This window comes from Pseudochaenichthys georgianus, chromosome 16, assembly GCF_902827115.2.
Source record: "Pseudochaenichthys georgianus chromosome 16, fPseGeo1.2, whole genome shotgun sequence".
NCBI lineage: Eukaryota > Metazoa > Chordata > Actinopteri > Perciformes > Channichthyidae > Pseudochaenichthys > Pseudochaenichthys georgianus.
In genome coordinates this window covers 14525773-14669951 of record NC_047518.2, presented here as the reverse complement: position 1 = coordinate 14669951, position 144179 = coordinate 14525773, and the positions used below count along the sequence as shown (strand labels likewise).

General features: G+C 41.8%; 3 protein-coding genes across 5 annotated transcripts in view; 2 read left to right on the top strand and 1 right to left on the bottom strand.

Moving 5' to 3' along the window:
* The window catches only part of emc2 (ER membrane protein complex subunit 2), a 41454-nt gene extending 27009 nt beyond the window's left edge, over positions 1–14445 (bottom strand). The window contains exons 1-4 of the mRNA XM_034103528.2: positions 14369–14445; positions 13470–13583; positions 1329–1393; positions 379–464 (exon numbers count right to left, since the gene is read on the bottom strand). Coding sequence (XP_033959419.2) covers positions 379–464; positions 1329–1393; positions 13470–13583; positions 14369–14408 — 305 coding nt within the window. The 5' untranslated portion in view covers positions 14409–14445. The remainder of the gene's footprint in view (positions 1–378; positions 465–1328; positions 1394–13469; positions 13584–14368) is intronic.
* A 16362-nt stretch (positions 14446–30807) lies between these two features.
* On the top strand, positions 30808–68628 carry eif3ea (eukaryotic translation initiation factor 3, subunit E, a). The gene is made up of 13 exons (XM_071205809.1): positions 30808–30920; positions 31866–31983; positions 32206–32323; positions 34994–35036; positions 36241–36345; positions 45422–45547; positions 45852–45976; positions 48840–48966; positions 50072–50173; positions 56033–56142; positions 66667–66769; positions 67232–67366; positions 68461–68628. Exons 1-13 carry the CDS (start codon positions 30831–30833, stop codon positions 68494–68496), a joined length of 1338 nt encoding a protein of 445 aa, XP_071061910.1. The 5' UTR covers positions 30808–30830; the 3' UTR covers positions 68497–68628.
* A 4161-nt stretch (positions 68629–72789) lies between these two features.
* Positions 72790–131707, top strand: rspo2 (R-spondin 2). 3 transcript variants are annotated; one of them, XM_034103085.1, is made up of 7 exons: positions 72790–72964; positions 73079–73177; positions 73385–73716; positions 97972–98160; positions 106297–106440; positions 107152–107340; positions 130277–131707. In XM_034103085.1, exons 3-7 carry the CDS (start codon positions 73617–73619, stop codon positions 130387–130389), a joined length of 735 nt encoding a protein of 244 aa, XP_033958976.1. In that variant the 5' UTR covers positions 72790–72964; positions 73079–73177; positions 73385–73616; the 3' UTR covers positions 130390–131707. The 3 variants fall into 3 exon arrangements, with proteins under 3 accessions (XP_033958976.1, XP_033958977.1, XP_033958975.1); XM_034103086.1 differs by lacking the exon at positions 73079–73177 and having other exon boundaries at positions 72790–72902; XM_034103084.1 differs by having other exon boundaries at positions 72790–73177.
* The last annotated feature ends 12472 nt before the right edge of the window (positions 131708–144179 follow it).

Sequence of the window (144179 nt, the reverse complement as noted above, 5' to 3'; positions counted from 1 at the left end):
AATAGGCAAGAAGAGAGAGATGAGGGTAACAAAATAAGGAAACAACGGAGAAATAGAAACCAGAGAAAATTGAGGGACCCCCAGAATAACATTGGGATCCAACCACTTCCTTCCCGGGAATCCCTAACTCAGGCTAAAAGGGCCACAGCACTACCCAACGCTGAACCCGTTCTTTCTCCATTCTTTTATGCTCCAAAAAGGAATGCTGGGTGATCCAACATAAACACAACTTACCCCACATACACACACATATACTGTACTTACACACACCCGGACTATTGTACAACACTAAGGAATAGTTTCTCGCCCCCGAGCCTCCCAGACTACAACACATAGCAGCGCCTGCGGAGCGTTTGGTGCCCGGTTCCCGGTGCTTACCTTTCCAAAGCTTCCAGCCTCATGCCCGATAATCGCTTCACTCTGTGGCTATCTGGAAACTGCTTCCTCAGTTCCTGTAGACAGGTCTGCAAGGATGTGGGCAAAGGAAAGAGAAAAAGACCAATTATAGTTGGCTGTTACTTAAGCTTATGTTACGCTCTCACACACGCTAAAGATACAAACCACCTGCCTTGAAAATGTTGCCTATGTTTCAGCTAAACAAACACACTTAAAAACACACTGTTAAAAGGCCAATTAGATGTGGGAATCTGCTGTTACTACAGTATGTTAACCATTTAGGCAACCACGCTCGGTACTATAAAAGAGGAATAAGGATGCTCCCATGTTCTCCTTTAAACAGAGGGTTTGCACCGCAGTGAAAGAGCTGAGGAAGGGTTGAAATCGCATTCAGCATTATCCTTGATGAGATGAAAGTATGACCTGATATGGAAACGCTATCCATCAGCTGCTCCTTTACTTTTTTTTTGTCTGGCAGCGGGGCTTCAAGGATAGCCAACAGACAACCATTTCCAAAGACTCCAAAGAGTTCTGCCTTTTCTCTGCGCAATAAGTCACTCTTTCTGCCAAGGGAGTCGCTACATCCATACTGATTGGAGATGAACCATTTCAATAATCATGATCTGGTCTTTTTTTGTGGATTTTAAGAGTTATGAATAAGTCAGAAACATCAAATTAAGCCCAAGGATGGCAAATAAATCCTGAGGGGGGGGGGGGGGGGAGCTGTTTAACTCCATAAGGGATCATGGCCAACACTTGAAGCATGCTTCGCCGCTCATTTGCTACACCCTCCGATTCCAACTCTGAGTAAATAGTTTTTCCAAAGTACAGACTAATACCATTTGGCCAAATAAAAATCACATTTTCATATTTGGCAGAGGGGGTGCTGCTAAGCAGGGAATGGCTGAGAGGAAGGAGCGGTAAAAACTCACCAGAGCCAAGTCATCCCGACTGCAGTCCAGCGCTGCAATCATCACCTGCTCATAAATAATCCAAACTGGGCAGAAGAGACAGGGACAAAGAAGACTGTGTTAACGCCCTTTCCACTCCACTGTAACATGTACAAATGAAATATTGAATATCCCACAACAGCTGCACGTCATGTTTTCAACACGCACAAACAAGCTTCCATGATGTGAATCAGCAGCATCAGAACTTTCCCCATTTCATTTAATATATATCATGGCTTAGTTGAATACTGGATTATGATAGGATGACCTGGAGATTCAGCAGTTAAGGATGCTCTGATCAAAGACTATTTACAGCCAAATCAATACGAGGAAAGAAATCTGGTCAATTTAACGTCAAATGTTGCCCAAACAATCAAATGACTTTACATTAGAAAACAATATGGAATACATATTATTTATAGAGAGCATGATGGCTAAACACTCCCCAATAAAGAAAGGAATAGAGAACAAGAAAACAAGAGAAGGAGAGAAGTTAAAAGATGAGAAAATAAGATGGACGGAAGACAAACAGGAAGTAAACACTAACAGGAACACGGGGTGTTTCTCAATGTCGAGTATGCTTGCTTGGTAGCACATGTCTTTCGAGTCACTTGCTTCAGAAGCGAGGCAAGAATACTTCCTGGCATTCGGAAAACAAAGAGTGGAACAGGCTAGCAAGTGTGCGTCATATGAGAGGCCCCTCCTTACATTTTCCGCCACAGATTTGGGGAAATTGGTCCGTGCGCAAAGCATTGTGGGGATTTTAAGACCGCAGAGTCTACACATGTGCTGCCTCGAAATTTCTCGCTACGAAGTACGCCGGGCTCGGTAGAATTCCAAGTATGCTGGACATTGGAACAGTCCTTCGGCGGCACTCGATGACGTAGTATGCAGGGCTCGACATTAAGGACTGCCCGATGGCCATCTAATATTTAGCTCGGGCAATGAAGCCTCACCTGCTGGTTGCCCGATCGGGCAATCTATTATGCCAGTATCATGCAGCTCGCGGATCCAGTAATGAGGGACCCGACTGTAGAAAAGGCCCCAAAGTTATAGTTATTGATATATATATATATATATTAGGGCTGTCAAGTTAACACGTTAATAACGCAAAAAATAATTAATGCCACTAATTATTTACACACACACACGGCAAGCACCGACTGGCCATCGTGAGGACCGGGAGGGTGTGTGTATGTGTGGCCCGAGCGAGAGAGAGACCTTACGTGCATTGTTGTTGTTCGCATCTGGTGCTAGCTAGCTGCGCTAACGGATATAAGGAGCTGTTTAAATGAAAACAGAGGAGCGACATTTCGCCACAACTGCGCCGAGCACTTGACTTTATGCAGGAAGCCAGACATTGTAGGAGAAGTCAGCACACTCAGCTCGGATAGTGCAACATGATTGCAGCGTCCAGGCAGCTCCCGTTCGAGCATAATATGCCTTGAGTTGCACATAGCTCCAACGACACACACACACACACACACACACACACACACACACACACACACACACACACACACACACACCACACACACACACACACACACACACACACACACACACACACACACACACACACACACACACACACACACACACACACACACACACACACACACCACACACACACACACACACACAACACACACACACACACACACACACACACACACACACACACCACACACACACACACACACACACACACACACACACACACACACACACACACACACGTATTATTGAATGAGAGAGGTTCCAGGTTGAATTGAGGCAAATATTTGTAATGTTCAGAGGTTGTTGTGTTTAATATTCATGAGAATATTTGTCATTGTTCAAATGATAATAAACATTAGCATAAAGCATATTTGTCCACTCATATGTTGATAAGAGTATTAAAAAATATTCCTCCAAGGTACATTTAGAACAGATCAAAATGTGCGATTAATCGCGATTAACTATGGACAATCATGCGATTAATCGCGATTAAATATTTTAATCGACTGACAGCCCTAATATATATATATTATACAGAGTTGATACCTGTTAAGTTGTGTCTTCATAGTGGGGAGGGGCTAACCCACGTGGTTTGGATGACGTCACACATCAGAGGGTAATGTGCGTCAGTAGTTGCAGGAAAGTTAGGCCGTCTTAAGTTTCGTATTGTGTGCGTAAATGAACGAAAGACACACACACACAGACAAATATCTGTATGTCTGCCTAAATAAGTAAAGAAGTCAAACCTCATCGTAGCTCCTCATTTCCTCTATTCTGGACCTTTGGCCTTAAGTGGTGTTCTGGCCGACACACCTGGGTGAACCTAGTGATAGACACAAAACTAGTGCCAACACTGAGTTATCTCTAACTCTCCACTACACCGACAGTAAAACTAAACATATCTATAATCAGTTACGGTAGTTTGAGAAGTAATTAAAATAACTACGTGTGATATTCTAACCTGAAATGTGTGTTTTGTCCGCTGACCGCTGCATGTATGCAGAGCTGCGTGTCGACTCGTCAGCAGCAGCTGATCTCTCTCTCCCGTCAGATTAGACTTCACTCGCGTTTATGTCCATATCGATCAGATCCAGCTAGTTCTAGCTAATGATAGACTACCTGCTTATTAAAAGACACCTAAACAATAAGTGTCGCTATGCAACTGGGTGAGGCCACAAAGTATAGTGCAGCATTATGCATTTGTTTACATGCCCACCGGAACCCCGAGGCATTACCAACAGATCAACGCACAATCAACCCACACAGGACATCTCTTTCTCCACATTAAGTGTTAGACATTAGAATTGACTATTCTTGTCTGTCACATACTCTTCTTGTCTGTCACATAAGTGGCGCAACTGAAGCAGTATTGCGCAAAAGGGAAATTATTTTGACCGAAGAGATTTAGATTTGCCGGCTAACGGGAACCAACTCTGATGTCGCCATTTTGTGTGCTTCGGAGATGCGGTCGGCTCCTCTCGACTGCTGCTCGGGTCTGCTCGGTCAGCTTCCGGGTGAGGAGGCATTCGTTCGACCAACTTACAGTAGATAACATTACAAACATTTTTAACAGGGGCCATAATAGTGTAAATAATGTTTGTTTTGGCAGTTATAACTGAATGTAATGTTTTCTACTTTTTTACATCTGGGAAGGCATTTGCCTTCATCAGATGGAAAGTGTCTTGACCAACAACTTAAGTATTTCTTATAGCTATGCAGGGCATGCAAGCGAGCAAACACAAACAAGAACAAACAAACAAGTGAAATGAAAAATACAATTGAAATTGTACAATACAATATTGTGGTGGTTCATCTTATAATTCAGTCTAGAGCAGGGGTGCCCAACCAATCGATCGACCGGTCGATCGCGGGGGAGATTCCCAGTCGATCGCGAGATGTGTCTAAAAATAGAACAACAATATTCTGTTTTATCGTTAATGTCCTATAACATAATCTTCCTGTGCCAGAATAATGCACATGAACGCACCAAAGCTTTGTGATTGGCCGGCGTGATCCCATGTGTGGGAGCGTGGTTGGTGGGCAGTGGGCAGTATTTCGCTGACGTTGTCCGTGTCAACAGGAGTGACAGTCCGCACACACACAAGACCGCAATTATGGCAGAAGCAAAAGAGCCCAAAATATATAATTTTCACTCCGAGTGGGAGGATGATTATTTGTATCTATTCCAATTCAAAGTCCATCTGTCTCATCTGCAATGAGAGCGTGGCTTTATCGAAGAAGGGTCATTTAGGAGTGGCATTTCAAAACAGTGCACAAACGCTACGAGACGGAATTCCCTCCTAATTCTGCCCTACGCTCCAAAAGGGGAGGGGCCTGAGAGGACAGCTGAATGCACAGCAGTCCATTTCCACCAGGCCCAACAACAAGAGCAAGGCTGCTCCAGAGCATCTTATCCTGTCAGTCACGTTCTTGCGAAACACATGAAGTCTTTCAAAGATGGCGAAGTTGTGAAAGAAGCTTTCCTGGAGGCTGCCGACGCGCTTTTGGGGACACTAAAAATAACAGAAGCATTTCAACAGGTTTTTGATATAATAAAAACTCAAGTTAGATACCGTTATTAATCAACTGTGAGTTTTAGTTTGTTTGAACTTAGTCATTATAATTATTGTACAAAATGGTATAAGAATGCAAACTTAAATTGATTATAGTCTATTATCAATTCAGGTTAAGAAACTAGTGTTGCTTGCATCCTATTAAAAAGGCATTTATTTTTATACTCTACTAAAATGCAACAAAAAAGGGTTTGATTCTATTAATTGTGTCTTTTTTATTGCACTTTGGCAGCAGATTCCTGAGTAGCTTCAGATCTGAGTCGTCTTATTAGTAAGCCTCATTTATACTTTTGAAGCAACACTGTTTTTATATAATGGCAAAGAAAGGGTTCAGAGTCTTTTCTTTTTTTCCTATGTCATATGTGGCAGCACTGTTCAATGTTTCTTGAAAACATTACCCACTGTAGTGACGTGTGAATAAACTCCAACTCTGTATCAACAACACTGTTGTGTAACTTCAGTTACATACTTGTATGTGTGTAGATTAGAAAGAGGTGAGATAAAGGATCTGCAGTATTTTATGAGGTATTAATCATACAAAGGTCAGTTTTATACAAGTAGAAGTGTGTATTTACCTGGCAGTAGGCTGTCAGTAATGGCTACGCCTCTCTATTTGGACTGGTAGATCTCGGCAGACTGGCAACTTTAAAAGTAGCTCTCGGTTCAAAAAAGGTTGGGCACCCCTGGTCTAGAGAATGCACCAGACAGCATCTAAGACCTGCAACAATCTAAATGTTCTCGGTGGAAGCCCCCCAAACCCTTCGTGCCATTTCGTCCGCGTGCATTTTTCAGGGCAATCTCTATTGGACTCAGGGCCATCTGTAAATTAGTTTACATGGCCCACAGGGCCATCTCCCAAAATCCTTAATGTCATGCACTGGTATGCTTGAAATAGTGGCTCTGGAGCAGCTTTACTCGACATTGAGAAGCACCCACAGTATGGGCTCTGGCAGTGTTCAAAGACTGGTTAATGGAAATGAAAATGTGAAGAGACTTGGACATTTCCAGAAAACCTTAATACGTCATTTTAAGTTACATTGCTATTGCTGCAGTTCCAGATGTTTTTATTAATGGAAACCAAACGATTCATTTTAAGTAAAATAAATCAGTATAAAACTAAATGATGTGTCAAAATATTGATTTATTTAGCAAGTAGCCGTGTCGAGGAGACGGTCATTTTAGGAAAAGTAACCCCTTCAGGGTGATTCAAAGCCCACCCTGTTGCTATAATAACATTTCATCCCTTACATGTAATGCCACATTTACTATTTTATGTGTGCAATTTGTTAAATATAATGTTCAAAAACAATACATTCATTTCAAACTTTGACATATATAATAATAAATGCAGGAACATTTAGAGCCTTTGTGTAAAGCGTTCCATTCATGATGTTCATTTCTCCACAGTGAGTTGGTAATAAATTACTAATTCAATGTCAGTAAAATTGTTACATTCCAGGAAATTGGCTGTAAAATTATCATGAAAATGCTATAAATTAAAATTGTGATAATCACCTTTCAATGTTACATTTTATTTGAACTAAATATAAAAATATTAAAAATGATTTCCATACAACCCAACACATAATTCAGTTTCCTTATAATAGACATATTGGACAATACGAACTATTATAATAGACACTATGTACTGTTATAATTTATGGATATGGAAAAGTGATCTTTGAAAGGTTTCAGAGGGGAAAAGGATGAGGTTGGGAAGTTAAAAAAAAATAAAACATTGCTAACATTGTTAAAAAAAAACACTGTTGATGTTTTGTGAAACCAAAGTAGCTGAACTAACATTTCTGTAAATGTTTCTCACCCATCAGTCTGGGTGGTGTTAACAGTTACTGTAGCTCACATGCCAGAACAAGTTTCAACAGCTAGGCTCGGTGTGGTTGGGTTTACAACAGTATATGTCTGTTTTCATTCAAAATACATATGTAAAGATCAGTTTCAGCATAAACACTATATAACATTTACATAACCTCAGTTAGTTATTTGAAGGCATTAGCAACCTGTTTAAATATCCCAACCCATGTTACCCCAAATATTATTTGTAATGAATGTTTACATAGTCAAGGGGATTGACTTTAAAAAGCGAATTCACTCTCATTTAAAAAGCTCTGACAATAGTCAGTTCTTAAAAGAAATACAGCTTTTAATAAATTGACTAGATTTGTAATGTAATGTGACAAAACAATGTGGTACTGATTCAGGATATATGCAAGAATCCTGAAGTTAAATGTAAGACATTTTAAGACCTTTTTTAAGACCCTTTCCATACATTTTAAGACCTCATCGCCACTTCGAGTTTTAACCGGTTACACGGACACACTTTACCTCACATCTACTATATACAATATGGATTGTCCTTCCTCCTTATCTTCCAACCATTTGGACGCAGACTTGCATTTCCCCATAACGATGTTGTTTAACAACCGGCGTAAACGGACCTTCACGCGCTATCAAGCAGTGAGTGATGTCCAACCCAACGGGATGCCATAAATAAACTACACAGAATCACACTACACACCTACGCAATGATTACATTCAGGCAGACTGTAGAATACAACCTCTTTGGACAATTTATATACTTATTGAAAACAAGCTACAAAATGTATTACCTTGGAAAATGCCGTTTAATAGCCTTAATTTTCGCTAAATTGATTTATCAACTTTTAATACTTTTTAAGACCCCGCAGACACCCTGCTATGTTAGTTATGTGTAGTGTTGCTGTAGTTGGTTTTATTGACCAATAATTCAAATTGTAGACGTCGGTTTTCTTTACCTTCTACTCCATTAGGCTTATCGAATAGAGGCCCTATAGTCAACGTAGTTTTTTTGTAGAGATGTCCCGATCTGATTTTCAAAAGATCGGAATCGGGAGAAAAAAACCGGGGATCGGGAATTATTATTTTTTTTATAAAATATTTGTATTATTTTATTTAATGTTACAAAACAAAATGACCATGTTCACGTCTTAAAGTCATCCTGAGGCCTTAGTTTTTGTTTAAAATTACACAACATTATATATGTGTTGCTTCTTTTGGGCTTGTTTTCATAGACCTGGTTGCTAATTTCTCTCAAATCTGGCAACAGAGTGGGCGCAGTGTCTAATAGTAGCAGTAAGCTAACGAGAGGCTACGTTTAGCTGGTGACTCGGGACAGAGAAAATGTCAGGAGTTTGGAAGTATTATAAAATTGAAAGCTAAGGCAGTGTAACAGCCAGATGCAATGTTTGCAAGGCGGAGGTTCCGCGTGGTGGAAAGAACAGAGCTACATTCAACACGACCAATCTAATACGCCACCTGAGAAACAAACACCAACAACAACACGATGAGTACACAGCGGCCACTCAAGTAAAGGCACTGAAACAACCGACACTTTTAAAAAGGAAAGAGAAACTGCCCCAGAACAGTGAAAAGGCCAAAAAAATAACAACCAAGATAGCTGAATTCATCGCGTTGGATGACCAGCCGTTATCTGTTACCTTTTTTTCTCTTAATGCATTGCATAAAGATCGGATCGGAAAAAATCGGTATCGGCAGATTGTCAAAATCAAATGATCGGAATCGGATCGGGAGCAAAAAAAGGTGATCGGGACATCCCTATTTTTTTGTATTCATAAAACCAATCTCAAGCTATTCCCACCATTTCACCACTGTTATATTTATATTAGGGCTGTCAAGTTAACGCGTTAATAACGCAAAAAAAAATTAACGCCACTAATTATTTTAACGCGATTAACGCATGTGTATTTTTTTTCCTCGGCCGCCCCGTAGTTTCAGAGCGCATCGAGTTTAAAATACCATCTACAAGCTGATGCTGACAGCCCCGCTCCTGCCGCCCGCTTGTGGCAGACCACACTTCCACGCTCACCGGCAGGCACCCACTGGCCATCGGGAGGACCGGGAGGGTGTGTGTATGTGTGGCCCGAGCGAGCGAGAGAGAGACCTTACGTGCATTGTTGTTGTTAGCATCTGGTGCCAGCTAGCTGCGCTAACGGATATAAGGAGCTGTTTAAATGAAAACAGAGGAGCGACATTTCGCCACAACTGCGCCGAGCACTTGACTTTATGCAGGAAGCCAGACAGTGAGACATTGTAGGTGAAGTCAGCACACTCAGCACGGATAGTGCAAAATGATTGCAGCGTCCAGGCAGCTCCCGTTCGAGCATAATATGCCTTGAGTTGCACATAGCTCCAACGATCGATCACACACACACACACACACACACACACACACACACACACACACACACACACACACACACACACACACACACACACACACACACACACACACACACACACACACACACACACACACACACACACACACACACACACACACACACACACACACACACACACACACACACACACACACACACACACACACACACACGCACACACACACACACACACACACACACACACACACACACACACACACACACACACACACACACACACACACACACACACACACACACACACACACACACACACACACACTTTGTATTGAATGAGAGAGGTTCCAGGTTGAATTGAGGCGAATATTTGTAATGTTCAGAGGTTGTTGTGTTTAATATTCATGAGAATATTTCTCATTGTTCAAATGATATTAAACATTAGCATAAAGCATATTTGTCCACTCATATGTTGATAAGAGTATTAAAAACTTGAAAAATATTCCTATAAGGTACATTTAGAACAGATCAAAAATGTGCGATTAATTTGCGATTAATCGCGATTAACTATGGACAATTATGCGATTCATCGTGATTAAATATTTTAATCGACTGACAGCCCTAATTTATATACTTTTAGAGCATGGCATGTTAAAAATCATCATTAACGGGCACAACTGTTCCTTTAATATGTTTCACTTGGTGGTTAGCAATAAAGACTAAATGAAACTTTAATTGAAATGTTTTTTCGTTCGCTCAACTGTAACATTATAAACATTCTGACTAATAGCCTGGCTGCAGGAGACAATTAATAGAATGAATACAACATGTTAGACAGACAGCTCCGACAAGCTAACGGGACATGTTCGACTCTAAATGAACACCCTCTGTTAATTGAAAAGAATAATAAAATCCAAAGATGTATGCCAAAACAAACAAATGGCTCTAGTTTTCATGGCTTTAATGATTCCAATGCTTGTTTTGATAATTGCCATCTCATTCACAGCCAATTTAAGAGCTGGTTTCAATAAAAGCATGGCATGTTAAGTGTTTACTCTCCTCTTTTAAAAGGACAGTATGAATCATACCGAGTAGGGGAAAAGGGAAGGTTTTACAGCTACTGCAGCAGGACAGTGCTGTTGTAAGGGAGACCGTGACCTTTAATATGTGTATGGTACGTAAAAGTCACTCCCCTAGAAAAATCCACAGCATACTGTACTGTGAACCTTTCCCATTCCAATGACTTTCTTTGAAACAGTATCTGTGCTTATACCATGTGTGGCGCAGTGGATAGAGCGTTGGTGTTTGGATCAGGGGAGCACAGGTTCAAATCCCACTGCAGTCAGCATGTCGTTGACACTTCACCCCAAATTGCTCCTGTGGGGATTGCCCACAGTATTGAGTATGTAAGTCCAGTGTTTCCCCTATATACAAACAGTGGCGACGCAGCGCCGCTGCTGAAATATGCGCGCCGCTGTTAGGGTGCACCAGCCAGGTACCAAAAAAGAAAAAAAACGTTTTCTTTTTTTTATTAAAATAATAATAAGTGGCGACCCTTTTTCATTTTTGATTGTTTGTTATGTTGATTTGTAGTATTTGTGTTACTGTATGTTCAATAAAAAGGTGTATTTTTGCTAAATCTTGAGACATTGCCACTAGGCAGGGCCGATTTTTGGCATAGGCGGAATAGGCGGTCGCCTAGGGCGCCAGATCTGGGGGGCGCTACGCTGGTAGCTCTGGGAGGGGGAAAAAAATGTTTGACCGTTGGTGCTCATCCTAATTTTCGGCCTTGATGTAACAACATTCATAATTAAGTAAATGTAACACCCTTTTCACCCCGGTTACACTTTTCATTTGCCCTGTACGATGGGCGCTGTAAGTGATGAAAGTGGGGGATGTTGGCTTATCAGCTCACAGCCAACGTGCGAGGGTGGGAGCGAGGGAGAGAGAGAGAGAGAGAGAGAGAGAGAGAGAGAGAGAGAGAGAGAGAGAGGGCGCACCGGTACCGGCGCTGTTATTATTAGAATCTGGTGCTAGCTGCGCTAATGGATATAAGAAGTAGATGTTTCTACAACCAGGGTGGAGGAGAGCTCTCCTCTCAGACTGAGAGGCTCAGTGAGGTAAAGGACTCTCTGAGTGTTTAGATAGTTAATTTTAGTCTAAGTTATCTCAGTGGGTCTCAAACAAATATGTGTTTACAAATTATGTAAACACATATTTCCAAGGCACTCCTTTATAATTATTAGGATAAATAAAAACAGGTTTGAAATCATTCCAATGTATACTATAGGACAGTAAACCAACAATATAGTTTAAAGTTGGAGAGATACAAAAATATGCATGAATAAATAAATGTTAACTAGGTAAAATAAGATATTAATGAACAACAAAAATAAAATAAGTTACATTTATTTGTTATTGGCTATGGTAGGTTATTGGTTATGTTCACATACTTATTTGATTATTAAAATGTAAACCGATCTTTTTCATATGGGTGTTTTAGAGTTGTACCCTCTATATCAGGTCTCCAGTAATTGTGTGCTCAAAGTGCACCAGATTGAAGCATTTTACTTTAAAATGTTAAAAAAAAAAAATCTTCCAGGGGGGGCATACCCCCGGACCCCCCTAGAGGATGTGACGTCCACCTCCCAATTCAAACATGTTCATACAATACTGAATACATTTGAAGCCATTTTGACATATATTACCTATATCAATAAGTTTCTGTTTTTGTAGTGTATTTGTCTTTTGTAGAGATTTTTCATTTATTCTTTATATATAAAATCTCGCCTAGGGCAGCAAATTGGCTAGAACCGGCCCTGGTACTAGGCTTGAAGAGCCTTTCTTGTGCTGGCAGACACATAGAAACAAATTGGCGGGGTGCACTTCGCACGTGCACACCGGTGCACACACTAAAAAATTCCACGCGCTCCGCGCTCACATTATGCTGGGCCCACGTGCCTTAGTACCACTGCTATGACTCCATCCTAGGGGAAACACTGAAGTCGCTTTGGATAAAAGCATCTAACAAGTAACATGTAATGTAATACCATGTCTGGGACATTCAGTTATTTACTGCTTTTAAAGATTATCTCATTCTCAATTGCTTTGCATCACTGCCTATTCATCATCTGAAACACGAAAGCAACTTTAAAAAAAGTGAACTGTTTTTCCAAGTTAAGTATTTTACCTTTCCGCTCTCAAATCTCCTAAATATATGTCTAATGTAAGCGATGTTGTATTTTTGAACTTAGCTTTTCAACCATGGCTGTGTCTATCTGTGTTTTCCACATCACATGAAACCCAAGATCCTGTTATGGAAATGTATCCAATAGAAACTTATATACCACTAGAGGAGAGGAAAGAAATCCAGCTAGCAGGAAATCACCCATTTAGAGCAATCATATTGTACAGATAAACCCGCAGTCAATAACATTTGCCTTGATGTTATAACAGTGAGAAACGCAGAGGTTTTTGATACCACAAAGAAGAAGCTCCTCACTCACAAACATGATTTTGAACTTTGAACAGAACTGCAGATTGTATCTCATCTTATTTTTATAATATGATGTCAGTAATGCCAAAAGGAAATGATTACAAGCTGTCCATTGTGTTACTACCAAAACAACTGATCTTATTTTCTCATTTAGTATGTCAACAGTCATTTGATAAGTGTTAAACTCATGTAGGGGGGCATTGTCAGCTTGATGGCTTATATCTTTAAAATGCTTCATCTTGAAATAATAATGAACTTTATAGACGATTTTGGAGTAGGAGTGGCGTAACAACTGTGGAGTAGGAGTGGCGTAACATTATGTACTGATTTATATTGTATTTAGTCTTAAGACACTTACTGTCATCTCCCAGTTTAGATCCATGATCACTGATCAACTCTTCACCAACGTCAACAATTTGTTCACTATTTCTGCAGTTATCTTCTCTCCATTTGCGCAGCTTGTCTCTCATCTCTGTGGACAAAGTTGTTAAAGCAAAAACTGTCAAATTGTATTGAGTTGCAATCTTCATCATGAAATTGTCTTGCCATTGAACACTGGAACAGTGCAATCCACGACTAAGGATGAAAAGTAAAACATGCTAAAGTGTGGATTGATGTATTTTTAATTGATGTATCCGTCATCAGAATGTTGTGGATCTGAAATAACTGAAGCAAGTCAGACACCCCAACACCGACAATCCATACATTTAGTTCAATTCATCGGACAAGTAGATAATCAAATACACGTTCTAACCACAACGGTTATCTTTTTGTTACCAGGCTGAAGCAAGAGTATACAATTGCACTTTAATTACAATTGTGTTGTTATTACAATTCTATACGTGTTTCTCAGAACCAGAAATCTATTGCGACTTGACGTTAGCTTACTTATAGCTCACGTTAGCCTGAGGCATGACTGGCTAGCATGCTATATGTTATGTAGTAAGGTAGTCAGCTGGAAACAGAAATACCCCGCTTTCTTCGTGATATTGAACGGTACTTTGGCACCGTCTACAACTTAGTTATAAGTGACGGAGATTAAGCTGTGCAGTATGGGTCTACTGTACGGATAAACCCGATGCATTAGCTATTCTTGCTAATAGCATAAGCTAACTCTTTACACGCCGACTTGTTAGCTCGTATGTTCAGTATTTTTCTTCGAAAGAAGAATACCAAGTAAACACCGAATGCTTTCATAAATAGATATGCATGTCTCAATGACATTTGAAGAGAATGTATTTTATTTGTGAGTCTTACCTTCCCAGCCCACATCGTACATTTCTGATACAGACGCCATCTTTTCTCTTTTGACAACAGACGCCGTGCCTACGTCATGGTTTACCAGCAGGGGACAGGACAATTTATATTGAGGTAAAACAATTCTCATTTATTTTGAGTATGATGATGTTTTTGTTTATGTTTTTTTATTTTACTAGGAGCATCCTATTTTTATAGAGACACAATTCCTTCAATTTATTCAAAGGTGTTTGTATCAAGAAGGCTCACATACAATTATTATTATTTTGTATTTGATTTTACTGTAATATTATTATTATATGTTTTTTATTATTATTATTATTATTATTATTATTATTATTATTAATACTACCTTTAAGTGTAGTAATGTTTATTCTTTCTTTATAGTTGAAATGCTATAGCTCATCGTTTAAACTTTTATATTCAGTGTGTCCTGTTATTTTACAATTTTTTTTAAAGATTTTACTAATGTCAGAATCAGAATACCTTTATTTGTCCCACAGAGGGGACATTTACATTTATTACAACAGAAAAGAGCCAAGATGAGCTTAATAAGAAGCCAACTAATTTAAGATAAAAACATTTTTTTAAATTACACAATTTAGAACAAAACAGCAATATTGTAATGAATACTATTTGTATTTGCAACGAACATAGTGTCCTATTCTATAATGGTATGACTGATCGATTGATTTATAAAGCGTACACACTGATTTGATTATTGATATATTGACACTTTTTGCATTCGGGTTAAAAACTGGTGATTTTGACTTTCAGGCTCAAATAGCACATTTTCTGGTTTAAGCACAGGGCTAATGTAAGTTCAATATGCTGCAAACCTACATTTTCCTAATGCAGTGTGATGGTTAGCAGATATGTACAATCCAGATGATGTTCCTCTCATGCTCCATTTCCAATTGTATTTAATCCACCTAAGTATTAGATAGGACAGTCTGCTGAGCCTAATCTATCAGTTGCATAGAAAACATCAAATGTGCTTTCCACGCACAACTGAACATTATATCCTGATTTCCCCCAGGAGCCTCTGTAAATCTCATCCCCTTGCTGTGTATGCTTGCTTACACACTTCTCTCTTACCACATTACACACTTGTTGATGTGGACTCAGAAGAAACCTGCTTACATAGACATTTCCGAGATCTGATGTCATATCCAGTACCATGCATACTTTGTCGATGTGATATAGTGACAGGACAACAAGGAGAGGTTGTTATCCCTCTCAAGGACACTGACACTGTAATATAGCTTCATCAATAATGAGCAAGTGCACAAGGAAATAATGAAATGTCATTCAGTGTGAGAAAAAGTTTTTAGAGAGTACTTGTCCATGGACAAGTGAGTTTGGCAATTTACTTGTCCGAATAAATTTTTAGTAATTTAGTTAGTTCGAAGTAGTGCAGTTTGAGAATGTACAATTGGCCCAGTCTCCTCTGATGTTACACTGCAACCTGCCTGTGAGACAGAGTCCATCCACACATCTCCAACACATAGGCCTAATAATAATAATAATAAATTATTATTATCTCAAAAAGAGAGATGCTAACAAATAATCTAGGAAGTTTAACCACTTGGATTAAACTGGAGGTGACAAGTCTCGGTGTCATCCTGGACTCAGATTTGAACGTCAACGTCCATTTAAACAAAGTGACCAAAATAGCTTTCTTTCATCTCAGAAACATAGCGAAGGTAAGACCATTCATAAATCACAATGATACAGAGAAGCTAATTCATGCTTTTATATATAGCCGACTAGACTACTGCAATGCACTATTCACTGGTCTCCCCAAGAAAGCTATTGGAAGACTCTAGCTCATTCAAAACTCTGCAGCTAGACTACTAACGAATACCAAAAGGAGGGAACACGTTAGTCCTGTCTTAGCTACTCTACACTGGCTTCCTGTAACTTTTAGAATTGATTTTAAGGTGCTTCTCCTCATATACAAAGCTCTAATGGACAAGGACCCAGCTACATTGCTGACTCTCTAATGAACTACACACCTGCCAGAACACTGCGATCATCAGATGCAGGTCTATTAGAGGTCACCAGAAAGAGTCATAAGAAGATCGGTGATGCAGCCTTTGTAAACTACGCCCCAAAACTGTGGAACACGTTACCCAACAATATTAGGGAAGCTAATACGTTAGACATTTTTAAAAGGCAGCTTAAAACCTCTCTTTACCAAAGCACTATTATACTGCACTATTCTCTGTGATTGACATTGCACTATATCTCTATGTTTTATTCCCCATGTTTTTATTTTTAATTATTTTATCCCACTTTATGCTTTGCTCTTGCTGCTTGTTTTACACTGATTTTATGTCTTATTTTGTACTGATGTAAAGCACTTTGAACTGCAATCCCCTGTATGAAAGGTGCTATACAAATAAAGTTATTATTATTATTATTATTATTATTATTATATTTATAGCCTATATGTCAGGATTATTTTGTCATGTCACGTTTCTATGTCTAGGTGTGGGTGTTTTTCCATTCTCCTTGTCATGTTTCCTCCCTATATATTGTCTGGTCTCTTTTCCCTGTGTTTTCATGTCTGTCGTTAGTTTCCCTGGTGTGTCTAATTTCCTGATTGCTTTCACCTGTCATTCCTTGTGTTTCTCCTGTGCTCATCAGTGTCAGCCCCGCCCCTGATTGTTCCCACCTGTGTCTAGTTACCCTGTGTTTAAATTCCCCTGTCTCCCAGTGTTCAGTGTCAGTTCGTATTGTCTCTTGTCATGGTCAGGTCTATGCTTTTTTGTGCTCAAGAATAGTTTTGTTCCTCACTACGAGCGATTTTCCTTTTGGTCTCATTTTTTGTCATCTCATCCTGAGATTAGTTAGTGACCTTTTTTTGTTCATCGTGTTTTTTGGAAAAATAAAGTATTTTACCAATACTTTACCTCTGTCTCCCTGTCTGCAATTGGGTCCAACATCCTAAGTGCCTGAGATCGTAACAGAACGAACTGACCAGAAATGGACCCAGCAGATGATCCTTTTGAGGTTGAGCTACAACAGTTTTCCTTTTATTTGGCTTGCTGCTATGATTGGTGGAAGGGAGCGTCCAGTGTTCTGCAGAGGGAGGCCGCTCTGGTAGAGGCGCACCGGTTGGCTATGGAGAAACCAGACTTGGTGAACTTCGTACCTGGCTGGATGTTGAACTTACTCTGGATGTGTGATTTCCAGCCTGCTGACTGCAGACGTCTCGTGTGTTCCGTCTGGGGTCAACCCATGCTTCTGTTCCTGCTCCTGTCCAGGAGTCGTTTTCTGGAACTCGTCTGGCCTTTGGAGGTCCACGGAGCCTTCAGGCGGCTTCTAAGAGAAGGAGTCGCAAGTCCAGGCTAGCAGCCCGAGCCCCAAGAGCTATGATTCCGGCTCCAGTGCCGGCCCCAGCAGCCATGGTTCCATGCTCCAGTACCATCCCACATAGACATGGTACCGTGCTCCAGTACCATCCCACACAGCCATGGATCCGTGTTCCGGTTCCTTGCACAGCAGCCATGGTTCCGGCTCCAGTGCCGGCCCCAGCAGCCATGGTCCCTGCTCCAGAACCGGACCTTACAGCCATGTTTCCGGCTCCAAAACCGGCCCACACAGCCATGATCCAGGCTTCAGCTCCGGATCTTACAGCCATGTTTCCGGCTCCAGAACCGGCCCATGCAGCCATGGTCCCTGCACCAGAGCTGGCCCATACAGCCATGGTTCCGGCCCCAGTTCCAGCCATGGTTCCGGCTCAAGTACCGGCCCCAGCAGTCATGGTCCCGACTCCAGCTCCTCGTCACCTGTTGACTCATCGGCCGACGCCAGCTCCCCGAGTCCTGTCAGCATACCGACCGACTCCAGCACCTCGTCTCCTGTTGGCTCTCCAGCCAGCACCAGCCACCGAGTCCTGTCGGCATACCGGCCCGACTCCAGCACCTCGTCTCCTGCTGGCTCTCCAGCCGACGCCAGCTCCCCGTGTCCTGTCGGCATACCAGCCGACTCCAGCACCTCGTCTCCTGTTGGCTCTCCAGCCGACGCCAGCTCCCCGTGTCCTGTCGGCGTACACACCGACACAAGTCCCCTCTCCGGTCCCCTCTCCAGTTCCCTCTCAAGCCCTCTCTCGAGTCCCCTTTCAAGTCACCCCTCCAGTTCCCTCTCGAGTCCCCTTTCAAGTCACCCCTCCAGTTCCCTCTCGAGTCCCCTTTCAAGTCACCCCTCCAGTTCCCTCTCGAGTCCCCTTTCAAGTCCCATCTCGAGTCCTCTTTCAAGTCACCCCTCGAGTCCCATCTCGAGTCCCCTTTCAAGTCACCTCTTGAGTCACCTCTCGAGTTCCCTCTCTGGTCTCTTCTCGAGTTCCCTCTCAGGTCTCCTCTCGAGTTCCCTCTCTGGTCTCTTCTCGAGTTCCCGTTCAAGTCTCCTCTCGAGTTCCCGTTCAAGTCACCTCTCGAGGTCCATCTCAAGCCCTCTCTCGACTTCCCACTCAAGCCCCTACTCAAGTATCGTTTGAGGTTCCGCTGGGGGTCCTGCCAACCCTATGTCCTGTCCCGTTGGATGCCCCGCCGACTACTCTTCTGCCGGGGGTCCTGCCAACCCTATGTCCTGTTCCGTTGGAGGCTCTGCCGACTACTCTTCTGCCAGGGGTGCTGCCAACCCTGTGTCCTGTTCCGTTGGAGGCCCCGCCGACTACTCTTCTACCGGGGGTCCTGCCAACCCCGTGTCCTGTGCCGTTGGAGGCTCTGCCGACTACTCTTCTGCCGGGGGTCCTGCCAATCCTATATCCTGTGCTGTTGGAGGTCCCACCGACTACTCTCCTGCCGGGGGTCCTGCCAACTCCTTGTCCTCTTCCGTGGGGAATCTTGCCGACACCTGTTCCACCGGCTCTGGTTACTGTCCGGTCAACACCAGCTCCTGCCCGGTCCCCTGAGAGCTGTGGTCTTCGCCCCTCCTCGAACTCTGCCTTGCCCCCGGGCCGTCCGCCCGAGACCCTCTTTTTTAACTCTGCCTTGCCCCCGGGCCGTCCGCCCGAGACCCCCTCCTCGAACTCTGCCTTGCCCCCGGCCGTCCGCCCGAGTTCCCCTTTTTGAACTCTGCCTTGCCCCCATGCCGTCCGCCCGAGACCCCTTCCTGGTCCTCTGCCGTGCCCTGGGCTGTCAGTCAAGGCCCGTCCTCCGGACCCCCTCCACCCACCCTGCTGGACGTTTTGGATTTTTTTTTTTAGGTAAGTCTAGTATCCGTCCCTTGAGGGGGAGGGTTCTGTCAGGATTATTTTGTCTGTCACGTTTCTATGTCTAGGTGTGGGTGTTTTGCCGTTCTCCTTGTCATGTTTCCTCCCTGTATATTGTCTGGGCTCTTTTCCCTGTGTTTTCATGTCTGTCGTTAGTTTCCCTGGTGTGTCTAATTTCCTGATTGCTTTCACCTGTCACTCCTTGTGTTTCTCCTGTGCTCATCAGTGTCAGCCCCGCCCCTGATTGTTCCCACCTGTGTCTAGTTACCCTGTGTTTAAATTCCCCTGTCTCCCAGTGTTCAGTGTCAGTTCGTATTGTCTCTTGTCATGATCAGGTCTATGCTTTGTTGTGCTCAAGAATAGTTTTGTTCCTCACTACGTGAGCGATTGTCCTTTTGGTCTAATTTTGTCATCTCATCCTGAGAATAGTTAGTGACCTTTTTTTTGTTCATCGTGTTTTTGGAAAAATAAAGTATCTTACAATACTTTACCTCTGTCTCCCTGTCTGCAATTGGGTCCAACATCCTAAGTGCCTGAGATCGTAACACTATAGGCCTAGCACTTTTCTACAATTCAAAGACGCTTACACATGTCCTGCAATACACATGCTGCAGCTGCCCAGCTACTCACTGTTTGTAAAAGTAAATAAATAGTATAAATAGCATTTCAATAATGTACTTTCTATACCCTGCTTCATAAACAATACTGACATCCCTGTGCTCCTCCGAGTCTGGGGGTCCGGGGATGTGAGGACAGATAGGGAGGCTGCTTCACTTCATAAAGGAAATGGTGGTCAATATTAACAACACAGAAGCTAAAACGCTTAATAATAATAATCATTACGTGTTGGAGAAGGAACATAAGAAAGTTTGACAAAGATGAGGCTGTTAAACGGGCAGCGGATCCGCTGTGTGTAGAAAGAGAGAGAGACGCTGAGCTGCACCGTGCAGCGATCAGCTGATACGGAGCAAAGAGAGAGAGAGCTGCGGTCCGCGAGGCTCAGCCTCGCCTCCTGTCCTCACAACTCTTAATCCCGGTACCGGACATTTGTTATTTGTTCCTACTCGGAACCGAGTTTTGCTTCCCAACCCTGCCACTGTGCTACACTTCCCGCCCCGCCCCCGTCTAACTGTACAGAAAGCGGCGAGATGCATTTCCTTAAGAATCGACAAGCAGAATCGAACCTAACATTTCTAAACGAACAATGGCGGACACGGACAATTTGCGAATGAGTTCTGCCTTTTGTAAACTGAATTTATCAATTTGTCAATAAATCGGGGCGAAAAACTTCACTTGTCCGCCGGACAAGTCAATTGAAAGATCTACTTCTCTGATATTGTAAATAACATGTCCCGGATGGGACGTGTACTTGTTTGCACACATCATCTCTGTCAGGGATGCAAATAATAACACTATGTACAGGTTACGAATAAGCTTTGGCTTTGGGTGCACTTGTAATTTTCAAGTCGGCACATGGCAGTCGGTTAATTTGTGGTTGGGAGCCGAAATACCAAAGGAACCACATTAAAACAATGGCACACTGTCCTCTGGGGCAGAGGGCTTCCCCCTTGTCTGCCAAGGTGCCACTGAAGGCCAGGGGGCCTAGCAGTGACCTGCAATAAACACCATTTATTACAGTGGGTGTGACCCTTGGGATTTCAGGGACATGATGCGGAAAGTGCTCTGTGAACAAGCTGTATGTAACTTTGAGCTGCAGCTGGATGTGGTGGTGAAAACAAACCTCTTCACATAAGGCGCCTGTTTAACTTGGAGCAGCCTTCTTGTACAGAAATGTCCCAAAATGGGAGATGAATTGGGGCCATCTGAAAACCCAAATTGTATGACTTGACTGGTGCCTACGTAGGTTTCCATGCAGATAGCCCCCTCATATGGCACACAGGACGAGCATATATATATTTTCCCTTTCGGTCTCCATGTATGAAAACTAGGAAGAAATATTCCAGTAGAAACACTTCACAGGAATTATATTTAGATTTATGACAGAAGCAATCAGAGTTGGCAATCTCTAAAATGAACAGCTATGGACTGAAAATTGAGGCGTCTGAGGTGCTCTCTGCGGTTTTCCAAATAGTTCTTGTTCCATAGGTTTTCTTTCTCGTTGGTGTTGTACAGTCAGTTGCGGAAAATGAAGACAGATGCAATTAGCGCCAATGTTTGGATTCAGCCTTCTGGAGCCGCGCGGCACTGTGTTTGCTTTGAAATCTGATTAGGTCCCCTGTCTGAGCAAGTTGCTTTCACCTCGCTGCGAATAACTCCGTACAGATGACTCCGACACGCTTTGCCTCTGATGTAGTCCCTGTATTGCACCTTTGACCTCGCCCATATCCTGAGTGAGAGGCCCTGAGCGGGAAATTATGGCACATCACACAATTAGACTTCCTAACCAACCTGCCCTTGTCTCTCTCGGCTTCCGTGCCAAGAACAATATTCAGCCCTGTGTCGGAGCAGCACCACGCTGGTTATTGATGCTGCTCACATGGTACGGAGCATAGGATGTTTTGCTCCCCTGACACCCGGGTAGTGGCGCGATCGCTCGTGGATTGGAGTATTACCGCATGTAGTGTATTAGGTATAGCGAGATTGGGTTAATAGCAAATTCTCATTGAATTCAACAAGGTTTGAACCTCACCATGCATGAAATTACTTCAAAGAAGTTCCTTGTAGGTGATGGCATTGACAAGTAGAATGTGATAAACTCATCCCTACAAGCTGTGATGAGCATTGATTTCCACATGAACACATTTCAGTGCTCCTCCTGGAATTTATTACAGTAAAAGGATTTCATATTTGCACCTAATCTTGCATAACCCTCATGCAGTCTTATTCAATTGAAACTGTGATCTCTAAGAGAGTATTTGGCAGCGAAGTGACAATGTTGACACCTCGGAGCCAAATATTGAGATTTCTTTCCGTCTCCTATCCAAGAATCACATCATCTCCATTCTAAATTGCAGCAGCTGTTGAAGTTCCTTCATTGCAGCACTATGTTTTGCATGATTCCAACTTGATTAATAAATCTCTTCAACAACCTCTCAGGGGGTCCAAGCTGAGGTTTGACATACAAAGAAGTCATGGCTTATGTTCAACTGCTCTGTCTTTCCATGGTTTTATTCAAAGGCCTCCAATTAGCTACATAAACGATTACACACATTTTAAGTTCACAGGAAGAGGAATACTCAAATCCCTTCCAAAAAACAGTAATTTACCATTTATCTTTTTTTTCGTGACTGTACATTTGGAGATTGCACTATGTTCTCTGCCTTGCTTTGAAAGAAAATTGCAGAAGAAAAGTGAAGTTGTGCATTACGAGAAGAGCTAGGAAGCATTAGAGGGGTCAATGTGATACCTCATTCACACCAACGGTGTTTCATGGCCGGTTCGGAGCTGGAGCTTGAAAAGCACCGGGTTTTCCTGTTCACACCGCAGCGGAGCAGCCAGGGGCGGCGCCAGGGGGGAGTTAGGGGGTGCTGAAGCACCCCCCAGGATTGCCAAAGCACCCTCTAAGCACCCCAAATAAAATAAAAATATATATTTTTTTAATTATATATATATATATATATATATTATTTATTAAATTAAATTAGAAAAATTATTGATTACATCAATGCAAATGTGAAACAAACAAATGTTTGACCAAAAACATAAACCCAACACAGGTTAGGCCAATGGCCAGCACCCATTCGATTTTTGACCTACCCATAGGCTAAATTACTTTTGACACTTGAGTGACTTCCTGTTAGCTAGAGCGCCAAATGATTTGCTAACAGCAAAGAGAACAAATTATCGTTTTTTAGTCCTTAAACGTCCAATCAAAACCACCTGAAAGTGAGAGGGATTCTGCACATAAGGCTAGTCACCGTGACCTTTTTACCTGTGCTGGACTATGGTGATTTGTTGTATATGAATGCACCTGCCAATTACCTGAGCAAATTGGATGCTGCGTATCACAGTGCTCTGAGATTTGTCACAAATTGTAAAGCGCTGACACATCACTGTACACTGTATACCAAGGCAGGTTTACCATCACTCTCTGTACGGAGGCTCAGTCACTGGTACACTTTTATTTATAAAGCTATGTTGGGCAAACTCCCGTATTACATCTGTTCTCTGGTAAAGCAGAAAGTTGCGGGCAGCTATGGTCTGAGATCGCAGGATGTGGTCTTGTTAGATGTGCCAAGAGTGAGGACTGTCTTAGGTAAGACGGCTTTTATGTGCGCAGCTCCACTTGCTTGGAACAGCCTACAGTCCAAATTGAAATTGAGCAATTTTATTTCTCTGAATGTTTTTAAGGCACGTCTGCACGAGATGCTTTCTGACACTATGGGTGTTTGTAAGTGTTGGTGAATATGTAATTATGATGTCCTCTATTGTTTGTTTTTATGTTGTTTTTATGTTTCATGTGGAACTAAATTGATGCAGGTCTCCCTTGTAAAAGAGATCCATGATCTCAAGGGGCCTATCTGTCTAAATAAAGGTTTGAAATGAAATGAAAGGACATAATAGGCCTTGTGAGTACAAGTAGCTTACTTCTTGGTCTCTGTGTTTCATTCAAGCCCTGCTCTGTGTGTGTGTGTGTGTGTGTGTGTGTGTGTGTGTGTGTGTGTGTGTGTGTGTGTGTGTGTGTGTGTGTGTGTGTGTGTGTGTGTGTGTGTGTGTGTGTGTGTGTGTGTGTGTGTGTGTGTGTGTGTGTGGCACGAGCCATTTTGTGTGCGTGCGCGAGCGAGAGAGAGAGAGCTTGCGCACCGGTGGGTATCTACCGGAGATCATTGTGGTTAGCATCTGGTGCTAGCTAGCCAAGCTAACGGGTATAAGGAGCTTTTTCAACAACAAGGTGGAGGGAGAACTCTCTCATGTCAGACGGAGAGTCTCAGATAACCTCAGCTCAGGTGAAGTAAAGGACTCTCAGTGTTTAGATAGTTAACTTTAGTCTAGTTATCTCAGTGGGTCTCAAACGGTTTGTTTTAAAAGGGGGGTGATTTGTAAAATGTCTATGAAGAAATAGAAAATCTGTTTACAGTTCTGTTTCATATGGGTGATGAGAGATGTATCCATAGATCTCTTAATGTTGCTCTCAAAGTGCACCAGATTGATGCTTTTAACTTCAATATTTAAAAAAAATCTTCCTGGGGGAGCATGCCCCTGGACCCCACTAGAGGAGGTGAGGACCCTCCTAGAGGACGTGAGGTCCACTCCCCACTTGTAAAAATAGCACTTTACCCCTGCTTACACACCTATATGCCGTGAGCTGATTATCTCCGGAATCCGGTTCGTTTCAAGCACCAACAAATTGTCCGGCTAGAGCAAAAGCACCGCATACGTCATGCTTATGTCGAGGCGGGGGCAGGGGCAGGGGCGGGATCAACTCCTGAACAACAACAAAAAGCCTGCGTTTTATCCAGTTTGTACACAACGATGGAGAAACTTAACAAGCAGCAGTGGTCCACTGAAGAGACCGTGGTTTTGCGTTATGAAGCAGGCACACAAACGGTTACGTCATGACGCAAACGATGACGCAATGACGCAGCACCAGTCGGACTCTGGGCGGTGTGAAAAGAGCCGGAACTAAACTGAAGAACCGGTTCTGAACCTGAAAAGCTCTAGCACGGAGCTTGGACCGGAGTTGCGTTGGTGTGAATGAGGTAATATTGATGGACTCCCCTGTGTGCCTTCTGTAATAATGTGTGAGAGTACAAGTCACTCCTTGTTTATGCAGCAGCAGACATATGTCGGGCAGATGTTCTGCCATGTTTGGTGCCATTGGGTGATCACTGGAAGATCTTTTTAAAGTTGCTTTCTCGTCGGTCAATAACCTTCATCCCATCGCCATCTGCAATGTGACAGTGCTGAAGTTAGCACTGGGCTCCGAGTCAGGAGTGTTGGCTGCTGATTTATAACCTGACACACACTCGGGACGAGGTGATGCATATCTAAAAAGTGTAGAAAAAGAATCATTGAAATTCATATGAGATCCTTGGAATCCTGATTCGAAACGGGGATGCTTGGCTTTGCAACATGCAGCGGCGAGTCGTTCATCTTCAGGTCTTATTGATTTATTTTTTGACAGATATTAGTGCAAGGCCAGTGGTGGGTGTCTCTGGCAGTGTACTTTTCTCTCCCTCTCTTTTGGATTCAGTTGTTGACCAAGAAAGCTTTCAGGGAACTGGAGAGCTGAGGTTGTTCATGGAATATTTGGCCCATCAATCCAACGCCCTTTGAGTTGATCCCATTAAGGCCACGAGTATTTTCTGCAAGACAAACATGAAGGATAACTGTTTAGCATGCTGACATGTGTTGGTGGTCTTGACAGCATCCCTGTGTTAATCCTGTGTATGGGGTGTGCCAACTGCTTTGATTTAAAGAGACAGATATGCGTTTTTTGATAGCCCAAACCTCCTTTTTTTCTCGCCTGGCTGGGGATTCTGGGAGTTGCTGGGAACAAATCATTAGTTTCAGTCACAATGTTGGTTGGGTTGACTGAAAAGCACATTGGCAGGAGGAGATTACAAAGTTGCAGAAGCATCGCCAAGTCCTAGTTATGTTAGAGAGCAGACCACCGTGAACTGTATCCATACATCTGACACACAACAATCGGTTTGCAGTAATCACATTGCCTTGGCTTTAATGGAGCAGTTTGACGTCTTTGGGAAATGTGCTCATTTCCTTTCTTGCCGAAACTTGGGGAAACAGCTAAACTTGCTCGATCCAAAAGTAATAAAACCCGCCCTCCAAGCACCTGAAAAAGACACACATTATATCTTGTTTGCAGGGGGATACATTGGGATTTGTAAGGTTGGGTATGGAAACTATTGGCCATGTGGTCTGAATGTGGCTTTGTCAACGGAACAGTTTCTGGACAGAGATGTTGTTTTTGAATTTTGTTAAAGAAATATTCTATTCGCCTCAATAATCGGATAATTGGGTGAATCAACTCCTTAAATCTGAAGCACTGTGAACTGTATATATGCCCTAACTCAAATACATTGTTATATTATACATTTATATAAATATATTTTCACTGACGCATCTATACTGCTTAATAGTTTGGAATAAATTATGTTTTTCTTTAGGATTCTACATTCTGTTGCAATATTTTCTATTTATTTTTATTTTGGATGTAATGCTTCCAACAGCAAAACTGACAACTCCTTTTTGTGCAATTCATCATTCTTAATACTCTCATACACCACTTTTATTGTTCATTATCAAATAGTGTAACTGTCACAAAACCCAATTACCCCCACAATGAATACAATGTTCTTATTCTGATGATTGCATATACATCTTAAATCACCAGAAAACATTTTTATGTTGAAAATAAAATATGTACCAACAGCTTTGATGGTGCTCGACTAATCCACTTCCTAAATATTTGACTATTTAAACTTAAAATCTGTGTCTTATCGCTTACCTGTTTGTTGTGCATAAAAGCAGGTTAATAGAGCAACTGTAAAACCACATTGCCACGTCAGAGGATTTCAATAATGAAGTTTGTGCCCCATGCGTACATTCTGCACAGCCCCTCTTTCCATTTGGAGCCATGCTTATCGATCCCACTGTGTGTAATGAGCTGTGTAATGGCCACAGTTATTTAATAAAGTTAAAGAAAGTAGCCTTCATTTGTTTGTTTGGCGTGAGTTTGTCTGCAAGCATCATAGGATTAAGATAGCTGATACTCAAGATATTACTCAGTGTCCAGCAGGAAATTGCCTGGATCCATCCCTCTGAATTACTTTATTGTTTGTTTCCATCACCCCCTGCAGATTTTCCCAAATCGCTGCAATGTTGTGTTTGACTTTGCTTTTCTCTAAGGGGATGGATAAGCAAGTTGGCACAAAACCCTTTAAAAAACATTGTTTGTGCATAGTTCAGGCCTTAATGCGGCTCCAGGATTGTTGGGTTTGCAGATTTTAATATGCACTCCACAAACACTCCTGAATATCTGAGACTTATATTAGCAACCGTTATACAAATCAAAGGCTTAATACAGATAGACGATCTCAATATTAAAGGGGCCCTATTGAGCTTTTGGAGTTTTCCCTTTCCTGTTGTGTGTCATAGACTTTTGTGCATGGTCTGCAAAGGCTAACATCCCTGTGTTTCCTCCAGAGGGAGTTTCTCTACAACACACTCCCCCCCTGCCTGATAAGCATCCATTGGACTTCTTTGTTTACTTCCTTAACATGGGGACATCACTATGTAATACTTGCGCTTCGATTGGCAACACATTGTACATCACATCATACTTGTTAGATGCTTTTATCCAAAGCGACTTCAATGTGGTGGACAATCCCCACAGGAGCAATTTGGGGTGAAGTGTTTTGCCCAGGGACACAACGACATGCTGACTGCAGTGGGGTTTGAACCTGTGCTCCCCTGATCCCAACACCAACACACAACTCACTGCACCACACGCCACACGCCTCCCTTGTAAGTGATAAGGGACATCTCTCAAGTGGTTGACTAATCACCAAGAGCTGGCCAGCTAACCAATGAGAGCATGGGCTCCTGGTTTCAGACAGAGGGTGAAAAGAGGTATGCAGCACATGCAGTATGAGAAAAATAAAGCACTTTTGAACATTAAAGCATGGAAACATGTCACAGTATAATGCAGAAAATACAAATATGAACCTGAACATTAGCATAATAGCAAAAATAAACACCCTGCATATTATTTAAAGGATAAGGTTTTTGCACAGTGAATGATCAAACAGTCAAGTCTGTATTTGACATGTTTTAGGATGTAATATGCAAAACAACAGTTGTCTGGAAAGAAAGCTGAACAAAATCAGAAGAAGGGAAATTTAAATGTCTTTTCAAAAATACTATCTCAAGATTGTCTGGTCAAAACAAGAGAAACCAAAACAGTGTGGCCTTGACATCAGTGTTTAAAACACATGCTTTCTTGTCATTTTGGATTTATACTTTTGATGTTTAAGCTATAAGAATGCTTATTGGCTTTGGTGAAGATTCTTCCCACCGCTTCCTAATTTAATATTGAGTAATAACATGTATTATTGCCTGCACATCAAATCCAACTCAAACTACACTGAAAATTGACAACATCGTGCATGTGTCAATTTTTACACAGAGGAGCAATTATTTCGTTATAATCATTTCGCACAAAAGTAAAGTTGGAAGGACACAAACCATTTTTCTGCTTGGAAAGGGACTTTACATAAATGATTAATGCGTTCAGGAGGGTTGAAACATAGTTTAGCCCCTCCCCAGTGTTAATGATGTTTTCTTTAAATCCTCCAAAACTAAGACTCAGAATATTATTATTTTAATATATAAGATATTTAACTTACATTGTTTAAAACACTTATCTTGTCCAAAAGTGTTTCCTAATTTAATCACTGATATATTATCACCATTATATTAGATGACTTATATAAAACATCCTAAAGTGTTCAAATGCATCACCGATATACACATTATTAACAGTCGAGTGCTGTAGGCCAATATATAAATAAATAGAGTGGTGTATGAATGAATCCCAAAACCAGGAGCTTTGTTTGTATTTTACCGCTTCTGATTCCCTCGTCTCAAAGACTAACAAAATATTTGTGGTTTACAAAAGCTGAAGAGATTCTCCCGTTTTGTTCTATGACATGAAAATAAAAACTCTATTTGTGAATGTCTTAAGCTTCTATGTGTCTTAAAAACAGCCGTTGCTAACAAAGGACTAAATGAGACGGAACATCATCACGTCAAACATTAGCCACATTTAGCTTAGCGGAGGTAAAGGGAAGTCATACAACTCTACAACTTTGGGGTTGGCCTCCAAAACGATATCATCCCTACGTATCTGTCTCTCTCTAGAAACAAAGCATTTGTCCTAAATCATACTTAAAATGAAAATACTCAGCAGGAATTCAGAAGTGACAGAATATTCACACACACAGAAAGATCACATAAACTTAAAGAAATGCATATTTTAGGTGCTCACATTAGCTAAAACTGTAATAAAAACAACAAGAACAGAGGAAGTATTTCATTGTGACCTTATAAAGCCAAGGTAGCGGCAGCCAAACTGGCTGGAGCTTTTCAATATATGAATTGAATGATCTAATAGAGACAAATTCCTAAATGGTACTTGTTGCCAAACCGGCCAAATCATTGTATGGGTGCCTTTTTTTAGTGCAAAACTTTCCTGAAATGATGCAGATGAAACAAAGAAGGCTTCAGCAGAGTAAGCGCTGTGTTTCCTCTCTTTTTTTTCATTTTAAGGGAGCTGCCACTGAGCCAGAGCGGACTGTGTCAGAAGCACCCAGTAAAACAGCAGCTGGCCACAGTGAGTGGTGTCTGTTTATGACTCATTTCTACCTGCCATCAGGGGGCGGGGAGAAGTAGGAATTGAAGAGAGAGAGCCCAGTGGTAACAAGGGAAGAATTGTGTGAAGACACAAGACAGTGGCGTGCGGTTGTCAGGAAAACAAGGTACTAGTGAAGACTATTGGGACATGGGCCATTCAGTGGCTGATATTGGCTGTTGTTGAGCACATGGGACCCCTTTATGAGGTAGCTACTGAAGTGAAGACATTCTTACATTATGGAAAAGTCAAATGATTGGAAATTATCTGGTTGTTTTCATTCAAATTAAGCATGCTTGTGAATGGGGCTTCAGCATGACTGTATTTGGCTCCTGGGAAAAAGTCGTTCACAGTAACATAAAGGCTTTTAGAAAAAAGGAAGATGTGTGGTGTCTAGAGCCTGGAGGGAAGCCTTTGTGTTAAAATGTAACTAAACCTTCAATTGCATTTGATTCGATAAATGAATTGTTTCACTTTGTCAACACTACAAGGAAATTATAGGAATTTTGAAAGGTCTGCAAGTCATGTGTCCGTTTGAGAAACCATGAAGCAAAAACAAATAAGAAGATATTTCCATACATGCTCAAGAAGGAAAGGTTAGTTCTCGGTGAAACGTACGCCAATTCTCTATAACAGAGAGCTGGATATTTACTGTCATTGAATTTATCTTAAACACTTAACTGACCTGCTTGTCATAGAAACAAAGGATTTATTATTAATAATAGTAAACAGTGTTTTTCATAAAGAAACAAAGATTTTTCTTTTTTATTGTATTGCATGTTTCATAGCAGCATCATAAGTCTTGTTTTACTGTATTTCGTGATGAGAATGTGAGAATGTCGCTAATTGGTCAGTGCCGCCTTAACCCAGTAGTGACATACATCCGTTTCCTTTTCACCGGAGCAAAGATGGCGGAATACGACCTCACCACCAAAATTGCCCACTTTTTGGACCGTCATCTCGTTTTTCCTCTGCTGGAGTTCCTTTCTGTCAAAGAGGTAAGAACTTTATTATCACTTAAACTTTCCGTTACATTTTTTTGTTATTTTACGAAACTATAAACGGCGTTTGAACGGGTTTTAAAGCCATGTGCGCCTAAGAGGTAGTCATGTTTTCTCTTGCTGTGTAAAGAAGCCACATTTAACCGGGGTGGAGCCGGAAGTGCAGCTCTCTGCCTTCAAAATAAAAGCGATAAAACACGTCACAGACAAAAACAGTAACTGTTGAGGAAAACAGAACACAATAAATTGGATAACGATGCTTTGGCAATAACATGGAAGCATGAGGTGTATTACAATTCAATAATACAGCACAAATAATGAATATAATATGTAATGTGAAAATAATATTTGTTTACGTTGAAAAAAAGTATCGGAAGTGCTTCATTGACTGTGATTAACTTTACAATGGTGGCGTCAACCACGCGCTATTTCAGATTCAGATGATTCGAGAACTGTGCCTTTTGTTAAACTAAGAGTTTAAGTTAATAGCATAGTACATACGTTGTACACAACTGTTTGTTGATTCATAACCATACACATGATCACTCTGCAACTTAGCTGTCTCTGTTGTTGCCGCCCTGTAGGTTCCTTATTTACAGTGAAATAAAACAGCCATAGCTGAGCCTTGGAAGCTGAAAAGAGTAGTTAATTTCCTATAACAGCGTAACATACTTATTGGGGCTTAACACTGTAAACATGTATTAACACTATTTAGGAACATATAAACAACTATTAGTGCCAGCAGACACTGCCTGTTTCGCATTAGCGCTAGCCATCTAAGCTAACCTTTTGCTTGAAAGCTAACAATGTTGCTTACATTTGCATATAGCAGTGACTTTAGACTAATGTTAGCCGGCATTCCATTTTTTGTAACTTTTATATTATAATAATATTGTACACAAACACAATCACCTCTGTTTTTCTACTGTCCATGTTCATTAGATTTACAATGAGCAGGAGCTGCTTCATGGAAAACTGGACCTCCTCAGTGATACCAACATGGTGGACTTCGCCATGGATGTGTACAGAAGCCTTTTTTCTGAGAAGGACATACCCCCAAGTAAGTGTTTAGGCTTATTTAATACACACTCCACATCTGTATTTATCAACTAATAACACAAACACACAACCATATTAACATTGCTTCATAGAACACTTAAAGGGCTCTACACCAATCACTCTATTGAGAATTTATTTAGCAGTAAACATGTTTCCCAGTGTTTTCTGTACTTGAGTGCAGACTATATGGTGATGCTGTAGCTAATAACTTTCTCTGTGTCAGCCCTAAAGGAGAAGAGGACAGAGGTGGTGGCCCAGCTGAAGCAGCTGCAGTCAGAGACAGAGCCCATTGTGAAAATGTTTGAGGACCCGGAGACAACAAGGCAGATGCAGTCCACCAGGTAAAGCCTGTTTTATATTTTAATCAAGACTAGTGTCTTTTTTTAATCTTTATTTAATCAATATCCTAAAATAGCTTTTTAGTAAAGCCATGGCTCGTTTACACCAGATTCAAAGCCGCAATTTGTTCGCACTTTATGATAACATGTAAAGTCATTACAAAGATGCCCATTTGTGTCTGCCAACGCAAATGATTTGACAATGTATTAATTCCGGTATCAGTATCATAAGGTAGTTATTGAGCAATTGTTTGTATAGGTTTAACTTAATACAAACCAGTATCTAGATGGCGATAAGCCCTGCCCACTCTCTGGCGCGTCTAGTTTGAGTGGCGTGAGTTAAGAAATAATGCTGCGGTCAAACTCGTGCAAGTAACGGCGGCCACATTGCTCTTTGATTCTGTGTGAACGCACCATTAGTGATGTTGTAAATTCTATTTTATGGTCTTACATTTCGTGATTCTAAAACCTGTTATTTGAATTGCTAGACTGCATAGCATAATTCTACAGGGTTTTCATAAAGTCCATGGAACTGCATATTCAATGAAATATATGTATTGAGTCTTTTCAGGGTTTTTGTGAGAAAAGGCAGATGCTAGACGTTGTGGTTAGCCTTATTAAGACTGTATGGTCGTCTACAGTGATTAACATAGTGCGGTCACATTCGGTCTTCATCCTTTATTTTGTTTCTTGGCTAGTGTGTACAGTTAATCAAAAGCATTTGCCATTTTCAGCTCTTTTCAGTTTATACCATTTCGTTATTTAGTTTAAGTTTGGCTGTGGATATGTGTTTATTTAAGAAACAGATTTGTAGGTAATGTTTTGTGAGATTTGAAGCCTTGTAAAAGCAACATTGACTTAACAAATGTCTATGTTATTGTTTGTTTGCTGTCAGGATACATAAAGGAACTAAACCTTCTTTTTGAATGAGGAATCATGTCTTAAGTTATGCATTTGTTTTTCTTCATTCCCTTGCATTTGTTAAACAATAGGAAACTCATCTGGGTTCAATGAAGAATTCTCTCTAAAGCTGAAGGACATGCAATGGGTTTAATTCCACCATTATAAGCTAAATTATACTTAATGCAGTGGCTTGTTTTAAACATAATTTCAGCATTAGAGGATCATACAATGATGCAAATGAGAAAAGGGTTGCAATTTGAACCCCAATGTCTGTTGTCAAATACACTCGAAGCCTTTTAGACGGTAAAAGGACTTAATGCTCCAAGTACTTGTATTGAACAGTTAGTTAATAGACCTGCATGCCTTAGAAGGCTTTATTTGAACTATTGAAGCCAGAAACAAAGCCAAGCCATGGTAAATAAATCATGTTAGTACAATATCTATAAACAATCCGTCAATCACAGAGACCCACTCTGCGGATTATGATCACCATTGGGGTGATTTGTGTTTTCTTCTGTTTGGATTTGTCAAAGCATTAAAAACCACTTTTTTGATAGCCCATGGCTATTTGACTTTTTCATTGCAGAAGATGGCAGTAATGCTGTGCAGACCTTTATTTTATAAACTGTTGCCACTTGTTGAACAGCCCAGCAGCTGACTCATCTAAATATCACAAAGCCAAATTCATTCATTTTTTTCCAATTTGAAGACATTGTGGGAATAATATTTTGTGGCCCATTCTGTTTCCCAGAGGAGGGATAGATCGCAGATAAAAAAAGGAAAGGTAAATAGATTTTTCAAAGCTTTGGTCAATGGCTCAGATAATTTATTACGATCTGTGTCCCCACAATGCACAGCAGGTTGACATTCCCTACTGCAGGGAAGTCAGCAAGGAGCTTACTTAGACCATCCTTCTATAACAACATACCCCTGAAATACCCTCCTTTTTATATCTTGTGATTTTACAACTCAATTAAAAAGACAAAACAATCCTTTTTTTATTAAATTAACTTTCCTGAATCACTTCAACTCGTCAGTGGATAAGTGGTTCAAATGTTGTTGAAAGGCAAAACGAACAAATATGGGTTGAAGCATAATATTTTCATGGATAAAAACATGTTGTGATTTTGGGTTTGTTTTCAAGACTTTTTGTCTTGAAAGCTTTGCGCTATTTGACTTCTTTTTTTTTTACAAGTTGAAAACAATATTGCACTGCCATCAAATACCATAATAATATTCATTGTATTAATAAAGCTTTATCTTTTCTGCAACTTTGCTGAAATATCTTGCTAAAATAGACATGGGAAAAAAACCGACTGTGCACCTTTCATATATTTATTTAAAGAGGCCCTATTATGCTTTTAGTTGTTTTCCCTTTCCTGTGTTGTGTTGTGTAATGTAGGTTTGTGTGCATGTAAATGGTCTGCAAAGGCTAAAATCCCTAAATCCCCTCCATAGGGAACTTCTCTACTGCACACAATAAGAGAAAATGTATACCTTTTTTTAATTTCGATTGGGCAGTACTGAAACCTCTGTATTCCCTTTCCAGACCTAGACATGTCTCCATAGTAACCAAACCAAATGTAATAAACAGCCCATCACTCTGTTTTTTAAAAGTGAAATGGTGTTCATCTAAAAACATGTCTTGATTTTGACCAGAAGTGGAAAAATGTACCTGGTTGTGGACTCCAAACACCAGGATGTCAGCCAAACGGCGATTCAAGCTAAACGGCCTCTAACTCCAGGAACTGTCTTTCTTTTTTCTTGCAGAGATGGACGAATGCTCTTTGACTATTTGGCAGAGAAACATAACGTAAGTTGGCCCGATCTGCTGACATCTCACTTCTCCACTGCATTTCCCATGGCTGTTGTTTGAACCCACGGTTGTTTCAAGGGGGGCGATGTGGGAGGGGCAGGGCGAGCAGGGAAATGCAGAGTTTCTTCCCAAAACCCTTAACTCATTTTCGGGGTTTGTATGGCTTGCACATATCCTGCGGACATTTACATTCTGTGGTGAATCGTCAAGAATAAACGGAGGAGCTCGGGACCCGTGGACGGAGCCGCAAGAATGCCGGAGGTTCTATATTTACTGTGATGTTTGGCTTCCTCCCCTCCCCTCCATCGGTCCCCTCCCACTCCGGTATCCCGCTGACCTGCAGGCTGTCCTCAGTGCACCTCACGCTGTGGGAAAGGCTTGGGCGTTACACTGAATCTTTAGTGAATGGCCTGACGTCAGTGCAGTAAGATACTGGACAGCAGGAAGGACAGTTAAATATAGTAGGCCTGAAAGGATAGCCCTAAATATGTACATATGCGTTTTCTAATTCAGTTCGCGTGACCACTTTGTGCCAGTTTTGTCACAAAAGTGAAATATCATCTAGCCATTCAGGGAGAAATACCACGGACACGCTGTGGCAGTGTTTACTCGACATTCATTTGGAAGTGGTGTGCCACAACATCCAGAAAAAAAAAGTTAGTGCTACAAATATAAATGAAAATAATGCACTTTAGTTATGATCTAAAATATATCTGATGTAGCCCAGATGTTTGAGAAGTAATATTTTTACAATGGCAACTAAGGCTGAAACTACTGACTGATTTTCAATCAATCACAAAACAGTCTTCACAGTTTTACTGAATCACGTGTAGTCTTTAAACATTTTGTTTGACCAAAAGTCTTAATACCCCTAAATATTTAGTTGAGAGTAACCTTTATTTAAAGGAATTAAGGAAATGATCTCATTTGAGAGGGTGGAATAAGAAAATATTTGAATCAAATTTCAAAATAGTAAGCCTTTATTTTTCAGTTGATAATTGACATAGCGTTTTAGCTGCAACATCTTTACCCTGGTACAACAAATATGACACACAACTGGGATGTCCTTCGGCACCACAGCTGCATGAAATTACACAGCCCAATGACCTATTTTAAAAAAAAGGTGTATTGTATACTTGGTCTGACAACTTTTCCCATTTCCTGTGTTTGTGATATTGATACTCTCCTATTCCACTTGAAGTTTCGTCAGGAGTACTTGGACACGCTGTACAGATACGCCAAATTCCAGTACGAGTGTGGAAACTACTCCGGCGCTGCAGAGTACCTCTACTTCTTCCGCGTCTTGGTAAGTCTTTATCATTGTCGTTCACTTTTTTAATAGTGATGTTTGGCTGACGACTGCATGCCTTAACAGATAGTCTGTAGTATTGTATGACCCCCATTTTGTGTACTGGCTTAAGGCATTTCTCTGACATATTAAAAAAGAACATCACATTATGTTTGCCATATTTCTTTAATTTCTCAAAATGCCAATGCTTGCATAGAAGAGGAAAAGAACACTTAGAAAGAAATTGAATGTGAAAAGCTTATGTCAGTGCCTATTCCATTCCCCGCACGTCTTTTGTATTGGGGGAGCCTGCCGCTCTAAGACTGGAGGAGGATATTTTACTGGGCCAAGTGATCAGTGGTGGACTGCATAATCTGTCTGTAGTCTTCTCACGGGCGGGCCTCAGTAGACAGCTTATTGATTGGAGTGCTGTGGCCAGAGTCCCTCGTCATGACTTCTGGGCTTATGGAGTCCTTAAGTTATGCAAGGCATCTCTTAGTTAGCGTAGAGAAGGGTACACACATTTTGCAAGGGTTTTTTGTGCACATACTATATCTTCATTACACCTGTTCTTAATATTCTCCTTTTAAAAATAATTCAATTTGAGCTGGAGGAAAAAGACAACTTAATACAATACAGAGAGTTTGGTTATTTTCAAGATAATGCAAACCTGTGTTTTGCAGGGAAAGATAATCACAGTTCTGACAGAGTACTGAAATGTTTAGCCTTAGTGAAGTGTGATTTACAGTTAAGCTTTATCATCTCATCTATGGTTTTATTTCATTATAAGAAAAGAGGCAAACTAAAGCAGGTAGCAACATCCTTGCTGTAGTGGGTATTCTTAGTGATTTTCTACAGAGTAGCAGACATGTTGAGAAACGACTACCGTTTAGGTCCAAGGTACCTTCAAACGAGAAGTTTTCAGCAGGCTTTGATATTTAAAATGCTCCAATTGCTTTGAAGCACTGCACCCCTGTAAGTGACGTGACATAAAGACTTGTGTAATATAAAATGTAATGTCACTCTTTGTTCCGATGGAGGAAATTAGACCAAGAGGAAATAGTTTTGCTCCCATTATATAGCAACTCTTTATTTAATAGAAAAATTCTGAGAAGAATAACCAAGACATTTGGAAATATAATATGTACCTGGGGCCTCATTTATAAAGCCTTGCGTAGGATTCACGTGGGAAGGTTGCTTACGTAGGACAAAGCAAATAAATACGCGCAGACATTTTCCGATTCGTAAAACACTGCGTACCGCCGTAGGACTTGCGTACGGCACATCCTACGCCGGTTTCCCTTTTTATAAATCACAATCAACTCGAAATGCGGCGCAGCTTTTGCGGGCTTCATCTAACGCCCATATTTGCCTATAAATTGTCAAAGAAACGCCCATTCATTCATTCATGTTGACTGACTGCATGAAGAAGATCGCAGGAAATGACGACAGAACAGCTAAAAAAGACATCGCACACCGTGTCAGATTCTGGTTATTTTGGGGAGGTTGAGATAAATCATATTGTTTGGTGGTTGCAGTTTGAACCAGAGTAGCAGCATGGAGGTCGGATCGTCACCAAAATAAATAAGTGGTCCGAAAAAGGTTCATGACAAAAAAAATACGCACAGCCTAACCTTCCTCAGGCAGTGTGTTTGTACCGGGGATAGGAGACCCCCCCCCCCCCCCCCCCCTGATGAGAGACTGTAAGAAATGATCGGGGAATCCCTCCGGAGTGGAGTCATGACGACTGGATCTGAATTATTGTTTTTATATTTGGTGGTTTGTGTTCCAGCTGTCGATCAGCAACTATATATCCATAATCCACCAGTTAAAGGAAATGCAACTAATGTGTTGTTATATTAGCTGTACAATTACCACATATGGTGTTCTTAGTTTCCATACCGCCTGTGTTTTACGAGTGACTTATCAAGTCTTGGCGAACGGCATAAAACATGATTAAACATGATGGTATATAAAACCATGCTCGTATCTACAACCTATAGAAATGCAAAACGGCGTCAGTTTAAAGTAATTCTGTCCTTCTGTTTACCGCATCATTTATGAGAATACATTTCTTAACAAGAGAACATAATGGAGGGGTGATCAATAACATTTCCGTATTTATTTATTTATCCATGTTATGTGTTTGTGTGCACTGAGGAGTCGCAAACAGGCGTTTGTTTAATCATTTTAAGATTGGCTTTAATCAATGTTTGAAAATGAATTCTTCATACATGATAAATGAGAGGTAACATTTTGTTTATGGTATTATTTCCACATATTTCTCTCCATTCTTCCTTCTGCCAACGCGGTGTCGCAGTTTCTCGTCTCCCGTTTTTGTGCTTGGTGCGTACGCATGGGTCAGAGTTTGCGTGGAGGACCGCACATTTTCCCGTCAAGTTAGTATTTTATAAATCGCAAACATTGCGTAGAAACTGGCGTACGCACCGTTTATAAACGAGGCCCCTGGACTTTTCACACATTGACTATCACAACCAGTTACCAAGTGTGTGAACTTTACAGCATCTGAGGTTAGTATCCAAGGTGCTTCCATCATTACTTATGCAAGCAGAAGCGCCTTGGTGGCGTCAATTGTAGCCTACTCTGAAGCTGCCTTCAAGGGCACATTGTAAGGCAACTTCAAGCTTGTAGCACCCCCCCCTCCCCCGTTGGTTAGATTTGGGCCTCATTTAAAAATGGACCCAAATTATAGCGCAAATGTAGCTTTATTTTGACTCCTTTTTGAAGACATCCAGTGTAAGTAAGTTCAAATCAACTGAATGCCCTATAATGACCAGTGGAACCAGCCTGCATGCAGCCAGTACTTTCCAAGTGTCACTCACTTGTCCTCAAAGGAAGACTCCTCCTGCTTTTGTTTGTCTTTGGTTCAGCATTTAGCTTTGCGGTGAAGCAAGGACTAATGCCAAAGCCAGCCCTGAGAGAATGGCCTAGAATAAGATCAACATTTTGTCTATTCATTAGAGAGAAAAACATTAAGACAACCTTTTTGTTCCCATTCTAATTGACATCTGATACTACACTGTTGTCTTTTGGATATCACTGACTGGCTAGCCATGCACATTCATATGTCGGAGTGAAAAACTTGGCAGGCACTTGGAGCGATGATGAACCCTCTTCTCTACAAACAACCCTCTTAACCCAAAGCAGTTGGGTATTTCATATGATGGGTTTTTCACTGATCTGCTTAAATCTGCAGAAGGAAGAGTCACATCCGAGACGAGATGAAGGGTAATTCGCCCTAGCTTTCCACTTCCACGCCCTAAAAAACAAAAAAAAGGCATTAAGGAAAATCTTCAAAAGCTTTCAAGGGATATATCCCACTGTTCCAACAACAATTGTTTATGGCTTTGCAACTCAGTCTAAATAAAACCAAAATTGCTTTAATTGAGGTATGTTGTACAAAGTCCAACAGATTATTTTCTTCTTTTTACCCCTCAAATAGTTATACCCCTCATTTTAAGTTCCAGGCGGATCAGGCTTTGTAACTATATATCTGTGTCTTACTCTTGACAATGCAAAAAGCTTTTTAGCCGAGGAAAAGGTAGAAATGGATTTCATTAGGAGTCTGTATACCGCTCTCCCCCTCCCCTCTTTTCCGTCTTTAGTGGACCTCCCATCCTCACAGGCCCCTTGTCTGTCTCTCCCTCCCCCCGTATGGGAGAGGTGAGGCTCCATAAAGTCATTTAACGTGGGAAACCCAGTCAATTAAACGAAGGAAGCCAGCCTTGCAAAATCCATGCCCCAGGTCTTGTTACAGTGCGGCCTAGCCCGAAAAGAGCAACTTATTCATATCATCACTTAATGCAGGGATTGAATGTTAAGAATAAAGATTGAGTATCCCGACGGATCCCCAGCACAGTAAATTTATTGTTGCTGGTCAGTCAGCGAAAGTGTGCCCATTTCACAAACCAATGGAAACTTAAGGTAACTGCTGGAAAAACCCAGGTACTGAAACTTTTCTAGCGTGGCCACTAGTGAAAGCCAGACTGTGTGTGTTTGTGTGTGTGTGTTTGTGTGTGTGTAGAAAGCTGCCATAATGACCTGGAGGTCAGCCAAACGTAGCAGGCAGGGACTTACAGGGGAGGGAAAAAAATAACAAACAAAACACTTTCACCAGATGAAATGCTGACCTTTCTACCGGCAGTGGAGCCAACATTTTTTTCTTCTTCTAGCTGTTACAATACTGATCATTCTTGTGACTTCTGCACTTTCATTCGTAATGGACCCAAGTTGTGCTCTGTGATCAAAGAAACTCTGTTACTTCACTGGATGGATGGAAACACCATGTTACTGTGTTCTCCTTTGGGGAAATACCAGGGGAGATTTTCCAAATATTTTCCCCTTACCTGCCACCGTCTCGTTAGTGGAAATGTTATCAGAGTGCAACTCAAACCCTCTATCTCCAAATAATCTCGCCAATTTGTGGGGTTCCAGCGGAAACCTGTTCTTTTTATAGTGTTTCCTCTGCTTGGACATCTGTCGTGTCTCACGGTCCACTTTAGCGGCTGTCCAACGGCTTACGGGGGCGTGTGGTTAGGATCTCGGTTTCTCTGGCCACGCAGCAGACACCCACCCTGACTTCCTGCTTGACTCATGTCTTTGCGTCTGGTGTTTGCCGTTATCGTGAACCATCATGGCACAAAGTTTTCCTTGAACCATCGTGGCACAGAGTTTCCCATGAGCCCTAGGGTGTAGTCTAATGTCCACTACTTGCGAGTGATTGCCTCGGCCGAGGTTCAGAGGCATTCTCAACCTGTGTTCCATTACCTGATTCTCCTTTTTGTTTGTTTTTGGCTGTTCTGGAAATCAGAAACAGTAGCCTGCAACTTTTTTTCACAGTGATTATGCTCACAAAGATGTGTCTTGTTAGCGTCAGTTCATATTTCAGCCTAATTACCTTGTGATAACGACAGTTACCCAAGGTAATGGAGGGATATTATTGTAATTATCATTCTCAAGACTGATGGGGTCAAGCTTGCAAAGAAAAAGTTTAACAAAGCAAATCTCACTGGAAACATGTACGAACGTTTTAATAGGTTTTTGTGCATGTAAATGGTCTGCAAAGGCTTAAATCCCAAAGTTCACATCAGAGGAAGTTTTTCTCCCACACACTCCCCACCCTGCCTGTAACGCCTCCATTGGACTCATTTGTTTACTTCAATAACATAGTGACATCACTATTTAACACTTGCAATTATATTGGCTAGTGCTCCAACTCGTTGTACGTGATTTGCTTTTTCCATCAAAGCTTGTACTGTGCAGTTTTCTGCCATCCCTTTGTGAAGTGTGTCTGCACCTCCCATCAGAGGTCAGCTCATTTTTCAATTAATTTAAGTCATTTGCACACTTTTGGCTATTTCTGGTTTGTAATGTAGGAGGATTAAAATATATTTTTTAATAAATCTGTTGATATTAATACTAGGGATGTCCCGATCACCTTTTTTTGCTCCCGATCCGATTCCGATCATTTGATTTTGACAATCTGCCGATACCGATTTTTCCCGATCCGATCTTTATGCAATGCATTAAGAGAAAAAAAAAGGTAACAGATAACGGCTGGTCATCCAACGCGATGAATTAAGCTATCTTGGCTGTTATTGTGTTGGCCTTTTCACTGTTCTGGGGCAGTTTCTCTTTCCTTTTAAAAGTCTCTGAAAGTGTCGGTTGTTTCAGTGCCTTTACTTGAGTGGCCGCTGTGTACTCGCCGTGTTGTTGTTGGTGTTTGTTTCTCAGGTAGCGTATTAGATTGGTCGTGTTGAACGTAGCTCTGTTCTTTCCACCACGCGGAACCTCCGCCTTGCAAACATTGCATCTGGCTGTTACACTGCCTTCGCTTTCAATTTTATAATACTTCCAAACTCCTGATATTTTCTCTGTCCCGACTCCCGAGTCACCAGCTGAACGTAGCCTCTCGTTAGCTTACTGCTACTATTAGACACTGCGCCCACTCTGTTGCCAGATTTCAGAGAAATAAGCAACCAGGTCTGAAAACAAGCCCAAAGAAAGCAACACATACATGATGTTGTGTAATTTTAAACCAAAACTAAGGCCTCAGGATGACTTTAAGACGTGAACATGGTCATTTTTGTTTTGTAACATTAAATTAAAAAAATATATTTTATAAAAAAAAAAAAAAAAAAAAATTCCGATCCCCGATTTTTTTCTCCCGATCCCCGATTTTTTGAAAATCACGTGATCGGCTCCGATCCCCGATCACGTGATCGGATCGGGACATCTCTAATTAATACAGTTTTCTTCTTTATTTAAGTGTTATAGCATGCCGTGTTATGGCATGTGATCCTTTCTCATATCCATGAAAAAAAATGTCTAGGGCCTCTGCCTCATCAGATTTGACCGTTCTTTTCTATTGTGTATACCCTAACTTTATGGAAACTATGATATTAAATTGTTGGACTCTTAACCGCAAACATGACAACAGATGTGAAATGCTTGCTGCAACTAAGCCCATATAGTAAGTAGGGATGGGAACGATTAATCGAATATTTGAAATTATTCAGGTATTCGAATAATTATTCAGGTATTCGAATGAGTTATTAATTTTTTTTATTTTGGGAGGAATGCCTAAGTTGATTACATATTATCAAATTGAATAATTCAATGTATACGACAGTGCCATAGCTAAATGTGTTAGGTGACGTCTAAAGGTGTGTTTTGCTCCGCTCACAGCGGGCAGAGCTGCAGGTGCTGATCTCTCTCTCGCGTCCGGTTATACTTCACTCGGTTATACTTCACTCGCGTTTGTCCGAATCCATCAGATCTAGTTAGTTCTAGCCAATGATATGGCTGCTGCCCCTCCCTACACGCAGATCACGCAGACTCAAACCTCATCTTAGGTCCAAATGTGGCGCAAATGCGCTCCGCAGCCCTTGCGAGGTTCCGGCGCTAACAGTTCATGAGCGTGCTCCCCCGCCCCCTGTCAACACTCGCGACACACGAGTGGCCAGCCTAAACAACAATAAGTGCTGCTTGGCAACCGTGTGTGGCGGCAAAGTACATAGACATTTTGACAGGAGAGATTTAGTTTTGCCGGTATTCAACATATTTTACCAGTCATAGTCCGGTAATTATTTACACTCTAAGAAGAGTCCTACACAGACATGGCGTCAAAAAGGAGTAATGTGTGGAAATATTTCGACCAGGTTAGTGAGTGCGGTGTAGAGGTCAAACTATGCCAGATTAAACTTATATATACATTAGAGATGTTAAGATTCACCGATTCGCATCGGTGCACCGGCATAAACGTTCAAGATGCGAGTGCACCGGTTGAAAGAGTGCACATCGGCTACAGTTTGGGTTGAACTCGCGATGCATCGATTGCGTAGCGTCTTTGCATCGGTAAAAAACCGATTCATTCATATAAAATCCCCTCATCTTGTCAACGCTCAGCAGAGACGATCTTTGATATTTGCTTCGCCACTACGGAGGCCGAGAGTCTCAGTTATCAACCCACACGGAAGTTGAGGAGAAAGAGAAACACAGCGCACCGAAAAATACCTACAAATCAAACGTTTGGCAATACTTCGGATTGTTCAAGAAAGACGGTGTAATAGTCCTTTATGCTATATAGTTGACCGCAGGTCATGGAGAGTAATAAGGTATCCGTAGACCTTTGTATGAGGTATCTTTATTACTTAACAGGTCTACAGCCATGATACATAGATCCGTCCTTGATGCGGGCTTGCATACACACAGTATCACTCCGCAGCTGCACCCCATCAGTAACGTCCTGATGGTATATGTGCGCGGCACTATATACTACAGACGGTCAACTTGAAAAATCGCTCGCAAATTGTTAACGATGCCGAGCCACTTTAAAGTACACAAGTAGTACGAGGAACTTAGCGACGCACATAAAGAGGCGACATGGGGTCTGCGGCTGAAAAGAGAAACCTGAAAGTTAGACTGAGTTAAATCACTCAGTGAGGTGTTCGGTCAGAGAGAGTGGTGTTTAGTTTACAGCAGCCTGTGAAGGCCAATAATAATTTAAATGTCTTCCTTACTATAAGCAGTTATGAAATACCTGTTTGTGAAAGGTTATTTATATTCTTTATTGTTATAGAACCCACTGGTGAGTTAGCCTATGAGTGTTAAGCACATCAGGCTGGCAGCTGTATGGGCATGGCACCATGGTAGCTGTTATTTGTTAATCATGAGCAATGCATCCTTACATTGTTTAACTGTGAGGTGTTATAACATTGTACTGTACTCTGGAGAGCTTTTAAAGGTAAAAAAATAAACGGCATGATGGGATGTGCAGTACCAAATATGTAAAGCACTTTTTTGTTAATGTATGATTTGCTGCATATAAGGAATAAAACAAAAATCCTCTGTCGTACCATATTGAAGTATCATTATTTTTGCATAGTGTTGAATCGTATCGTATCGCATAATGTTGAATCAAATCGTATCGAACTGTATCGCAACAGGGGTGAATCGTATCGTATCGCATCGCCTGGTGTTTCAAATGTATCGTTAATGTATCGTATCGTGGCAACGTATCGAGATGCGCATCGCATCGGCCTCAGTGATGGAGATGCACATCCCTAATATACATACTATACCTTGCTATTCCCGCAACCTCCATTCCAGCTGAGAGGGTCTTCTCTACAGCTGGCCTGATTGTGAATCGCCTCCACACATGAAAGCTGTAGGCCTATAGCTGTCAAACTGTGATCACCAGTTAAATATATTTGACAAATTCGACTTGGTTTCTACACTTATTTGAACATGTATTTTTATTTATTTCCAAAAATTATCGAAACATTTTTTAGATTTTTTTTTTATATAGGATATGTACATATCGGTTAACCGGTTAACCGTTTTTTGGGGGTTCGAATATTCAAATATACATTTGCTTTCAAATTCCCATCCCTAATAGTAAGTAACCTTAACAGTCTTAATATTTTTAATCCAGTTCAGTAGTGCCACTGAAGCCAAACAAGCAGTGGCAAACTCAAGCCCAGCGTCACTGTGTATGTCAACTAGTTGGAGTAAAATGTTTGTTTTAATGTTGTTTGCTTCAGGTTTGAATAATGCACTGTTTGTTCCAAAGGTCCCGGCTACAGACAGGAATGCCCTGAACTCCCTGTGGGGCAAGCTGGCCTCTGAGATCCTGATGCAGAACTGGGAGGCTGCCATGGAGGACCTCACCCGCCTAAGGGAGACTATCGATAACAACGTAAATGCTCCACTTCTCAGAATTTGATACCAAATTTAGATTCCCTTACATAGACTCCCATATTGACATTTCATTTTCAGGAGGGCTCTGCTGTGGCATATACCCACACACACACTTATCAGACCACTTAAGAATTTGGATTTTAGTATGAAGTGGTTACAAGTTTGATTGATGACCATTTGGGAGAGTAGGGCTTGGTGTTATTGTGCCTTATGGGAGAATAGCTTTTGTTTTGTACTTTGTTTTCACCTTGCTTCTCTTCTAACCCTAACCGTGTCTATTTTCCTATCTTTGTCCTTTCCAGACTGTCACCTCCCCGCTCCAGGCCCTCCAGCAGAGGACATGGCTCATTCACTGGTCCCTCTTTGTCTTCTTCAACCACCCCAAGGGCAGAGACAATATCATTGAGCTCTTTCTGTATCAGCCACAGTAAGTACAATTTCTCATACATTTTCCTGTTTTAACCCTTTTAAGATTTTACATCCAGGAAATGTCGAGAAGAATACCAGGAAGCAGTTGTAAAGATAAGATCCCTTTCCACTAAACGATCGCAACATGAAAGGAATGGTTCTGTAGCCTGGTTGTACCATAAAGCTAAGTCCATCCATAGACTGTTATCTTTTCCTTTTGGCAAAATCTGCTCTGTGAATTAAAAAATATGCATGTCTGTGTAGTTAGTGTTGCTTCAAAGATCACAATGGTCGAGATTCTATCTATACTAAACGTTTTTTCTACCAAACAACAGCAGCAAAGTAATGTTCAGACCTATTCCTGAAAATTGGCCTAAATTGATTTGGCATAGCCAAAAGCTGCCACTTAATACTTCTGAGAGACTGTACAGCAACTTTGAGTATTTCAACAAATGATCATCCTAACCCAAAATAGTTTTCTTCTGTTATGTTGGTAATGTGACCGTTTGTATGTATGTTTTGGACTTATTGGACATGTGAGCTATATGTGTGTGGTTATGTATCTGTTTTTTGTAAATTGGTCCATATGAAATTATATTGCATTGTCGCTAAATTCTAAATGCTAAGATGATTTGGAGAAAAGGTCAGGGATTGTTTTTTTTCTAACATTAAGTTGATTTAGAGAAAACCATTTTGCTTTAATAACAAATGTTCGGGTGTTGGGCTCCATCATGAACCCCGCTGGTATTTTTAAAGTGGTTTCAGAAGTGTGTGTTTTCGTGTGGTCTGTTTACTCTCCAAGTCGTAGAACGAGGCCATGTGTATCGCAGATCGGAAACTTATACACTGCGTTAACATTTGCACACCGCCCATTCTGATGTCTTTGCTCCCCCCCCCCTGTTCTGATTGCAGGCTTGTATAATTGTACAGATGATTGGCCTCCACAGACAGTATGACGGGCGACCACAACACAGCGCACTCAAATGTCTGGTTCCCTGAATTTTACTCAGTTTTTAATTTTTATTGAGCATGATTAAAGAGGCCTGCCCAATAATTACTCACCCAACCATCTGTGTGGACAAACTGAGGTAGTTTTGTGTGCTTTGCAGTTTCACAGTCTAGAAACCTCATGTTTTCCCCACTGAGGCTTGGCTCTTGTTCCCCATCTTTTGACCAGTACTTCCTTTGGCTGGAGTCGGTGACCAGCAGCTGGCCTTCAGCTTCATATATGACCTCCCTTACCCCTGCAGTCAGCAGATGTTGGTCCAAAAACTTGTTTGTGTAAAAACTTGTTTGTGTACTATGTCTGACTTACTTGATAGTCATTGGTTCTGAAAAGCTTTCGTGTCAACAAACCCATAAAATGATGCCCATTAAGGTCACGGAACACTATTTCATAAAATGTTGCTTTTTGAACCGCCATCTAAAAAATATATTTGTTGTTATTCAGGGTGGACGTTGCTTAGGAAGTAGACTGGTCGTCCTCCAATAAGAAAGTCAATTTTCTTTCAACATAAGCCCCTGTAGTCAACATGTTTAGGTGTCCTTTGGCAAGATACTTTGTTTTGCTCTTGATGGCCTGGTCTATGGTTTGCGAATGTGTGTGAATCGCAAAAATAAACTATTCCTCATTTTACTGGAGACTGACTGGAACTCCATTACGGACCCCTGGTGGTGAACCACTGGTCTATATCACTCGTTTTATTGTTCAACGTAATTTTCTTTTATAAAATGGCCACAAAACGTGACCTTGTTGTACCCTGTCCCACGTCCTTCTATGTTCTCCCTCCACTCCCCCCAACCCCCACACACACCTTTTAACAGAATAAATCTGAATTTATACTTGATTTCTTGGCTGCATGCTTCTGTAGCATCTTCAGCAAACCAGTGCAGCCAGTGACGTTCCAAAAAAGATGAAGTCCCCTAAGTGGAGTTGGGTGAATGCCCTGCAGATATGGTACAGTGACTCATGCAGGATCGCTTGCTATTGGAGCCCCCCCTAGAGAGTGAGTAGGTGTAAGTTAATCAGGAACACAGTGCGGAGCATTGCGGTTTTCCACGGGAGTCAAGCAACTACAAAAGGAAGGAGGGAGCGAGAGGGAGTGCTCTACTAAAACCAGAAACATGATGGCTTTGCCGAGCAGCCCACTGCTGTTTTTAGACTCGACATCACTACTGCCACAGGTCCCCCTGTCCCTTTAATTGTTTCAGCTAATTAAACTGCTGCCGGCTGTCTTTCTCTGAACACCATGTGTTCCTCCGGCCTCAGCTATAGGAGACATGAAGGGGCCCACTCCACTTCCTCTTTTCAGATCTAATTTGATCAATTTGGGGTTGGGTGGAGGGTAAAGTTCAAAGATGGATATTAAAAAACACTAGGGAGTTTTGGTGATGCAGTTAATGTTGATGTTGATTGCCAGCTTGACAAGCAATATGGTGTGTGTTTGTGTGTGCAGACCTGACATGCTGTTTTTACAGAACCCTGTCTCCACAGTTGGTGTGGGATTAGAGTCAGCCTGTTAGCAGCGTCCTGTCTCTTGTGTTCAGCCCTTAGCTAGTTGACCTGTGGTTGGAACATCAGTCCCTGATGGATTGTGTTTCAGCTACTGAGCAGGTCCCTGCTCACTGATCTATATCTTCTTGCCAGGGTTTCCTTTTCCTCCTCCCCTCTTGGTAGGACACTAATGAAAGAGACGGCTTAAAGCTGCGACCCATGTCCAGAAGCGAGGGGTCCTGTCAGGACATTTATCTGTTTTAGCCGCAAAGGCTTCCCCTGTGTGCTAAATGCCAGGAGCCCAAAAGGCAGCCAAGATGTTCTATTATGTGTCCTTGTAAAGATCATGTCTTTGCTTACATCAGTAATTATCCTTCACTCTTTCCAGGTACCTCAATGCTATCCAGACTATGTGCCCACACATCCTGCGTTACCTGACCACAGCCATCATCACAAACAAGGATGTCCGCAAGCGTCGGCAGGTCCTGAAGGATTTGGTGAAGGTCATTCAGCAGGTATTACAATTAATTTTTTTATTTTACAACAAAGTGTACATGGCTACCGGGTCTTTGCTTATAGGCCATATACGTTAGAGGATGAGTAAGTCTGACCATTACATTAGAAGGTTAAGGAACCAAAACTCAGTATTGAGTAAGAACCGAATCCAAAATGCCCAGTAACCAAGGCTCAGGGTTAGTGTTAGGGCTTTCCTGTAAGTAGGCATGTGACTGTTTTTTAACCCCTTAAATAACTGAAATCAAGAACAATTAACAACCTTAATCAATAAGCGGAACTGAAATCATTCAAATCTAAACGATACCCAAACCTAGTAAACTAGGGCTTCCCTTTTTTAAGCTCTGCTGGTGTATATAGGTTTTTGGTCCTAGCTCAAAACACATGACTTCTGATGAATGTGCGACTGTACCAATGTCTTCTCCACCAGTGATTGTACCTACATCAGAGATCTGAGCACTGTCTTGGTGGGTTGTGGGTAATCTTTAAAACATGCACCCAGTGCTCTCTGCTCTGTGGCCTCAGGTCAGGCTGAGTCTCTGTCATTGAGTTCAAAATGTGTTTTCACTCGGACCTTTGTAAATTGTTATCTTTATTTAGCTTGTGTGCCCAGCAGGTGGTTTGTCCTCACTATCTACTCATTACCAGTCATCACCTTCAACCAAACTAGGATTTATGATTTCCAGAGATGCACCGCCTCAATAGATTGCCAGTCAAAACAGTCAGAAACTATTTGTGGTCGATTGGTTATATACACATATGCAGCATGATCGTTATCGATGTCAGTTATATTTTTTTATTTGGGAGAAGATAAAACACCTCTGAATTGGCAAATATCTGAAACGGCATATCATATTTTAAATGAACGGCAAGAAAAATTACAAATATCCCCATCTAATTATTCATTTATTATGTTTATATTCGGACATTACTCATTTCTATTTAATTGCACAATAAACATAAATTACATATTTATGCTGAAGTATAAATCTACTTTATTAAACATTAAATTGTTATAATTCTAAGCTATAGAAGCTTTTATTAAGAAATAAATGTCTTAAGGCATAATACTTGATTATATAATATTGATTTCTTTCTTTTTTTCAGGAGTCTTACACCTACAAGGATCCTATTACAGAGTTTGTGGAGTGCCTGTACGTGAACTTTGACTTTGACAGTGCCCAGAAGAAGCTCAGGGAGTGCGAGTCGGTGAGTAAGCACTTCTGTTCTGACCTTCTGTGACCAAGAAGAGAAGTCACGGTTTATTGTGGCTCTCCATGACTCAACAAAGGTCTCCTGAGCATTTCAGAACTTTTGCTGTAGAGCATCGCAGTAAACATTGTTAGTAATCGCATGGTCTCTGTAGGACCCTCTGTCTGATCAAACAGCGGTTTTGATGATGGACTTCAGCTTGGGTCCCGTTGAAACAGAACACTCAGCCTGTGTCTCATACTATCAGATATAAAGCTCCTCTTGGAAACTGTGACTCAGGCTTCAGTCAGATTGGACTGTGGCCTTTAATTGACCTATCAGGCTTTGAGTTAACAGTAAAAGCATTATAAGCAAGTCTCTGCAGACACTCTCTATAAGAGGGATATCTGTCAAAGCACCGTCATTTCAAAGCGTGCATTTCAATTCTTGGGTCTTAATGTAACATGAAGGTAAAGGTCCTCTTTGTATGTTCACTACAAAGATGAACACACAGAGAACACTGATCTGTGATAAGTTATATGTAGAGCTCAGTGGAACAACTTAGTATGACAAATTGTTTTCAATTCTATTTCTATTAAAGCTTCTGTGGCTATGATCTGTTAGTGCCATATGTGTTCTGAGAACAGTTCTGACACTCTTCTCATTCTAGATAGAGCTCGGTAGTAGTACATCCACATGCTATTTTGTCATTTGTTTAGGAAACAAATGGCACTTGTTATACATTGGTCAAAATGTATAGTGACAAACAATGTAAAGGAATGACATTGTTTGGTGTCACTAAGTTACTGTTATACAAGGTATCAGTTTCACTTTCATTATGTAGCATTGCCCTCTACATATCCATACCAATGCATCTTAAACATTTTCTCTAATTCATATAAATGAGGTCTCAGTATAATGCAGTGCAATTCAACATCAGCACAAACTATCATACATACTACAGCCTTCAACATTATTTCAAAGCTGTAATCATATTTTTTTTTGGGCAAAAACTGGAAATGATAAACTCTATACACAAAAATAAATAAGAGATTTATTAGTCTTCTAAAGTGTTGCTAACATTGCTTTCTGTGCAACATATTTAGACATATTGCAATGCATTTCCATTCAGTTGGGTACATTGCGTGTTTATGTTTATTTAGGATCCCCAGTAGCTTTTGCTCTTGACAAAAGCTACTCTTCCTGGGGTCCGACACTTAAAGCAATACACCAATAATACAACAACATTCAAGACATAAGTCCTGACATCATCAACATCATCACCAATATCATCAACAATTTCCAACATCATCAACAATCTCATCCACTTTCAATATCAATCTCAGCCAAGGATGAGTGCACTCGACACTAGGGGTGCAACAACTAATCGACTTAATCGATTAAAATCGATTACCAAATTAGTTGGCAACTAATTCAGTCGTCGATTCGTTGGTGACGTCATCACGTGTGTTCTACACCCCGTTAAGCTCCAACGTTATCGCTCTTTTTTATCGGTACAGGAGACATTTAAAACATATGTCATATGTATTATTGCTACATAAACATTATATCGCAGTCTTAGTGTCACCAACTCCGTTTCTAATATGCAATATGACTACAAAATGCGTCTATAATGTATTTTCGATCTTCCCAATTCAGACGAGAGATCTCTCCCCCGCCTGCTTGCGAGGGGGCGGGGCGGGGCAGTTTACACACACACGTAGCTGCTACGTGCATGCAACACACACACATGGAGGAGATGGCGGAGAGAACGCGCTCTGAGGTATGGTTAAACTTTAGCCGTGTCGATGTGGACAATGCTCGTTACCAAAAGTGCAATAAGAGTTTAGCATGTAAGGGCGGTAACACGAGCAATTTGTCTAAACATTTAGCAAAAGTGCTCCAGATCCAGACGGAGAAATGCACCGGGTTCCACTGTCTTTCTAGCAGCTCTGTTGCCCCGTCCACGAGTAACGTTTCCACGTCAGGTGTTCTGTATGCTAGCAGCAACACACAGAGTTAACTCAGTTATAAAACATGGGTTAATGATTAGAGGTAACTGAGTTATTTATTTGTTAAAGTTTCAGCTATTCTGTTTACAGTTCTGTCATCACATTATTTAATATGATTTGTTAAAACATTGTTGTTTCTTTTGATGTGAAATATTATGCATTTAATTCAAATAAAAAGCGATGTTTAGTTAGTTTACCTTATTTCTTGTCAAAAGAACCGTTAATACTATCGTTAAAAGGACCGGATCGATAAGCAGTATCGATATAGTAGTACAGTTAAAACTTTAACGATCCGAATAATCGATTAATCGTTTCATTAATCGATTATCAAATGAGTCGTTTGTTGCAGCCCTACTAGACACCCACCAGTGCAAAGCATGAGATCAAAGTAGGGTTCACAGCTCACAAGGGTACAAGGTCATTAGCAGATGGCCCTTCAATCTCTTCTTGAAAGAGGCTCTGGACTCTATTTCAGTAAGGTAGTTTGGCAATGAGTTCCATTCCTTTTTAGCTCTATAAGACACAGAAGATTTCAGAAGATGTGTCCTGGGTTTAGGTGCCAGTAGATGGCCTGATGTAGCATGTCTAGTCTTATGGTCATGCTCGTCTCTTGTGTAAACTATTTGATCATAAAAATACAGTGTTCTTTTGCTAAATTGGACATTATTTGTACACGGTAACAAGAATGCCTCTACAGATAAATGATGCGTCACATTGATGGCATAAGTAGAACTTTCCTGATTCTAGCGCTGGTCTGGTGTTGTGCTATATGTATGTTTTGTGTAATTACATTTTTGTTGTTCATCCTTTGCTCACAAACTGTAATTTAGTTTTTACCCAATGGACTTGATCATTTGGACCTAGAGAGGAATAAAAGACAATACCCTGGGTTATTTGGCCCATTTATCTTGCATCTCGACAATAAACCTTCAGAATGAGAAACATCTGTCCTGATCAAATAGTTTTTTCCCAGGAGTAAATGTTTATAAATCATGTCAGCGGTTTGCTGGCGGTTCCGTTTCATTTTAAATCTAATATAAGGAGTCTTTAGCTTCCCTAATCAGTGTTTAACAAATGAGGAAGTTACGACAAAACTCATTGGAGAAGATTTGTTTTTACTTAGTCATACCCTCAAAAAGATCTGTTCCATGGTCAGAAAAAAGTCCAAGAGCATGTTCCAAGAGAAAATAAGATTGTTCCTGTTCAAAGCCCTCAAGGGGCCATATCCAAATGATGAAATGTACTATCAACAATATTAGAGTTGTATCCTATTTCAGCTAAAACATGACTCAAGCACTCAATCACTGACCTTGTTAAACACTTGCACGCACTTTTTAGGAACTCTCCGGGTTGGTCTTGACCTCACCCCGTGGGGTTCTGTTTACAAAGACCCTACTGTGGTTGAAACAGATGCTCCTAACCAAACTACCTCTCAGGTCAGAGCCCAAGTTATTCCAGGTGCTTTTAACACTGGCTTACATGTCAGTCTTATCAGAGCATGTCCAGTAGGCACACACAACCTCCATTGACCTCATTCATTTCACAAGCAGATCTAGCGAGCTGGGTGGTTCCAAAAAATATTTAACTGCACCTTTAATGCATTACTACCTGTGATGGTCTGCAAACATTTTCCACCAAAATGTTTTTTTTTTCTTGAATTCACATGCAAGCTTTTAAAAAGCACATTATTTCAGTGGTCAGGGGAAGGGTTATGGACTGCGGAGTCATTAGGGTAAACGGATACCCCTTTGGGATGAGCTCTGGTCTTGATGAACATTTGTAATGCATCATTTCTGAGCCATTGGCAAGAGTGGCACACATATATGAACTGATTGCTGTAATGGCAAGATATGGGTATTGTTTTAAGCTCTCATATCTTCGGTGCTTTCAAATAGGTAGGTATTAAATTGTTCTATTCCGATGGTACCAGGGCTAATTTTCTTTCTTTCCCACCCCACCCCAATGTCGAATCACTGTCAGATGTTGGATGCTTGCATGTCAAAGATTGAAAAGTATAGGCCCACCTATAGTCAGGCCTTTAGGATTGCGCTTGAAAGGGCCCTTCAAGCCCCTTTCAGAATTAGTTTAAGCTTTGTGGTCTGAATCCCATATGACAGTAATTAGGGCACTTAACTGTTCAAAGTTTATCAGCCTAAGATAAGCGTTATCATATCTGAAATGTGCGTTGCCTGATAGAGCCATGTAGTTGGGATTTATTCAAGTAGAACTCTGCGCAAATAGCAGATTTCTAAGCTTAAGCAAACATAGCGCTAGTAATTCTTGGAGGGCTTTTGAAGCTCGGGGTCTGTGATGTGAAATAGCACTCGATGGAGATTTGGAATGCACTGAGAAGTGGGAGAATTTCACACAGTGGTACCTCTGGGGCCATAGCTGGGTCATGAGCATTTACAGTCAATTAATTGGCCATATGCAGTGGTGTCAAAGAGTCCACGTAAGGCCGTATTTCTTATTCTAACAAGACACAGGCAATGCAGTATGTGGACGCCTGAAAGGATTTGCTCTCATCTGTGAGTTTATTTGGACTGCTGGTTCTACAGTTGTTGGATGACTGGCGATCCTGCACAGTGGAGCTGACACTGAACTAGGTAACGGGTGATAAGTCTCTGACAATGTGGTCTTCTCTCAATGTGGTTTGCTATGTTCTTACCGTATCTTCACACGTGGTGGCTGAATCATTTGGATTTTTTTTATATTTGAAGCACCTACTAGGAGTATTACCTCACAAAGGGTTCCCTCATAATTTGTTTTCAAACAGATCTAATTATGTTATTGTAGCCAGCCTGGCTCCGCCTTTCCTGTTTGATTTAACCATTTATCAACAAGGGATTATAATTTGATTTTATTAAAAAAGATGATTTCCTTTATTGAATTAGACATGAGACTGCCAGAAGCAGACCGATTGAAACTTATAATGCTTATGACTCTTCATTGGTGTTCAATATAAAAATGCCCAGCTAGATTGTCCCTATAAAGTTCTGAAGTAGTAATAATACATAGGAAATATAATATGCTTGACGTTGCTCGTAACAGTATGTCAAAAAATGCATTTTCAAAATGCGACAACGGTGATTTTGGGCATTTCTTGTCAGCGGATTATTTGAAATATTTTGCAGCAAGTAATGGAACAGTCAGGAGCCGATAGAGTGAGCCTCCAAATGCTCAGCCAGGTAACCAACTACTTTCACTGTTCTGTCACTCATGCATCAAATCAGATCACAGGTGCAGATCACAGGTGCTTACAGAATGCTGAGAAATAGACAATTATTGCCAGAGTTTGTAATTTAATAGACACTACCGTACTTTTCGGACTATAAAGCGCACCTGCATATAAGCCGCAGCAGCTAAATTGTCCGTCTGTCTTGCTCTCGTTCTGTCTCTCGGTTCCACTTTTACTTTGGCGCGCAACCTCACTCTTTTCCGGCCTCCAGCGTTTCCTGCTGGAGCCCGCCGCTTAAAGGTGGCGGGCGCGGACCGGTCATAGAGCCCATAGAGTTAAAGGTGGTTAATCTTACCTGTAAAATCCATAGATTTAGGAGGTTCCCTAGTGGCCGTTAGCTGTACAAAGAAAATGGGGGGAAAAAGTCGTGGCTTATAGTCCGAAAAGTACGGTAGTTTGTTTTCCTGCCCTTAATATTCTGGGACCTGTAGTATTAAATTAAATTAAATTAAATTAAATTATTACATTTGCTGTTACAACCAGTAAAAGGATGGTTGCAGAATCAACCAGGACTGAAACCTAATGATTACCTTTTTATATTATGGGAAAAGAAACTTTGAAGTAGACCAAAAACAGACAGTGATAACTTCTGTCTTATCTTTAAACTGCATGCTTTCTGTCTCTTAGGTCCTTGTGAATGACTTCTTCCTGGTTGCTTGTCTGGAGGACTTCATTGAGAACGCCCGTCTCTTCATCTTCGAGACCTTCTGCAGAATCCACCAGTGCATTAGCATCAAGTAAGTTGCGCAATCCAATCCAGAAAAAAGATTATTAATTTACCCCTTTTAGAAGTAAAGATATGGTCATTTGTTCTGGGAATGTCATCTTCGAGCCTGAGGCCTGAAAAACAGGCTCGGGGCTTAACTGGTTAAAGCTAACAGGAAGTCCTAGTTGCTATCGCCAGACTTGGTAAGCAGTCGGTAAACAGGAAGTAAGAACATTGGCTTTGTGTTTAGTGGAATTTTCCTCACTGATAAGTGTTTATTGCCCCTTCTACACACAGCCACGCTGACCCCACAAATCTCGAGGATTACGTATTGGGAGATTTAACTGCTTCCAGGTCTCCACAGGTTGCTCTGCTCACTAAACTTTAAAGACCACCTGTCCGAGGCCATTCCCAGAGAGTTTTCTCCTAGGAAGAGGTGGGGGTTAGACAATGTGAGACGTTCCCAGGTGCCATAACAGGCAGCAATCTTTCAGCTTCTTTGCTTTGAGTGAATGAAGGTCGAAGGGTTTGTAAAGTCTTTATTGACTCCTTGCTCAAAATGCAGTTTTGTTGCATACAAATACAATTTACCTTGGATGCCTCTCCAAAACCATGACATTTAGTCAATGCTAATTACAGTGAGCATTAGTGGAGAGATAAAACACATTATAGTAATTGTCTGCAATTAAGAGAGATTATAGGATTTGGCTGCCCATTTACATCAATTTTAGAGAGTGAGAAAGATAAAGACGGAGCATTCAACCTTGTCAGCCACAGGGCTGTGCATCTTCACTGGTCTCACGATTCGATTACGATTATCCTGTCAACGATTCGATTCGGTTCGATATCCCGGTGCATCACGATTCATACCAATGCGTTGCATCCTCAATTTTCTATATTACTGCACATGGCTTATTTTTCATCAATGCATACATGCAGTAAATACATATGAACTCTCTTTTTATTATTTAGAAAGTGCTTCAGAAATCAATAAAATAAATGTCTTGACATTCATTTATAAACCAAAATAAATGAATTGTATAGGTCTAGCCTCCTTATATCCGTAAACAAAAAGCTAATGTTTCTGCAGTCTAGCTGCAGCTTCTAGCCACGGTCTGCTGTTAAAGAAAGGACACTGAATGTCCTGAATGTGGCATCACACACAGGACTTGAGTCTGAACACAGCAGACAAAGGAGTATTTACAACAGCATATAACAACTAAAATACTGCATGTGGGTGCACACTTACATTCTCTGTCTTACTGTTACATAAATCCCATGAATGTATGAGATTAAATTAGCTTCATTATATCTCAGTGATTAAGTGAATAATAAAGTTTCTATCGGGTCACTATCAGCCTGTCACTCATTATTTTCAGGGAGGGGGCGGGGCTTGGAGGAACGGAGGAGACGGTGATCGCGGAAGCTTTTTTCCTCCTGCCTTCACAAACTTTACACACGTATATATCGTCTGCAGATTGTTAGAGGGCATTCATACTCTGCAATCCAAGACTTAATTAAATCCACCAAAAACCTGACATGATTGTAACGCGATTATTTTTGAAAAACATAAATCCCTGTCACACTCCGTGTCGCTGCGGCTCAGAGACACAGGGACCCTGTGTTTCTGAGCCGCAGCGACACGGAGTGATTCAGAGCGGGTCATTCTGCTGTTGGTTCTGGACTGGTGTTCTTGTGTTGGTGGATAAAGCAGACTGCTCCGTGTTGCTGTGCCGCTGTCACGTCTGTTCCCTGATCTCTGCGTCACCGACCGATTTGATATTAAAGTGACAGAAAAAACGTTATAGTAAAGCCGCGGCCGGAAAATCAGGAAGCAACGTTACTACTCTATAACCGATTATCTTCCGTCACTGCATCGAGACCGAATCGTCCACGTCCGCATCGCAATGCATCGTAGAAACGATTATTTTCAACACCCCTAGTCAGCCATTAATCCCCATGTTTTGGGCTGAATCTGATCTCTGATATCTATCAATCAATCAATCAATGTTTATTTATATAGCCCAATATCACAAATGTTACATTTGTCTCAGTGGACTTCACAGTTTGTACAGAATATCAGTATGACAATACGACACCCTCTGTCCTTAGACCCTCACATCGTACAAGGAAAAACTTCCGAAGAAAACCCACAGTTTAAAGGGAAAAATGGGAGAAACCTCAGGGAGAGCAACAGAGGAGGGATCCCTCTCCCAGGACGGACTGACGTGCAATAGATGCCGTGTGTAAATCGAAAAGATAATACATTTACAACATAGGTAGTCCAAATGTTTAGAAATGCATGTGTCTATAATAAGAAGATGAATCCACGAGGATGTCAACAATCCTGTGGGAGCCATCAGGGAAGTAGTATGATGAGAGTCAGGCAGGACCGCAGCAACAGGATCAGCCACGACTCAGGATCCCGGCGTAGATATAGACACCAAAAAGAAATTTGGGGAAGCTGGGTTATTCGGAACATGAGAGTACACAGGTACAGACAGAGAGAAGGAAGAAGTAAGATGTCCCCCGACAGTCTAAGCCTATAGCAGGAAAACTATGGGCTGAATCTAATCAGCCCTAACTATAAGCTTTATCAAAAAGGAAGGTCTTAAGCGCACTCTTAAAAAACGGATAGGGTGTCTGCCGCCCAAACACAAACTGGAAGCTGATTCCACAAAAGTGGAGCTTGATAAGAAAAGGCTCTGGCTCCCATTGTACTTTTAGAGACTCTAGGAACAACCAACAACCCTGCATTCTTGGAACGCAATGCCCTAATAGGACAGTAGAGTATAATGAGTTCTTTAAGGTAAGATGGCGCCTGCCCATTAACCTCTTCTACACCGCACCCCCGATACCGGGGGGATAAACGCGTCATCTGCAGGAAACAGCGTCTGAGGGAAATTCCCCTTCGATTCTATTGGCTCTAACGGTCAAAAAGAGATGTCAATCACCAAAATCGACCAATGGGTTCCAGGGAAACGGTAAAAACGGCCATTTCCACTGAAATCACCTCAGAGGTAGAGTTTTTTTTGCTAAACCTCTCTAAAAAGGTCACTTGTTTTGCATCAATCTTGATACAGGGGTTGCGTTTGGATAGTTTAAAAATCAGCTCCTAAGTTCTAACCCTATCTCCTATTCCTTGACCTCTGAGTGAAACGTCACAGGGTTAAGGGATAGTGGATAGGAGAATTCAAAAGGACTTAGGAGAAGAGACTGCGGTGATTTAGAGAATCCGAATGCACTTTCACTATCCGACGTGTTTATGATGCGCCAGCGGACGTCATTGTGTGCGTCTGCTGCTGTGGGGAAACTATGGAAACTACAGTTTTCTATAGCGGACTACAACATGGATGTTTAATAAGAACGAGGGACTCATCTAGAGACTCTGCTCCGTGCTCTGATGCTGTTGCTTTGCTTTATGAACGTGGACAACAGAGAAACATATTCTTCAGGACCAAAGTTGGAATTGAAATAAAAAATGAAAGTGAAACTTATGCTCGTCACCCTCTCCCTCCGGTCCACATTAATACTAATGATCCCAAAGATTGTATGAACTATGAAAATATCTTAAAATCAATACAGATGTATTTATTATAAACGTTAGTCCTTAACATCTATCACTGTGTATATCACCATTCAAACATCTTTTAAAAGTTGAACAAACCCCACACAGCTCAGTAAAGACTGAAATGTTCACTTTATTTGATCATTTCAGTAAAAACTAACGTTCATATTTCTCTCTTTGATTATAATAATGATGAACGTTCAAAACAAAGCACTTTGGCAACTTACCACCTATGTTTTAAAATGCTTAATAAGCACCGTAACTTTCATGATATAATTTCTCCGTCATAATCGGTTGTTTCCGTGAACGGCCGACTGTTGAGTGACGGCAAATGCTGCGGCTGCAAGGCATTGTGGGGCAGCATTTTCTCCTCTCCTTTCGGTGAGGGAGGTCCAGTGGTTCCTAAGCTAAAGGAGGTTATAAAGGAAGTTTGAAACCTCCTTTCCTTTCATTTGGAGAATTGGAACGGCACTTATCATGGCTGCCAGTGAGGGACTTCCGGGTCATTTCACTCCGTTAGGAAGCTAAGCTAAATGGACTATTCGACTGCAGCCAGGGTACTTATTAGGGATCGACCGATATGGCTTTTTCAAGGCCGATACCGATACCGATTATTAGTAATCAAGGAGACCGATAACCGATATTTGGAACCGATATACATTTGCAGTAAAATCAGAAAATCTTGGTGTCAAAATGTAGAATAACACAAACTCCACAACTCAACACAACTTCTTTGAAATGCATTTAAGCATAGCCTATATTATGTTTAATGAACTTTTAAACATCTTACAACTGGTTTCCTCTCCGAGCCCTTTTCTTTAGTGCAGCCATCTGCAATGAGTTAGAGAGAGACAATAAGTGGGGCAGCAGGCTGACATGCTTAACTAACAATAATGCTTAATTTATTATATCAAACCAATGCCTGTCTGTCTAGCATAAAATCCCAATAAGCTGCTAGCAACTGCAAAACACTATGCTAGCTAATGTTTTGCAAACTATTAAAAGTGAGGCTATTACAGTAGACCTAACGTTAGACTAGTAGCCTCACTTCTAATATTTTGCTAAACATTTGCTAAATACATTAGCTAATGAGCTTCACATATCAACCTGAAAAACTGCGAGGCTTCACTCGCAGCCCCCCCCTCCGCACCACAGTTCCGCTGCGAGACGCTGCACGCTGACTGACTTCCCGCGTCCCTGTGTAACTGGGAAGCTGATAGAATTTGATCAATAGATCGTGCTGTTTTTGCAACTTCAGCATAGGGGATTGGGATGTTTATTGAACTTCGGCTTTCAACTGATTTACCTTCGAAACACATGTATGGATCTGCCGCTCAGCGCTGCTGCTTGCCTCTGTCTGTGTCTGTGTCTGCGTTCTTCGCACCTGCCTGTAATCTGAGAAGGTCCCGCCTCTATGGCTGGCTCCCGCCCGGAAAATCTTCAGTGTTGATTGACACTTCAGTAATAGCCTATCAGATAGCGCTGTGGGCGGGACATTGCTCGTGTACAGAGAGTGGTGACTGCAGACAGAGAAACGGCCGCATCAGAGCCAAAGTGTTATCGGCAATTTTATAAAAAAAAGGCCGATACCGATAACCGGTCAAATGATGAATATCGGTCCCGATAATCGGCCTAGCCGATAATCGGTCGACCCCTAGTACTTATTATATGTTGTACTTTTGATTCCTAAAGCTTTTAGTCTACCTTACCATCATCCAAGGGTAGTTGTCACCAAGTAAAAAATAATTTTTGGACGGACACTATAATTTACAGTTTTTTTACCATCACTTCAATCTGAATTTTCTTTTAAAATAAAAAACATCTATAAAAATTCTATCCTGTGTTCTATAGGGAGCCAGTTTAAGGCAGCCAGAACAGGAGTAATGTGGTCCCTTTTCCGAACTCTAGTTAGTACACGCGCTGCAGCATTTTGAATCAGCTGAAGCGACTTAACTGACTTTTTGGTACTCCCTGATAATAAAGAGTTACAATAATCCAGCCTTGATGAAGTAACAAATGCATGGACTAGTTTCTCTGCATCGTTTTGAGGAAAGATATGCCTGATTTTTGCAATGTTACGTAGATGAAGGAAGGCGGTCCTTGAGATTGATTTTATGTGGGCGTTAAAGGATAAATCCTGATCAAATATAACACCAAGATTCCTTACAGTCTCACTGGAGGCCAAATTATTGCCATCCATAGTTAGTAGATCATTTGTTTCGTAGATTATTTGGGTCAAGTACAATAACTTCAGTTTTGGCCGTGTTTAACATTCAAACAATTTAAGGTCATCCACGTTTTTAAGTCCTTGAGGCAGTCTTGAATTTTATTTTGATAAAATAGATATTTGGTTATGCATGTTATTCTTGTGTTTCCTCCCTATTTTACTCTACAAGGTTGCTTCTGCTTTCAGAAAGCTAATTTATAGTCAATCTGAAGATTTGGAGGAAGGTCTGCATTTCAAATATTGTTCAAGAGAAGAAATGAGTTACCTCAGTCGACATGGAAAGGATTGCATTGACTGTTACATAGAGCCGTGGAGGTCTGTAGTCAAGGTTGAATCGAGGAACATGATCAGGCCCCGCCGAAATCTCCAGTTGCAGATTGTCTGGAATTGATTAGGAGTCCTGGTTCTTTTTTGGCAGACTTACTGCAATTGGATCCATTTACTTGTTAAGGACCACAAAGGTTAGTGGTAACACTGAAAGAGGAAGTAAAACGGTGATTTCTCTACTTTTCACCTTTTTTTATTCTTCTTTTGTTGACATCTCTGAAGCAGGAACTCGTATCAGGCGCAGTTTCCGGGATTTCTGTGTTTATATTTGGTGGTGTTATGACGATTGGACACAACATGTCTATTTTTGAAAGACTCCCAATTTCCAAGTCATTAGTCCTCTACCCAGAAGCCGTGTTGCACCCAAGCGTGGACTCAAATGAATTTGATGGCTGTTTTTAATGAGGACATTTTTACGGATGTTGGCCATCATGGTTTCACATTTTTAGCTCGCCCTTTTTGCCTACAGCTTAGGACACAAAAGTAGACTAGAGGCTGGCGTAATTGAGTTATTTTACACGATAAAGGTTTATGTCAAATGTACGGTAGGCAGTGGAAATGAATTTCAGCCTGCATTTTGTAATTGCATGCACACACATTTGTTTTTCTGTGTGTGTTTCCAATTTGGCTTTGTTTTCCTTGTTTGTTTTACAGGGTTTATTTCCATAGTTGTTCCCTCTGTGGCGAGACCCTTCTATGACCTCAAACACACACTTGTCCTTTGACATTTTGAATAAATGCTTCAGACACACACATGATCATTTGGACCATTTCCCTCAATTTTGCATTTGTACACAAATGCTCTTTGGTAGTTGGAATCAGTGTCCTGTGTGTTTGGATCTAACACTGAAGATCTTTCCACCTCACAATTGAGTCATTAAAAAGACCACACGATCATTTTGGTTTCCCTGAAAAATCAATTTTACCCCAAGCCGAAGGCGAGGTTGCTCCAAATGGCTCGGAGTCTCCCAAACTCTATCATATGTTAGTGTTTAACAGTGCACTCTTTTCAGGCCAGCCGTGTTAAGAAGGGAGCTTTTGAGAAGGATCCCCCATCCTCTCCTCTAATGCAGTTAGACCCCAATGTCTGACCCCCTCTCTCCAAGTGTGAGGTATCGAGACCCAAAGGAGTCCCCTAGCCTTAAGTCGAAAGCTCAGGAGCCAGAGTCAGTCAGGGGTCGAAATGAAAGTGATCCTCTTTCCCTCAAGGAATAGAATCATGGCTGTGTAAAATAAAACCAGTCATGGAGGCTGTCTGCTTGGCTTAAGGGCCAAAGGATGTCAATAGTAGCAGTTGTATTGGTCCGATCCATTCCCAGCTCCCACTCATATCTCCCTCTTTTTCTTTTCTTCCCTTCACCCATAAGTTTTAGGTAGCTGCTATACACCTTTTTAGGGAGACTGTGAGATAAAGTAACCCTTCTCTGATATACAAATGTCCTTCCTGGGAGGAAAACATTGCCAGACTTTGGTTTATAAATTAGATTAGACTTCTTCGGCTGATACAGGCCATGGCCTTGGGCCTTTTGGGTGCACCCAGTGTTCCTGTGTTATGGCGCACAGATCACGTTTAGTGGGGTTAGGGGTTAGCGTAACTCCCCGGCAAGGAAACCAGATCATGTTTGTTTTGATCATCATATTTGACCTGGACTTGACTGACATGTGCCCCCACTTTACTGAATTGCCAAACAAAACACCCAGTACCCCTGCGCAGCAATCACTTAATCACACGGGTAACATGGGAACCAATAACAAATCTTATTCAGGTTTGCCTAAGATTACTTGATTGTTAGATAAATAAGAGAATGTCAGTGAATATGTCCGAGTGGTGCTCTTAACAGGTGGTATTCACTGTTATAGAGCATTATTCAGAGGTGGGCAAATAAATATATGTATAATTTAAAGAGAAAATTGCTTATTTAGTCTCTTTATAAAGTTCCACTTCATCTTACTATGCTATTTATGAATTTGACATTTTATCTAAACGGAACTTCTAATAGACTTTCTCTGTGAACACTGACATGGGTTAGCCATCACAAAACTAAACCTGCTTTATTAGACAGCTGACACTTTCCCAAACTTGTTAGGTTCCAATTATGATCCATATGAGCAATTTGATTGTCAAACTTCTCCAGTTTTGATGCCCTGAGGTGTATTTAGCTGGCCATCAGAGCTATGTTAGTAGATTGTCGGTGTGAGTGACAGGTTCATCAGCCTCTGTTTCCCTTTCCCCTCCTCTGAGCTGCTGAGATGCTCATGAATCATCTCACAACTGCTGTTTTTCCATCTCATTATCCAGCCTGCATCACTTACACTGTGGTGAAAGTGTTGAGAGATATGCACCGTCACTCGGAGACGAAGCCTTATTTTTCTCATTATGCTGAAGTAATGCCCTAACTTTTTGTTTGTGCTTTTAATGCCCCATCGCAGACTCTGACATCATTTCCCTTCCCCTTCTTTATGTGGTTTAGCCACCATTTAACCAACATTCATGGGTAAGAAAGTAGTAGTATTTTTGAGGTAAGAAAAACATCCCAAATGCTACTTTCCACCAACAGAATGTCCTATAAAGTCCTACTCTTGAGTCAAAGTTAAAGTGTGTGTGTGTAAAAAAAAGAAAGAGTGATGAATGGAGCAGGAAGTGATAATTAGCAGAGTAAACTGTTTTTTTCTAAAGGCCTTATAACCCTTATTATTTTTGTACAAACACACACAGGTTACACACAATGTCAAATTTGTATTTCATTAAGTTCGTACGTTTTTTTTTCCAGCAGTGGGAGGGGTCTTGTTTTTTTAGATGAGAGGTAGGGGTCCCTGTAGTAATTGTGGGCAGTGCACATAAGGGTTGAGGATATTTATTGGGGCCCTTATATGAAATGCAGTAGGCGTGGAGGATGGTGGGGGTCAGGCAGGAGGAATGGGGGCAGGAAATGCTTGAGGAAGGGGGTCTAGGGGGGGGGTCTAATATTTTGAAAGCCACAAGGGAAGCCAGCTGCACTGTGGAAAGCATTGGATCAAAGAATGCCAGCCACCCTCATACCCCTCCCCCCTTTCTGCTGCGACACATCCAAGTCTAGCTGTATCAAAGAGGGGGCCGGTCTCCAACCTGGCTTTCATTTCGAGGGACAGTCCCCGTTTGACCAGAGTGTCATGACAGGCTTTAATGCCAGGTGGGGAGAGAGTGTGTCCAGCACAATGGCTCAATAATAAGAATAAGAAGAATAAGAAAAGTAGCCACGGGTGCTCACAACATGGGGTCGTCCCAGCACCTCTGATTGACTTATTCCTACAAGTCTGTAAATCAAGCGTCCATTAGTAGACGACCATTAGAAGTGTTTTTCGGCTGCGTTTCATTCTGTACACCTTTTTGCCCCAACACAATACGCCGGCCATTTATTAGCAATGTCAATGGGAAATAATGTCACTTGGCGCCTAATGGGAAACATCCATCATATGTAGTGTGGTGTTGACTGAGTTATTTGTTGCGACTACATATTTCCTATATGCATCAACACTGGCAGGCCAGTTTAATTAATTGTCTGTTTGCAAATGACTTCTCTTACTGAGGTATTTGTAACATCTGCAGTTACTGTCTTTGATTTGAATAAAAGCCCTGTGCAGATTAAAAACATATTTTGGTAAAGACAGACGTGCTTTAGTAATAATGAGAGTAGTACTTTCAGGTTGTTTGGTTAAACCATGAAATGGCATTCTTTAGACATGTCATTTGAGCAAGAAAATGTTACAATATGTGTAAGGCAAAAGTATCCCTCAAAAGATAAAGGGGGTGAATTCATTTCTTTTTTGATGTGTTAGAATATGGTAATATGAATCTCATTCAGCCAGTGGCCTAATGATTTAGCCATGGCCAAAATTATTGCGTCCTCACTTCATTTTCTGGGACAATCTGTCCAGCACGGAGACAGGCCCTCCTACCCTTTCTGTTGGCTTGTGCTGCATTCAGGACAACTCGGAACTCGATTATTTTCAACCTTCTAGCAGAAAAAGTACAATGAAACGCTGAAAGTTCACCTTCCTAAATTCAGATGAAATCAATCTACCCCAACTTCATGAAGTAGTAGTTGTCTGAAATCACACAACATTGGACGCCCACGTTTGTAATGGTAAACCATCAACTAAAAGACAATGTACAAGATATATTCCTGTATTGAAAAAAATCAATAACATGGTAAAACCTGATCCTTCAAAAAGGGGAGGCTGCTTTGGTAAGACTTTAATTGAGAGTACACTTGCAAAAGAAACATCCGTTCGGAGCCATGTTTTTGTTTGATGTGGTGTACCTGGAACGCTTGAAGGTCGGAGGTTTGATTGAAGGTCAGAAACTGGCTACTTCAACTAGGAAAGTCAAACTTTGACTCGAACAAAGTATCATAGATGGGTTCTGGTCTCATGTATCTCTATTTCTTCAACAGCATGCTGGCAGATAAACTGAACATGACGCCCGAGGACGCTGAGAGATGGATCGTCAATCTTATCCGCAACGCCAGGCTGGATGCGAAGATAGACTCCAAACTGGTGAGACCTCCAGTCTTCTTCCTCAATTAACCGGCTCAGCACTTATCTAATTAATTAAAGCTTTTTAAATGTCCCTCTGCAACCCGGGGGTGGTACTGACAGTCAAATAGCTTTTAGATGCTCCTCATGTGTGACTTCAGAGGCATAGGAGGCATTATTTATGTCCGGATTTTGTAATTGAAGGGTAAGGACATTGTAACCATAATATATCACCCTTGCTAGGTCCTTTTTGTGAGGCTCCTTGTTGAACCAACATGCTTTGGACTCCACATCACAACAGTTCTCTGTAATCAGCAAAATCATAGCCCAGTCCTCCAGAATGACATAGAATTAGAGTAGAGTCGATGTGAACAGGACCACTGGTTGGTGTTTGTAGGATGGCGTGTCTGTCAGACCAAATGTCATTGGCTTTTTTTATCGTTTTTGTGAAACCATTGTGCACTTTTTGTCTGTTTTTTCTAGGGCCATGTGGTCATGGGGAACAACGCCATCTCACCTTACCAGCAGGTGATTGAGAAGACCAAGAGCCTGTCGTTCCGCAGCCAAATGTTGGCCGTGAACATTGAGAAAAAGCAGGCCCAGAGCACCAAGACCGAGGTGAGTAACGCACGCACTGTAAACAAAAAAATTACACACCCTTCACAGGCTGTTGCTGAAGGCAACCATCCCTCCCTTTTTATAAACCGATCAGATTGCAGAGAAGGTCAACACGAACTCAGGGGCAGATCAAAGCGTTCAAAATGATCAGCTCGAAAGAACAAGGCCAAAGAATGTTGATGAACAACCATCAACAAAAGCTCTCTTTACATGAAATAAGCCAGTAAGAGCAAGTTTAACAGAGCTGACGCTTTCATCCTTCTCCATTGCTCTTCAAAGGCCTAATGACAAGGTAGAATCCAAACAACCATAAAACGATGCCTGGGCTCTGTGACTCAGCTCAGCAGCGTAAATAAGGTGGACCCTCACACAGGCTTTTGGTGCACATTACTTAAATCCTGGAGTTCCCTGCACTTAGGACCTGCTGCAGATGTCTGGCTCAGGGTCCAGTCATTCCACTTAAGTGTGTTTTTGATGTTGACCTTGTGTGTTTTTGATGTTGACCTTGTGTGTTTTAGTGGTATGTAGGACCGTTCAAGCACTCCCAACTACACAGAGTGTCATAATCACGCACATACTCTGAACCGTGAGCCGTTGCCTCCCCACTCCTTGAAGACACGCACGTCTGTCACATCAGATTGATGGGCCCGACACCTGACAGCACCAAGGCCACGGAGTTACAACAGACATGTTAAATGTTTACTTTTTAACTCTCGAGTGGCTGTCTTTTGATGTGCTCAATTACCCCTAACCCTATTGTTTGAATATCTGCCGCGGGAGTGCTGCCATAACCCTTTCCCGTTAAAAAAAAGACCCCCCTCATTAAGGAGTTTTTGTAATTAGACAAAAGAGTCTGCAAAGGGCTCACAGAGCACCATTACATCCTGCTGTCCTCAAGGCTACAAATCACTTACATAGAGAGCATTTACTGCCTACCATCTGGGCCGGCTGCTTAGGGTCCCTGTCAACTCTCGCAGAGAAAAACGTCAGCACTTAACTGCTTGCACATGTATGATACTTTTTCACATTTCCCACAAACATTTGTTTTGATCGCTATCCGTCATCTTCTAATGTTCCTCTTTCTTTTGTTGCAGACACCCAACTGGGCAGGTACCGAAACTGGATTTTAAGCGACACAGTGAAGATGGATCCATCCTGTTTTACATTGGAACTTTTTCCAATCTTTGTATCTCATAAAGCACAGTGCTGACTTGTTTAAGGCATCACCAATTCAATAAAAGTGACCAACATAACCATTTTCACCCATGATTGCCTTATTTCTCGACATTACAAGCGGCGGTTTGAGGTCTGAGTGGTCAGACCTTTTTCTATCTGTAATACTTGATGAAGTTTTAATGTGCGCATTGAGTCACCGACTGGGACAGTTAAGACTGCTGTGTGCAATGCGGCTCATGTGTGCGCAGTAATGATGAATGGCTGTTTAGTCTGTTGGTTTTATGGTGTTTTTAGTGGTTCCCTTCAGCGTGGCGGGCAGTCTCTCTGAGTGGGACGTCAGCTGGATGGGGGCAAGCAGAGGTGATGTACAGTTAGCAGCGGTCACACACTCTGCCAGTCATTCTGCCCATCTGAGGACATGAGAGCCACAAAGAACCATTAGCCAGACGGACACAATCTTTTTAATGCCCCGCCCCCGCTCTTCCTTGCCTTCGACCTTCTCATAACTCAGTCCTCCGCCTCTCTGTTCCTCCTTCTTTATCACAATTGCTCACAAACAGGCTTTCATTCCTTCACATGTCTTTAATTTACCTCTACTTGGTGTATCTTGTTTATACTAAACAAGGATTTTACGTAGAAATGCACCTGCTTTATTAGGCTAAGTCTGAAAGTGGAATGTGTCATCTCTACATGAAATGACTCTTTAACAAGGAATATGTTTTTCAGCAAAGAAGAAAAAAGGACAGGTTTTCAGCCCTACCTCTTAAATCATTGCCATAGAAAAAGTTCCAAACTGTGGGCCATAAACGTCTTTTTAAGAGGGAATGAGGCTGCACTGCTTAACGTCAGTCAACACTGTGAAACATGCAGGTGGTTTACGCACCTAGTCCCGATCCACGAGACCAAAAGCATGAAGCTCCAGTCATTCAGCACCACTCTGTTTTCCTTTCCATTGGCTTTGTTTTGACCTATAATAAGTCACGGCCACCAACCACAGTGCTTCAAGGTGGTAACTGCAACGTGTCTGAATGGTGGAGCACACTAAATGTTTTTTTAGAAGTAAAACATTTAAAAGAAATGGGAATCCGATTAGCATATTGGCTTAAAACCCAGGAAAACTGGTTAAGGATCTGGTAAAGGATCTTACACTTGTCTGTATCATTGCTGGGATGCCTTGTTCGCCAAGGAGGTAATGTTTTTGGCTCTTGTTTTGTCAAAAGGTTTACGGAAAAACAAAAAGCCCAACTTGGTTGAAGGGATTTGAAGAGACCTAAATCGAAAGATCTAAATCACTACATTTCACTTTCATTGACATTGCAAAAGGACATTTCGGCTGCATTCTTGTGGTGTTGGTATAACAACAATTTCAAAATGTCATTCATAGCAAACAATATCAACATGTTCTTTAAGCGCTCTTAACAATACAACCTCTTATTTTTAGCGTTCAACAATACAACTTGAAGCTCATTAACAAGCAGTATGACTTCCCTACACAGGAAACGGGAGCTTGTGAAGGCATTGGACTCTGAGATCTGACCTCTATTCTTTTTATGAAACAACTAACTTGTTTGTGTTCATTTAGGATCCCGTAATCTAATAGACAAATTGGGTTTCAGGGCAAATTTTAAGTAGCATTTGTCAACCAAAAACATGCCTATGTGGGCTGAATTGCATTTTCAAAATATACTTTGACTATATCACATTACTAAAATCACTAAATCTCACTTTCAGAGAAATTACGATACGACATTTGGCTGCATTCCCATGGTGTTAGAAAATGCTGTCAAAATTCGATCCCGACTTGAAACATTCGCAGAAAACGTTATCAACGTGTTGTTCAAACCCTCATAACAATAACATACATGTTCTTTGTAGCGTTCAGCATTACGGCTTTCATATCATGAACAAACCAACATCGGAAGACTTCCCAACACGAAAACGGTACCATCTGAAGAAAGAAGAAGACATACTGTATTCATCCCTTACAGGGAAATGGGGAGCTTGTTTACTATCTCATATTCCAGAATTTTACAATTGTACTGTACAAGCGTTGATTTGCATATTCGAAAGATCATACCATATCATGTAATCTTCATCTAATTTACATTTTTTATATTGGAGATGTTTACATTTCCAATTTTCCCAATTCCTTTTTCAAATCAAGCTCCTGTTCAAATAGACTTCGAGGTAAGGCAGTTTTGTCAGCTACATTTCACAGTAACAATAAACTGTATTTCAGGTCTTTAACGTTACAAAGCAGCTTTGTTTGTGAATGTCATGCTAGATTATTTCTGGACATTGAAGTTTGCCTCTTGCCACAAACATGGAGTTTCTAAGTATAACTTGAACTTTCCCAGTTTTCCTCATCCTCTGCCTTGACATTTTCAAGATTGGAGATGACCACTGTGGTTTGGGACCATTTTCCCTCTTACCTAGTAAACTGTGACGAGAGCCCACGCTAAAGAGCGTCCAATTATGGATGTGTGACGGAGGGTGGGGGCCGGGTGTAAGAGCAGCTCCCCTCATTGCTGTTATGGCACTGAGGGCTCGGAGCCAGACCATCCGAATGCTGACGTCACCCCCACTTATGTGCACTGCAACGGGAGGGAGGGGAGGAGGAGGGATGGAGAGAATAAAGTGATTGGTTTACCGGCCCCCTTCTCCATGACACATCATGAAAATAAAAGTGCCCCGAGGCCTAAATTATCACGTTCACCTTAGCCGTGCACTCTCTCATGTTGTTTTAGGAGAGGAACCCAAACCCAAGGCAGTGGGTACACCACAATGTCTGTCGCTGCTCTCTGGATAAATAAATAAACAAAGGCAGGACAAAGGTCACTGCAGTGTTTGGCAAGGAAACCACGATTCATCCTTTTTTTTTTTTTTTTTTTTACATATTGTTAGAGGCCCCCCCGCCCCTTCCCCACATATATTTCTTAAGCAGGTCCAAATGGAAACGAGTGCGTTTTCTAACTAAAGGATATGTTTTTGTTAACTGGTTTATTTGGCAAAATCAATATTTGAATTATTATGTTTAATATTAAAATGGGAGGTAGGTATATGTGTCTTCTCTGTGAGGACAAAAACATTTACATTTTTAACAGTTTTATCAAAACATTATATTTTTTAATAATGAAAGTTTGTTCCTTGATTTACACTAGTTTGGCTCATGTAATCACTCATGGAAGATATAACTCACATGTGAATCATTTCCTGAAAGAAATAACAGATTAAGTGCCACACCTAGTGGCAGAAGGGGGTAGGGCATTCACATCTTCCTCTCCAATAAGCTATTAGACGGTGAAGCAAATAATGCCATACATGTTTTGTTTTTTCAAATACATTTCCCCATAACTACAATGTGATTATTCTCCAACGAGCCTCTTTGACTAACTTTATGAACACCATTGTCACATTTCATCTCTGGTCTGTAATTTACAGACAGTATTTGAATGTCACAGAATAGAGCGATGGATCGTTGCCAGCCCTCTCGTATGCCCCCCCCAAACCCAACCCAACACAAGGTACATTCTAACTGAAGGACAATCTGCCTCCATTGACCACCTCACATGTTGTGAGAGGCCCTGGAGGAAAAAAATGTCTGAAATTATTGAATGATTTATTCATGTCCCACAATTACAGCCACCCCAACGATTACCATTAATTTCAGAGGAAGGGGGGTGTATTGCTGGGTGCGCAATAAAACAGGCGTGACGAGATGGTTGATTTGCGGGCCCCCATCATTACGCACATTGTGTAGATAATTGCCTTTTTCTTGGTTAAACCTCCAATTATTCAATAGGGCCGAGATAACTAGATTAACTGAGTTATTTTGTATCTAAAATTGAGACACTTTAACTTGTAATGTATGTAGGCCTATAATGTATTTGTAAATAAAAAAAAGAATCACTTTTTGTTGTGTTTAATATTATAAGAAAATGGGATCGCCATTAATTCATAAATAATTTAATATAAAAATACCCTAGATGTTCTTTCTCCGCCGCAGACAAGCTGCAATCCCTTTTCCACTTTTTCTTTTCTTTTTTTAAAACGACTATTTTTCCCTGTGATGTAGACCTAGCTACACTAGGACCCAGAGGCGACCTCATATACCGGGCACTGTGGGTGAGTGGTGAGTGCGCGCAGGGGGGTGGGGGTTTGACTACACTAAATGTCATCTCCAACATCTGAAATAAGAAGAAACACAAAACGAGAAAAATATCCACACGTGACAGCGGCACGGCGCTATATGAACAAAAAGGCAGCAAGCATCAGGACCAGTCTGGAGTTCAGCAGCAACCCCGCCACTCACTCTGCGCTCACTGGCTCTCCTTCCCCGTTTTACAGAAAGCAAACACATGTGAGTTTCTGCTGCTCTTACTACAGAAACACGGAGCGGATAACTTGAGTGAGGAAACGCAGGTACAGGGAATCTAAGCTTTTTTTTTACAGAGAGGAAAGAAAAGGGGAAAGGAAATCCCCTCCTTTTTTAACACGACCACCTTTTTCCCTCTTTCTCGGACTTCTCTTAACAAGTTTCTCACACAAAGAGGGATGCTGCATGTTCCCGAGCCGCACTTGCACTCAGAGGGAACCTAACAAAAAGTGCACCGGAGCGGAATTACACACTGCAAGGTATACACCGACACGTTATTCCACGGAGCGACTATTACGCACGGCTGCGCTTGTTTTATTTTTTTGGAAGGGGCGTTTGCATCCACATTAACACACAGAAGATCTTTTCTCCCCCCCCTCTTATCCCCCAAAGCATCATTGTTTAGGAAGGTGTTGATTTCATTACAGTGTTATCACAGTTAACCTCCTTTGTCATTCTCCCCGCAGCGCAACAAAGCGGACACTTTTATTGACTGGAGGATCAGCGCGCTTCATAAAATGATCCCAATCGGCGGCGCGATAACATGTCGCATCCCGTCTGATGATTGACACATTTGAGGATCGACTTAAAGAAAAAACTGGAGGAGGACATTAGAAAGTCAAAGAATTCGTCCTGAGCCACATCTGCTGGCATCTTCTTTTTTTTCTTCTGGAGTCCGGACAACAGATCACCGTCCAGATGCAGTTTCGACTCTTCTCATTTGTGCTGATCGTATTGAACTGTATGGAGTACAGCAACTGTCAGGCGCCGTCGCACCGCTGGAAGAGAAACAAAAGAGGTAAGAGGAGAGAGGGAGGGGGGCTTTAACAGATGCCTGAGGAGTGTGTGTGGGTCACGGGAGGCAACAGTCCTACTCAAATATTCTGTTAAACATCGGCTTCTGCGCAAAAAAAGGAAGCTTTAAGACAAATATTTATGACTTTTTCTGTTGTTTCTAAATACGCACAGGTGAGACCTGCCTATCCAATATTGGAACATTATAGAAACGCACTCTTCAATCAAATGTAAGTTGCAATTGAGTCTCGCAGCATCTAATATTATTGATCAACCTCCTAAAAACAGATTTTCCATATTATGTAACGAGTTAAGGGCCGGTAGCTAATGCGTAAAATGTGTGCAAAATTGGCCACGCGTGTGGCTCTCCAAAAATGAATATAAAAATACGTTTCGTCATTGGATCGGTTAATTGTATTTAAAACCACGATGTCAGAAGGGCTATTAACGCTCACTTCCCGATTATGTGGCCCCCAACAAAGGGCTCCGAATATTATTTACATGTGAAACTGCTCAAAAGCTGCTGGCGCGGATCGGTCAGAGAAAGCTGGCAGTTTACATCAGGAACAGGGGAGGGGTTGGTATTGTTGGAGTTATTTAATGAATAGACACGGAATCCCCTTCATCTGACTTATGAATTGCCCATCTCCACTCCAACCCCCTTAAGCTGCTTTTAATTGATCTCATAACCACTTTGAACAGTTGGTAGGAAACCCGCATAACAATCGCTCAGCGGAGGCGCAGGAGTTGAGGAGGGGATCAGCCCCTTTGTAAATACTAGTCCATACTCTGAATGAACGAGGAGACAGTGGGATTAGTAAAAGTGGCCCCCGCTGAGCCCTCTGAGCAGACCGGTGACATAATTCCGAGGGTGACCGTCAGAGGAGTCCGAATTGCGCAAGGGGCACGGACTTTTTGGGCACAGTAAAGCAAAGTATATAGTACAGTAGAAACATTTAAAGTCAGAGCAGAAGGAGAAAGCGGTTCTTGTAAATTGTAAGGCAATCACAGATTTAATCATATGCGCTGCGTGCCAAGGGGAACCTCCACACTCGAGCGAGCCCTCCACTGCCCATCTGCAAATAATCAGACAATCACTGCGGGGTACTGGCACACACACGTTTTTAACTCCTCTATGTGTTTCTTTCTGTGTGATTGTGTACACACAATGTCGTTTTATTAGATGGTACATACATTTTCCAGGAACCTGCTTACATTTCGAGGATATTTTTGATGGTGAAGCAGCAAAACGAGTTTGTGTGTATCTGTGGGAGAGAGGACGGGGGGGGGTGGTTGCCAATGGGGATGAGATCAAGAGGTCAATTTACACATTTGACCTCCAGAACAGCTTTAGGCTGAGTTCTATAAGCTACACATTGTTACACCCCCCAGCCCTCAGAAACGGATGTTACACTTGTCAAACTAATCCCATGCAAATGTGTACATGTTTGGCCCCCTCACGGTTATGTTGAAAGTGTATGTGTGTTTCGCATGACTTTTTGAGCCAAAAGTGCCATTCTAGCTTGCATTGGCAGCCGTCCAACTTTTCGGTATTTCCTACCTTTATTTATCACGGTTATATTGAAAGAAGCATGTGTAAGAGATCATCGTCCAATAGGCCCAGCAATGCTTGAATATTTTTCTAGCCCTCAAGGTTCCTGTGACAGCTTTATACACAGCCTGTCTGGCATGCACGCCGGAGCTATCCAAACCGCTCAGGAGTGTTGAGACCCAGACGCGTTGTTCGAAACTCAATTTGGCCCCTGCACACTCCGCTCCCCAGGCATAGCTGTTTTATGGGTAACAAAACACATCCTGCGTTATGTCTTTTTTCATTCTTTAACACGCATGCAAAAGACACGTTTTTTGCCATTAATATACTGTGTGTGCAAACCACATGACCAAGTGAGGTGAAAGGGATGGAGAATGCCATGATAATTACAGGATGTCAAGGAGAAAAAGAGTCATTGCGTATGACTGGAGCATGCTGGGATGTATGAGGCGAGATTGGGATCTTTGTGCGGTTTCTGGGCTGATCTTGTCTCACTGCATGGCAGGACCCAACCTCCCATTTGGCTAATTGTGCATATACATTTTCTTCATGTCGAACACATGACAGAACATATTAATTTTACACCTCCTTACCTCCTATCCGGCCCCACTGGAAGGGAGGAAATGGTGCCAATGAGCCCTTCTATGATATCATAGCGAGACACAAGGGTATTACTTTTCATTTTTATTCTCTGGCTAATGATGCCACCTGCTGACTACATAAAATCAGGGCTCGAGTACCAGCGCTGCCTGGAGGAACAGCGCAGTGGGGCCCTGAGATGTTTTGAACAGGCAATGAATAGGTAATAGCAGCGGAGAGTGGTGAAAAGTTGCCATGTGATACCGTTAACCCCATCCGCGTCTACCCAGAAAGCCCCCACATTTGAATTCCCAGCAGGCAGCAGAATGTTTCGGATCACATTCGACTGTGTAATCTGTCACTTCAACACCGTTCCCAGATGTTTTAGAAGGATAAAAGTGATTAGATGAAACTAATGCAGCCTAGCAGGGTGGAGGCAGTGAGGTCATGACATTTCGCACCTTTGGCAACAAGGGCGTGTGGTTACTTTTTGATGCAAAAATATGCAGAAAATAGTCCTAATGTGTGGCTGAATGTGCTCTTATTTCAACAAAGAATCCAGGAACTTGATACTTTAAGACACTTGTGATTGTGGTTTATGATAGAAATGCACAAAAAAGAAGACATTGGACATCTAAAGTCGGTCTTTGGCTGTATAAATGTTAAAACTAGAGCGTGTTTGGACGCAGATAAATTGCGGCCCCTCTTTCCAAGCCCTGGAAATCAGTCCTCAGTGTGCTGAAAGCTCACATGAAGTCCCAGGTTTGAGGGTGTAAGTGTTAATGTTGGAACCCGCTTCTTTCAGCGCAATATAATACGTTGATTAAGTGCTTAACAGGGAGGCCAGCATTGCCACCCTTGCCTTTGGAAAAAGTGAAAAAGGCCCTTCTGATGGCACGTCTTTTAACAAGGCTTTCTCACATGATGCCACTCTAATCCAGGTGATGTGAGCCCTGTTTCTTTCTTTTTTAAAACTCCTTTTAAACAGAAAGAGTTTTTTTTATTTTACTCATCACTTAAATGGCAATGCTGGAAAGCGATCTGAGATTTGACATCATGGAAGAAGTTGTGCCAGTTTGAGGAGAGGTGGGGGTTTTTAGGGGGATGAGGACGGCATATTTAAGCAGATCAGCTGGAAACGGCTGAATGTGAACAGCATCACCTGAGAGGGATTACAGCGAGCAGAGTCTTGACCTGAGCCTGAGCTCCGGCGTCAAGGAACAGAGCTCTTGTCTTTCTCTCCCAGGCTTCCATAAGTGTAAATCTGAGTGTGTGTGTGTGTGAGAAAAAATACACTGAGACACACGGACACCCAGCAGGTGCATGTTCCCGATGCTCTAATCAAGACATCAAGTCCAGGACATTGACACACACACCCCATCCCACCCCCAACTCATCGACCAATCACGTCCACGGTCGGTCTCGGAGATTATCATGGCCATTAAGGACAATGATTCACTTATGTGCCGTATTGATAAATCACATTAGTCTGACCCAGCCTCCGAACTCTGTCGAAAGACTAGCTCCTTGTTTGACCTACTAACCCATGCATGTCGATCCCGGGCTGTAGCGCAGCTCCTGCTCCGAGTCACAGCGGTATCAGATGAATCCGGTGAAAGGCCCCTCAGTGCGTTCATGCCATGCTACACTGCCGGAAAAAAAAAAAGCCAGCAGAGGAAGAAACATGCAGTGGCATGAACTTTCGGCTGGTGAGAAAGACACAATGAGAGATTATTTGGGGCACCACGTGACTGATGATACGCTTGACTTTGTATTCGTTTTCCCTCCGGTCTATCCTGTATCGGAACAATTCGATTGCTTCTAATGAATCGAATTGGCTAAATGATTCCTGTATCCCACATTTTTGGGAGAAGGTTTGGGAGTTTGAATGAGTTGCAGAGCTGAGAATCATATAAATGTGTTGCGTCATATTTCAGTATTTCACATGGATGAGAAAGCTTGTTTTGTAACATTTCTGCACACTTCCACCACGGTAAAGAAACATTCATTGTGAGCATTTTTTTGTTGAGGGGAATTCACATGACAATCATTGTCATCCCATATGCTGGCAAAGCGTAGCGCCAAACAGATGGTTTTATTTTAGGCTACATTTTACCGCTCCGTAAAACTTCATTTTTTTCGGAAATGTGAAATAAAAAGAACGCATTATATAAAATCATCTAATACACTCCATATTTCCTCATGGTGATTGGAAACTCCTGAGCAGCAGACCAAACGGTAGTGTCCCCGCAGAGCGCAGGGGCGATTTTGTATCTATGCCCACTCCCTCGAAGCAATTACACCTTAATACGCTTCCTTATAAAGCTTCTAAATATGACCAGCCAATTTGGGCCGATTCTCTCAAGTTTATTGGGCCGTAAAAAATATAATGTGGGAATCATTTCGAAGTGCCACACATAAAACAACAAGACAAAAGGAACATTTTTGAAAAGATTACTCATGCAAAGGCTTCACAGGTAGGAGAACTGCCCAGAGCAGGAGACGGGGCCCCTCAGGCTTACACTGAAATGCACTTCCAGACTATGTACCACTCGCATTACTAATACACACCTCCAAATTAATTCAGTGAAGAGCTGTTTAGAGGTAATGACGTGGGTACAATAAGCATCCATTGTGTTTTTTCCCCAGTGAATTTGATCTGGGGAATTGTTAAAAATTACCAATTTCCCATTTTCTTATTACAAAATGAAGTAACTGCATTAAACTGAAAACTTATTAAATATAATACTTTGCTTTATGTTAGGAGTTACATGAGAAATCAACAGTTGTGCATGAAATATGTAGCTGGAGCCAGTAGATGGTTAGCTTAGCTTAGCAAAAAGACTAACGGCCCGTCTACACTACAGCGTCGACAGCGTCGAAAACTCCAATCTGCCCATTCACTTTCAATGGGGTGACGTCACGTTGCCTCGCTTTTTCGCCGAACTGAATTGTGGGTAGCAGAGCGGTCCGTCTCCGCCGTCTCCGGCGTCAGAAGTTGAACAATGTTCAACTTCTGACGCCGGAGTAGCCAGCGCCAGCCAATCAAATCCCGTTTCTGAAAATCTGACAGCTGAAGCCGTAGCCAATCAAACCGCGTCTAAGCTGGGAGAGATATCCCGCCGTTCATTTCTATATTTCAAAAAAAGTCGGAGGAGAAACTAACTATCGCCGTAGCAATCACCCGGTTTTGTATGACCAGACCCTCTTCACCTACCGGGATACAAACCGGAGGAACCAGGCATGGAGGGAGGTGGCAGAGACAGTGGGGGAAACTGGTAGGTTTTCGCCTGTTTGGGGAGTTTATATATATATTGCTCCCATAAAATCCCCGGGGGTTTTTGCTTTGTATGTCGGGGGCGGGAGATGTATGTGATTGGTTGTTGGTCGTGTTGCTTGAATAAAATCCCCAAGCTCCAGACACACACGCCCAGCTCCAAGCTTTTTTTGAAGCTGTAGTGTGGACGCTCCGTAACGGTACGTCCACACAGCAGCTTTAGGCGAATCTTCCACCGCTTCCAACGCTTCTCTGCCCATTGACTTTGAATGGGGATGACGTCACTTTGCCTCGCTTTTCGCCGAACTGCATTGTGGGGGAGCGAAGCGAAGATTTCCAGGATTCAAAAGTTGAGCAATGTTCAACTTTTGAAGCTGAGCTGGAAGCGTCAGCCAATCAAACACGTTTATGCAAATCTGACAGTAGAAGCACTAGCCAATCAAACCGCGTGTAAGCAGGGAGAACCAGACCGCAGTTCATTTCCTCATATTCCAAACGAGAAATTACGGTAGCAAATCACCCGGTTCTTTACGACCAGAACTATTAACGGGATACAAACCGGAGGAACCAGGCATGGAGGGAGGTGGCAGAGGCAGTGGGTGAAACTGGTAGGTTTTCGCCTGTTTGGGGAGTTTATATATATATATATTGCTCGCATAAAATCCCCGGGGTTTTTTGCTTTGTATGTCGGGGGCGGGAGATTCATGTGATTGGGTGTTGGTCGCATTGCTCGCAAAAAATCCCCAAGCTGTCAGACACGCCCAGCTCCAAGATTTTCAAGATTTTTGAAAAGCTGCTGTGTGGACGTACCGTTAGAACCGGCGGGGACCAGCTAGCCTGGCTCTAGGAAGAAACATCCACCTACTTGCACCTCTCAAGCTCAACTGTTAACCGAGTTTTAAGCCTTTATGTTTAACTGAGCTAGCTAGCTGCTAACTGTATCCTCATATTTACCATATAGAAGTTGGTGCCATGATATTGCACGATATTGATATTGCACGACCCAATAATCCCCAAAACAACAGACTGTTGTGTGTTGCAGGGTATTTTTGTGGCTTTTAATCTAATCTGACATTTTACAGAATATTGTGATTTGAGAATAATGGTCCGTCAGAAGAATGGACAGTCCCTTTGACATGAAAGTGGTATGGATCATTACGTCTGACCTTTGAGAGGAAAGAGGTGTATTTCCTACACTACAGTATTGTAACTACTTTGCTCAGACTTGGTAACTGATCCTATTTAGTAGGCCATATATTCGATTACTCACCTTCCCTAAATTCCGATTAAGGAATCCAGGAGCCTTTGGAAGGATGCTTAATGTCTAATGTTTGTAAGGCCACACTGTATATACTCTTGTTTGCCATGTCACTCTGTTCCTCTGTGTGCATACTTACTTTGCATTGATCTGCTCGTCCTGGAAATCTGAAACTCAAGCAGGCCCCTTGAGGAAATACACGCCGTGTGCAGAAACAAACACACACACTGACTCTACTTTGGAGCTTGTTAGCATCAATGCCTGTTCAAATGGCTGCCGCCCTAAAAACAGTGAGGCATGGGGCTCTGATCGCTACCCCCATGCCCACCCATTACTCTCCACAGATGGACAAGACTATTCCCCCCCCGCCCCCCCCCTTTTCCTTACTTTTATGGGACCTCTAATTATGCTTACATGCATCAAAATACATCCCAGCATGCAGTGCCTTTTGTATGAAGAGGAAGTGAGCTGGTCAGATTCAATAACGGGTCTCTCTGAAGAGCTTGTCTGTAATTTGGCGGCCCAAGTATGGACATGGGGAGGTAAAGGTGCAGCTGCCCCCAGTCGCATGCTGACTGTCTGACATGTCCATTTGTGGAGTTGAAACAAATCTGGCGCAATGATACACTTCAGTTCTTGAATACTTGATAACACAAGTGAGTTTTTCCTCACAGTGTTCTGCCAATATGATGATGAAGTAGTGTGAAAAATATCCCAACACACTTTGAAGGAATGCAAAAATGTGACAGTATTTTTTCACCCCACCCTTGATGTACCCGAGCAAGGAACTGTAGTCAGTCTCTGTTATGGTTTTGGCTGAGGTTGGGGTTAATGATGGTAATTGGGCACCCTTAGACTAAATGAAGACTTGCCTGTGGAATTAGGCTTGGACTAGTTGGGACAAGAGCTTTGACTCAGTGGGTAAGGCTTACACTGGATTCTGTTTTGTTTTTTGGGGCATGAAGCTTTGTTGAGTCTGGCTTGTTCCTCTATCTCCTAACTAAGGAAGGCCTCATGGCTGCCTGCTGAGTGCAGAAGCACCCTGTGTGTTTTTAATCAGGAACAAGGCTGGGAGTCATTACTGGGCTGCGATATTGAGCTCATTGTCTCTATGACTCCCTCTGTGGAGAGAGAAGAAGACAGGGAGTGAAGGGGGGATAAACAGAGAGGGCAACATAGCGTGCACGTCAGATGTAAAGAGGTCTTTGAGGGTCATCCCCTGTGATGTATGTGGTCAGAAGAGAAGGAGCAGAGTGATGGGAGAAGAGGATGCACAGAGCAGTGGAGGAGTGATTGAAGGAGACATATATCAGTCTGTTATCAGTGCAAACCAAATATATTTGTAGATCAATCATGTAATGGAACCTACAGAACATGATATTTATCCTCGAAGTAGCCGAGTGTTTTGTTTGTTTCATGGGAGCTGTTCCAGCTCACAGCACAATAACCGATGCTCATCTTGAGCGTTGATAAGAGAGCACCTCTTTCTGTCTTTACACAACTTCTAGCTAACCTACTAGCATCCCAGAATTCAAGCAGTAACACATAAGCCACGGTTAAACCTGAATAGCTGATTTCTAGACCACTTGGGGGCAGCAGAAACAAGCCTCAATCCCAACATTGACATATCGTTAGCCTCATAGCATAATTGCCTAAGTCATATTTTAAGGTTTTCATAAAAATAAGAAAACACTTTTTTCCCACTTTCTGATCATTTCTTCTTCAATCTGTCTCCCGGTGGAGGATAATTTGTAAGATTTAGGGGCATTTGTTGATAGAATTTATTTTCCTTTGTGTATAATCAACTCGGAATAAGAAGCCTTTTTCCGTTAGCTTAGAACAAGCCCTTCTCTTCCACATTGTCCGCTTTTTTGCACCATCATGTTTCAACGGTAGCCTAAAACAGACAAACCACTCCGGTTTAGAAGGATTTTTCTTGCAGGTAAACAGTCCTGTGGAGAGTAAAATAAGCAAGCGCATTAACCTAAATGCAATCTTGGAAACCATCATCTATCATTTGACAACTATTTGTCTTTTTACAAGCACTCAGAAAGTCATTTAGTCATTTAGTCATTACAGTTGCCAATCTGTAAACAATAACAGTGCAAGCAATAGGAAGTCCTGGCACAGATATTTTACAATTGGACATCTACAATCCAATAACAGCCTTGGTTGTTGCATGTTCAAGAAACCTGGGCGACAAATTAAAGGAAAATTCCAAAAAAACGGTCAGGAAAAAACAATGAAAATGCTTCCACGTGGGTCATTGGAGTCACAGAATGTTTTTTTTAAGAAGGAGCTTTGATTTAGTATTATTTTTACTGGCGCAATTTTTTGTTATTTACAATGTTTCTCTCTTTTCAGGTAAAAAAGTTTACTAATTCAAACTTTTTTCCACCTTTCAATCATCCATATTGGATGGTGCTTTCAGTTCACACGTCACTGAATGCATTTGAGTTATAACCAGACTCCTGAGCCGATACAAGTCTCTTATAGTGCCACTGGGTCTGTAATACACTGCATTTCTGATCTATTTTCCTGCGGTTGTAATCGTTGTTTGTCTTATTGTTGTCTGTGTTGACTAAAGCCCATGTATGTATTTTGTGCTTCGCTCTCAAACGAGGCTCAGGACAAGATACACCCATGGTGTCAAAAGAGAACATTGTGGTGACTGCTTTTGACTTTTTTCGGTCTCCATCAGAGTTTCTTACTAATCTAGTTTTAGGGTCCAGACAATGAACCTAAGCTGCGGTAGAGAATACTGCTACACAGAAAAAGTATAACGCTTTAAAATAAATCCATTAACATTTCCAAGATTCCTTCTCTCTTTTCCCCCCTCCTAGTTATGCACTTGTATTACATCTTGGCTGACTTCTCCTTAACTGGATATTATTTTATTTGGACCGGGGCCAGGTCTCAGGAGCAGCGGCCTTAGCTGTGTAAACAGCTGTCACCCGCAGAAGTCATAACTAATAGGTATCTGTAGACAGAGGTCACATGTAGTTTACATGTTTACCAGCTAATAGCTTTAGAGATGGTACTGCCTTGGTGCAGTAATGGGCAGGAGTGAAGTGTAATGGACATTTAGGGGCTGGTTATCATCATCATCAACGAGCACAAAGTCACACGCATATATGCATATGAGTGGCCGGAACAGTTTATTCTTAAAAAGAGCTTACGTAACTTTTAAGGTCAAAGGGTTTTTTGTAGAATAAGAGATTGTATCTAAGACATATTTTCTGACTGTTTATAGAAGACGGAACAACTCCTGTGGTTGAGTTATTGCATTGCTCTTTGGTACATCGGACACTTTGGAACATTGTTGGAACAGCAGCCAATACAGACAACGCAATTTGCCACTCTTTTGTTGCAGTAAACACTGTGGCGTGTAGGCACAAGACAGGTACAGATCCATTTATATGTTGTTTACATGAATTGATACTCATGCCACCCAGATACTTTGGAAGTCTCTGTTTCTTCATCCAAAAGTTCCTCTTATCGCAATATCTAACACCAACTTTAGTTTCCATCTCACCTGCATACCAAAGCTCACTTTTTTCTGGCATAAAATTACATTTCCACACCCAGAAGCACACATAGTACTTTTACTGAAAGGAAATTATCTTCGCACCACAGTTATGTGCTGGCCTGTGGAGGCCACTCGTACTTTATGAAAGCATTTATTCCATTTTATACTCACTGAAGAAATGTGTGCTTCTGAGGGCTGAGTGTGGCCTTTTAGAGCCAACACAAGCCGTTCCTGTTAAGAAGGCCCAGCAGTGCCAGCCATTCAGGTGCAGTTTTGTGGTGGTGTGAGAACATGAGGCCAGATGTTATCCAGACACCTGCTAGAGCATAAGCTGGCCGCTCTCGTCTGGATTTAACAACACAAAGTGTATATATATATATAGACATTTTTATTGATTGGGATAAACCCCTTGAGATGCACCATCTCGTTTTCAAGGGGGTCCCGACAACAGCAACAACTTACAGACAGACATAAACAAAAATACAAAATGCAAAACATGGCACACAAGACAAACCACATACAGTCTGTTAAGTAAAATTCAAGCAATGCATACAATCATTACAATTTGAGACAGTCAAGCAAATCAGTTTCATCAATATCAGTTTCATTCATAACAAGTACAGACCAGTTGAAAGTGAGATGATAATGCATGTTTAAACATACCCAATGATGCAAGAGATCTAATGGCAGCAGGTAAAGTATTCCAGTCAGTTGGGGCTTTGAACATGAACACTCTTCTGCCAATCAATTTTTTTGCAGAGGGGACAGAGAAATAAATCTGAACAGAATGTCTAACTTGATGATTTGGTGAGTAGATCACAGGCCTGTAAAACACCTAAGGTGAACTTCTCTCTAAAGTGTACTGGAATAACCCTCAAGTTCTTCAACATTTTCTCATACAACGGTTGGTATGATTGTTTACATTTAGCTATGAATGTCGAGGAACACAAGCAATCATCGGCAATGCAAAAGCTGTTAAGGGAACACATCTTATAGGTTAAGTTTAGGAAATGGTTTCAATTTGAGTTAAAATAAATACCAAAGTAGCTTTACTTGAGTACAGAAACTACATAAGTCCAAGTTGGCTTTCGGTTTTACACGAACAGTAATCTCCTAGGGAAAGGTCCCATTTTATTTGGACCCAACTCCCCCCCTACTGGGATTTGTCGACAATTATATTATGATAATGTGTTATAGTGAGACTTATCGTAGTTAAAATTCCGAAGGCAGTATGAAAACAACCTCCGGCATTAATCAAGACATGTTTACTTTGAAAGACAACTGGAACATAATATTGGCAGGTGACAGCTTAAAGGGGACCTATCATGCAAAATGCACTTTGTGATGTCTTTTATACATACATATGTGTCCCCGGTGTGTCGGAGAACTCACGCAGCGTCAGAAAATAAAACCCTCTCTCTTTTCCTCCAAACCCAAATCTCTAAAAACGGGGCTACAACGGAGCCGATCCAGATTTGCGTCCGATATGACGTAATATCGGAAATGTAGACTGGCTTTACACCCACGGCCCTATCACAAACGTTGCTATCAGAAACAATGCCCAACTGTTTTGGACATAATATGGTCGGTGCATGTTTACATTAGCATCGCTAACACTCAGAGCTAACCTGTACTGGAGAGCATGTGTGTGAAAAAGCAGGAAATAAAAAGGAACTCACCTTGTGGTATAACCGGCAAGAGAGAAAGCCTTTGAGCTCCATACTATTTCAGAAATAACCCTTGATAATCCATGATATGGCGTTTCATCACGGCAGTATTTGCTGGTAGAACCTCCTGCATGAGCTCAGCGCCCTCCTTTTTTTATGATTTTTTTTTTTAAAGCTTTATACTCCAAATCAGCACTTTTGAAACAGGAAGTGAAATAGAGGGATATGAGGCATGGCTAGAATGGGTGATCTGTTTGGTACTTTGAGAAAGACACTTCATAGACATGTTTTTTATATATATTTATATATCTGAGACCTATGCTATTGCCTAAAAATAGCATGATAGGTGCCCTTTAAGTAAAAGAATATCAGCAAAATGATCAAAAAAAATGTGTGGCGATTGCTCTAGTAGGAACAATTTGAGAGTTAGGTGAGACAACAAGAAGGTTGGAGGAAATGTGGTGACTTCATAGCACAGGAAAATAATACTTGATAATAAGTAAACGTTCTGCATTTAACATATAACCAAGATAAAAGATTAAATGTGCTATATAAATAAAACTTGATATGATTTGATTTGAAAAGCACAAACGTCATATCATTAGAATTAAAATAATAAATAGAATATAAAAAATGCTAATTGCAGCTAATTAGCAGGAGCAAAAGAGCGCTACTTAAACAAACTCAAGTTTCTTCAACAGAATGGAGGAGAAGAAGCCATACTGTTTGATAGACATGTGATCTATTGGAAGAAAATAGCTCTTAGCAATAACGATGACAAAACAATAAGAAAGGAAACTAAACGAAAAACAACAAAAAAGCCTATGCTGACTGCCTCACTCTATCTTCACAGAGTTCTTCCTCATTAACCCTTTAACAAGACCTCACACCCCTCCTCACCCGCCGGGCACAACAGGGAGATGTTAGGCGATCGCTAGGGTCAAAAGTGCAGTGCACCACAGGGGACAGATGACAAAGACATGGTCTCACTTTTACACATGGTGCCTGTCACACAAAAAAAAAACCTAAACATCAAAGATTTATTTTTCTATCCCCCCCAAATAACTGGGCTGGATCCAATATCTACATTAGGTCTCCCGTGGGAAACGAAGACAACCTTGCTTAGCAGAACATATTATGACATTTCCTTTGATATCACCCTCTTAAATAATTATGAGGTTGGCGGCACACATTCAAAATGGGGTTTTGGAGGTGCAGGCTAGCTGTTTCGTCCTGTTTTAAGAGTTTATGCTAAGCTAAGCTAAGCTAAGAAACTGAGCTTCAGATCTAGATTTAAATTCTCTGTGAGGAGTATCTAACCGTCTGGCTTTGCAGCTACAGTTGGTTGTGCGTTCTGGCAAGTATGAGAAATCCACATCCAGCTCTAGCTCTGTTTTTCAGATGTGTCATCTGGAAGTCGGGATGAGTTTAGTCAAGGTGATGACAAATGGGAAAGGGAGTGTGAACCCGGGTTATGGTGGGAGAGACAGAGAAATGTTACATGGGGTGAAAATATTCCAAGTATGCTCGCTTACTTTACTGATCCTCGTCTGTGATGTCCTCGTTTTTCTCCCACACCGGGGGAAATGTATGGCCAGGTCCCTCTCCGAAGTGTGTGTGGGTGTCTGTGTGTGACTGAGTGAGTGAATTACTAGACTTCCAGCACGTTGAGCTACAGGTGTGAAAATTAGGTGTGAGGTTTATGTGTGATAAATTACCAACATGTGGGCTAATCGGAGCCACTCCACCTTTTCCTCCACCCACCTCCTTTCCCCTTTTTTTCTTCTTTCTTCTTTCTGTTGGGGGAAAACACATTTCTCCCACAGCTTGAATGGATTTGAGGGAGTGTAAATATAGAAATATTCAAAAGGTACAGACTTTTCCCTTTCGTTTCTTACTTCGCACCTCGTTTGTAGTTCATCCGTAATTATGTATTGTATTGATTACTGTCAAAGACTGAGGAACTTTGGGCACCAGTGAATATTTATATACATAATATATAAAAGATCTTGCCTCTGTCCTCGAGAGAGAGAAGAACTCTTTCCCCACAGATTAAATGATTTCTTGGAATGAAAACCTAAAACTTTTTAATCAGAAATGTCACAATAAGTAAAACATTTCTGCTAAATTTCTGAGAGCATTATTTACACTGCCTCCGAAGTCGGTTTTCTTCTAAGTCATCTTTCTCTTCATTTATTGACTTTCCTTTTAAATGATGACAGAGATTTCCTCAATCGACATTTTGATATCAAAATAGAACAATCGGCACGAGAACTGCAAAACACATTTTTCTTTTTTGTCAGCAGTTGCACACACTCTGGACAGTTGAACTAATAATTTCAAAATGTGGTTTGCATCATCTCTGGACTCTCACGACTAAAAAGTATAAAAATATGTATATGATACTCTGTCGTTTTGCAGCTAAATACTAATGTCTTTGGTCAAGTCAGTTGAAATGTCCAATCTTTAGAACTCCAAAGACATTTATTGCATTTATCATCATACTTCTTTCACACAATTTTCAAGTCTGATGTTGGCTGAATCTGTAAAGTCTAAGTGCTAAGTTTATCCATAGTTGCTATAGTCCTTGAAACCCAGAAATGTTCATTTGCAGCTTTATTTTAATACTTAAATGCAGATATTAGATCATTTTTGTTTTCATGGAACAGCAAAACAGTACAGATGATTCAGGAATTATTGGGGCGTTTCACAAGTTCTTCAACCTTCTTATTTGCACGAGTGAATAAACAAAGAAGGCAGAGAGAGGAAGAGCTGGCAAGAAACAGAAACCACATGCCCAGTTTCTGCTCAGAGAGTGATAAAGTCCATCCGCAGGTGTCAACTCCAACAGTGCTTCCATTCCCGAGTGTCGTAAAGTCAATCGCACCTGCGCAGATCAACCATGGCGCGTAAAGCCAATATCACCGTCAAGACAATCAAAGGCAGATGCCACTCAGCAGGATGTGCCAGGTTGATTTAAAAAAGAAAAGAACAAAAAGATAAAAGATAAGACAGACATTTTTGGTTTAGGTCTTTTAGCATGTGTAGAGGTTAAGCTGAAGTCCTGCTAAATTCCTAATGTTCATGCATAAAAGTCCGATAAAGTGTTGCAATTTACACAATTTTGTGTTTAACCACTTCAAAGCTTTGGCCTGTAAACGCAACATCCCCAGTGTTAAACAGTCTAGAATGGATTTTTCCTCCACTGGAACAGAAGTTTAAGATGATTAGAGGTTTGCATTGTTTTAGTGTGTTTTTTAAGCTATGTTGACATCGACTATATTCAACAGTTATTCCGTTGTTTTTAAGGCCCGACCAAACTTTAAAACATTTTATGGGACCGCAACCCACCACATAACCACTTGACCACCACATCAAGGTTACTCACTCAGATTTTTCCTCCTGTGTAACCATTGAGCTTTTCCATGGCGGCCATGTTCAATGGGACTCATGTCCATCACTGTGGCAGCGAGTGTGAAAAGACTGCGGCACATACCGTTATATTAGGGTAGCTGGGTCACCTTTTCAAATTTTCCTGAAACAAGAATTACAAGGTCTCTTTCACATCCAGATGTGGGATTTGACCCAGGCCATGGGATTTAAGTCATAATCCACCATAACGATGTTAATAAGGAACCAAGGGTCTTCGTATAGAATTAGAAAGAGTGTAGGGGTGAGAGCCACGATGAGTTCAGCTGGACAGATGGCCGAGCGCTGCAGAGAGTGTTTCCAGATTGAAACACTATCAATGTCTCTATTTGACTGGCTGGTTCTGAGAGAATAGGACCAAGATTACACACTGTACAGGTGACATTTTCTTTCTATATAGCTGATATGGTTTAATCAACTTTGTATCACAATAATACTAACTAGCAAAATGATCCACCTTGGAGTGTTAACTTTTTGAGAGAAAATATTTTACAAATTGCAAGTTTTGTTCATAAACAGTAAAACCACCATTGCCCAATTGAATACCTTTACTGCTGTCACAGCTTTACTTATGGTTGCTATGTTAGCTTATGTTAGCAAAGTATTGCTCAAACAAACATTGAGTAATTTCACCTACTTTGTGAAAACACAGGGAGGCTGTGGCTCAGTGGAGCGTGTGCTGGACTTTGAATCAGGGGATAGCAAGTTCGAGTCCCACTGCAGTCAGCATGTCGTTGTGTCCCTGGGCAAGACACTTCACCCCAAATTGCTCCTGTGGGGATTGCCCACAGTACTGAATGTATGTAAGTCGCTTTGGATAAAAGCGAATGACATGTAATGTAATGCAATGTGAGTTTGGTCTGCTTTGGCTACAGTTTAATAGCTTAGCCATTTAGCTAGAAACACTATTACTATTGCTACATAGTAGTTTAGCATTTAGCATCATATTGAAATGACCACTTCACTTCAGCATAAACTAGATATTCACTAGTCATATTTCAAAGAACCAGCAGAGACTCCAGAACGTTTTTGTTCTGGAGAGCGTGCTTGATCTTCTCATTGAACTAGAACTGAGCTTATTAGCGTGTTGGCCAAATTGTTGAAGGATTACTTTCACAACAAGCACTTCGTACAATGGTCATGTGTTCATCCAATCAGTCAAATGTAGGTTTCTCACCTGCATGTGAATTTGTCTTAACCTATTGAACCACACCAGAGTAAATGACCTTGAGCTCCTGTTTTAAGTGTGCACTAAAAAGCACAGCTTTAAATTGTTCCTCATTTTCCAGTTGCCTGTTTGAACCACAGCTGCCTGTTTTACCCATTTTCTACATAAACCGCCATCCTTTTAAGTGATGGTTGAAATCTCCACGCTGCCCGCATCGCCCGGTGGATCTGTGTCACAGGAACACTTTGGCCGAGCAAATATGTCTGACAGCAAATGTGTTTGCTCAGCCTCATGCTGCAAAATCATTATAAGCAGCAGGACTGTCCCAAATTATAAACATGTGCTTACAGTATGATCTGTTAAAGTAAACTGGGGGGAAAAACGTGGATCCTAAAAACCTGACTATTACCAGCTGGAAAAGAGTCGGAGGCAAGTCCAACATATTTTCTGCTAAATTGGAACAGAAATGTGCCTTTAGCGGCTTAAAGTACCCCCCTCTTACCCCTTCTGTTTTTTCTCCACCATTTTTTAGCTAAGTGAAACTTCCAGTTCCATGACAAATAAAGTCACAGGCTTGAAAAGCGGGCGGTTTGTCATTTTCCATGTACTAGCTTTTAACGAGCTTGAACAATGTTGAGACGTTACTGTTGAACTCTGAGTGTGAGGGTTGACACCGTTGGCTCTCCTGCCTTTAACAGCGTTTGCAGTGTAAGCCTGAATGGTTAGGTGGTTAGAACAGAGATCCAGAAAGCTTCTTTCAGTGCTGTTCTGTCCCGTATCTGCCCTCTTTCTCTCTTCCCAAGCTTTCTCTTTTTCCTTTAAAGTGGAGCAGCAGTAAGTTTATACCATCATTTAGGGGGAGGTGGACAATAAACAATAATTGTCTCAGTGCCACGAGGAAAGCGTATAATTCTGTTGGTGGATGTGATGCTTTCCACATGAGAGCTCAGATCTTCTTGACCTGCTGCTGCTATGCAACTCCAAAACTTGAGGTTTTCCATAGCTGCATCTTCACCATATGACATTTATATTTACTTTAGATGTCATGAATGCGCTTTTATGTCTTGTTACTTGATGAATCTTCTCGTATAGACTTTACTGTAAGTGCCCTTCATAAACAATGGACAGTGTCGCTGTTGGTTAAATACATTCACAGGCTGTATTATTAGATTTGCATACCAGGGGCCCATGGAGAGATGGAGGAGAACTGTGAGAATAGAAACTGTTGTGTTTTAATATAAGCTCTTATCCTACAGTTGCTTGGTTTGGAATTCCCTACTGCGTTATGATATTGCCTCTAGTCTGATGCATTTACAAATCAACTTAGCAGTAATCAAGATGCAACTTATGTCAAGTTGGTTTTCTGTGCTATTATGTTTGGTTGAAAATGACACATGACAAAATAAACTAGGGTCAAACAAGAACAACCATCTTAAAAGCCATACACATCTGCGCCCAATATCATCAACTGCTAGTATGAATACATTTCAGTTTAGGTCTAATGTTTAACTAAGGGTATTCTTATAATAAAGTAGAGGTACAAGATTAGAGAAGAAATCTGTGTCAGTAGCCGAACGGTTGACAAAGAGGCATATAACTACTTTTGAATCCTTTTATATACATGGCAGAACACAACAAATCCCACAAGTAATAGCAGTATGTACATTCATATGAATGTCTTAGCATGACCTTATCCCATTTGACCATAAAATATGAACCACAAGGAAATTCTTCTAAACTTTTATTGAAAATCAGATATGGTCCGGTTCATATAGTCTACCTCAGGCTTTGATCAAGTATATTATACTATAATTGTCATACTATCTTGCATTATTTATGTTTCTCTTTAGCATTATAATAAAATGGTCAAATTTTAAGAGCTGATAATGGTTCCAAAGTATCAGTTTTCAGCAGCCTGAAATGTCTTTTACCGAAGTTGGCTTATAAGAGCCCACATCAGTGAAACCCTATGTAAGACTGTCTTCTTGTTCTCAATGTTAAGTTCGGGGCTCTAAAAGAAACACAAACATTATGTGCAATTTGCCTTGTTAGGGTCTTCGGTTTCAGAAAGTGGGAATGGGTCAATGTGAATGATTTCATGGGTAACGGTAGGTGAGTGGAAGGCAGGAAGTGAAGCGGCCATGGGTGGAACCCCCTGTACATGTAGAGGTTTCTGGCAGCCTTGAGCACAGTCTGTCACGCTTGCTTTGGACTCATAAAAACGTACCTGAGACAGAGTTTGGGTTTCTGCTGGATCTCGCTGCGACCCTAATTGCTCTTGAGCTGCTTCAGAGCAAACCTCCCAGCAAGCCTATGGCTATAGAAGGAAAGTGCTCCAAACATGCCGTCATTCTTCATGTTTTGAGCCTGAATGTCTTGCATGAATGAAAGAACCTTATCAATGGATATCTCCGAAGCCACGTCCCTGTATGAACTTCATTGACGGCAAAAAAAACCCACAATTTTCTGACATTTTTGCTTAAAGGATTAATCAATTGCAATAGCTGTTATATTTTTTTTGGAGAACCACTTATCAATTTGTTGACGAAGCCATGGTTTGCGGAAATACACTTTAGCTTGATTTGCAAGAGTTTGTACTAAGCGTGCAGCTTAGCATAATTACTAGACACTGGTAAACAGTCACAGTTGTTATTTACAAGTGTTTCCAGATTTGTTGCTAAACTAAGCCATCAGCCTGCTGGTTGTAGCTTTATATTAGCACGCACACATATTCTAATATTACTCTCCACAAGAGAGCAAATATACATACGTCCCGACATGTCAACATATTCATTTAAAAACAGGCACACACGAGTTGCATTTCCCCCAGTAGATGTAAATTAGCAAAGGGATTTATTTAACATTTGTTACACTAAGTCATCCTCAGTCTAGTTGACACAATATATTGTTGAAGTGTGAGGGAGAAGAGGCAGTCCATGTGGTCCATGTAAAGCAGCAGCTTTATAGCTTGGAGATATGACACATTGAGGCACTTGTTAAATCTTTGTTAAAAGTTCGTGCAGCTTCTTCAGTGATGTTCATATGGACACTGCTTTTTGTAAATACACTACTTGAGGCTTAGAGGGATCTTCACTTGGCTGTCAGAAGTGGGAACTGTGGATTTGTTTTGTTTCACATAGAATGTATTCTGTGGTTGAAACCGTAAACGGTATCATGTTAATCGTATGCAGGGAGTGGCATTTCCAATGGCGTGTAAACACTTCTCTCCAGGAATCCTTTCTTTTACCGCTTTCTGATCATAGAACACTTCAGATTCAACATGACTGACAGACGAAATGCTCAAAGATCCAAGATTTCAAGTTTTGTGGGGGAAAAAAGTAACCCACAGAAGGCTGTTGAGCATTAGTCAGAAAGCAATTCCGATGGATTGTGTTGACATGTGTTTACTAGTTTCAGAACAGGAAAGACACAATCTGCAACAACAAAAATGGGAATCCCATAGCATATTAGATAATATGTTCCTGCCAAGTTAGGTTTAACTGCAATGATCTATGATCTTTCCTTTGGTTTTTGTCTTATTTAGTGCCAATTAAAAACATGGCTGCTACATGCTTTGGCAAACTGTTACCAATGTCAATGCCCATAAAGCACATAAAGCCCTTAAAACAACAAATGAAGAAGAAGAAAACACAACAACAAAAAGTTAGTGTTGCGAGTTCAGATAACACAGGAGCTAGAAGACCCACCTGCTTCTTTTAAATCAGCTGTGTGGGAACATTTCGAGTTCCCTGTGGACTACAATAACGATGGAGTGCGAGTGGTGGATCGGACGAGGACGGTGTGCCAGCGTTGTTCGACATGCTAATGGTATGCCAAACATGCTCAATCATATCAGAAGGCATCACCCAGATTTGTCAATTCAAAATGTTAAAGTTCCTTATTTTTATACTGACACTTGCACTACTGTTCAAAATAAATAAAAAACAAACCTGGAATTATACATTTGGGATTTTTTTGCTTTTTCTTGTTGTACCGAACCCGTACCGAAGCGTGACCCCCAAACCGAGGTACATACCGAACCGTGAATTCTGTGAACCGTTACACCCATAACAATTAGGTAAGATTTTTTACTCACAAGCCTCTTCCACATACTTTTTTGTTTTGTTTTTCTGTTAAAGAGCTTACCTTATATTTATTCTAGTCTAAAAAATCAGATTTATATGAATGAGTGTTTTCTTTAAGATTGGCTGAAACCTGCTTGGCAGTTGAAAGGTTGATGTAAAGCGCGAGACATTATACCGGTAGTGTAGGACTTGAGTTGGACGGCGCTGCTCCAGATACTGTGAATTGTGGCCTCCTTCCTGACATACCTGTGGCCTGAACCTCCAAACCTTTCCACACACATCAAGCTAATCTCCAAGATCAGCACCAAAAGAGTTTCTCTGCATCGTATACCGCCTTTCCCCTTCTCCCTGAATCGGACGCTAATTCCAGGAATTGGGGTCTGCTGCATTCAAATGATTATATTGTTCTTAATCAGTGTGAATTGCGAGAATCAGCTAAACAAATGTCTGACAAGAAAGAGTGAGTTCTTTGAGTCCTGAAGAAACTTTTGAAGTGGCTTTAATTCTTTTGCTGATTGACTGGCCGGTGATCTAAGATGACCACAGGCCCTGATCAAGTTTTTCTAAAATTGCTAGGATAGTATTGTTAGCACTCTGTCAGTAGTCATAGAGTTGAACCTGCTCAAAAGAGAAATAAGCTTTCTAGCTTTCCAGTCTTCCTGACAGTGTCAATGTGAGCAAGTTAATGTGAATGTCAGCTTGCTGTAAACACAACTCTGACTGTATACTCTACAGAAATATATGGTTAAGTATGAGGTTTGGTCTAATGCTTCAGTTAAGTTTTACTGAATGGAAGGATTGACAGAATAAAATACAATATATCTTCAATTATAATCAGATTTTGGTCTTACCGGAAACTTTTTTCAGCTTTTTTTTTTTTAATGACCTTTTCAATTTTTTAAGCTTATTTTTATGTAATTATTTCAACTTAAAAAGTGTGTAAACATATACATATGTGAACCTATCTGGAAAAAGAAGCTTGCACAGTAACTTTAGTGAATCCTACAAGGTAAAAATGCTGAATACTGTAATTCGATAACATCACCTGTGCCCCCAAGTAGAGTCAATTAGCTACTGACTGCTGAATTGAGAGAAAAAAGAAGATAACAGCATTGGAAACTGATATAAAACATAATAAAATCTCAGACATAAGACACCATTTTTCATCTACGATTTTGAAAGTGCCAAATCTATGGTTTCTCCTTTACGTTCTAGCAAGTGAGTGCTGACTGCAGACAATCACCAATCTGTGTGATGAATAGGCTCCGAGCGCACAGCCCTGCGCTGTTGTGATCGATGGGGTGTCGCTGTAAACGTCATCCCTAAAGACCACCAGAGACACTTTCTGATTAGCACTTAATCTCACTTCCATCAACCCTGGCTTCAGAAGAATGAGTGTAGCTTGGCAGGGCCAGCATATCTCTGAAGGCCAGCAAACCAACAAAAGAAAAAAAGATGAGTCTGACGTCCGCTGACTGCTTTCAAACGATTATAATCTGATGCTTGCACAGGGCCCTCTTAGAGCTCACTTTCGTCTGGGTAAATCTGACCGAAGAAATGTAATCTGCGGAGCGACGGCTAGTAACGCAGGCCTCTGTCTCTCAGGCTTTTTCCAGTTTGCTGCACAGTGTTTTTTATAAAGCGTTGTGGTAGGTCGCTCAGCTCCCTGTTTGTGATATTTAAGACTTGGCTTAGATCAACTGAAGTGTTTTTCGACTTGAGCGATTGGTTTCGCCCTTGGACATTTTCCTGTAAACGGGACGCTAAGGAGTTTACATTGCAAGTCACTTATTGTGGAATGGACTGTCTTGTTACTGGCTCCTTTGTCTTCCGCAGGCAACTCAAGCCGAGGGCAGAGCCACTGCGGTTTTGGGGGGCTTTCGTCGGCTGCCTTGACACTGTTCGAGAGGGCCAGCTCTGACCAGAATTAATGCAATATTCACATTCATAACCAATCAGGGTTCAAACAGCAAGAGGGGAGCCAGAGTTTTCATGAATGACAAATTGTAGAATTGGACATATTTACTATGAATTACAGAACATCCTGCTGATATATCTATTATGGTTGTGTTGGTTTGTATTCTTGTTTTCTGCTTGTCAGCCCTCCCACAGTTGAGTCTGTTTGCTTGAGTTCACCATGTCCTTGTCATCGGGTGAAGACAGGGTCATCCACACATGAGGGATGATATGACGATCTCAATGAATTCTGCCTTTCAGTAACTACTGGAGAATAAACAGCGTTCTTAACCACTATATTAAAGTCATCTTTCATTGTAGACCGCATATTGAAACGTAGCTAATTTCTCTTAGGCCCACACGGGATGAGATGTAAGATCTATAATAACTGTAGGCAAATAATGAACTAGGGCTGCACGATTTTGGGAAAAAATCGAATTGCGATTTTTCTGACAAATATTGCGATTGCGATTCGTATTGCGATATTTGTTTTTAAGCGACCCAACGTATGTTTATTGTAAAATGTGGCCATATCTCCGGCTAGGATGGTCGTATCAACGTACTCCCGTCTCTAGCAACCCCGCAGCCCGAGCTACGAGGGAAAGAACTAAACTTACATGAAACTTCCGTTGGATTGCTTTAAAGTCAAGCTTCAGTTTAAGATTCACCCTTTAATAGAAACATGTGATGGAGCATTACTAACCTGACCCAGATGGTTTGTTTCACCAAACCATCTAGGAAAGCTCCATTGGAAGCCATTTGGAAAGGGCAGGCACTTTCAAAAGCACTTGGCAGGTGATTGGATCAATCTGTCTATCACCTTCTATCATGGGCCACTTCTGATTGATTAACAATGGATGGTGCATGTGGAGCACAGCACTTCTGATTGGTGTGGATGACTGACACACAAGAACAAAAAAAAAAAAAAGTAAAAAAAAATCCACCAATTTTTGGTGCTTACTGTTTGCCCTCAATTTACATCGCTGGTTGTCCCACTGTGTGCTTTCCGCACTATCATTAGGTCATTATGCAAACTGGCTGAATATTCGGCACAGTGATGAGGTGCAACATTCAAGCATTGTGCAATGGCCAAGAAGTTTGGGGTCTTCACTCTTTTTAGGAGTGAAGGTACAAAGCATTTATGCTAATGTTTACGGGGCTCTTGCAAAGTTTTTAAGCCAGATATCTTCAATAAAGTAGATTATGGGCAATGTTTGTTACTCTAAGTTAATGGTCGGTCTAAAGGTGAGAGTGTGCTTACTGAACAAGTGCATATTACCTGTAAACAAACTAGGTCTGAAGGCAAAAGTCTTCAAAGCTTTTAGTGAACAAATTGCAAATGAATCAAATTGCAAAACTTTAGCAAGACCTACCAAATGAGGAACTTTCCTAACCTTAACAATTTGAAATCAATGCAAAATCGAGGGTTCCCACCTAGACACGACTGTGAAAAGCCAGCTGTCGTAGAGATTGATGAGACATGATGATCATCAAATATACATCACTGCATAGACACTCTTTTCTAAAAGAGAATCACGCTAGAAGGAGAACTTGTTTGTATATTCCAAATGTACATAGTCTTGTGGGGAATGAAAAGGAGGGCTTGAGATAAATATTCAAAAATCAGATATATCCAAAATTAGCTGGAAGAATCACTGACATCAGAATTGTTTTTGTGGGGAGGTTTCAGATATTGTTTGACGATTTACTTCCATTGTATTAATCACCTTCACTGTTTACTCCTCTGTTTGTCCTGCAGCTAGCTATGGAACGTACCCCATCTGTAAAGGCTGCTCCGTGTGCTCCAGGGACAACGGCTGTGTAAACTGCCAGCCCAAACTCTTCCTGTTTTTGCGAAGAGAGAGAATGAGGCAGTACGGGGAGTGTCTTCACGACTGCCCAGCCGGATACTATGGCATGCGCAGCCCCGAACTCAACATGTGCTCCAGTAAGTCCTTTTGAGTTTTTAACCTCGCACTCCAAACCCACCCCTAACATCCCTTCTTCCCCCCCCAACAACACCCCATCTTCCCCAGACACACAGTCCCTAAACTTCCCCTTTTGCCTCACAGCACATGATTTATTGTCAATTATCCATAGGAGACACACATACCGCGCAATTTTAAAGGCTCATTCGTCCACACAGGTGGATGTAAGTAGTGAAGCCTCGTCTAAGCGGTGTCACCCTCGGGATTTAACGGTGAACTCCATCAAGGATGATCGCTGTTTCTCATTTATCTTTAACACTCCCTCGACACTTACAATACCAAACATCCTACAGTCACGAGGATGTTTGAAGGCATGACATTCAGGTGCAAATTCAACCAAGATGCACTACAGATTCAGCCAAACCAACCCCAGAGACTCAAACGCCCACATTAAAAGCACTTTTTGCCATGTCATTCAATATCATCTGAACTATAAAAGGTGATTATATATCCGCATTAGGGAATGGAACTAACCTCTTTTGTAGCTAGCCTGTAAGAGCTTGTGGATTTTGACTTTCACTAGACAGCGTCATTTATTGGCAGCCAATGACGTCTTTGACTTTGAAAAAAAACCCAGTCTCAATTGAAGTGTCCAGATCCTCCACCACCAAATGTGCGTTTATTGAAGTTCGATTAAAAAAACCAAAGCATTAAGTGCATCAAAGCCCAGAAGATTAGAAGTCAATTCAGGGAGAGTACAAACATGATCTGATTTCTAAACGTGGCTCATTTTTAATGATTGTTTCAGAGATAAAAACGCATTAGATCTTTTATTAATACTCTCCTTTTTAAACATATTACTCATGTGGCCTGAAGTAAAAATATGAAATGTTATTTTTTCACAAATCTTGTTGTGGAAAATACTGTAGATGACACACACATGTCTCACACACTTTCAATTATGCTTTACCGTAAAAAGAAAATCCAAACAATAACAGCGAAACATGTTATATGCTCTCGTGATTCTCGTTAAAGAATAACTCTGAAATCCAATTAATTAAATGTGTCCCTCTCCTCCTTATGCAGCACCCGGATCTCATAACTTTATTTTAACATGAAATGAGCTCGTAGAGAGAGACGGAGCCTTATAACACGGTGCCAAAGGTGTTGGCTGAGTGTTTCATAAGAAAACAGAGAGAAACTTCAACTCGTTTGGTTTCCCAGTGCCAAAATCCTGACAGACGAAAGCACCAGAGGAGGGTGTCCGGACCTTTAGGCCCAATAATGCAAACATGGAGCAACCGCAGGAAGAAAAAAGAGAAAATTAAAACTTCAGTCCCCATACATCTTACAGTTTGACGTGAGAGCCTGTTTGTGTTTAGCTGGACATGCTGGGATTCTACTTTAGGAGGAGGCTAAGGTTGGATGGATGTGTCAAACACCGGAAATGTTTCCCCAAAGGCCACTGTACTTTACCTGTGTGAAACTAAAAGTAGTAAACGTAAACTTATTTTGACTTGTTTGCATAACCAACAATGTCACCAATGCTAATGCTAAGCTAGCTCTTGATTGTCATTAAGCCTAAATACCTTTTAGCTACATGTTAAACGATATCTTCACATTTTCTCAAATATAAAGATATAGCATTTTTTTACAGGCACAAGTTATTTTTCCAAATGTTTCCAGTGTTCTGATTTCACAATAAGCCAAATGAGACAATTAAGATATTTTCCAGATGCATTGTTTTATTTATTTTATCTCTAATCGGAATTCAGTTTACCTAATATCAAAATTCCATTTAAGCGAAAAAGGTCCAATTATAGGGATTTCAGCAGCAGTTTAGTCATTACGACTTAGAACATCTCCTTCTGCAGTTTTAACCAGTAACAGCGATCCAAACCCCTTTTTCATGACTCATATAATTGGAACAGAAGGACATCTTGTTCTCTGTTAAATTACCCTTTTTCTTTACTTTAATCCCACTATCCTAACCGCTGTATCCCCATATTGGGTACATTTTGAATGAACTGATCCTGAGTGCGGCAAGTTAATCTGAATCCCTCTCCGTACAGCTCATAGAACAACATCTTGTATTGTCACGTAGCATCAGATCTCAGAGTGAGGACCACTTTGATGTGATCGCTCTTTCAGCCATGGTTTTGTAATCCAGTTTCATGTTTGACCCTCATTCTCAGCTGCGCCCTGCATGTCAATTTCAATAAACAGTTCAGGTCCAACTTTCCTAAGCGTATATTTTCCTGGGTTGGAGGCTAATTGTCAGGTCAGGGAATGGTGAGTTGACACTGGTACCTATGAGAGAATAAATGACGGTGACGGGCTCTCTCCCGCTGCGGTCAGAGCTGACGGGTGCTCCTGGTTTCCAAAGAGGCCTGGAACGTGGCATTACGTCTCTGTTATCATGAGCTTTTTAAACACAGGCTCTGAAATCACTCAGGGAGCAGCTGCTTATTATTACAACTGAATTTCCCTGTGTGATCTTATCTCATTCAAGATTTTTTTTGTGTGGACTGCCATGGATAAAGGAAAACAAGAGCCAAGACAAGAGGCTTGTACACTCATCCAGTCACTGGGTTAGTGTTCAGTGTTTTTGGAGGGCCTCCTGAAGCATGTGACTGAGAGCCATTCACACTTTTATGCTCTGTAGACTAGTAATATTCGGTTTCATTCTAGGATAGGAACGTTTTAGCGATAATGAGCTTAAGGCCAGTGCAATACCGCTAATTGTAGATTTAAATAATCCTTTTCTGTTCATGTTAATTTAAGTCTAAAGTCTTTTTTTTAGGGGGAAATGCTGTAAACGGCATTTAGAATTTCTTTTGAGCATCATGTGTGGTGTGGGCTATAAAGTATCCCAGCATGCACAGGGTAAACACCTCATGACACAAACATATTAAAAGTAGAAAAACAAAAGCAGGTCGCATTTGTATGCAGACTGTACACACTTTGAAACAATGCCCTTTTCAATCACAGAAATGACTGAATATTGTACTTTATTGTAATAAAGGGCAACATTTTTTACCAATTAAATCATTTTGAATTAAGCTATTTGCAAAGAAATCAGCATTTATTTTCTATTGTAATGTTCTTGAATGTCAGTCTTGGAAAAACATAAAGAAGTTACGATGAATTACTTTTTTTTAATTATGAATGGTAGTGTATTACCTTACCATGCCAATAACTCATTTGTAATGACTACTTAAGGACATGTGCCTAACTTGATGAATTTTAAATGTACGGCTTTCATTCTAAGTGGGATTATCCTACACTGCAGAGAAAATGACTATAATTACAGCCAACAACAATGTTAACTATACTTTCCGCAACATTACATAACTAAAGGCCCATTTAAACCTACAAAACCTAAACCTACTCAAGTGGCCCCAGACATGGGAGCCACAATGTTAACAACCATCACTTAACTGCAGCCGGTTCGTTAGCGATGTCTTTTTGTTGCATAATACCTTCTTGTATGTCCATAAATTATGTTCTTAGGTCCCTGCTCTACAAGAACTCCTTTCAACAGCTAATGGATAGGTTGATATGAGCCATAAACCATATGCAGTAACTCCAGTGTTATCCACAGGGGTTCTTATCAGCCGCCCAGAAGAGGCCCCACACCAGTGTCTGTGGGTGTCAACCCACCGCTCGGCATGGAAGATTTGTAGCAACGCTCACACAGTACGCCGCTTTATGTACACCCAAATATTTGTGAATGAGGTGCAGTCATGCTCTCGCCTGGGCCACATTTCATAATACCTCAGGTTTTTTTAAATATACATTCCCAGGCAAAAGCATATTCTGGTCATTTTGTATTCAGCTCTCTGGCTGAAGAATTATGAGCTGAAAGGGGACTATCAGAGCTGTCTTTTTGAAAAGAGAAAGTGTTAAGAGGGTCAGCATGGGAGCAAGGCTGCATTCAAGACTTCCTCCCTCAGGGCATATTAAGGACCCCCCACCGCTACACACACATACACACTCTAGCCACCAACCGAGTTGCCTTATCCTACTGCAGCAGGCTTTCAAACACGCAACAACCCCAGCTGTGTTCGCTGCCAACCAACATCCAGTCAGATCAAGGCCTGGGATTGCCAATATCCTGGAAGCGTGGTAAATATCACAGTCCCGTCAGCGCCAGCCTAATGTGCCGCTAGAGACTTCTCTGTCAGAGGTAATTGTTTTGGATTGCCAATTATGATTTCTTTTTTTACTGGGTTGCTCACACTGCGGAAATCTATTAGCACATTCTATTGTTGTATTTCTCGCTGCTTTGTCACATATTATTACATTACATTACATCTGGAAGTAGAAGGTGATTGGATGTGCCATTTCCAAGATAATTTTAGTTTTAAAGTACACCTTGGGAAATCGTTGGGTTAGAGGTGGAAAAGAGCCATGCATCATATGGGTTTTTGTAACCTGTAGTTGGAGGCGCTGGCAGCCTCTTCCCATGTATTTCATTCAAATTCTCACTTTCTCACTAATTCTGAGCTTGTGGGTATTTCCATTGCACGGTCTGACCAACACAAAGACCCAGTTGCTTTTGGCCTTTGAGCTTTATCGAGGGACATTTAACCATCACACATTTTACTAAATGCTCTTTCAGATTTGCCAGACAATACAACGGACCGCCAAAATCACAGCCAGGCGCAGAGTTGAATAGGGTTATTTCTCACAACTTCATTGTGTGTACTTTATTGAGAAGGAAAGGGCTTGACCACAGTGTGAAGCTCGAGCTGTCTGCGTGTATGCTAAACAGATACAGGAGCAGACTGCAATCCTTGGAGTGGAGACGCTAGGAAGACTGCTGACACATCTGTCATTGCTGTTCTCTCTCTGGGAGATACCGATTGACAGGAACACCACTTCTGCTTCACCTAGCTGTACATTGACGCACTGAGGAGCAGGTGGAAAAAAGACAGCACAGAGACAGTTGGGAAGAACATGGCAGCTCTGGCCTTTACCAAGAGCTGCTGATATTCCGCAACTCCGCACTACATGGCTGGTAGAAGCGAGCAAGCCAAAGCCTCCATGTCAGCCAAAAACTGGGGCCTAGAGAGTAGGTCAGAGCTGTTCGACCCAACTTGGAGTCAAACGATGGAAAGAAATAGGGCTTCTTTTCCCCATCACATTGCCAGGTCTTTTATGACACCGACACTCCTGCTGCGCCACATCGGTTCTGGTTAGCTTTGTGGACGGGTCTGAGACTCCAACTCACCTAGAGCTCAGATAACGTAAAAAAACAACCTTTTGAGACCATCCATCGAAATGATTTAGCGCCTTTTTGCTTTCATAGTGAATATGTAAATGAATGGAGTGATTCACATGGTGCTGTCAGGCTGCAGAGGAACCACAGTTGACTAGAGCTGACTTGAGGTTTTGAGTGTCCCTGATAATACCGGTGGGTTCCCTACCAATACCACAGCCGAGGGACCGCCAAGTTAGATCACAAGTGACATCATCTTTCAACTCCAAATGCACTTGACATGCAAGCAATTCAATCGCAAAGCCAAACAAACACAAAAGTGTATCTGCGAAAATGGGCAATGGGGGAATTTGCAGGCGACCCCTCGGAAACCCTCGGCCACTTCAGCTTTTGACATTCCTTTCAAAGCTGAAACACAAGGCTGCTCCTCCTGTGTTCATGATATAACTCACAGGCCAGAACCAGGCTGCGAGATAATGATGATAATACGTTTAAGTCCCGGGAACAGAGGGCCTTCAATGGGATCTGATGACCTCATTATTTCTCATTAGTCTCCCTGAGGCACCTATACGAAGATTTTAAAGGTGGTCCAGAGGTTAATCCGGCAGGGAGAGTGAACCCGCTCCCCCGTATCAGTTTCTGGAGCTGCTGGCCGAGTTAGCCTAACTGACCATTGATCGGTGTGGGAGCTTCTCCAGTGTCAGAGATAGCCTACGCTGTCCCAGATAGCCTTTGTGCAGAGAAGTGGACAGAAGGATACATGTATGTCAGTGCGATCCTTTCCTACTCGTCTCGCTCTCGGATGACCTCTGACCCTTCAGCTTTGCCTCCCTGCATTCTAACTCCCATGGAGCCGCATTGATGTACCAACCACCTCATCAATCCTGCTGAGAAGACATTATTACTTATCTTCTATTTAGAACATTTCCGGGCATTTGTGGCATCGCCTTACTGATGTGTTAATCAAAACACTTGTCAAGTGCCACTGCTGCTGCACGATATAGTATTTCACACAGCTGTGCTGCTCCTATTTACGGTCAATAACTGAGGATTGCACAACAACCCCAGCGCTTTAGAGAACTGCCAGATGTTCTTGTTCCCCCTGCTTAGTCTTTTTGGTTTGGGAGCTAAAAGTCTCTCAGGTGATGACAGGCCTGGGAAGTGTGAAGGGTAAAAGACAGCTCAGTGCTTTCCAATTAGGTCTGTGATTTATTAGCCTGCTTCTTGTATTGGGCTTCTCTTGTATTAAGCCTGACTGATTCAGAGTAAAGTGGATAAGATGCAGATAGCTAGAATAAAAAAGACAGAAAAACACTTTACATAAGTTTGACGTCCAGCCCAAAAATCTTTCTACTGTACCGCGTAACTCCCGAGATCCAGGACATATGTTGTGATATAATATAAAACGGAGCAAAGGTAATACCTAGATAAGATCAAATCAAATAATTAAATGAATAACGTGTGTGAGAACACAGGAAATTACCAAAGGGTTCAGCGATTTATGTCAGTGTGTTGACGTCTTTTCAGAATGCAGAGTACAGCTTCATTGCAGAGTGGGTTTATCTCCAGCCATATCTGATTGGTATGTGTGTGTTTGTGCATATGTGTGTGTATCCATGGTTTGTTTAGACTGGTCGGGAAAGCGTGAGACCAGAGTGAGTGGGCAGAGGCCATACTTTAGGGTTCAAAGTAAAGCGGGAGGGACCCCCTCGTTTTGGAGGAATGTCGAGGAGGAGGCCTGATGGTTAGCTGGAGATGGTGTAATTAAGGGGTGTGATTGTGAGAACCTTCCCTTCCCCGGGCCCTGCAAGGGTCACAGATAAAAGAGCAGCCCTCAGCACCGTCTCCGCTCTCACATGTGGAAGATCACAGTAACGCAGGTTTTACACGCAGAGAAATGCGCACGCGCTAATGCGTGGTTGCGTCTCCGTTCGAGGCACAATGGTAGGAGTGAAGCAAATGTCACCCTACCTGCAGGCGGAGGGTGACAGTGGCTGCAGGTTACAGAATGTGGTTTCCCGACATTGTAAGCCTATTGGACCACATAGAGCCCGTCAGGAACGTCATAAATTAGCCAGCTCTGGGAGGCTCCTTCTAATCATGTGGGCCTGCGCGTCGCCCTGCTGGTGTGGTTGTTGTAATTTGGCCCTGCCTGTTGTGCTATTTGCAGAGTAAAAGCTTGATGACACATTGCCGTGCCTTTCTTTGCGAGCGCCCCGCTGCGTGTCGCGCGCAGCCGGCAGGGTGTGGCGTGGGAGGATAAGTGTGCTGTTGTTTTTGCTGACTTAATGCATCAGCATTTGTTTTGGTGAGGCAGAGCTAAATGGTGTCCCCCTCCCCATGCATCCCCCTTCCTCACTCACCTTTTAACCTTTCATATCGTAGCCAGAACTTAATGGTTCCACACAGATGGCCGGCGTTTTGATTATGAGCCCTCATACTCCTTATAAGAAAAACCTGACTTCACAATAATCCTCAGTTATGGACACAGACCCTGGTGCAGTGATAACATAGCATATTATGGACACCTAATGGGATGTATTCTTCCTGTTGCCGCACACTGTTAGTTGATAACATGTGAGCTTGTGTGTTTGTTTCCAGATTGTTGGATGTTGGTGCAATATGCTGAAAGAGCCCAGCATGACATAATGCCTCACTGTCTGATGTTGTTTTTTCATACTGTTGAATATTCCGAACATGAACAGGAAGATGAAAAATAAAATATCTGTCAAGCGAAACATATTTTCTGAAATACACTTGAGCCCTGGAGAGAAATGATTCACTGGGGCATCGACAAATCTTTGTTTTGTGGGACAGACAGCATAATCCTTTCAAGAACCCCCATCCCCAAACCCCTTAGCTTTCGATCAACTCCAGATGAGAGGGATCTCAGACCCTGATGACTCTCCTCTTTTCCCCCTTCTTCCTCCAGGGTGCAGGATAGAGAACTGCGAGTCCTGCTTCAACAAAGACTTCTGCACCAAGTGCAAGTCAGGCTTTTACCTACACAAAGGGCGCTGCTTTGAGAAGTGCCCCGAGGGCTTTGCCCCGCTGGAGGAAACCATGGAGTGTGGAGGTACGTTAAACGACACGAGTATGTACAAATAATTAAAGAAATATCCAATCTGAATAAACAACATTGCCTACTCCATTGGACCATTTCTGACTGTTAAGCTTCTTCTCTTAAAATTGTGTATATAGATGGTCATAATGATACGTTAGCGTGCGTTCATTAGTTTGTATAAGTTTCACAAAATTCTTCATTATCACCAAAGTAAACAAAACAACCCTAATTTCTAGATTCTAATGCAAATTATAAAGTAAAGTAATTTTAAGGCAGTACATAAGTTTCTAACCTTAAGAATTTTCTACCGCTGAAATCGTTATATCAGCTTGTTGCACTTTTTATGCTAATGTAGCGTTAGTTTGCTAACAACATTAGCATAGCTTAATAACAATAGCACATTTTAAGGTTAGAACAAGTTATAAGTAGCTTCATGCTTATTTGCCTAGCAATTATATTTAAAAATGAAGGTTTATCGTCATACGTTTTCGTAACTGGTGGATGTTGTATGTTAACCTTTCCTTTTGTAACTGTCGTGTACATGTTATCATACAACTTCTCAGTTGGCCTGCTTTTTTTTGGAGTAAGAAACAAACAGTTGAAGTGGGACCCCACACTAAGAGGCTATAAACACCCGTAAAAGAACCTTAGCCCTGTATTAAACCTTGACCTGCACTCTGCTGTGGTTTCACTGCACATAGCTGATTATGCTTGTCTTTGCAGAAGGTTGCGAGGTGGGCCAGTGGAGCGAATGGGGAGCCTGCACCAGGAGAAACAAAACCTGTGGTTATAAGTGGGGTCTGGAGACCCGGACCCGGCACATTGTAAAGAAACCACCCAAGGACACGATACCCTGTCCCACCATCGCTGAGTCCAGGATGTGCAAAATGGCCCTGAGGCACTGCAGGAGAGGTAAGGATAGTTTGCAGCCATATGTTTATTTTTGTGAGAAAGATACTCTGTCAGTCGCTCCAAACTCAATCCATGTTCACTTCAAAGTTTACACTACGCTGATGAATCTGGAAAAAGAAACAGCCTTCTTTCTCGCTGAGAGTTCCACCTGTTTCATGTAACCCTTGTACCTTCCACTCAGCCTTGTTTTTTTGCAGTCTATGTTTTTGAGCTGGCGTTTTGGTGCATTAAACATCAGTATTTTTCCATGGCGGCCTTGTTCGGGCCAGCTTTTCTGATGTATATTCCCCCCCCCCCCCCTCTCTCCCATCTCCCTTCCACTCCTCCGTGGAATTCTTCAAAGTCAGAACTGCAGGCTTCCTCAATGGCCGTCTCTGTTTCCTCCCGTCAGCCTGACAGATATTTGCCGTGCACACAGCATGTATGTCAGGCCATTAAATGAGAAGTCAATTCTGGAATTTCTCTCTGTGTGAATTCAGCTAAGGGAAATATTATTTTTCAAAAAGTAAACCATCTCTCTAAGACGATCCAAACACACCATTTGGGGTGATGGCCTCAGTTAGCAGTGCTTTTAAAAGAAATGTTTTTTCCTTCGTAATGTACTTTCACTTCTCTCGTAAACTTTGGATTAGGATAGGCCAAGTGTAAATATTTAATTCACCAAATAAGGAAGCAATTACAGTGGCAGATATTATTTAGGCTGTCGGAAAAAAAAGAAAACATTGCTGAGCAGAAAGAGGGAAATATTCTAACCTGGAGGATTTTTCTCCATTTTTGGCCTGGAGTGTTAGACGAGAGGATCATTTAGTGAAGTGGTGAAAGAGTAAATCAACTTAAAATACACTCTGATAGTTTCTCGTATTCCAGCACTACCAAGGCTGCTCTCTGGTTGGAAACTGTGATTCCATGGCACATTTAGCTCCTAAAGCCTGTTTCTCAGGGAATTTCTCCCCAACCCCCACGCTCCTCTTTGGGACTTTGCCGTGGCTTCTTGACCTTTTCCGACAAACTTTATGACCTTCTTTAATTAAAATGTGGCATTGTTGCGCATGGTTACTGCCGGTAATTATGTCGAGCATGAAGTTAGTGATGTTGTGAGGTTTAAATTAAATGCATAGCAGAACCATTTTTCTTCAGTCCTTTATAAAAAAAGACATTAAACTCTCTTTAAGTATCTCACTTACAACTACTGTCCATTGCAAAACAAGTCCTTACCTAATGGCCGTGCGATAAACGTGTCACTGTGTGCATCTTAGGACTCTTCAAGCTTGTGAAATGCTGCGGTGGCCAGTTCAATAAAGGTACATTTCAGACTTAGGCATGTGTTGTTAATTCCATACCGCTCGACCGCTAGTAAAAAGTCCCTACTTGGCAAAAGCCAGTGAAATGCAACACTCTTCAGTTCAAATAAATACAATGTGAAAATGTAAGCTGCTGAATTCGAGCGGGAGGAGGTAAGTGCTCGACCAACTGAGATTTTAAAATAATCATTTCCCATTAATGATAATAAAGCATAGTCCAGTGGAAGGAAAAGCTACCTTCCTAACTTAACGTCATTCTCAATTTCGTTTTGGAGTGAAACAAAATAAGACAAAAATGCAACAACGCTACGTGGGTATGTTTAGGCAACAGAAATAAATAGTTAAGTGCTGTTACATCATGAAATACCTTGCAATGTGACCCTTTTTAAATGACAATCAATACACATGTCAACCTCTTTGCAAGAAAATGGACCCTAATACCATTTGCAATGCAATATGACTAATTGAATTTAGAAAAAAGTAACATGATCGTTTCGATTTTATTTCAGAAGATGAATGTAAGAAGCTCTTTTTCACTCGGAACTGAAGACAGTCTGAAAATTAGGGACGCTCCGATCGCCGGAATCAGTATCGGCCGATACCGATCGCCGATCCGATTAAGTGGGCGGGGCCTAAATCACTTTAAATCTTCCATTTAAAGTGATGTTTAAAACTCAGTTAATGGGGCTCATTCACTGGAGCTTCCACACACAACAATCAACTTAATTATTACATTCAAATTATGTACATTATTCAAGTTTACATTCACTTTAATAACAAGGGAGACATGAGCGGAAGCGCTCTCTTTTCCTCTCTCCCTCTCTCTCTCCCTCTCTCTCCCCCTCTCTCTCTCTCCAGACAGCCTGCCAGTATCTCATGCAGCTCACTGATCCAGTAATGAGTGACCCGACAGTGAAGAATAAATATATTTATAACTAGTTTAGCTTGTTCCAGAGGTAGATACAATAGCTAAGTGTGTTAGGTCTAACTCTTGTGTGTGTGTTGCTCCGCTCACCGGTCCGTCACAGCGGACGGAGCTGCAGGATTTCTGCTTCACACACGTTGCATACCGCTATTTTACTGTCTTTTTCGGATACCTTAAAATAATGTCAGACCGGTGAAGCCATTTTGGCGACCTTGTTTTGCCGCGCACAGAGAAAAGTGTCATGTATTTTACGTCATGCGATCGGCTCTCGCGATCGGCATGTTTAGAGAGGACCGATCGATCGGTAGAGAGCGAGTATCGGCCGATCTCGATCCGTGACCGATTGATCGGAGCATCCCTACTGAAAATGAACATTGTTATCATCTTTTCTCGCAAGAATTTTGCTTATCCTAATTGTTTAGGATAAGCACAGGATTATATAACTGCAGACCGTAATGATGCTGTGGATTAAGCGGAGACAGGAAGTAAGAGGATGCAGCAAGTAGGTATAGACTATTTATGGCAATGCTTATCTGATCACCCAGGCTTGCATTTCTACATATCTACGTATTTCAATTACACTGGACGTCATTGACAGATCCCTGTGTCCCAGTTTAGCCGAGATGCACTAGGACAGCGACAAGAGTGATCTTCTTCTTTTCCTTTCTGTGTCGGCGAAGATCTAATCCCTCTGTAAAACACACTCAGAGAAAGTAAAGCCCAGATAGTGTCAAGAGGCGAGGCACTCACATCAAACATGACGAGTTGTGTAAACCGTGTCTGATGCGTTCCGTACAAAGTGTAAACACCGTAGATCATTCGCACTGCTGGGATTCATTTGCTGTTCTCGGTCGGTGTTTGGACCATACATCTTTGTCCTGATAACACACTCTGTCCCCAAAATGGCCTGGGGGAAATATTGCGTGGAGCACACGGACAGACACAACATGTGGTGGTACACTGTCACAAGCAAGGTTTCCAACTGTCAAGCTAATTTCAAGCAAACTTTTGAAGTTTGGCAAACATCTAATTTGGTATGTTTCCAACAGCTGAGTTGCACGAAGCATCGAAAAAGCCATATTGAATGGTTTCACATGTTTTTTGGCAGAGAGTTATTAGGAAAAACTGTTTCCCGTTGCTATTAATCACATTACTTTCGAAACACATTAAGTGATTAGAAAACCTTGAGGAAAACCCTTTTATTAAATTCACCTCATAATTCATTTTCATATAATACTTGAATGACAATGTAAAGGAGAACATTCCCTTAAATATCTCTTAGTCATATGCTGAGAGAAAAATAAGACAAGTCAACTCGAAATGCACCAAATGTTCTTAAAGTCTACTCAACAGGTGTGCATTATGTTGAATCGATTTGGTCTTCACCTTTGTGGCATGTCAACAATTGTTTATTAAAAGCAACCTTTCCCTACAAACTCTACAAGGGCAGGTGCTGTGTTTAAATGTCACATGGCACATACCTTAAAATGGGAGAGATGCCACCAAAAAAAGTTGTTAGAAGAAGAAATACGTAGTAGGGAAATTGAGGTACGTATAAATAAACTCAAACAAAGTAAACATGATTTTCATTGTCTTCAATCTTGGCCTTACAAATCAAATAGCATCTTAAAGCAGTTATAAGTCATCCGGAAGCTGACACTATGACAATAGGTTCTTGATCTATGGATTTTATTTGGGAAAAATGAACCAATAGTATTTCTTAAGCCTCAAAATGTTACAAACCAATCATCAGTATGACTGTAAAACGTATAATTAAAGGTGGGGTAGGTAAGTTTCAGAAACCGGCTCAAGTGCACTAAAATTTGAAAGTACGCAGCCGAAAGGAATCCGCCCCTTCCTTCAGACTTCCTTACAGAGCACCTCCTCCAACACACATGAACGCGCACATGATGTCAGCAGACTGGTGAAAGTGGCCGTCTGTTGCTGGCGAGTCATTGAAGTACTGCTGCAATGCACGCCCAATGAGGGCACGAGATACATTTGTGCGTGCACGAGATGGAAGGCTGACAGACAGGGCGGCAATCTGTGGAAGCCGTAATACAGTACTACGGCTTCCACAGATGACATTTTTCTATGGATTTTTTGTCAAAGCACTTAAGATATTCATTGCTATCGGGATGTTAAGAGCATTCCATGGAATATAACACAAAGTGTATCTCGAGCCGGTTTCTAAAACTTACCTACCCCACCTTTAATTAAATTGAATATGATGATATTTAAAGCTGCTTGCATTGGACATAACATTTGTGGACTGTGTTAAAAAACAACACCTTTTTTCTTATCTTATTACGACCGCTCTGAAGTGTTTGTGAATCCCAGAAATCAATGGGTTAAAACAAAAAAAAAGAGCAAAACATGGTTACGAACAAAGGCATTTCTTCTTATATCGCTTTCAGCATGAGGCTTCTCTGGAGGAATAAGGAAGTCGTTGAGACGGTAAAATGCTCTTCTTTCCTTCAGATCCCTGGAGTGGCTCTCTGTACGGGCTATAAACAATAAAAATACTTTATCAATAGCTGCTCTGGTGCTATCACCATTGACAGACTGCGTCCCCCCCTCTCTGTCTTGTGAGCTGATGGGAGGAGAGGAAAGGTGAGTGGAGTGATAACACTGCACAGCCCGGGTGTTCCACATTGATGCCATTAAGGAATTCCCTACAGAGATTTCCCAGCAGCCCCTGTCATCAGATTCACTGGTTCACAAACAGACATGTATGACAGGTTTGATTTCTCTTTCTCGGCTTCTTTTTTTCTGCTGCCCTTAGCATCGCTAATCAATCCATCTGGGTATTTTCTTTTCTTTCACTACTGCCCACCCACTAAACTATAATCTTTAAACAACAGCTGCTTCTGCAATGTCAGTGACATTAGATCTTGTGTAAACAACTTAAAATGTGAAAGCTCTCCAAACACCCATGCTTAATGTAATCCCTGATTTGGGATTTAACAGGGACTAAAGTCCAACACAAACGCACCATTGCAATTTGGGCTAATTTTCAACAGTTTTACAAATCGGCTTTCAGATTCTCAGACGGCACATAAGTATTTACGGTAGAAGTCTGGAGTGACATTTGTTCAGCTCTGCTTGCTTGATTCCTATTTAAAAGTATAATCATTTTCGAGGCATTTGTCGTGCAAGGAGGCAGCAAAGGCACACAAAGTTAACCCAAACAAGAACAGAAGTTTTACAATATGAAGTTATTGAACAGTAAAACATTTATAGCTTAGCAACATTTGGAACTGATAACAGAAAGATATTAAAGACCTGGCTTTCCAGAACAATGCGGTTCGACTTACACTCTAAATGCTTCTACGAGCCCGTGCAGACTCACAGTCCCCCTGGCAACCTCATGGAAAGAAAAAGGGAAAAAAAGCAGAGAAAGGAAGAGTTAGAAAGAAGCAGCAAACAATGGTATCTTTGGCCTTTGGATTATGTACCTGTACTTGGAGAGCTTCAGGCCTCGTGGGAGTATTGATCTCCAGTGCATGTAACAGGAGAACCCATTTATGATGTAGAGCTCTATCAAGGCCAAGCCCTCCATGCCACCAGTCATCTGAGTGATCGAATCCAGCCACCACTAGTAATGTCTGTCATAACTTCTGTGTGCAGCCTGTGTTTGTTCTGTGACTGTGATAACTAGCCATGATGCCCCGTCTATTCCCCTTGCCATCAATTTGAAACCCTGGACAAACAAGTTGCACAGCCTGTGGCTGGGGTGTAGGAGACGACAAGACACAGGTCTATCACCTCATCTCTCCTCCGCAGTGTGACATCTGAAGACCCTGCCCGTCTGTATTTAAGACCATGGGCATGACAGACAGGCGGGCAGTTGTTTAATTTACCCAGCAAGCACCTACAGTCTGGCACAGGGGACCAAAGTGAACCCAGATCCGCCCTGAATCGACCAGGAGGTATTTGGTTGACTAGTGGAATGTAAGCCAGGTTCTGTGTGTGGTTCTGCGGTGAATCCGATATGCTGTGGACCTCCTGGTCCTCCCCGTCTGCGAACCATCTGCTCCAAAGCCTCTGCTCCTGTAAAACGATGCACAGAGCAATGGTGATTGCCTCAAATCCGCTCTGGAGGAAGCTTAACCGCCTTGTCTGTAGCGCACCCTGCACGAGACACCAAACGATTCCGGTTACTGGCAGCCTTTGCGTACGAGCAAGCAGTTAACTCGCGTGCGTGCGTCCGAGCGTGTGAAACACAATGTTGGTGTTTATACTCGACGAGCCAAGAGGTTTAAGCTCTGGCGAAAGATACCCTTCACTTTTGAGCGTTTTAGGTACGCAGTCAGTGTGATCACATCTGAGTCTGGCCTGTGTTTGGCTTGGAAACCTCACATGCACATTTCTGGATGTGTTGCCTTCGACCATGAGGCCAGCTTTTTCTTTTTTAAACAGATGCACGCTTTCAACTTAAGCCCAATTGATGGAGCATGTTCTTTTTCCTCTCAGCAGAAGAACTCTCCACCACTCTGAAGTCACAGCACTTCTACTCCTTCGTGTACTTATCTCATTATTCCAATTAATGTTCTCCGGGTGTGTTCTCCGGGAAGTCAGGACTGTTGGGAGAGCTGGTGCACAGATGACAAGTCCAGCTCTGATTCCTGACACATTGGGATGACGTTTGGTGATTAAAGGCGATCTCTGGCCTGGGTAATATCACGAACAATCCGGATCAGTTCTTCCCGCCAGCGGGAGCCGAGTGAAGAGCGTTTTCCCAGGACAGAAGGAGAGCACTAATTGGCAGCCGACCTGTCATAGTGATTATGTGTGCCTCGCACCACAGCCTGTTGTGACTGGGGGAGCCACAGCTTAATCTTCATTTAATAGGCCGCTCCATAGGGGCTGACACAGTAGCTGGTGGGAAGGCCTCAGAAGCAGCCCGCCTCCCTTGGACGGCATGGATAGCCTGGCTCCGGACACAAGGCCTGACTTTGGTGTCTGACTGAGACAACCCCTCCCCCCTTAGCTTGTTTCGTTCATTCATTTAATAAATACTGCAGAAATCTAGCTGTGAAAATGGGAAAAAGCTTGAAACACAATAAGGACTTCCTCATGCTGTACACGCAAATGTGAATCTGTAAAGCTGAGATGAACTTGAAATCCTCTGGCTGTGCTGTAGTGAATATGGTGAAGAGGAAAGACCCATCAACCTGTCATTGACTTGGCCAGGTCGCCAGCATCCCAATGCCAATGGCGGTTATGGTCACTGCCGCGGTCACAGTCTCAAATTATTACAAGTTCAGTTTCTGCTATAACATATTTGCAAATCTCTGCCGTAGATTATTCTGTTTCCCCCCGCCGTCTCTGTGTTTGTGTTTCATATCTCATCCTAACCAGATGAAAATTGATTATCAGTAGGCTCATGTCTGGATTGGCAATCAATTGGTAACTTGCTTTATGCTGATGTTCTCAAACCAAACCTTTGGGGTTTATTTGTCTTCCTTTCATGCTTCAGTTTGGCCGTGTTAAATGTTCTGTCGGAGGAAAGTCATTACCAGTAGTCTTTAAGACTTGTCTGCCCTGGGTACATTCCTTATTCTTGGAGGTGAAGGGGGGAATGATCCTGGAAGCCAGGGGTTAGCAGGAGTTGGAGGGGGTGTCTCTGATTAACTTCCCACTAAGTGCCCCTGCTCTCAAAATAAATATGGCTGCTGTCAGTTTGTCAGCAACTGTCTTCAGAGAGCAATATTTGAAACACCCCATGATCCTGCTGGCTTTTATATGGAGAATCCATCGTCATACCACAGGCATGAGCCATAAACATGTGGAGGCCTTTCAAAGACCAGGCGGTGGAGGGATGGAAGAGGAGGGGTCAGCAGCGCTCGCTGGGGCGTCATACTCAACAGTGTTGTCATCTGGTCTTTCCCAAGCAGGAAGAAAGAAGGGGAGTGTGAGTGGAGAGTTTTCTTTCACACTCTTTGGCCCAGTTGAGTTTTGGTTTTGCTAAACTGCCTTTTGTAGACCGATGTACACACACTCAATACAGAACTCCTCTCCTTTGTTTGACTCGCTATATTATTGATATTTCAACCAGAAGGGCACTCGGAAAGCATCGAGTTCTGCCAAGGCCATAGCTCGCAATGCTAAAAAGTCATTGTGTATCTGCCCGTGATTCTTAGCCACTCAAAGATTCAATGGGTTCCTTCTTGAGGCATGACACACCCTTTCACCAAGGTTGATGAAAATCGTGGCAGTTTTTAGGTGATCTGTATTAAAACACGCAAATCAAGGCATTAATATTGGCAGAGATGATAAATGTAGATAACTTCCCGAAAATGATTTGATGGGAAGTACAGTAGATATCTCCAGAAGTTGATGTATACTCCAAGACTAGGAAAACAATCATGACCTGAATGACACATTTGTAAGCCTTGTAAAACCTTGCACGGCTTTGTCAAACAGTCGTAACACTGCGTTGGTTGCGAGGCTTCCGTTGTGATCCCTCTAACAGAGGAAATGAGGCATATGTGCCGACATCAACAGCCCCATCAAAAACAGACGTACACAAACAAACAAAGTGGCAGCAAACTGGAGGGGGGGAGAAGAAAAAGGAGGAGGAGGTGGAGAAAGGGGGGAGATACTGTACAGAAGTGGAATGTTTTCATGTTCTCTTGCCCCACAAACGGGAGCTATGTCCCCCTGCTGAGCAGTATACGGGCTGATATTGCCCATGACACGGTCAGGGCCATAAAATGCGCCTTTAGCGAACATTCCCTTGACGGGCAGTTTGTACTGTTACACCCTGTGATTTTTTACAGCAGACGAGACACGGTCTGTGTCTTTAAAGGGATGGATGGCAACAGCTTGTGATGAGAACTTTGAAGTAGGGTTCGACTCGTATATCGTTCTCTTTTTTTTTTGGTCTTTTATAAAAGATCCAGCCAGAGACGTGCGCTTGTGATTTGACGGAGGTTTGCCATTGACCGCAGTTTGTAATAGTTTCCTCGGAAGGCTGATCGGAGAAATTGATACGTTGATGTGTTAAAAGACTTTACAGAACAGCTTCAGGGGTGGCATTCTGTAAAACCTGTAATTAAACCTGCTTACCCAGCTTTTAAAACACTTCATTGGTATGGATTTGGAGTTTGATGATTTAAATGTAGTTTTAGAGGCTCTCAACTCTGACAGGCGTACAGTTGTTGGAAAATGTTGTACTTTATTAGAATTTGTTAGAAATGGGGAAGTGTTATGATATGGAACAAACAACATTTTATTTCTGCATCAGTGCTGTAAAGAAAAACTGCCTATATGTGTCTGACCCTATTGGAGTAGGCCGTTGTGTTGAAGTTTCTCACATTTAGTCCGCGTTGGTCAGATGTCTGATGGCGCTACATCCCCCCCGCCTTCTCTGTCTGCCAGACCTCCAGCCCGACACTGCTGCCACCTCTCTTTATCTCCCCGTCTCCGCCACAAAAGGCAAATGAGGATGAACACGCACATACAGACACACACGTTAACGTCGCCAGTGTGAGAAAAGCGTAACATACACCGCCAAACAATAAAAGCGACCTCACAGGCAGAACAAGTCTCCACATTATATACTCTTTTCCCTGTCCCTGTTTCCATTCTCTTTTCCTGTCTCGCACTCGAATGACACTCTCTCGCTCATGTATCACATATCAACAAGCTGCAACGGAGGATGCGTGGTGCTCAGCGTTCCAGCCAACGCTTCGTGGAGGAGAAAAGAAGGAAGCCTGAAAACATCTGGTGCACAGTTGCACCGGTTCAGCCACCAGAAGCCCCTCTTCTCTCTTCTCCACCTCTTCCCACCCTCTTTTCCTCCTTTTCTCCATCTCTGGTGGGCGTCTTTATGGAGACATCACAGCTTTTAATTACAGCGGGGGATTCAGAGAGAGGCTGTGGCTTCTGACCCACTCATGTCCGTGAGCGTGGACAGACATGCAGACACAACAGAGCAGCAAGTATAGACCTGCTGGCCTTTTGGCTGCACGGTCGCCTGTGAGTGTGTGTGAATTAACGGTGGCAAATACAGGGGTGATGCAGACTAAAAGCAGAGCCATTATAGTGGTAAGTAGAGGCCAGGGCTAACTTGCCTAGGTTGTTGAGCACTACACTCCCATCAACACAAAAAAACACTGAGGTGATGTCACCGGTGAGCCATTGACCTTAAACTCATTCACCTTAAAGGTATACTTTACCCACAAAATGAACATTTGAACATTAATTACTGAACCAGTAGGACCTCAGATTCTTAGAATTGTTTTATGATGAAAATAATATTGATATTCTAGAACTCTAGAAAGAATTAAAAAACCTTGAAATTCCCTTGATGTGAAGGGGGGCTGCATTTAACAACAGCAAAAGTATATCAAAACATTAACTTGATCAGTTTTGAATTATTTTTCATCTTGGAGGAATTCAAGAAAATGTAAATTTTCTTCACAAACTCAAGGTACCATGGGGTGAGTTTTTAAATGCTCATTATGGGTGAAGTATTCTTCTAGCCCCTTTTCCCCAGTAGAACCAATAGCCTGAGACACAAGCCTGTCTGCAGTTATCAACTGCTAATGCTAATTAGGGTTGCCAGAAACTGACCATTATCAAAATCGATTATTCGGCAGCCCTGGCGAATAATAATCGATTATTCGACCGACCCCCCCAGCAGTCTGCTCTGCACGCAGGCTTCCTCCAAGTTTACTACAGTAAAACAAACTGGTGGTGTGACCAATGACCATTTACAATTATTAATACTATTACTATTATTAGCATATATATATTTATATATATTTTGGTTGAAACTAAGCCAGAAAAAAAAAACATAAAAAAAACATTAAAAAAAAAGAAAATATAAATAAAATCGATTTTTAAAAATAATATTCGATTATGGAGACTGTAGCGAATATTCGAATAATCGAATAATCGCTGGCATCCCTACTGCTAATATGATGGGTGAAGAAAACTCACTGGTCTGGAGCCAGCAACAATGAACCGTTTGTTTGGAGAGGGGTAACACACTTTAATAAGCATTGATTTTCTATTTCTTTTCCACATGGTGGCAACGCAACTCACTGCCACGTCTATGTTTAAAACACAAAAGTTTTTCGTGCTTCGAGACATCCTATAAGTTAAAGACAAGGGAATTTCTGACCCTAAAATATGCTGCTGTTTAACTGTTAATCTACATTTGTAGGTGCGAGAAGCAATCCTTAACTTGCCTCCGGTTCTTTTCAATTTGTTTGGTCTCCAAAAGAAAGAAAACCAATATTTGGAGTATTAAATGTAACATGTTGTTAATATATATATTGTATATCACTAATACATTAAGTTAACATGACAGTTCAATGGAAATTCAGTTTTTGCAAAATGTCATACAAATATGCACCGTAAAATACCTACAAATGAATCTGAATCTATACATTTTGTACGGTCGGTGACCCCTCCCTAATTTGGGGTACTCACATTTGGCAAATACTTTCCTCATGTCTGTATTTTGAGTGATGCTCGGCAGGAGAGTAAATGTAGGATGATGGCTCTCGGAGGCATGATCGAGTGGTCTGTGTCATGATCTCAACCCATTCCCAGGTACCATATCAAATCCCTTCAAACGTAAATACTCCTTCCCACTGGGTGGCAAGGTTCAGGACCGTGATCCCAAACAGGCCTTGAGACATTTCTTTCGGATTAGTGGGAGCTTAAGCATCCCTTTGATTTGATTCCTTTCTCCTTCTCTTGATGCATCTCTGACAGATGCTGCTGCTGCCTTCTGGAGTACACAAACCTCTCCTCTGCGAGGTGAGACCCTGAAATGACTGTTGAAATTGCACTGTAATCATACACAGTTAAAAACAACAAGAAAATGTCTGCCATATGCCTCAAAGCCCTCTGTTTGTGTTTGAGCGAGTCGAAGGGGGATTATTGACAAGAGTGGGAGAGCCTGGATAGAGGAGCTGAGCGGAGGGTGACTCTTATTGGCTGTGTCTGTGATCAGATCTGTCAGAGCCACTCAGCTGTCTGTCTGCCCGGTGTTTGACGAGTGTTTGATGCAGCACAGGCCTTAGAGAGGATCAAGCTCTTCCTGAATTGGCTTTACCTCTCTCCCTCGTGCAACAGGAGCTCGGCAAACACACCCTCCCCCGCCTTTCTTCCGCTGTGAACTAATGAGCTATTTTAATTGAAAAATCTGTGCCGTCGGTTAGATCATCACAGGAGACGAGAACAACAGTGCAGTCGAGAGTAAGTCTAACAATCAAAGCAAACAAAAAGCCCCGGCCAGACTTGATTCCCTCATCACTGGTCGTTGCACGGGGATTGCGCGATGATCCTGATGGCCCCTGTCTTTGTTTTAGTGTCTAAGCCCGTCTGATTTAGCTTGGCTCCTCGCTTGTTAGGGTCTGGCCCTGTTTTGGGACAGTTGTGCTCCATGTCCAAACATGTGAGGGCTTTCCTCCTTGGGTTTCCCAGTACAGAGACAGGCGGATAAAAGGACTTGTGCAGAAATGAGATATACAGAGGGACTCATGCTGGACAATTTCCTCCTATATCCTACCTCGTGCCCGTACAGATCCACAGAGACCAGGAGGATGCAGACCAGGTGGAACTAAGGAGAGAAGAGTGTGCACGCACATGAACACACGCGCTCACTAAAACAGAACTCTGAAAGGGCAGATCTGCGCCAACGCTGTTTCCATAAGTGAAAAAGCAATGCGTGTATGTGTCTGTCATTCGGATTCATTCGAATGGGCTCTTCGTTAGATCATGCTTCTGACAAATGTCACGGGAACTCTGGTAATTGTACCGTAATCCTTCTGACAAACAGACTAACTGATTTAGAAAGTTTAACCTCCTTGGTAGAGGTAAAAAAACCCGATTTCAAACACATTGTTGTACACATGTGCAACAAAGATGAAGACTTTGTGGATATTGGTGGTGACCTTGTTCTTGATCTCAATATAGTCAATAACAACCCATCGCCTAGCTTTCTGCTCTTACATAGCAAGGTGATAGCGGTGGCAGATCTACCATTGGGGTTATTTTAAACATTTTACTAGCTAATTGACATACATTTAGCGAAATAATTGTAGTCAGAACTCCACAAGTTAATGATCCGTTTGGAAGACATCGGAGTAAAGAAGTTATTCGCCGTAATGTAGTCCTGGAGTTCATCCAGTAATGAGCAGAACAGAGCTCCTTACACCACCGTAATCTCTGACACCATCCAGTATTGGCTTACCTGCGGGGAAAGACCACAGTAGATCAGGTGGCCAGGATCAGAGGTTTTTTCATTACTAAGCCAAACCCTGATGTTTCATTAAACCTAGCCAAGTAATGTTGCTGTTTTATTTAGTTTTGTATCAATGTACATTAACCACGTGTTTGAAACTGCCTTTGAAAATCCTTAGAAATTGAGATTGCATTTAACTCGTATGGGAACGTTATTGTTAGATAGGGTTGGCACGGTCCAAATAACGGAGTAACACCCTCCCTTTGACTGTAGGAATGTACTACTAGTAGTAAGGGTTTGAAAATGGTTGTTGAAACCCTCATCCATGCGTCCCTCCTACACCTTCAAACCCCATAAGGGTGCAGAAAGCCCCCTATTCTTAGCACACCATATTGCGTGCCATGGCTTAGTTAACATTGTATTCCTCTCCATAAAGTGGGGTGAGGTGCAGAGTGATTGTTTGTGAAGACTTAGAGGCTCATGAGAGGGGGCTGAGCCAGGTAAATCCCCAAGCCAGGGCCCTCTGTTGGGGGTTGACCCGCCCCCTTCCCCAATCCTACGTTACCCAAGGCCCAGACTCAACAGACCCTGGAAATGCAGATTCGCCTCCCCGGATGAGGATGTGCTTTTCCTGCCTTAATCCAGTGTCAGTTTGAGGGTGCTTTTAGAGAGTGCACAGTTAATCCTGGTGGGGTGCTGCTTCACACAGAGAGAGCTTGATTGCTGTATAAAAGAAAAGGTAGTGTGTGCAAGTACTAAACTGTTCTGCCAAGTCCAGCTTTTAAAAGCTTTTACTTCTCAATGGCACGGCAAAGATAATGAACTACATGGAGCTGCAGCCATCAGTGATAGTGTGTCAGTGTAAAGGCCTGGAAATGTAGATGACAGTTATATCAGAGTAGCTTGAGAGTGGCTTGTAATCATAGATTGAATGGAACAAATAAATCTCTGCGGTATCTTGTACCCGTTGAAAATAATTAATTCCATCAGCTCAATGCAATACACTTAATCGGAAACCAAGATGAATGACTATCATAACTCTGGGAGACACTTCCTGCTTTATATCAAAGCCTGTGGGAATTATCAAAGCCTTTATGGAGGCCTCGTCTTGATATAGAAGACGTGGAAATCAAAACAGAGTGCTTTGGCCCTTCCCTAGCTTTCTGTAAAGACAAACAGAGTCCACATCTGTAGCAACTTCCCTGCTAGAATGATGAGTTTGCTACTGTATACCCCGGCAGGTTTCCTGATCTTCAGATCGGCGGTCACATTTGAAAGCCACTCCCTCGTATGCTGCAGCTATCTTCAGCTCATCCCGCCTCGCCCCCGTACACACAACAAATGCAAAAGCAAACACCAGCGGCATGCCTTGAGGAACATCGGCGCAGGGGCCTCCCTTTGATACGTGCAGAGCTTTATATTTCTCTCATCAGAAATGAAACACAACATTAAGCCATTCATTAAAGTCAACTAAAGCTAATTATCCCTCATTTACCAAAGTGCCCGTGGGGCAGGAGAGCCCCACGGAGCATATACTTGGACCCAGATGTGTCGATGAGTCAGTCAGGAGATATCAGACCGCAGAGAGGGCTGCTCACTTCTCTCTGAGTCCTGCGGTTTCCAGGCGCATCAGACAGAGCGAGCCCCTCGTGATGCCTGCCTGGCTGCTGACGTTTCTCCACTGACACAATGAAAAGAAAGTCGATAATGTTAGATGCCTTAATTCAAAGCTGAATAATGGAGTTAGAGTAACAAACCTCTTGGCTCGCACATTTTCCAAGTTTTGTATTGGCTATGTCACAAACATCAGGCTTCTATTCAAACAAACTCTCATTGCTGCAGGGGGCGACATGGTGCGTACAGAGTTCTGCTCTCAACGGCAAGTTGTTATGTTTTGGCAGCTTCATGCGGAAGTTGGTAAACCTTAACAGTTGGCAAGGTTTCATTGCCCAAAAACCATATCACGTCATGTGATTTAACTCCTCAGACCTAATTTCCTCTTTTCTGTGTCTGTTACCCCCTCCAGACATTTAGGAATAATGGCTGAACCGCTATACCACTGAGATGAGGAAACTTAACCCTTGTAGCCTGTTGTTGCCGTTTAGAAGGCATACATTTGTATTCCGTTGTGATGTTTAATTGAAAAAGTTCCTGTGCACGATGCATATAAAGCTGTTAAAGATAAGGAAAAAGGAAATACATGTTCTCCTTGTTTGTCCCATTCTGCTGAAATGCTGTGAATACAATACTTGCCCATTTTTGGTGAGCCTGCATTCAGCCCCTTGGTTTTGTTTAGAGTTGGTGGGTGTGTGAGCTTCATTGTGTGGACAGGACTTCTGGAGGACTACGTGCAGTCACAGGGGCTCAGCTAGCTGTTGATAGTCAGTGAATACCTCGGAAGACGTGATGCATGGTTTTAAAGGCTTTGGGGTTGTTTAAAGGGACTTTTTGCAACACAGATGTTTAAAGAGATTTCTTGTATTCCTAGAAGGCAATGCTGTATTTATCAATTTAAGGAGTGTTTCAAGGATTACTGTGCCATGTTGACATGCCAGCATCAAAGTGCGTCTCTGAAATCTAAGAAATCTTGCCCGAAGTTTCCGACTTGGAAATCTGACCTAAGGGATTATGCCATTTATTTTTTCCTATTACAGTAGGAAGAAGTCATTCCCAACTTTCCAGCATGTCTCAAACACAGCACAAGTGTTTAAGTGAAGGTGTAATAGAGGACATAGCTCTGGAAAACCAGTTCTTAGTTTTTAAGCTTGTTGGAAGTTGGCCTAATTTAACATCTGTCATGGAAGGTTTCTACCTTACCTTGGGAGCCAGAGGTGACAACAAGGGAATGGTTCCCGTGTTGGGAAATGCAGCCGAGCATGACTTTGAACTTAGACTGATGGAGAAGAACTTTAATGTGCAGGGTCATCATCTGTTCTCTAGCCATTCTGGGATGTGGCTGCTTCTCGCAGTGATCGAGCTTCTCCAGAGGGGGATACAAAAAACACGCTGTCTGCACTGACCATCAGGCGTATTAATCACTGTGTCAGTCATGCATGTATTGCCGGGACTTCTCCGCTTAGAGACGTTAATCTCCGAGCCGGGTTTTCGCTTTAACTTACTGTCAGTGAAACGAAGCATCAAAGAGCGGAGCGGTGAGCTAACCTGCTTTTTAAAATCTCTGCGTAGATCCTCCACTGGGCCATAGATGAGAAAATAATGACCGACCTAATCCCAACATTAGCTTTTTAAATTGGAATGCGTATGTTTTAAATCATTCTTGCCTCGCCGCGTGGTGATAGTAAGCAGAGCGTGGGGGGGGGGGGGCAAAGAGAACCAAGAGAATGAAAGAGTGAATGAAAGAGTGTGATCCACAGTAACCTTGTTAGGGCTAAGTGATGCTGTGCAGAGAGCCTCTTGTCAGTTGGTTGGCAAGATGAGCTTCTTGTAAATGATTGTCCTCTCTGTCAAAAGGCTGATTTCTTTTTTCCTACATCTGACGTCTGGTTCTTTGCTGCAGTATTTCCCAGGAGTTTCCTTCCATAATATTGTAGCTTTTTCACTTTGTTACAAATGTACTCGTTCTTACACTATTTTCATCCGTATCATGTTCTATTATCCAAATGGCAAACTTCTCCACAGCATTCCTCTGTAGGTAAACAACAGCATAAAAAAAAAAAAATGTGGCTGTTTTCTCGGCTACACCTTAATGACCTATTGCCCACTTGAGGTCCCATCACTGTGTCCCACCTTTAAATCATCTGAAACAAAGTTCAGCATCATAATAGGGCACTGCACATCATAACCTTTCCCCAGACAGAGGAGTTGTCGTTGTGTGAGAGCCCTGGCTGGTAGCAGAACCCTTCCCCTTCGCAGCATTATAAATGTATGTGTGAGGAGGGCCTTAATGGCTGCTAATCCAATTTCTGCCACTGAAATCAAATCTCACTGGCGCCAGTACTTCTCTCCTTCCCTCACAAATAATGGCCTCCGCTTTGGCCTGTTTATGAAAACGACGGGCCGCCACATATTCCGGCTTTACGTTCCTGAAATCCAATCCGAATCTTCTGAAAAATTGTTTGGGTGTTTCTTTGTTTTCTGTCAACCCCCCTCCCTGTCTTACGAAAATGTTATCCATTGACCGTCTGCGTTGAGTGGAGGGATGGGGTAACAGGAGAGCAGAGGAGAGTTTTCAGCAGGATAGGATGCCATTTACCGTATGTCTTAATGCCTTCTCGAGGTCAGCCATCGATTTTTCTCAAACCGCAAGCAATGGAGATAAGATTAGGCCTTCGATTCCTGCCCTGCCGCCGGAGCCGTGAGAGGATGAAATCACTTGGCCTGTGCCGGCGGTCGGTGCTTCGCTCTTTTTAAGCAGGTCATGGCCTAGTTGATTATAGGGTACCATGCACATACCCCTGCTGTAGCCTCAGGGCCAACACAGCGGGGAAAGATTCATGAACTTTGCTGGTGACAAAAACGTCAATAAAAGCCAGAGAAAACAACACTGTTGCATTGTGCAGAATTTCTCTACTGTAAAGTTCTTTGTTTGGTTCCTTTTTCCAAAACACAGATATTAGCTCTGACACAGATGAAGGGGGCTTTGGCTTCCTTCCCCCTGGATATGGATTTGACTGATTATCTTTCAGGGCATCAGTTGGACAAGTAGTCATATTGCCGCTCCGCAAGGAGATATTATTCTGGAGTGCGAGCCCTAATAATATGATATATGTCTAATAGTCTTAGTTGGACCTTCACCATGCAGTCGTCTCTATTATTGCTGAGAGCCTCAAATAGCACTCGCAGGGACATGGAGAGGGGGAAAGGGAGAAGGAGAATGATGTGGAAGAAAAAGCGGTGCATTTGAGATGAACGTCCACCACAGTGCGTGCATAGAAGTTTAATATTTCTTTGCTCACTGGTTTGGCAGCGGAAAAGATTGGAAATGACACTAAGTATTTCTCAAGCTCACATAGGTGATATAGAAGCCCAAGATCACTAATGTATAGGCATAAAGGGCAAGTATATCACTCGGAAAAGCTCGCACACATGCATGGACATCAAAGGATTCCTGAAAGGTCGTTTTTGACAGCGGAAAACAACCATCCCACCGCAGGCTCTGCTTCTGATTCAGAAATACAAAACGTTTTGATTTGCTCTTCAGTTTTGTGTTTGTTGGTTTGATTGAATTTTCATTTCAAACACAAACACAAACGTCAAACTGGCAGAGGGAGATTGTATCTTTGAAGTTAAACTAAACATCGGTTGAATCATGGTTTGCGGTAGTGATAGCCAATGCATCCAAACCGGAAAGAAGAAGGATTATAATTTTGTGATAAAAGCCATACAACTTGATTTGATCCCCAGTTAGGACGCAACACACTAAATGTGTGACAGTAAAAGATTTGTGAATTTGTTTCTTGGTTTTGAAAGCAATCGAGATGACTTCATAATTTCTTTCCAGGCAAATTAAACTGTTTCCTCTGTGCACCCTGGTAATCAGCTTAAGTGATTACATCGGCTGTAAATATGAGATGATGAAAGCTCAGTGTTCAGAATGCGCATTGCCCTGCGGGAAAGGCGAAATGGGAGTTCTTGGGTAGATATGATAGGTCATCTCTTTTGTATCAGATGCTGGGGGAAGGGGGCTTGTGTGGGGATTGGTTGCCCTCTAGCTGTCAGTATTGAGATTGGGTTATAACATATGGTATTAGATTGTAATGTAGGGGTCATCAGTCAGTTTAAAGAGTTTGAGCTGAACACTTCAATCTGTTCTTGCATTGAGTCTGATTGAGTTTTCAGTAGCTTCAGGGAAAGTGATCAAGTCAGTATTGTCCTTATCTTTCGACAAACATATTAATAAAAGTAGATCTCATCAGTATGGTGGATTTTGTAAGACTCCACACCATATAGTTATTTATCCGGAGTCTGGTGATTTATAATGGTAGCATTTTAAACTGATGACTGGAAAACAGCAGACATCATTCGAGTGTATTCGGTTCCTGCTGGAAAGTCTTCCATTCCATTTGTTTCTACATCCCATGTGCTGAATGAGGATTTGCCTAACTGTCTTGACAGCTGTCATCAACTTGCTACAACCAACACCACATCATAGGAACCAGTAGAAAAAAGACAGCAGCCCTAGAAAAAAAGGATGTTGGCTGTTTGAGAAATTGCTTGTAAAATGTTGCAGAGACTTTATTTGTATCATTTAGACAAAAGTATGTGCTTTAAAGTATATATGCTACAAGTATCTGAAGCTTAAAAAAGTACAGATACTGTCCTCTGCTGTTTTAAGCATGAATGCTTGAAAAAGCTAGCATTAAAGTGGGTTATTTCTGCATGTTTGCCCATTTCCGCTCGTATAAAATACAACTCGTGATAAATATGAAAAAAATAAAGGTAGGGGGAAGTGAAATGATTATATCGATGTAAAAGATTTACGGTTGTTTTATACATGAAAGATAACTTTTCAGTGACGGTCTACCTATGAAATATATACTGTACACCTTTTGAACTCAATGCAGCTGCTGAGTTTACATCTTTCCTGCAGTTTATTGTGTGGATAAGTGTGTGCCTGGGTGTGTTATAAGCACTGTTACAGGAAGTGTAAAACCCTTTAGATTACAGATCTCCTGCCCAGTTCTGAACTAGCCAGGAAAAGTACTTTTTAACTTAACTCTCACATAGTATTGGTGTTTCAAGCAATTCATTTTGAATGCAGCCCTGTGTCCAAGAAAGGGCCCACCAAGTCTTTACCCATTTCAGAGGGAATTTAATGCTGCACCATGCACTTTATTGCCGTCAAATGTAATTTGTCTTGAGTTGATTGCATTGAAAGCCGTGTTTATCAGGCACCTAGCAACACTGTTTTGAATAAAAATGACCTCTTTAAAGAGCAATTAGGAAAAAAAGAACCTATAGGCCAAATGCCCTTCAGCTCCAGATTTACAGTACTTTAATGAACATTATTATTCCGTAAGTCATGCAACACATCTAAAGTGGAATCGGTAAAGCAAGTGTACAAAGTGTCCGGGTAGTATTTTGCAATTGGAGGCCATGAGATTTTGATGGAAGAGTTTTGAACGTTATTTTCAAAGGGTGATTTTAACTGTGTGCGAGAAACGTTATTACCAAGGCTCAGATTGGCTTGATTCAAAATAACAAGATTACATTAATTGCAGGAATTAGCTCTGAGATGGTTTGATGTTTGCATGCATCTGTATTATGAATTACTATTAGCAAGGCAATGTCTTGAGTTCTCACGCGTGTCAACTTAAATGAGTGAATATTTTCAAATGTACCTCACAGTGTATCCCTGAGCATAAGAAACAGGTCTTTGGTGAGGGCACATTAAAGGCCACTACAATGCCAGCACATATGAGAAGGCAATTAGAGATAATGCCCTCATTTTACACACGGTTACCTATTTTTCGTGAGAGAAAAAGCTTGAACAAGTGCAGTAATAAGGCCGAGAATCATTCAGAGAAACGACGGGACTTGTTTTTCCGCAGCGTTTTCCCGTGCTTCGCCCCTCAGCAAACCGTAGCGTGGCGTGTTTCTTTGTGTTCTAGATCAGGATCCAGATAGCGTCTCATCATCCAAGCCTTACTCCACTTTTCCCCCCATTAGATTTTCTTTTCCCTTAAATTCCCTCACACTCACTCCCCCTTGCACACATACATCTCGCACACACACCTCGTTATCTTATTTGTGGCCTTGGCAGCCGGATTGTTGCCTTGCGGTTCGGTAGCCAGAGTTTGCTCTGTCACACAGAGCCGGGGGGTGCAGAACCTCCACCACACAAGCTTCCATGAGAGCAGGAAGTCAGTTCCCAGCATGCTTTGCCCTTCCCAGCGAAACCTGGGTTGGATTAACCTTGGGCTGGGGGACCTTTCCAACTTGGAAAAGAGAGTTATGCAACTTCCCAGACTTATCTTCTCTTTCTATTGCAGTGACAGTTGAAAAGTGTTGCGCTGAACAGCCAACAGAGATTCTGTCGCAAACCAAGACCTGATATGTGTTCCTTCATTAGGTTGGCTTCTTTATATAATCTTACCTTCTTTATATAATCTTACCATTTTCATTGAGAACAATTGGAGAACTTGTAAGGCATTAAAGGTATCTTTACGAGGCATCATTATTCCAAGCACACTGTGATTCATTCTTATCAGCTTGTAGTTAAAACAAGTGGTTATCTTCCTATTCCATCACCTTTTTCACAGTGTAATCAAATCCAAGCTCAAGCCCCAAATCCGGAGCTCTCCAGCCCAAAATAAGCAGGTTGAGTTCACACAATCCATTCCACAGCAGTCTTTTTCATTGGTTTGCTTTGACACACTACAGTTTACAGTCAAATCAATAGAAGTGGAGCTCACAGTCACAGGTCATTCATTTGTTGCTTGAAACGCTATCCTTTGCACCCATCACTATTTTGCTTCATCCTTGGTTGTTTGCCATGGCTAATTCTTACCCGATGAAGGTAATACTCAAAACCATTCCTATTGTAAGTCCTTGTGATGAGTTCAGTCAGTAGTACCGCAGCCCTGTCCTTGGTGCAGTAAAGCAGATATGCTTAGTGCAGCACCAAGCAGTTGCCAACACTCTCTTTATATTGAGTCCAGGTCAATGAGTTTATGTAACGCTGTTTCGGGGAGACACTGCATGGGTCTTTTCGCAAACAAAATACCTGATGAAAGATGATATTTTGGGTTGTTGTTGTATCTTATAGAGGCCTCAGATCCTCCTTATAAGGACTCAGCCAACACGCTTTTGTCAGAAAACTGGAAAGGGAGAGGACGTTTATTATGTGCAGGGTGAGCTTCCCTAAACCCATTTGGCCCAGAAACCAACCGTAATTTGTATATTACCATTCTCAAGTTCCGCTGTTGGCAGAAGCGATTGTGTAAAGATATGCACATTGGAGGCCTAATGTCAACTAAATATATAAAGAGATTGGACAACATTTTGACACAGGGGCAAAATAAAAGACAGGGTCATAGGGTCACCTTATTTATGTATAACATAATGACGGTATTATAAAAAGACTTGGATAGCTTGAAAGCATATTTCCTTGGAGTTTTCTTGTGAATTTTGTGTCTACATATATCTGTATTAAAGTATTATGAGTTAAGGAAGCGTCTAGGAAGCGCCCCTAACCCTACCCTAACATTTTTGTGGGCATTTACAGTTTTATTGTGTTTCAAGCTGATTTACAATCAATCAACTTCAAGTTACTTCAAGGTAATTGTCACACAGACAACCTTTGGCCTCCAGGTGCCCCTAGGGTCTGGAGCCCCAGGGCAGTTGGCTGCTTTGCTCGGCCGGTAATCCAAACGTAGCCGTCATGTAACATTTGTACAAGAAACAGATCTCATTACACTGAGTAGAAAGACTCTGACACGAGGTTGTATGAAACACATGATAGACGATACTAACAATCTTTGGGTAGAACTGATTAAAGGGATAACTAATCTTTCTGTTTTCTTTCTGTCTACCCCGAAGGCTCAGGGAAGCAGCGATCCAAAGAACCAAAGAAGAAGAATAAGCAGAGGCTGCGGTTTCGGGCCCAGAACCAGCACAGCGACCACTTGGCCTCTTCGCGCCCCAGCCAGTGAGGTCTTGTACTACGGACTTCCCATTGAACAAAGAAAAACCAACGCAAAGCTGCTGCACCCATATTCTGACAGACGACTATCCACCGCCTCATCCCTCCGCCCCCCCCAAGGACACAACCATGACTTACAAGTCCCAAAAATATATGTCTGACATGCGATATCGGTATCAACACACGCTTTTCACGCCTCATTCCCCTACTGCTTCTCCTCCGCCCCAAGTGACCAGCTAGGTGACCCTCAGCCCCGCCCCGCCCCGCCCCGCCCCCTTGCATTGTGGACCTTTTACAGTTGACATTACAAAGCTCATTTCCCGTCATTAACAATGTCATTAACCAGGCAGGGTGATGGAAAACGGAGGGGCAACCAGAGACTGGAGGCGGATAAAGGGAGGTGGATAGGAGAGGTAGTGAGGGAGTTGGCAAGCTAAACTGCTCGGGGAATAGGTTGGGATGGGGGGGGGGTTGGAATATAAGAGCAAGTATGAAGAGCGAAGGGGATTCGGCTGAAGCAAATGATGCAGATGGACAAGAAAATGGCATCTTGAACTTAAAGAGACTGTTTTTCGTTCCTATATATTTATGTCAAAACTACCCTCACCTTCCCCTCTAGATGGAGACGGAGCGTTCCCATGTGTGGCCTTTATGTTATGTACATTTTTGAGAGTAATATTAAAAGAAATTACCATGCATAGTTGCAAAAGTATTTTATTCTCAGCACAAACTGTTTACGTTCAGACTGCTTTATGCTCTAACTGTATAGTGTGGATAAAAAAAGAAGACATTTTAGTTGTTCGACTAGCATGGCAACAGACTCATGTGTACATAGTTTATCTAATTATGAAAGCTTATTACTGTATTTTCAGTAATGACTCGTTCACCGTTCTAAATGTTTTAGAGAGAAAAAGGTTGTAATACCAAGCTACAGATTAAAATGATTAAAAACAAATAATAAACATAGCCGCCACATAGCTATTTCATTTATATGGTATTATATATTTGATTTATTTATTAATTCTATTTTGTACTATTTTTGAGAACTTTTGCCTCATCCTGTTACTCTTATATGCTGAAATATTCTTTGAGTTCCTTATAACAAGTGCATATCTTTCACACGTGGAAAATGTTTTTTTCTGATGTCACGCAAAGTGTTGTATTGCATTCATTTTGACCTCATCTACTGATTTAAAGAAGAAGAAAAAAAGACAAAACTATGCTTTGACGTATTCTAGGTTTAATGATTAGGATCCAGCTAAATGTATGGTCATAGGACTGCATATGTGTACATTGTGTTTTATTAAAATACATTTCATGTGACTGTATGATGAAGCCTTTCATTATTGTCTAATATGGCTATACTATGTGGCTAAACTCCGATTCCTTGTCTCACGACAGCGTAATATTATGTGATCTCGAAAACATTTGTGAAATCCATCATGTTGCACTGCATGACACAAGTGCTACCTCCAGCCAAAGGATTGGATATGCTCGATTGGGCCCTAACAGCATGACGGCACTGTTAAGGGTTTGTAATTCACTATGACGTATCCTCGTGAATGGCAAACAAATCTGTTCAAGTTGTTGGTGGCGCATTCATTTTCCAGCATCATACACTGACAACTTGGATTTGGCTGCAGTACTTGCCTTCTATCACGCACACACACTCGATCACCTCCTTTTTCGATGCGTGCCGCACTTATTCACTTTTGTGGTCCTCAAAATATCAAATAATAAAAGTATTCTGTGTGCCAAATCGTCCTCCATGGGCAACGAGATTTTTTTTTTAATACAAGTCACGGATAATTTAGCCAGAGATCCACACTGTATAATCATTGTTCCGAAGATTACAAAAATAAATAAAACTGAATCTGCCGGACAGCTTAAAGATGCACAGTAGCAGATGAATTATCACCCTGTGTCCCATCATCCTGAGAGACTTGGACCACAGTCTTCCTGCTCTGGTTAACCCCCCCCTGGAATCACACGTTATATTTCCATGTTAAAATACCCACCTCTATATATGCTCCATATCCATCTTAAGGCCGAATACAGAGCAGTTTGTCCCTGAACATCTTTCACAGTGTTCAAAGAGGCACGGCACATTTGAAACAAGAGGCTATTCATTTTCACAGTTTAACACTTCCACCGAGTGTTATAATAAGCTACAGTATGGAGGCCCGAAACTGACAACATTTGAGACAAGCATGCAGGCTAGATCCTAAATAAACGAAAATATAATAAATGTAACTTGCCAATCAATTTTAAGGTGTTTTAAATAAAATACATAAAGCCCCTCTGGTTCATTTTGAAAATTCACCTTTTCCATGCCATCTGTCCACAAGGTGCTTTTTTTTCTTTCTAAAAATGCATTACTTTACTCGATTGTATGTCAACATCATAATACAATTCAGTTAAATAAAATTAGAAAACTGTCTTCATCCCAAGAAGACATGTTTGGGCCTACTCATAATTATGCATCCCAAACAGCAAAAACCTAATTATATCATGTCATGCTTTTCTTCCAGGGAGGCTGTTGCTAAGGCTACTTTAGCCCAGCCATGTTCACATATTTGTACACATGCATAAAAGCTAATGTCTATCGACCATCTCATTAACACAGGGGTCTGCAACCTTTTTGACCAAAAGAGCCATTTTGCTCTTTTTTCCAAAGAAAAAATGTGTCTTGAGCCGCAAAACATATTTCATAGCTTGATAACTTATAAAGTTGTATTTATTGTTATATGTTATATCAGACACAAACTACAGTTTGTTTGCATTTATTAGGCTATTTATTACATTATATAAAACTGTTAACCTCTAATAAGAAACAAAACACTCCTATAAGGAGAATTAAAAAATAATACACAGCACTTGGGGAGTCCTCTGCACATTTGAAGGAAAACAAATATAATTAAAATGGGCCCACTTTGAAATAAATGAAACATATAGCTGCACCCTAAAAATAGTTAAAGGTAGGGTAGGTATTAGGTTAGAATGGAGAAACCAGCTCGAGTGCGCTAGAATTTGAAAATACACAACCGGAAAAAATCTTCCCCTTCCTTCAGACTTCCTTAAAGAGCCCCTCCTCCAACACACGAAGGCTGACAGGCAGGTAGGCCATCCAGTTATTTTAGCCGGGCCGGCTAAAATGATTGGTCGTGCTTTTTACAGCGCTACGGCTTCCAGAGATACATTTTTTTATGTATATATTATGTATTAAGTATTATTATGTATATAGATTTATTGTCAAAGCATTTAATATATTCATTGCTTTCGGGACGTTAAGAGAATTCCATGGAATATAACAAAAAGTGTTTTCTGAAATAAATTACATACCCCATTGAATTATGACTGAAGATCGTCAGCTGTCTTCCTCTCCCTTGTTGTTCCTCGATACGTAAAGGCTGCACCACCGTTGACAACTTCTCTCTACATATCAAACATACCGGTAAACCAGCATCGTTTGCTGTGAAAGCAGATAACTCTGTCCACACAGAATTAAATCCTGTGTTCCTCCGGTATTTTTCTTTGATTTATCCATAGTTCGCTCATCGAGCCGGGGGTCAGGTTATTCGCCTGCAAGAAAAGGCGCTAGTGCCGGACCGTAGAAGGGTGTGACGCATATTTTAGTTGACCTAATTAAACCCGTTTTGTTTTTTATTTATGTGTCACAGTGTCACCTCAAAATACAATATACGAAACATTTTCAACCACGCAAGAAAATATAAATAGTCCTACAAATACTTTTATTTTATTTCCTTCTTATTTTTTTCTAAGCTCAAAGGAGCCAGAGCAGAGGGCTTAAAGGGCCGCATGCGGCCGCGGGTTTCCGATCCCTGCATTAACACATACATGTGAAAAACAAAAATGTTGCATAAGTTAAATACATTAATGTTTAAATGTGTGTCTAGACCAATAAATGAGGGAGTTAAAAAAAAACATAAAAGAAAAATCAAATGTGTTTTATTTATTAAATCCAGTGCTTGGTGGTAAAGAGGGAAACAAATGATTGGATTGTGTTCAGTTATGTATTTGACTTGTCTCAAAACAGTTTAACCACATTTTGTCAGTTTCAGGACACCATATTTCACTACATTTTTCTCATGAAATGTAATATTCTTTTCAAATATTACAGTAAACAGCTTTAAGTAGCCAGTTGAGCCCCATAATGTTTGAAGCAAAGCAGTTCCAGTGAAAGGAATAAGGCGTAGATGTTGTTTTTGAAGACATCTGCTGCTGGTTACAAGTTAATGAACGATTCACAGATGTCATCCCCTGGGCCAGACTATCACTGCTCCAGACTGAGGGATTAAACCTAGCCTTACGGAGAGGAACTGCACTGAAGTTGGATTCATTAGGCACAGGACCACCACTAGAGCACACATTGCGGCATCTGCAAATGGAAAAAAAGGGATATAAAGAGAATCACATCGCACATTTGAAAGGAATGCCATTCTTTACTTCACCTCACCTTTCCGTTTTGACTTCGCTTTTTTCTACTGCTGTGAGAAACAAGATGGTATTCTCTGTGTTGTTAAGAGCGTATAAGCAGTCATCCACACATCAGAAGGAACGGTCCTCCCTGTGTAAACCACTTCTGTAAACTGTGTGTGTGCACGCTCGCTTATGTGTGTGCCCGTGTTTTACTGTTTGTGCTGAATGTGGTTGGGTGGCGGAGACTGAAGCTCCCTTTTAATCTGACAGACAGCATTTTCATTAGTTCTGTTGGGTCCTATTATTAAAGCCTGCTTCAAAGACACAACAAGTGAAACCACTAACAGGAAATGACCCAGAGAGCTCAGCACTGTATAGATCAGTGATGGCAATCTGTGCTTTTAAAGCAGGTTGTTATGGTGCGTAAATGCATCAATTGTAGGCTACACACCGGAGGCTTGGGCTTCAGTCACACATTTTATGACTTTCACATGAACTTGATGAAGCAGTATCGCGCTAGACTTGGACCCATTCATGCATGAACTATTAAATGTCAACATTTTTGTTGTTATTGTGTTATTTTAAAAAGACATCAAATGTAGGCTACTCAACACAGGTCTGAAAAAAGACAATAAAACATTTGTTAAATCTGTATAAAAACATTTGTACTCTTTTATTAAACAGTTACTTTGTGCATTTCCTTTTCCCTCTGCCAATTTGATTGCAAAATCCTAAAACAACAAAGATATATAAAGATTACGTTGACGTTGAAGTGTGAAACATTTTTTTAGGGATCCAAGGCTTAGTTTTTGGGACATTGTACTGAAACATAAAGTATTGAAAATTGCTTCTGACTTTCCATGTACTTCAGACTTTCACTTCAGAACACTTGATAATGAAATGAATGTAAACAATTGTGAATTAATTCATTATTTCCATTTGTTTACTGCCAAAGATGGCATTACATTTGTAGAAGAGCACATTATGGCTTGATCTGTGCCTCAATGTGCGTACTTTTGTACTTACATTTTCAAAGTATGGGGAAATGCAGTGCACTACACTGTATGTGTACAAGGATGGTGCACTCATCATAACCAGTCAGGATTGTGGTTGCTCCGGTAACCAAAGCATTATACACATAAATGTAGACATGTGTTTCTTTTTGTTTTTTTAAAGTAAAGCACAACACTGATGTCAAAAAGAAGCCACCTTTAAGTTTACAGGCTTAATGGAGCAGTCTGTAATGATTTGGTAACGCTAATGATTGTAGTTAGCCAGCCAGCAGCAACGATTGTCACTTCTGGTAAGGACACAGCAGCTGTGTGCAATTATCACACAGTAAGGACATAATCGCACGTTAAAGTTTATGACTTGAGAGTTGGGCTGTGTTGATTTAGGCCTTTGGTTAGGACTTGATACTTATTTTAGATTTTCAAAACATTGAATAGTCCTGGTACCGGTGAATGTACCTAGGATAAGGCAGGGCCTCAGGGACCTCTGCTCGACACTCACATGCAGTGAGTGTGCCGTTGTGGTTCATGTGACACATTGGTTCCAATGTAGATGGCAGAAATGGAAGCTTTGACATTAGTGGGGCAAATGAGATTGCCTGGGATAATAAATGTGTCAATAATTTGCAGTTTTTAATAACTGTATAATGAGTCATCACTTGCCCTTAAAGTTGAGGGAAATCCTGCAATCATTAATCTTCATGTGGGTTAGCAACGGTGTTTGGCAGAGGCCAATACAGCAACGAGTAGGAACATAGTGCTGTCAAAGCACAACCAGGGTTTAATATTATGAACAAGTTTGCCATATGTTAGCCATCATGGTGTGTATAAACCCGCTAAATGGTGGCAATAATGGTTGAATTTTACTACTAAAGTCGCTCCTAAATGCGAAAATGCAATCCAAAGTCAACTGTCAGGGCAGATTTGGGAGTTGCTAGGGTAACAAGTTAATTACAAAACTAAATATGTTCTACAATAAAAGCTAATTGTCTGTGACAGTTATTTGCTTTTTTGCAGAGAAGTTTGAAATGGGATAACTGTAAAAAGATCCTGAGCAGTGCAGTACGGCATTTAGTCACTTAGCCCCTCCACATCTCCGTCACCTGCTGGAAAGGAAGTAAAAATGATTTGTATTCCGAATGCTCACCTTGCGCTCTAATAACACCATGCTGTGCTTGATTTGACACATTTTGGAATATTTATGAGTCACTTGTTGTGGAAGTGTTTTTTTGGTTAGGCCTCATACTAGCAGGTGATTTTTTATCACCATCCATTACATGGAACAGGCAGGGAATTCTATAACAACCGGTGTGGTGTTTCCTATGGGTACCTTAAGTATTTATTTAGCTTATTTAACCCCACATTCCTTTAATATTCCCCTGGTTTTTCTTTCACATTGGGATCCAAACACAACACAAAGCCATTGTCCCTGTTCACTTGAGGGAGTACAGCTGAGCAACTCTGTCCTTCCTCTCAGGATGTGGCACGCAAGGGCTTTATGACCTGAACTCAATCAAACTGTGCACCTTAAACATATTACAGGCTGGGCAGATATTTCCTCTTACTGGTGCTCAGAGAGCCATGGGCACCACCATTATATTGGGCTCAAGAGCCAGCTGGTGAGGACAAATCCACAAGGATTCCTATTTCCCCCCCCATCTGACTCTCTGGCAGCCTCACTCTATTCATTCAATTTTTTATGTGCCTAGTAGCCGTGTTACTACCGGTTTCAAGGGATAATGAATCGGAAACAGGTCTTATTAAAGTACATTAAGACCAGTTGAATTGGATATAATGTGCTCAGTGAGGGCCCAGAAGGGTTGTATCAGACCCATAGCTGACACTTGTGGCTTTGAGGAGCGGGCTGTGTTATTCTGTAGTGGCACTGCGTTGGTTCCAGGGGGGCTATTCACTTGAGCCAAGTGTTGCATTGTGGGTAAGCAGATTTTAAGTGGGTATGAGCCCAGCAGGGGGTAAAGGAGGGTCTCATTGTCCAGGAATGTTTATCCCCCCTTGACTTCATTCAAGGCCGGATTATGCAGCGCCATGGTTCCAAAGCAACCTTTGCCTCCACTTGGAGGGTCTGCGGAGGAAATATTCCTTCATACATATACACACACACACACACAAGCAGGCATTATCCTCTTTATAAAAACCTGGGTTGATTGCTCCCTCAAGGCACAGCGAGTAGGTGGAAGTGGATCCGCTGCAGCTGGGTGTTGTACCTCAGTCTCGCTCGGATCTCTGGGAAGGCTGGAGCCAGTGATGCTCCCAGTGTGTGCAACACAATCATACTTAGTACAACACGTTTTATTGGGCAGTGTGTGGGTTGTAGAAACGTGTTTAATCAACTCAGCTGTAGGGGAGGTCTTGACCTCATGTCAGTGGTTCCAAGCCTTGACTTTGTGTGTGTGTAAATGGCTCCCAGCCTTTGCCATGGAGTGTGACCTGCGGTGGAGCCTCTGGTTCACACTTTGCTCTCTGTTGTCGCTTGTTTAAGTGATTAACTGTGGAAAGTGATGACTCATCTGTTGGTTAAAAGTCTGAAACAATTGCACTCAAATTAGAAATTACAGGCAATTTTGTAAGTTTGTGAAAATAAGTATGTTTTCATAGAAGTCTATGAGAAAATGTTCCTACTTCTTACTTGATTTGTTAACTTACTAAATAATTTTCTCACAACTTTATAGTAACCCTTTTTAGGTTAATTCTTCTTCATTACAGCATGATTTTTATTTTGGAAATGATGGTCCCATTAAGAGTAAAAATGACGATAAAGCAGGGTATGCTTTAGGGCAAGGCTACCTTGTGATTGACAAATTGCTAAATCTTTGACCCTTTCAAAGTGTGTTTTCAGTTCATGTAAGTTAATCTAATATTTAAGTTTATAATTGCTCAGAGTTTGGTTGTACTTTGCTCAACCCTATCTGGTCAGTTCTGCTAAAGTGGCGCTTGTGCTGGATGTGTTGGGGGGCATGTCTCTTCTGCCTGGGGCCCCAAGAGTGTCTTGCAGCGTCACTGCTTATTGTCCTTATCAGTTTTTTTATATATATCTGTTTTCCTTTTGTCTTATTTTGTAAAAACACTGTCCGTAGCCGTTTCTCAAAGTCGAGGACGCTTCCTTGGTTGGACATGTCCTTCCGAGTCAGGTCCTTCAGAGGCTAGGCAAGAATCCTTCCTACACTGAACAAAAATATAAATGCAACACTTTTGTTTTTGCTCCCATTTTTCATGAGATGAACTCAAAGATCTAAAACATTTTCTATATACACAAAATAACCATTTATCTCAAATATTGTTCACAAATCTGAAAAGATCTGTGATAGTGAGCACTTCTCCTTTGCCGAGATAATCCATCCCACCTCACAGGTGTGGCATATCAAGATGCTGATTGGACAGCATGATTATTGCACAGGTGTACCTTAGGCTGGTCACAATAAAAGGCCACTCTGAAACGTGCATCTGGGCATCCAGTCCGCCCCTGTGTAATTATGGTAGGGTGTGATTATGTGGGATGGGGAACACTCAAAGAACTTTATTGAGGTAGCCTACATTATTCTATTTATTTTGTATTTTTCTAAAGATATATTTTTGGCCGGAGAGGGCCTTTTATCAGTTATAGTATTAAAGTTGAAAAGCAGGCAATGATTACAAGTTCATCCAGTCCAGGATTCAAACCAGTTGCTTGGAGGACGTCGCTGCATGCGGTCCGCCGGCTCTATCCACTGGGCTACCTATCCTTTAAACTGTTGAACTTGTTTTTTAATACTCATACTCAATTGTCTTTTTGCTCACAACTTCTCCACATTTTGAAGTGTTTCCCGACCCAGAATGACCTATCTTTCTTCCTGGCTTGCTCTATAATGATCCAATACAAATGCAATACCAACAACAACAACAACTCAACAGCAGGAACGCAAACTACTACAACAACCCACACATTGCGCATTGTTTAGAGCGGTAATAAAGTGTTGAAGCGCTCAAATTCGAAACTGTTTCAACCTGTCACCTGTCAGAATCGAGACGAGGCAGTGCATTGAATCGCGTGATTGGACCGCGAACCAGTCAAGTGATTCATTCAGGAAATGAAGCAGTTGCTGCTTCGGACGTCATATGTCACGTGATTTGAAGCAAGCTTCGAAGCACTGGGTGTTTCTCAATGTCGAGGAAGGCTGCTCCAGAGCCACTATTTCAAGCATACTACGTCATCGAGTCCCGCCGAAGGACTGTTCCAATGTCCAGGATACTTGGAATTCTACCGAGGCCAGCGTACTTCGTAGCGATAAATTTCGAGGCTGCACATGTGTAGACTCTGCGGTCTTAAAATACCCACAATGCTTTGCGCACGGACCAATTTCCAAATCTTTGGCGGAAATCGCGCTCCATTTAAGGCGGGGCCTCCCATATGACGCACACCTGTTAGTCTATTCCACAATTCTTCGTTTTCCGAGGCTTAAGGATTCTTGCCTCACTCGGAAGACATGTGCTACCAAGCAAGCGTCCTCGACATTGAGAAACACCCACTGCTTTTATGGAATAGGAAGTCCAGGGTTTGAAGCACGTATCGAAGCTTCAGTGTCAAACTGCCATCACTAAAGCTGTGTCTTGTTGAAGTGATGAATCCTTTGTATGTGTGGCTGTGTTCATTGTCAGTTTGACGTCTATGTTACCTGATGTTTTCAGTCTGGCTGTAGTCGTCCCTGGTTGATTCCTTGTGTTGCTGCCCTTGTTCCTTGTGCATACCAGGTTTGTTCCTGTATAACCTTGCTGCTCTCTCTATTTGTGTTGTTTACCAGTTCATTGTTATCAGCTTTCGTTTAGTGAAGCTAAGTACAGTCTCACAGAGCTTCTGGTTTAGCCAAAGAGTTTTTGTCTTTTTTAATTAATTTGTAATGAAATGGAAAATAAGTTAGATATATTATGTGCTCATCTTTTCATCAGTCTTTTAGCTGACATGAGAGAAAAAGATCCAGAAAACGACCTGTTTTCTGGATCTTCACTACAGCTCCCATTAATTTGCGTATCAACGTATGGTATCAACCCTAGTAACATCCTGTGAATTCTTCAGCTTACCACCAGAGCATTTTGTGCACTTAAAAAAGCGCTAGCTTGAAGATTTATAGAGCTAGTATACTGTAGCTCACCGATGAACAGGCCCCTAATTGCTGCCTGCCTGCAGGCATTGTGTTTTGTGTGAGTGTATGTGGATATGAGTCAGATAAAATAAACCACATGGTGTGTGTGTGTGTGTGTGTGTGTGTGTGTGTGTGTGTGTGTGTGTGTGTGTGTGTGTGTGTGTGTGTGTGTGTGTGTGTGTGTGTGTGTGTGTGTGTGTGTGTGTGTGTGTGTGTGTATGTGTGTGTGTGTGTGTGTGAGGAAGCTGAACAGAACCCTCTGCTCTCATTTACTATCTCCTTGTGTGGTTTGGCAGCAGCTCTGTTGGTATGGGGGCGTGCAACGGGCATCTGTCTGGGCGCGAGGCAGGCCTGGCATGCTGCTTAGCCCCCTGCAAGGCTGCATGAGGGTGGGATCAGAGCAGGAGTCCGCCAGGCTCCAGACAGGTAGTCTGTGCGTGTGTGACTGTGAGCAAATGTGTGTGCATGCACCATTTATTTGACCTTTGTGGTCATTATAATTGTGAGGCCCGATCCAGCCATGCTGAAAGTAACACAATAGCATGCATATCACCATGGCTAGCTTCCATACCTCCCTTCACTGCACTGGATAACAAGCTAAGCACAGCAAGGCTGAGCTGGGCCTAGTTAGCACTTGGACAGCAGACCACCCTCGGTAGATTAGGTTGCCTCTGTAAGTGTTGGTTGTTTGAGGCCAGTGGAGGATGTTACCAGCTTCATACCTGAGCCTGCGTGGTTGCAGAAATGTAGTGTTGGAGTATCAGCATCCCCCATTTGAGTGTTATGTAATTACGCTTTCTCTTCCTGTTCACAGTTATGTTACCTCTGCCAAGAACTTTATGTTTTTGGTTTGATGGTTTGTGTATTTATTTGTCAGCAGGACAAACTAAGTTTTATGAAACACAGTAGAAGCGTAGCATAGCTCAAGGAAGAAGCCATTAGATATTGGAGCAAATCCAAATCACAAGGTATGAACTTGCACATTGCGAGCATTTGTGCATGGTATCTCGGAATTATCTGAAAAATGACCTCCCAACTTGGATGATTTGTGTCAACTCCCCCTAAAGTCTGCTATAGCAAGAAGTTGGCAACATTTGTCCTAAACATTTCAAAGCTGTAATAATCACATAGTAACTTCAGCGTGACCTAATCCATTGATTTCATCTATTTGAAACGTCTTCATGTGACTGAAATTCTTCCAGCTCTTCTTGAAATTGCCAACATTAGGTTTCTTCACTGACTTAACACTCATAGATAATAGGCAAGTCCTGTTCTTACTCTAGTAAATGGGAAGGAAGAGTTGAAGTTGTACAATTATTTCAAGTGTAAATCGCATAAGATCTTTTTGGGAGATGTTTTGTGACTTTTATCAGCTCAGTGAGTTTTTCTCCCGTGAGTGTTTAAAACATACAGGTATTTATTTAAAACCTCTGTTGCTTCATCACTGGCAGCACATATCTGCCTCCAGGAATGGGCTTGCATCTCTCCCTGGGTGATGCTGGGAATGGTTAGAGGAAATTCCAGAGGAATGGAAATGGGATGTTCTCCAGTTTGGATTTTAATATTCTCAGATTCCAAAGGTTAAGGTCTGGATTAGAGCCCAGGGACAGGGAGGGGGATAATCATCAAGTTCACAATTTCAACACACCCATTTGGGACTTGATTAACACTATCAATACAAGAACTTTGACACCAAAAGTAACTCTGTATCTTGAAAATAACCCCCCACCCCTTGAAAATGAAAAAGACCCCAAAAAGTGGCATTTTCTGCACATTCCGCCTGGTATGCATAAGCTATTCTTACTGTTTGCCTATATACTGTTGAATGAATGCTTTCAAACCCATTTGAGAATTAATAAACACTATTAATAGAAGAACTGTTACACCTCAAAGTAACTCTGTATCTTGGAAATAATCCTCCATCCCTAACCTAAAAAAAGAACACAAAAAGAGCGTTTTTTTGGCTGTTTGTATGCATTCACTATTCTTACAGTCTGCTAAGACTAAAAGACTAAACTCATTTGGAAAACTTGATTAGATTTTATTCCAAATTCCAAAAACAGTTAAATTATTTTATTCAGTCACATTGACATGGAAGGAACTTGAACTTGTCTGTCTTAAGTAGCACCTCATATTTTTCTTAGCCTTTCAAGACTTTCTTGGAATTTTGCATATTCCAGTGTGGTTCGGTCACTCCTCTCACCTAGGTACGCATGAGAGCATCTCCAAACTCCTGTGCCGTTTTCATCCTCCTCTTCCCACTGGGCAGTGTCACCTGGATTCTGAAGATAGGATCGACTTAGGCAGAAGCGTGGTACTTTCTCTGGCAAACTGAACCTCAAGCTTCATCCTCTGCAGCTTTGCGTTGTTGTTCAGACTTTCATCCACAAGGAACTTCTCAACTTCCCCACTGTCAGTGAAGGGGCCACCTATAGATTTCAGTGTGTCCATCATGTCTCTTCCTCTCCTTTCTTTGAGCCATCTCCTGTTTCTGGTCTGCCCCACTCTCGAATTTCGCCTTCATGAGTTTACTCCAGTTGAGTTCAACCTCTCTTTTTGCTTGGGCTGCTGCCTTGAAACCTCTGAAGGACGGAATCTGTCCATCCCTAAGCTCCTGGCTCTTCTGTAAAATGATTGACCTACTGACTGCGTTCAGTGTGCCTAGCTTCTTCAGTCTGTAGTCCACCTTGCCACATTGTCTCTCCATCCCAATGTTGTGCACAGGGGTGTCATCAATGTTACTAGCCTGTTCACTGACAGGGTAGTCCATTGGGAAGGTCTCCTCATCAATCCCATAGTCCCTCCTCTGCCTGGCAGGACAGTCTGCAGGTGGGGCTGCATGAGATCTGTCAGCTTCTTCACTTCATCCAAGTGTTCAGCAGCCACGTCTGACACTGAGTTCAGAACCTCCTCTGTATAGGTCTTCTTGACACTACTGAAAAGCTTGTCAGACACTACAGGATACTCAGGTTTTGTGAACGTAGTGTAGTTGTCGCTGATTGGCTCGCCCAAGCCTGTATGCAGTCCCTTGTAGAACTCCCTGAGCTGAGTATGGGTAGCATCTTTCTCTATGGTTCTGGCATAGAAGTGCTCCACCACGTGCACACCCAGGCAGGCAAACACCACGAGTACCACCTTGAGGTAGGGAAGCTCCATCACTTCTCTGAGGAGGCAGGCCAGGCGGTTGTTTATGTGAGGGTTCTGCTCAGGAACCC

What these genes read in the sequence shown, in the direction of transcription:
- rspo2 (XM_034103086.1), top strand. Translation starts at nt 73,617, where the DNA reads ATGCAGTTTCGACTCTTCTCATTTGTGCTGATCGTATTGAACTGTATG. An exon ending in CTGGAAGAGAAACAAAAGAG is followed by an intron (nt 73,717 to 97,971) that starts GTAAGAGGAGAG and finishes TTTGTCCTGCAG; the next exon opens with CTAGCTATGGAACGTACCCC. An exon ending in CGAACTCAACATGTGCTCCA is followed by an intron (nt 98,161 to 106,296) that starts GTAAGTCCTTTT and finishes TTCTTCCTCCAG; the next exon opens with GGTGCAGGATAGAGAACTGC.
- eif3ea (XM_071205809.1), top strand. Translation starts at nt 30,831, where the DNA reads ATGGCGGAATACGACCTCACCACCAAAATTGCCCACTTTTTGGACCGT. An exon ending in TCTACTTCTTCCGCGTCTTG is followed by an intron (nt 36,346 to 45,421) that starts GTAAGTCTTTAT and finishes TTTGTTCCAAAG; the next exon opens with GTCCCGGCTACAGACAGGAA. An exon ending in AGCTCAGGGAGTGCGAGTCG is followed by an intron (nt 50,174 to 56,032) that starts GTGAGTAAGCAC and finishes TCTGTCTCTTAG; the next exon opens with GTCCTTGTGAATGACTTCTT.